The sequence below is a fragment of the Lemur catta genome, chromosome 8, assembly GCF_020740605.2.
Source record: "Lemur catta isolate mLemCat1 chromosome 8, mLemCat1.pri, whole genome shotgun sequence".
Lineage (NCBI taxonomy): Eukaryota > Metazoa > Chordata > Mammalia > Primates > Lemuridae > Lemur > Lemur catta.
In genome coordinates, this window is record NC_059135.1 from 51,559,516 (window position 1) to 51,681,411 (window position 121,896).

The 121,896-nt window shown below is 35.1% G+C and overlaps 2 protein-coding genes across 6 annotated transcripts; both read left to right on the plus strand.

Moving 5' to 3' along the window:
- Positions 1-19,713: 19,713 nt before the first annotated feature.
- Positions 19,714-23,011, plus strand: ATP5MC3 (ATP synthase membrane subunit c locus 3). Its single transcript, XM_045560122.1, has 5 exons — positions 19,714-19,809; positions 19,995-20,105; positions 21,287-21,364; positions 21,878-22,071; positions 22,753-23,011. The coding sequence occupies exons 2-5, from the start codon at positions 20,067-20,069 to the stop codon at positions 22,865-22,867; spliced, it is 426 nt and encodes a 141-aa protein (XP_045416078.1). The 5' UTR covers positions 19,714-19,809; positions 19,995-20,066; the 3' UTR covers positions 22,868-23,011.
- Positions 23,012-34,545: 11,534 nt separating this feature from the next.
- On the plus strand, positions 34,546-119,692 carry ATF2 (activating transcription factor 2). 5 transcript variants are annotated; one of them, XM_045558930.1, is made up of 15 exons: positions 34,546-34,689; positions 46,951-47,048; positions 60,618-60,692; positions 69,176-69,245; positions 77,404-77,500; positions 80,909-81,027; positions 81,166-81,294; positions 85,368-85,432; positions 86,025-86,139; positions 88,092-88,178; positions 97,486-97,635; positions 101,748-101,954; positions 112,373-112,478; positions 115,058-115,093; positions 117,141-119,692. In XM_045558930.1, the coding sequence occupies exons 3-15, from the start codon at positions 60,661-60,663 to the stop codon at positions 117,365-117,367; spliced, it is 1,440 nt and encodes a 479-aa protein (XP_045414886.1). In that variant the 5' UTR covers positions 34,546-34,689; positions 46,951-47,048; positions 60,618-60,660; the 3' UTR covers positions 117,368-119,692. The 5 variants fall into 5 exon arrangements, with proteins under 5 accessions (XP_045414886.1, XP_045414883.1, XP_045414885.1 ...); XM_045558927.1 differs by having other exon boundaries at positions 46,953-47,048; positions 85,254-85,432; XM_045558928.1 differs by lacking the exon at positions 34,546-34,689 and adding an exon at positions 35,145-35,286 and having other exon boundaries at positions 85,254-85,432.
- The last annotated feature ends 2,204 nt before the right edge of the window (positions 119,693-121,896 follow it).

Consider the following 121,896-nt stretch of genomic DNA (forward strand, 5'->3'; position numbering starts at 1 on the left):
TATTCACAGGTACAAGGTATTAAATTTCAACATATCTATTTGGGGGACATATTTCAATCTACAGCAAGTGATGGGTATCTCATTATAGTTTCAATTTTCATTTCCCTAATGGCTAAGGATGTTGAGCATCTTTTCACGTGCTTATTGGCTACTTGTATATCTTCTTTGGGAAAATGTCTATTCAAATCCTTTGTTCATTTTTTAATTGAGCTATTAGTCTTTTTATTTTGAGTTATAAGAATTCTTTATATATTCTGGGCCCTCATCAAATATATGATTTGGAAAAATGTTCTCCCATTCTGTGGGTTATCTTTTCACCTTTTGATAGTGCCTCTGAAACAAAGAAGTTTTTAATCTTAATGAAGTTCAATTACCTATTTTTTATTTTGTTACCTATACTTTTGATGTCATATCTAAGAAACTAATGACTAATCCAAGGTCATGAGATTTATGCCTCTGTTTTCTTCTAAGAATTCTATAGTTTTATCTCTCCCATTTAGGTCTTTAATCTATTTTGAATTAAATTTTGTGCATGGTAAAAGGTATGGATCCAAATTCATTCAGTTGTCCTCACACCATTTGTTGAAAATAATATCCTTCTCCATTGAATTGTCTTGACACCCTTGCAAAAAACAAATTAACCAATGGACTCTCAATTCTATTCCATTGGTCTGTATGTTTATCCTTAATGTTGGTACTACATTCTCTTGATTACTGTAGCTTTGAAATCTGAAACGTGAAACCTCCAACTTTATTCCTATTTTTTAAAATCACTTTGGCTATTCTGAGTCCCTTGCATTTCCATATGAATTTTAAGATTAGATTGTCAATTTCTGCAGAAAAGTCAGCTGAGATCTTTATATGGATTTTGTTGAATCTGGAGATCGATTTGGGGGTACTGCCATCTTAACAATATTAAGTCTTCCAATCCATGTGCATGGATGTCTTTCTATTTATTTAAAACTTCTCTAATTTCTTTCAACAATGTTTTATGGTTTTCAGTGCACAAATCTAACATTTCTTTTGCTACATTTATTTTAAGTATTTTTGATGTTATAATATTATAAATGAAATTCTTTCCTTAATTTTATTCAGACTGTTCATTGCTAGTGTGTAAAAATAAAGTGGTTTTTTGTATATTGACCTGTATCCTACAACTTTCTGAATTTATTTATTAGTTTTAATAGCTTTTTAGTGGATCTGTATACAAGATCATGTCACCTGCAAATTGAGATACATTTACTTCTTCCTTTCCAATCTGGATGCATTTTGTCTATTTGTCTTGCTTAATTGACTTGGCTAGAGCCTCCAGTACAATGTTAAATAGAAATGGTGACAGTAGACATCTTTGGCTTGTTCCTGATCATAGAAAGAAAGCTTTTAGTCTTTCATGACTACATGTGGCATGAGATGTGGGTTTTTTATAAATGCCCTTCCAGCTAGAGAAGTTTCCTTCTATGCCTAGTTTGTCAAATGTTTTTGTCATGCAAGGTTGAAGAATTTTATTGAATGTTTTTCCTGTCTGTTGAGATGATCATGTGGTTTTTGTCCTTTATTCTATTAACATGGTGTATTATATTCATTGATTTTCATATGTTCAACCTTACATTCCTGAGTTCAATCCCATTTGGTCATAAGAGATAATCCTTTATGTACATTGCGGAATTAAGTTTGCTCATTTTTTGTTGAGGATTTTTATCTCTATACCCAGAAGAATATTGGTCAATAGTTTTCTTTTCTTCTGATGTCTTTGTCTGGTTTTGGTATGTGGATAATATTGTCCTTATTCTGAGTTGGGAAGTGTTCCCTCCTCTTCTATTTTTTTGAAGAGTTTGTGAATGATTGTTGTCAATTCTTCTTTAAATGTTTGATAGGCTTTATTAGTGAAGCTGTCTGGTCCGAAGCTATACTTTGTGGGAAGTTGTTTTGATTATTTATTCAGTCTCATTATTTGTTATAAATCTATTCAGATTTTCTATTTCTTCTTGATTCCATTTTGATAGTTTGTGTCTTTCTAGGAATTTGTCCATTTCATCTATGTTATATAATTTGTTCATATATGATCCTTCATAGTTTCTTCTTATAATCCTTTTGATTTTTTTTAAATTAGTAGTGATAATCCCTCTTTTATCCCTGATTTTAATAATCTGAGTCCTCTCTCTCTCTCTCTCTCTCTTTCTGTCTCTGTTAGTTTAGCTAAAGCATTGTCAATTTGGTAAATCATTTCAACTTTTGGTTCATTGATATTTTTATATTTCATTTATTTCTACCCTGTATTATTTCTTTCCTTCTACTTGCTTTGAATTTAATCTCCTCTTTTTTTTTCTCCTGACTCCTCCCTAGTCTCCTCTTTTTGAGTGCCTTAAAGTAAAAAGGCACTATGATTTGAGATCTTTCTTCTTTTTTATTATAGGCATTTACAGCTACAAATTTCCCAATAAGCACTGCTTTAACTATGTCTCATACATTTGGGTGTTTGTGCTTTCATTTTCATTCATCTCAAAGCATTTTCTAATTTCCCTTGTAATTTCTTCACTGGTTATTTAGGAGTGCGTAATTTCATTTCAATATATTTGTGAATTTCCCAAGTTTCCTTCTGTTGCTGATTTTTTATTAAATTCCATTGAGGTCTAAGAATCTATTTTATAGGGTTTCAATCCTCTTAAATTTATTGACAGAAGAATGGCTCTCTAAATCTCAAAAGTCATGAAGAACTTTTGAAGGGTTTTAAGAAGGGGACGACATGTAAATTATAGAAAGATTGCTCTGGGAGAAGTGTTAAAAGAGGATCAGAGGGCATGGCATGGAAGAAGAAAGGACAAGTAAGAGCCATTGAAAATTATTCAGACAAGAGATGACAGGTTCCTGGACTAAGGTTATGACATGGAGAGGAATGAATAAACCAAAAATATATTCAAGAAGGAGTGTCACCAAAGATGAGAATTAATTAGATATAGTGAGGACGTCTAGAATGACTCTTGTACTTCAGACCTTAGTCATTGGATATATGCTGGGACCATTGGTTGAGACAAGGAAAAAAATGATAAGCAAAAGTTTTGTGTCTAAGGTGGGTGATGATTATGGCTCAGTTTTCTATTGAGCATATCAGTCACGAGCTCAGGAAAGAAAGTTATCTTATTAGTATACTGTCATATGAAGTGCCAGAAAGCTAGAGATATGAATGGGACTCTTCACAAAGAACAGAGTAAAAAGAAAACAGGGCCAACGAGGGAAAGTGGGAAACATGGGCATTTAAGGAGAGGGCAGAGGACAAAGAACCAGGAAAGTGCAAGTCATAACAGGAGAACCCCAAAGGCCTGATGTGCAGAAAACCTGTTTCAAGAAGGAAGGAGAGGAGACTGAGACAGGATCACTTGAGGCCAGAAGTTTGAGACAGCCTGAGCAACATAGAACGACCCTGTCTCTAAAAAATTGCAAAAATTAGTCAGGTGTGGTGGCACTCACCTGTAGTCCCAGCTACTTGGGAGGCAGGAGGATCACTTGAGCCCAGGAGTTCAAGGCTACAGTGATCTATAATCAGACTACTATACTCTAGCCTGGGTGACAGAGACAGACCCCGTCTCTAAAAAAACAAAAAATAAATAAAAATTGTTAAAAAATAAAAAGAAAGAAGGTGAGGTCAACATGTGAATGCCAAAAGGAAGTCAAATTACCTTGCTACTTGAGGATAACCCACACATGACTCTCCTCAATTGTTTTCTGATAGCTTTCTGACAAAGATTTGATTTTGATCAATAAGGTGCAGCTGAACACCTCTTTTATTTTTCTTGCCTGGATTTTGTAATTGACATCTGCTGTTCCTACCTGTCATGTATCTCATCCACCTTCTTTTGAAAACAGCAGTGCTGGTGAAACTGTCAAACAAGGTGACCCCCACCCTGACCTGCCAATGAGAGAAGGGCAGGGCCTATGACCCATATCAGGCCAATCAGCATCTTGCCTCCTGGAATTTGAATCTTGAGCAGTGAAATTCAAAGCAGTGAGAGCTGACCTGAGCTTCTTCTATATGCTGAAGAGAACGTACAGTGTTGCCTACTACTTAGAATCCAGAGTTGCCCATTTTTATCCAGCAGAACCGGGGCTGGGACTAAGGTGAGGGGTGAGGCAAGTGAGGCGTTCACCTGGGGTGCAAAATTTATAGGGCTCCAAAAAACTCAGTAGTCAAGTTAATAATATTTTAATGCAATATTTTCAAAAATCAAAATTAATGCAAAAATCTGTGATACAATACCAAAACTTTAAAAACAAACAGGATCAGCATTACTGTTTTTCCCTTTTTGCCTCGGGCTCTAACATGGCCTGAAACTGTACTATAGAGCCCTGATTGTTCATATTTTCCTTTGTTTCCGTGAGCCAGTTCCTATCCTTCCAGTAAATTCCTCCTTTCCGTGAGTTAACCAGAAAATGTTTCCTTTGTTTACTACCCAAAACCTAACTAATATGGAGTCTGACATTTTAAATAAAGCCGACTGCCTGGTAGTCCCTTGGCTGCCACAGATTCCAACTTACAATTCATTGTCCTTCTACTTGCAGAGATTCTATGTTGTCCTAATGCAAACCTAAAGCTCATCTTATCTGAAGACTATTTGGAATCAGAGGTAAAAAGCCACCAATTGGGGATAAATCTCAAAATACTTATGCAGAGTGAAAGAATTCAGACAAAAATGGGTACATGCTGTGAGGGGACTACAATAAGGAAAACTGTGGAATGTTCAAAGATTTCCTGAAATCTCGAGTTTGATTGTAAGACAAATAAAATAACATATACACTTTGATTTATAATTGATGGAATTGGAATTATATAGCAGAAATTCTTCCCTCCCAGTCTAACTTTATAATGGGACTCTTCTGTATTTTAAAAGTCAAATCAGACTTCCAGTTTTCACTTCGGCATATAAGTAGCTTGAAAGTTGCTACTCTGTCCTTAGAACAAGTAACAAGCTAAACAAACTGAAAAATCAACAATTGTTCTTAGATCTGTAAGAGAAGTGAGGTCACAGGGCAAACCACTGCCTCCAAAATTGGAGAGGACAACAGACAAATAGAATCACAACTTACCAGAGCAGAAACCCATGGAAGCAACCTCGGTAGGGACTAGTGCTGGGTTCCTTTTAGTCAGTACATCATGTCCAGCTATCAAGAAAAACTTATGACAAGGCATACTGAAAGGAAATAATCACCATTTGAAGAAACAAGGCAAGCATCAAAACCAGACTCAAACATAGAAGGAATGTTTGAATTACCAGACCTGGAATTTAAAACAACTATGATTAATATGATAAGCATTCTGATGGAAAAAATAGGCAGCATGCAAGAAGAGTTGGGCAATATAAGCAGAGAGATAGAAATTCTAAGAACCAAAAAAGAAATGCTAGAAATCAAAAATAGTGCAACAGAAATGAAGAATGCCTTTAATGTGTTTATCGGTAGACTGGACACAGCTGAGGAAAGAATCTCTGAACTTGAAGCTATCTCAACAGAGACCTTCAAAACTGAAAAGCAAAGCAAAGAAAAACTGAATTAAAAAATAGAATAGAATATCCAAAAACTGCAAGCGACTACAAAAGGCATAACACATGTATGATGGGAATGCCAGAGGAGAAAAAAGAAAGAAACAAAGGAAATATTTGAAATAATAATGACTGAGAATTTTCCTAAATTAACGTCAGACAACAAATCACAGGTCCAGGAAGCTTAGGTAACACCAAGTAGGATAAATGCTGGAAAAACTACACAGAAATCGATCACTTTCCTTCGTACCAGCAATAAAACAAGTGGAATTTGAAATTAAAAACACAATACCATTTACATTAGCACTCCAAAAATAAAATGTTTAGATATAAATCTAACAAAATATATACAAGGAAAACTACAAAACTCTGATGAAAGAAATCAAAGAACTAAATAAATGAAGAGATATTCCATGTTCATGGATGAAAGACTCAGTATTGTCAAGGTGTCAGTTCTTTCCATCTTAATCTATACATTTAATACAATCTCAACCAAAATTCCAGCAAGTTATTTTCTGGATATTGAACAAACTGATTCTGAAGTTTTTATGGAGAGACCAAAATAGCAAAAACAAAATAACCAGCACAACACTAAAGAACAAAGATGGAGGACTGACACTACCTGACTTTAAGATTTACTATAAAGCTACAGTAATCAAAACAGTGTGATATTGGCAAAAGAATAGAAAAATGGATAAATGGGACAGAATAGAAAGCCCTGGAGTAGATCCACATTAACATAATCAACTCACCTTTGACAACGGGCAAAGGTGATGTAATGGAGAAAAGATAGTTTTTTCAACAAATTGTGCTGAAACAACTGAACATCCACATACCAAAAAAATGAATCTAGACCTTACACTATTCATAAAAATTATCTCAAAGTAGATCACAGACAAACATAAAATGCGAAACTATAAAACTCCTAGAAAATAGGAGAAAATTTAGATGATATAGTGTTTAGCAATGGCTTTTAGGGCACAACACCAAAGACACTATCTATGAAGGAAAGAATTTATAAGCTGGATTCCATTATAATTAAAAATTTCTGCTCTCTGAAAGGCACTGTTCAGAGAATAAAAAGAGAATCCACAGACTGTGAGAAAATATTCTCAAAAGACATATCTGATAAAAAAACTATTTTCCAAAATAAACAAAGAACTCTTAAAACTCAATAATAATAATAATTTTTTAAAAACCAATTTAAAATAGAGTCAAAGACCTTAACAGACACTTTACCAAAGAAGATATGCATGTATCCACCAATATAGTGTCATACAGAGTAGTTTCACTGCCCTAAAAGTCTTCTGTGCTCTGCCTGTTCAGCCCTCCTTCCCCCATAATCCCTGGCCACCCCTAATCTTTTTGCTGCCTCCATGGTTTTGCCTTTTCCATAATGTCATATACCTGAAATTATACAGTATAGAGCCTTTACAAATAACTTTCACTTCATAATATGAATTTAAGTTTTCTCCCTGTCTTTTCATGACTTGATGGCTCACTTCTATTTAGTACTGAATAGTATTCCATTGTCTGGATCACACATGAAAAGATGCTCCACATCACATGTCATCAGGGAAATACAAATTACAACAACAGTGTGCCACTACACACCTCTTAGAATGGCCAAAATCCGGAACACTGAAAACATCAAATGCTGGTGAGGATGGGTAGCCACAAGAACTCTCATCCACTGCTGGTAAGAATACGAAATGGTACAGCCACTTTGAAAGACAGCTTGAGGGCTCTTACAAAACTAAACGTGCTCTTACCACGCAATCCAGCAAGTTCGCTCTTTGGCACTTTCCCAAAAGAATTGAAAACTTATGTTCACACAAAAACCTGCAGCTTATAAAAACACAAAAACCTGTTTATAGCAGCTTATTCATAATGGCCAAAACTTGGATGCAACTAAGATGTCTTTCAGCAGGTGAATGGATAATAAACTATGACACATCCAGACAATGGAATATTATTCAGCACTAAAAAGAAATGAACTATCAAGCCATGAAAAGACATAGAGGAACATAAATACCCATTACTAAATGAAATCCATCTAAAAAAAGCTACATGCTATATGATTGCAACTATATGACATTCTGGAGAAGGCAAAACTCTGGACACAGGAAAAAGATCAGTAGTTGCCAGGGGTTGGAGGGAAGGAGGGAAGAATAGGCAGAGCACAGAGGAATTTTAGGTCAATGAAATTACTTTGTATGATACTGTACTGGTGGATACATGTCATTATACATTTGTCCAAACCCATAGAATGTACCACACCAAGAGTGAATCCTAATGTAAACTATAGACTTTGGGTGATAATGATGTGTCAATGTAGGTCCATCTATTGTGAAAAACAAAACAAACAAACAAAAAAAAAACGTTCCACTTTGGTGGGGTATGTAGTGATAAAGGAGGAGGCTATACATGTGTGTGGCAAGAAAGTATATGACAAATCTCTGTACCTTCAGCTCAATTTTGCTGTGAGCCTGAAGCTGCTCTAATATTAATAAAATCTGTTTAAAACATATATAGCTATACATATGCCTATAGTCATACACCCCCATGTGGGTGTGACTGAAGTGAGAGGATTGCTTGAGCCCAAGACTTTGAGGCTGCAGAGAGCTATGATTGTGCCACTGCACCTTAGCCTGGGTGACAAGCAAGACCCCATCTCTAAAGGAAAAAATATATATGTATATAAAAAACAATTCTTTTAAAAAAGTCACATCAGAGAAGACCTCAGAATACTGACGATAAATGGAGGAAGGGGGTCTAGCTCAGAAACAGAGTAAAAGCCTGTAAATAAAAATAAAGCAAAAAAATGATGATGACATCTTCAAAGGAACAAATGCAGCTGATCCAATTCTTGCAGTTTTAAAGCATTACACTTGTACTATGTAGTCCCTTAGAATGGCTTCCAGCTCATTCCAGCTCATGCTTCTCTACATGCCAAATTACAACGCTAAGGCAGATTGAGGGAGAAATACAATCAACCATTTGTTGATTATTTATTTTCTAATCATGTCCTCAAGCTTCTACAGATGTAAGGAAGCATGTGGCCTCAGACTGGAGCTGTTTGCAAACAGCAGGATTGCCTGGCCCAAGAAATGGCGCTTGCTGTGTGATGAAAGCCACCCCTCTAAAACCGTGTTTGGTTAGAACCTATGCCCTGCTGAAGTTGGCATCGCACATTCTCCGTCGGCATGCTGCCAGCCTAACAGATGGGCCTGAATGTAACCCTGCCAGAGAATCAGTGTGTGCAATGAGTTCACAACTGTGGTTAGATTCCTTTCCAAGGATGTTGCATGTACTTAGGCTGCCCAGCAAATTTATGACTTTCATGTCTTCTAATGGGATTAATGCCTATATAAATAATTCTCTAAGTTGGTGGTTCTCAAAGTATGGTTCTCTGAACCAGCAGTACCAGCACCATCTGGGAAGTTGCTAGAAATGCAAACTTTCAGGCCCCACTTTTTACCTACTAAATCAGAAACCCTAGGGGTAGGGCCCAGCAATGTGTGGTTTAACAAGCCCACCAGGTGATTCTGATGCTGCTAAAGTTTGAGAACCACTGCACTAAACCACTGGTGCCCAAGCATTAGAATTACCTGAGAAATGTTTTAAAATGCTAATGGCTATGTCTCAACCCCAGAGATTTTGATTTAATTGGTATACGATGTAACCTGGGTTTTAGTATCTCCCCAGGTGATTCTAATGTGCAGCAAAGTTCGAGAAGCACTATTCTCACTAATCAGAACACTAGCACAAGCCTTGAGGAGAAATGCTTCAGACCTTTGTAAATGCAGGTTAGTCTTTATTGAAAAGAGCATACATATAGGCCTTTGCTTAAACAATTCTTTGATTGATTGATCACTTTATTTTAAACCCTTAGATTAGATAAAAAAAAATTATGTAATCTCTGGCTTTCAGCAAAGCCCTCTGTGCTCTGTGAGTCACTTACATTCTAGTTCACCCTTTTTCACAGCACTATATTTAAGTTTGCTTCTGATTTTAGTGTACTTTTTAAACTCACTGAACCTCCTGATGTAATATTTGAAACCCCTATTCTACTGGTATCCCACTCCTCTGTATCTCCCAAACCCTCCTTCTCCCTGGCCAGGGAGAGACTGGTATCAAAAAATTTAAACAGCATACAACTAAATTGAGATGATAGGCCAGGTGTGGTGGCTCAGGCCTGTAATCCTAGTTCTCTGGGAGGCCAAGGCAGGAGGGTCCCTTGAGATCAGGAGTACTAGACAAGCCTAAGCAAGAGCAAGACTCTGTCTCTACAAAAAATAGAAAAATTAGCCAGGCGTGGAGGCCCACCTGTAGTTCCAGCCACTCAGGAGGCTGAGGCAGGAGGATCGCTTGAGCCCAGGAGTTTGAGGTTGCAGTGAGCTAATGATGATACCACTGCACTCTAGCCAGGGTGACAGAGTCAAGACTCTGTCCCCCAAAAAATAAATAAATAAATTGAGATGATAAAAAGCAAAAAGAAGGCTATTTAAGCTACAAAGTTACCCAGCAAATTTAGTATTCATAAGTACTTGCTAAGAAGGCAAGAGCAGGAAAACTTGAAATATCAACTAATTTGCTGGGTTTTCCCAACCCATTTTACATCAAAGCACATGTAGAAATGATGATATTTGCAGATCCCAGTGGAGTTAATAGGTCAGTGAATGGCTGACCACCTGGCCATTTTGAGGGCAAGAGATCAAGAATTCACACAAGTAATTCACTGTTGGGAAGGTCTGAACTGATGAAAACACAGATATCCAGACGAACTGTTAATATAATTTTATGAAAAATGAAATTTAACAAATAAATATTTGTTTCCTTTCAGTTTTTCAGCAATAAATCTATTATAACATGGCAATGATAGCTCTATGTACTACTATCCACAGGGCTGAGGTTCAACTTAACACTGAAAAGAAACAATGTGAGGTGAGAAGTGACTGGACGTAGCCTCCTGCAGTGGAAGTCATTTAGTTATGTCACTTACCAGCTATGTGACCTTGGGCAAGTAACTTAATCCTGTTGTGCCTCAATTTCCCTACCTATAAAATGGAGAAGTTATAGCATCTATCTCATAAGATTATTATGAAAAATGTTTGCAATTCCTTTTTTATTGTTATAATTGTACATATTTATGGGGTACATGTGATATTTGATACATACATAAATGTGTAAGATCAAATCAGGGTAACTGGGATATCTATTATATCAAACATTTATCATTTCTTTGTATGGGGAACATTCCAAATATCTTCTAGCTATTCTGAAATATACAATAAATTCTTAACTATAGTTGCCCTACTGTGCTATCAAACACTGAATTTATTCCTTCCATCAAACTGTATTTTTGTACCCGTTAACCATACCCACATCAAGGAGCATGTTAAAACACTTAGTTTGATTTTATGGCATAGTTTTTACCCCTGCTGTTTAATTATTATGTTCCTAATTTTGGCATAGCATAAATCGAAAAATTCCTGTGGACAAAGGTATCATTTTTAATCAGCAAATTATGTTTAGTTCTTGGTCATTAAATCCTTACAATATATCCAGCACTTTTGGCCTATAGCAAGTGTACTAACTAGTAATGTTTCAAACAGCACTTAATAGTTCATTGCGTGGGCAAAATACTAATTAAAATATTTCCCAAGCTTGGAGATACAGTGGAGCTATTCCTTGAGACATCATATCTGGCTGTCCAAGTCCTGTGGAGCAGACTGAACTGTCAGCTGGCTCACTCCAGCTCTGCAGAACAGGCGGAAAAGCTGCATTGTGGGTGCCCCCAAGTGGGTACACTTTGATGTGCACGCTGAGTATTTTCTGGCCGGCTTCTCTAACATTAGGTTATGTCTGTGAAGTGTTTTTAAAGATGGGAAAATGATAAAAATGTGTATGTTTTTCAGCATACATTTCTCGTAATATAGTATCATCTGAAACAATATTTAATGTTTCAGGTTACCACAGATCATTTATTTTCTAGTAAATATACTATAGGAAAGTTTTCAAGTTGTCCTGCCATATAAAAGTGTGGAGTAGAAAAAGGATGGACTTTAGTATCAGACAAAACTTGACTTTGAACACTAGCTCAACCCCTCATTATTATTATTAGCCTGTACATCTAACTACTAATTTACAGGAAATATAGGGTTCAGATGAACATGTTAAGTGACACCATGAGGAGAAAATTAGCAAAATCCAGAATGTGGGAAACTACATAACAAACATCACAGTTTATTCAACTAATAAATTTGAAACAGGAGAAAGGGAGAATCTAGACATTAAAAGAAACTTACGGGGGATGGACACACTTGAAGCTCTGACCCAGGTGGGAAAAAGGCAACATATGTAACCTAAACATTTGTTCCTCTGTAATATGCTGAAATAAAAATTTTAAAAAAGAAACTTAAAAGACATATAACTAATTACAATGTATAGACTTGTTGAGATCTTTAATTTCAACAAACCAATGGTTGCAAAATACTATGAGATAATCAGGGCTATCTGAATACTAGCTGGATATTTGATAATATTAAAGCATTATTATTAACTATTTTAGATGTGATAATGGTATTGTGATTATGTTTTCCAGAAGAGAGTCCTTATGGAAATCATATGTAAATATTTATAATTTAAACATTATCACTGCTAGAATTTGTTTCAAAATAAAATGGAGTATATATCCAAATATTTATTATAGCACAACTCACAATTGCAAAGATGTGGAATCAACTGAAGTGCCTGTCAATTGATGAGTGGATAAAGAAAATGTGGTATGTGGAGTAGTACTCAGCCATAAAAACGAATGAAATAATGTCATTTGCAGCAATTTGGATGGAACTAGAGAACATTATCCTAAGTTAAATATCTTAGGAATGGAAAAGCAAATACTGCATGTTCTCACTAGTAAGTAGAAGCTAAACAATGGGTACACATGGTCATAAAGTGTTGTAGATGACATTGGAAACTAAGAAGTGGAGTTGAAGGACGTGAGAAATAAGAACTTACCAATGGGGTATAATGTACACTGTTCTAGTGACAGACACACTAAAAGCCCAGACTTCAGCATTATACAATTCATCCATGTAAGAATAACACTTGTACCCACTAATATTTTGAAATAAAAATTATAAAAATAAAAAAATAAAGGAAATGGGGTAGTGGGGACAGGAAGTGGACAAGAGAGAGAATAGAAGGCACAATACCTTGACCAAGTATTGATAACTGCTGATGTTAGTGGACAGGAGGGAATTTATTACACTAGTCCCTTTACTTTTGAATATGTTTTAAATTTATATTATAAAATTATAAACATGATTTTTATTTTTTAAATTTTTTGTAGAGAGAGGGTCTGGCTATGTTACTCAGGCTGGTTGCAAACTCCTGGCCTCAAGCAATTCTCCCACCGTGGCCTCCCAAAGTGCTAGGATTACAGGTATGAGCCACCGCACTCAGCCGTAAACAATATTTTTTCAATATTAAGGTAGCTATATATTTACGGAAATGAAAATACTACTAATATATATTTGTTGAAAAATCAAGGTATAATTTTCATTACAGTAAAATAAACAAAATTTACCATTTTAACAATTTTTAAGTGTAAATTCAGTGGCATTAAGCGCATTCACATGTTGTGTCCACTATTCATTTCCAGAACTTTTCTTCCCAAACAGAAACTCTGTACCCATTAAACAATAACTTCCCATCTCCCCCAGCCCTTAGGCCCTAGTAATCTCTATTTTACTTTCTGTTTTTATGAATTTGTCTATTCTAAGTACAACATATAAGTAGAATCATATACTATTTGTTCTTTTATGTCTGGCTTATTTCACTTAGCATGTTTTCAAAGTTCATCCATGTTATAGCATGTATCAGAATTTTGTTCCTTTTAAAGATGAATAATATTCCATTGTATGTCTATACTATATTTTGTTTATCCATTCATTTGTTAGTGAACATTTGGGTTGTTTCCACCTTTTGACTGTTGTAAATAATGCTACGTGAACATTGATGTACATGTATCTATTTGGGTTCCTGCTCTCAATTCTTTTGAATATTTACCTAGAAGTAGAATTGCTGGATCATATAATTCTATTTTTAACTTTTTGGGAAACCACTATACTGTTTTCAACAGTGACTGCACCATTTTACATTCCTACTAGCAATGAACAAATGTTCCAATTTCTCCACATCCCCACCAACACTTGTTATTTTTTTTAATAGCTACCCTAATGAGTGTGAAGTGGTATTTCGTTGTGATTTTGATTTGTATTTCCCTAATGATTAGTGATGTGCATCTTTTCATGTGCTTATTGGCCATTTGTATATCTTATTTAGAGAAGCATCTATTCAAGTCCTTTGTCTGATTTTGAACTGGGTTGTTTTGGGGTGGTTTTTTTTTTGTTGAGTTGTAAAAATTCTTTACATATTCTTGATATTAGTCCTTTATCAGAGATGTTAATATTTTCCCCATTCTGTGTTGTCTTTTCACTCTCTTGATCGTGTCTTTTGATGCATATAAGTTTTAATTTTGCTGAAGTCCAAACTATTTTTTGCTGTTTTCTGTGCTTTTAATGTCATATATAAGAAATTATCACCAAATCCAATGTCATGAAGATTTTCTCCTGTGTTTTCTTCTAAGAGTTTTATAGTTTTAGATCTTATATCTAAGTTTTTGATCCATTTTGAGTTAATTTTTGCAGATAGTATAAGGTAAGGCTCAAACTTCATAATTTTGCATATGTATATCCAGTTTTCCTAACACCATTTGTTGAAAATAAAGTATAAGTTTTTATTTAAGAAAATTAAAAACTACATTCATACATTTCCATGTAAAAACATAATGAACTGTCTGGAAAGATATACACTAAACTGCTAATAATGATTACTTCTGGGAAGGAAGACAACACTAGGGAGTAGGGTGTACAACAGCTGTGGGGTTTTTCCTACATAATTTCATATCGTTTAGATTATTTACAAGCCCATATTCATTTATTACTTATATAATTTTAAAAGGACTGTTTTGCTTTTGTTTTAAGAGAAAGTTGGTCAGATGTCAAAGCATGCGATGAGCAGGCCAAGAGTCAATATTTTGGCAGGCTAGAGATCCAAATTAAATAAAAACTCCAAGGCAGGAGAACTGTAGCGTGGGAAGGAATTAGCAGATCTCAAGGGTAATGCTGTTTGTTCAGATAATCTGGCAGCACCAGTAGCAAATAGAGACAGTAAAGAAGACTTGGTCTTATTTCTTAACCTTCCCCTGATAGCTCCCCCACACCACCAGTTTATTTTATTTTTAATCTTCAGCTATATTTAGGTAGCATATGTATTGCTAATGTATGTAAGAGGTAACTGAAGACTCAGAGGTCCCTGTGAACTTTACTAGAGTAAAGCAGTTAGAGTTACAAAAAAGTTCTTATGCAATGGGTGTTCGGAGGATGGGAAGTGGACCATTTTGGCCACATCAGAGGGTTTCAATAACAGAGTGGGGGAGGGAGGACAAAAAAGAAGGCTTGTACATTTACACTAGTTAGTATACATTTTATTCTAGGTTTTTCATCAAAGATATTTTAGGAAAGCAGTCTGGCAATTGTATATAATCAATGAATAAAATGTTTATTGAATGAACGAATGAGACACAAGAATCTGAAGGAAAAGAGATGAAGACAAGCAGATTAAATAAGAGTAGAATAAAACCAGTAAGATACTGACCTAAATAAGATGGTTTCAGTGGAGGAAGGAAAGAAAGGGATGTGTCTACACTTGTTCCCTAGTGCCACCTGACAAGACCCCTGTCTCGTCAGGAAGTGTGAATTGGAAGCCTAGGACATTTACCCTCCAGTAAGCTATTAGTGAAACTGACCCATCATTGAACTGATGCTGCCTCCCATTTCCTGGCTCTCTTTCTATTATCTTTCTGGTCAACACTCTTGTCATTGATGACTCTCCTCTAGCTGTCCTGTTCCTACACAGTTCTCTACCCTAACAGCAACTAGGAACTACTAGAGCCCAACCTGGAAATATTTATAGCTCTTCTTTTAACAGTCAGTGGTTCACAGAGTGTTCTGTTGCTTTATGCTCAAGAGCATTTCATCAGCACTGTTATATATCAACTTCCTGTATTTGCGTGTCTATAGGTAACAATCTTCACTTCCAGTATACTTCTGTCCAGTTTCTTGGGTATGTGGCTTTTTTTCCTATCCTCCAAAATTGTGGGTGTCCAGGATGAGCCTGGTCCTATGATCCAGCCAGCTGGCTAGTATACCTACTGTTGTCTTGGAGATCATGCCATCATTGGTCAGGGCATGGCCCTACTGCTCATATGGCTAGCTTTGTACTAAACTAAGGTCCATAATGAATGATCTATTCCACATAACAAGCAGCACATCAGGTGCCTGAATTCTAAAATCAAAGCCCCATCCCATCGTCTTTATTTCTACTCCCAGATTAATGATCCATGCTTGGAATTAGACAAGAGTTTCATTACTGTATTAGTTTCCTACTGTCACTGTAACAAATCACCATAAAGTTGTCAGCTTAAAACAACACAAATTTATTATCTTACAGTTCTGGAGGCCAAAATGGGTCTTAGCAGGCTAAAATCAAGGTATTGACAGCACTGTGCTCCTTCTGGAGGTTCTAGGAGAGAATCTATCACCTTGCCTTTGCAGATTCTGGAGACTGCCCACTTTCCTTGGCTGGTGGCCTCCTTCCATATCCTCAAACCCAGTAAAGGCTAGTAGAGTCCTCCTCAGGCTGCATCACTCTGACTGCTTCCATCATCACATCTCATCTGACTCTGTCTCTCCAGTCCCCGTCTTTCACTTATAAGGACCCTTGTGATTACATTGTGCTCATCTAGATAATCCAGGATAATCTCCTCATCTTAAAATCCTTAACTTAAATCACATCTGCAAAATCCTTTTGGATTGTGTGGTAACATATTAACAGGTTCTGTGGATTAGGACACGGACATCTTTGGCAGGAGTGGGGGGAAATCATTCTGCCTACCAAAAGTACCCTTCAAAGGATTTATCTGAAGAATTTGCAGCCTTTCTGTGGCGGAAGAAGCTATCACTTTGGGCCCTGAGTTCAGGCCCTGAACTCCTTATATCTGGTCCCCCGCCGTACCCCAGTTCATTCCCCAGAGCTCTTGGCATGCTTGCTGTGTGATCAAATGAGGTTAACTGATGCTGATTTAGATATAAGAATGTGATGCAAAAAAAAATTAATGGAATGTTTTGAGCCAATAGGTTGAAATACAGTGAGGAAAGAGGGTGGGGGGAAGAATTTGATTAAAGTTAACTCTTGAGAAGTGAAAATGCTAGGATCTTTAGAAAAGGATTTGTATCGAATTTGCCATTGTCTAGTAAAGTTTCCAGAAAGATGGACTATTTACCGGCTGTCTTTATTATTGTATGTTACATATCCTTTATTAGTTAAAGACTATGGGATGAGCAGACCAGAAACAGGAAGTTCTGAAAATAAATCCCTCCAGCTAAAGCTGAGTCCTTGCCCTCTTAAGGTAGGCAAAGGTGGGGTAGGATGGGAGCAAAACCATAGGAAAGCATGACCTATCTCCTGGTACATCAGTTTCACTTGAGAATAATGGGGGAGGGGGAGAATTAAGTAATTGGCAATTTAAAGCATTTTAAATTAACTCAATCAGATATACAATAGAGTCTAACGTAAATATGGTGTGATCGTTTAAAGATTTGAAGATTTTCTTTAAGATAAAATAGAACAGAAGCCTTAAAAAAGTTTCGCTGGTTTTTAAGGCTTTACTCTTAAAAAGGATCTATTTGTGCTCCTCTGCTGGTGGGAGTTCTGTGGTAGAACAAATTGAGAGGACTCCCTTAAATGGCTAAGAAAGGCAGGTGGAGTCTGACCAAAGAACAACCTGAAACCACTGATAGAGTTTGCAATTAAATAACACATAGCCACAATGAACATATAGCCTTTCTCCTGAAATGATTGACCAGCCATGTAAGATTGCACAAAACTGAGCAAAAATTGGGCCAGATAAAACAAGTGCTTTTCCAATGTGTGGCTTTGCATATTGGAATGTTCTCACCACAGTGATGGGATAGGACCCATTCAATTAAAGCCTTTAACTACTGTGCTCCTTGCTTTGCTTTCCTGTAGTTACTGATCATGGGTGTTTGTTGGACCACGTTTTCTACTTCAAGTTCAAATACAAGTTTTTACATTTTAAACTTGTATTCTTTGGTTATGCTAATCTCTAGTTCAAATCAAGGAAAGCAATTTCAGCAAGCACCCTAATTTAATCTATAAATAAATCTTTTTTTTTTTTTTTTTTTTTGAGAGAGAGTCTTGCTCTGTTGCCCGGGCTAGAGTGAGTGCCGTGGCATCAGCCTAGCTCACAGCAACCTCAAACTCCTGGGCTTAAGCGATCCTACTGCCTCAGCCTCCCAAGTAGCTGGGACTACAGGCATGCGCCACCATGCCGGGCTAATTTTTTTTTCTATATATATTTTTAGTTGGCCAGATAATTTGTTTCTACTTTTAGTAGAGACGGGGGTCTCGCTCTTGCTCAGGCTGGTCTCGAACTCCTGACCTCGAGTGATCCGCCCGCCTCGGCCTCCCAGAGTGCTAGGATTACAGGCATGAGCCACCGCACCTGGCCTATAAATAAATCTTGATGCTTCCACTTACAGATCCCATTTTGTAGAATGTGTTTTCTTGATGTTTTGCTTCTGAAAATCACCCCTCTCTTAAAATTATTACATAGCCATTCCTACTTTACGCCAAGTTCCCTGGCTTGGGGACCTGACATAGAAAAGTAACCAAATTATCAAAGCACATGGATCAAAAATTCTCAGAAAGATGAGATGGGTAAGGAAAAGTCTGACACTATTCATCTAATGGAATAATTGATTAAAATCAGTGATGGAAAAAGGTAGCCAAGGAAAGCATGATTAGTGCTATGTAACCATGTTATTCCTCCATAAGGCCATCAGTACGGTTCACTTCTACCATATGGGTACCCTAGAATTCCCTAATTGATGTAAGAGCCTCGTATATCACATAGTACTAGGACTAGGAATATGCCCCCTGAAGACCTCACTGAGACTAGAGTGGCAGAAAAATTTGATAAGCAAGAGTCTTCTCAAACATTTTGTTAATGTTGTGAAATTTCTTATCTCTTAACCATAAATTAAATATCTGGGTCCACTAAATATACATGGATTTCACTTCTTGAAGGAGAATGAGGACTTATACTTGCAATTGACTTCCTGAAAAAATAGCTAAAATTCATATAACATCTTCCTATCACATATAAGAAACTCCAGCCAATATATAGATAGGAAGATATACATACACACACACACACACACACACACACACACTCACACAATGCTTTAAAACAGGGATAGCCTAGCTGTAGATAGAATTTGAATACAATTTGAAGAGTATTGGGCTACTGCCTACAAGTATACCCAAGTCTATCACCAAGAACTGAAATTCAACATTAGTCATGCTTCCCTTTGATTTAATTAATGCAAGCACACAGAGGGGATAATACAATAAATCTTATCAATTATTGTGCATTATTAAAACATTCCTAACATATTAGTTTTTAAAATTTTAAAATAATTTATGCTTATTGTAACATATCAAATAATACAGAGATCCCTTCTTTCTCCAACCCCATTTCTCAAAAATTTATTGAGTGCTTATTAATGGGCCAAGTATGTTCTAAAGTGAGTGAATACGGGAATGAACAAAACAAAGTCCCTGTCCTAATGGACTTATAGTCTAATACAAGAGCCAAACAAACAAACAAACAAACAATAAATAATACCAGGTAGTAATAAGAACTATGAAGAAATATAAAGACAGGTAGGGGATCCAGGAAAGCCTCTCTTAAGAGGTGACATCTGAACAAAGATCTGAAAGAAAAAGGCCCACTATTCTCCAGCCAGCTCAGATCAAAAGCGAAACAACCCGTTCAGTGATCTCTGCCGGGATGCGTCTTCATTGTTTTCTGGTTGTCTCCCCGTTAGCACCCTCTGCCCGTCAGCCCGTCACCGGTGGCTGTCGTTGTCCTTCCCGGCTAGTTACCAATAAAGTTGTTACAAAGTGACCTTGAGCGACTCCCTTATCGCCCGATACCCCGCCTTCTCCATCCGGGTGCCCCGGCGCCAATAAGAGGCAGAATGCGCCTGCGCGCCCAGCCCCGCTCTTTCGACCTCTGCCGCCGCTGCTGCTGCCGCCGCCGCCGCCGCCGCCAGCCGGGAAGGTAAGTGGCGGGTGCCTGAGCGCGGCCTGACGGGCGGAGCAGCGTCCGGTAGGGACCCATTCATTCTGGTGGCGCCTCACTGGGCACGGGGCCCAAGGTGACGGTGTGCACGGGACCTGGCAGGGCCGGGTGGGAAGGACAGGCCCCTGGAGGGCGCTTGACCTTAAGCCTCTTTGCCTCCGCAGAGAGGAAGCGGGAGAGGAGCCCAAGTTGCCTGTCACCCAGGTCCTACAGCCGCGCCGTCCGAAGAGTGTAAGATGTTCGCCTGCGCCAAGCTCGCCTGCACCCCCGCTCTGGTGCGTAGCCCGGGCTGGGCCGGGGGACTGAGAGCTTGGGCCTCTTGGCCTGGAGCGTCCACGTTGTTGAATGGGGCAACCTTGGGCGGGACACTCCGCCCTTTCAGCAACAGCTTTCCCCTTACCCCCGATGCCCTTTTCCTCCTTTTCTCCTAATCCTGGAGCATCTCAGCCCCCCTCCCCTCCGCTAGGACGGTGGAGAACAGCCCAGGCCTAGCTGTCAGGCCCCTCTCGGCGTAGGTCAAACCCTCCTTGCCCCTAGTCCTGGAGCGGCCCACTCCCCCACCTTCTCGATCTCTTTGTTGGGTTGGGGTCGACGCTAAGTTAGGGGTACTGCTGAGAGTGTAGGGGGCTGCTGAGGCCTAGTTCACCGCAGCTTCTCTTCAGTGCTTCTCTGTAGGTCAAACTCGCTGCTGCAGAGGGAGGGACTTTGCCTCACCATGTGGGGGCGGAGGAAGGTGGTGAGGGAGCTCAGTCTTTCTTCCTGCCTCTGGATATTATTTCCATAACCATTTTGCAGGCTTTGAGTGAAGTCTAAATCTGGAGGACATGTTTTAGGGAATCAGGTCTTGGTTCTGAAGGGATTTTCTGTGACCTTAGTTTAGTGGACACTCAAGGGCAAAGAAGCTGGACCGGAATATGTCCTTATGGTCAGAGTATTTTACCAGTTATTCCTAAACTGATGTAGAATTGCTTCAATTCTTTTTTTTTAATTTTATGATTAATGGTCATATAGGAATGTCTTGGACATGGGGGGAGCTCATTAACTACTGGACTATTAAATGACAAATGTTTAGAGTGACACTCCTAATATCCTTATTGGTCCACTTAAACTTACCAACCAATGTGGGGTTTTTATTGCTGTTTTTCTGACTTGAATTGTGGCACTACAATAATTGAAACGTTAAAAGCAATTCTTACTCTCTTTTTAATTAATTGTTCCTAGAATTTTTATTCAGAGTATTGCAAACAGGTTATGTAAAACTTTACATTTCATCAGCATGAAACTATTAAAATTGCTTCATGTATTGAAAATGATCAAACAGCAAAGATAAGAGTCAATACAGAAAAGTCTCTGATTCATTTTTGCTGCTTGCTTTTTAGAACTGATAGTACAAGAAGGTCATTGAAGTCTCATCTGTATTTTTACTTAATATTTGGAATCTTTTTTTCATTAATAGATCCGAGCTGGATCCAGAGTTGCATACAGACCAATTTCTGCATCAGTGTTATCTCGACCAGAGGCTAGGACTGGAGAGGTAATAGTAATAATAAAACTTAGGTAACACTAGTTAGTCTTATTTATGGTTTTGATTAGAGTGAAGGAAAAAAACTCCATTAATGAATAGTTTGAGGACAATCCTTTTTTACCCTTTTATCCAAAAAATATGTAGAAGATGAGCCAATGAGAGAAACCTGTGCGTCCAAAACTTATCCACCTGAGTTGGCCAAGAAATAGTCAGTATTTATATTTAAGTCTATAATTTTGAGTTTCCTATATTTGAGATTATAATAGCTACAGTTTTTAAAAAACTTACTTTATTGTAAAGCATATTCATATAGGTTGTTTCATAATTTTCAACAACCTTATAAGGCATAGATACTGTTATCCCTATTCTACAAGATCAGAATTTTATTCTAAGCTCTTGGTTTTTCTATTGTGCCATACCACTGCCTGTTCACAAAATAGAGAAGTACTCATTTTGACAGTACAGTAATTAAAACAGCTGTGATGACTGATTTGACCTTTGTCTTTATTTCCTGTTCTCTAGGGCTCTACAGTATTTAATAGGGCTCAGAATGGTGTGTCTCAGCTAATCCAAAGGGAGTTTCAGACGAGTGCAATCAGCAGAGACATTGATACTGCTGCCAAATTTATTGGTGCAGGTGCTGCAACAGTAGGAGTGGCTGGTTCAGGTGCTGGTATTGGAACAGTCTTTGGCAGTCTTATCATTGGTTACGCCAGGTAATATTTCTATCCCTGAATAACTTTAAGAGCATGCCTGAAATAGTTGGAAACTTAGAAAACTACTGACATAATAATAGCTACTTTGTATTAAGTGCCTACTCTGTGTCTTGCATTACATTTAGAGGGCTTTGTATATATTATCTCACTTAATCCTCATAACAACCCTTGGGGTATACTGTACCTATGAAGGAACAGAGACAAACAGAAGTTATATTACTTGCCCGAGTCATAGCTAGTAAGTGTTAGAGAATGAATTTTTCAGTCTGACTTCAGAGTCTGTATTCCTAATTATTAAGCTATATTGGGAATATAATAGAGCACTTTAAGAAAAGTGTCAATTCCATTTTATTTTTTAAGACCTTATTTCTAAACTTTAAGATCTTAAAAAGTATAGAATATACTTTCAGAGGGATAAGAAGAATGTCAGAATCCCTTAAAATGGATGAAAACAAACCATTTATGTTGACATAGAGAGCTCCCTGCCTTTATGCCATATGATTATCAGAATTGGGGAGAAAGAAGTGTCAAAGGCAGAAACAAAAGAGATCTAGGCAAATACTCTTCTAATAGACTTTCTAGTTTACAAAAATCCCCATGCTAGTAATCTGATTCTTTAACATTTACCAAACATGTTGAAACTAATATTTCAAAGTAACAGTCATATGTGGTCTCTTTTAGAAACCCTTCGCTGAAGCAGCAGCTGTTCTCATATGCTATCCTGGGATTTGCCTTGTCTGAAGCTATGGGTCTCTTTTGTTTGATGGTTGCTTTCTTGATTTTGTTTGCCATGTAACAAATTACTGCTTGAAATGTTGGCATTCATATTAATTACGGATGTAATTCTGTGTATCTTACTGTGACTCCGAAAACTGTAGTGTTGGTGTCATGGAAATGTACGTTATTTCCAAAGTCATTTCATTAAAGATGAAAACTTTAATTTTTGCTGTGATTGTACTTATACTAAATTTAGGTCATCACAAAGAAGAATATGCATTCAGGCAGATGCTGTCCAATTCAGAGGAAGCTACAGCAGTTGCCTTACTGATGAAAAATGTCCTAATGTAATTTTTATGGGAATTCTTTTATATAGTGTTCTGCACATTGTAATTTATAGGGCCTTTGTTTATTCATATAAAGAAGTATTTGAGTGTTTTGAGCTTTTATGAAATATGATTAATTAAATGAAGGTAGTTAATGCTCAAGATGGTTTTGTGTTTTTAAGGTCTAACATGAATTAGAATACTTGGAAGCAAAATCACATCAAGGACTGACTTGGCTGTTCTTACACAGCTGGTTCTAAAATCATGCCAGCTTTTTAGGAATTAAAGCTTTAAACTGGGGGCTAATAGGATTTTTGTGTTTCATTAAGTCTCACATTAAGCAATTGTGTGTCTATAATGAATCTTACCTGTATTCTAAGAAGGGATTCAATCTAACTAGCAGCTAGTTTCTTACTTGGACAAGACTCTTATTAAAAACCAAATATCAAAACTGAATTGGCTACATTTTTAAAGCCAAAAGTTGCTAATGTAATGCTTATCACTGCTGCTAACATGTTTATAGTGGGAGTCTTGGGAATGATAGTTGGCTCAACAGTATCAGTTGACTTCTGATACTACATGTTGCTTCTTGGTCAAACTTTTCCTATTAAAAGGAATAAAGTGGTGCTACTGTAGAAAGACTTTGAGTCTTTCCCCTAGCAAATATATTGTACCATTATATTATTTGTCATCTAAGTTTCAGGGTTTATTTGAAGGTTAAGATGACCATTAGGAAAACTACATTTTACTTTTTAGTGGCCTCTGCCTAATTTGATTTCAAGTGAGAAAGAGTGGTCAGTTTATACTGAAGTTTTTCAAGTGGGGTGGGAAGACCACCTCCATCAGAATCACCTAGAGTGCTTATTTAAAATACAAATCCCTAGGCTTTGTACCTACTCAGTTAGATTCTTTACCCACGAGACTTAGCAGTCTGCATTTTTTTAAAAGGGTTCCCAGGTAATTTTTGTTCATACTGTTTGAGAATGACTAAGTTATACATCTCCATGAAATGAGGCCCAAAAAAGCTAAAGAGCTAGAGCCACTACCAGTTTTTAATTGATTAATCATCTAGTTTATATCAAATATGAAATTCCTAGAGCCTAAACTATTTTCTTGAATAGCACTATCCAGTATTTAAAACTCAGCAACGTAAATAAAAAGCACTATTATGTGACCTAGTGATTTCATGCCTGGATATATTCCCAAAAGAATTAAAAATAGGTATACAAACAAAAGCTTATACACAAATGTTCATAACAGCCAAAAGGTAGAAATGGCCAGGTGCAGTGGCTTGTGTCTGTAATCTCAGCACTTTGGGAGGCCAAGGCATGAGGATCATTTAAGGCCAGGAGTGATCTAGAGCAGTCTGAGCAACATAGCGAGACCCCCATATCTAAAAAGAATAATTTTTAAAAAGTTAGCCAGACATGAAGGCATGTGACTGTAGTCCTAGCTACTTGGGAGGCTGAGACAGGAGGATCACTTGAGCCCAGCAGTTCAAGGCTGCAGTGAGCTATGATAGTGCCACTGTACTCCACCCTGGGCAACAGAACTAGCTTTTTTTTTTTTTTTTTTTGAAACAGAGTCTCGCTCTGTTTCCCAGGCTAGAGTGCCGTGGCGTCAGCCTAGCTCACAGCAACCTCAAACTCCTGAGCTTAAGCAATCCTTCTGCCTCAGCCTCCCGAGCAGCTGGGACCACCGGCATGCACCACCATGTCCAGCTAATCTTTTCTATATATATTTTTAGTTGTCCAACCAATCTCTTTCTATTTTTAGTGGAGACGGGGTCTCGCTCTTGCTCAGGCTGGTCTCGAACTCCTGAGTTCAAACAATCCACCTGCCTCGGCCTCCCAGAGTGCTAGGATTACAGGCATGAGCCACCGCACCTGGCCTGTAACAAAGTTTCTGACATTGAAAGTACACTGGAGTACATCTACTCTTGTCAGCAGAAATGTTTATTGTGTACCATTTTTATAGGAAGCACCACCACCCTTAGTTTATAAGCTTTGCAAACAAATATCATTGTAAATGCTTTTTACTAACTTATTAGTTTCTGAACACAGGCTAATCAAGACGTTATTTTCACATCAAACAGGAAATGAAGAATTTTCTGTGTTGATAAGAGTTGGCCTATTTAAAAACTCCAATAGTCAAGAGCACCCTAGAGTGGTAGAGTGCCAGTTCAACTATATTCAGAATGTTGTTCCTAAAGGCATTTTAGATTTTCAGGCACACTTTTTATTTGGTAATATATTGTTTCCTTAGTGCACAAATGTAATATTTTTAATGTCTTTGGGATTAACTCAAAATATAGATTTGAGGCATGAAGTCTATCATTGAACTAACTAAAGAGAAGCTTGTCATTTGTCATCTAGCCACAAACACTAGACATATATGCAAACAAAATTCAAAGTAAAATGGTGAATTTCACCAGAGTGGCAGTAAATGCCAAGATGTTGGCAGGGAGTAGAAATAATTTTCCAATGAAGGAATCACGTGAAAAAGTGTTGTTTGTCTATAATTTAAGATAAACCTTGAAGAACTGGTGTCATGGGGACAGACCAGAAGAAGAGGATATCTTGGCTAGTGAACAGCAATGAGGGGAGGTAAATCAACAAAGCATTGGTACATGAGAAACAAATAGTTTCCTGAGTATGAGAGGCAAATAGCGTGAGATAAGCCTGCAAAGGTAGACTGGGACCACATTAATAATTGTAAATTGACAGCTCTAAGAGTGTGTATGGGCTTTATTCTTGTAACTACAGACAGCCGTTGAAAGTTTAGAGCTGTGTTTTAGAAAGGTTGACATGAGACCAGTGTGGAATGGACTGGAGCCAGCAATGAACAGCAGTTACTACAGGAGCTTTGCAGTCTTGAGGGCCTAGTCTAGGATGGTGGCAATGAGTACAGTTGACCCTTGAACAACACAGGCTTTGAACTGCATGAGTCCACTTATACGTGGATTTTTTTCAATAAATATGTTGGACAATTTTTTTGGAGATTTATGATAATTTGAAAATACTTGTAGATGAACCACATAGCCTAAAAATTTTTTTTAATTAAGAAAAAGGTATGTCATGAATGCATAAAACATAAGTAGATACTAGTTCATTCTATCATTTGCTACTGTAAAATATGCCATAAAATCTATTATAAAAAGTTAAAATTTATCAATACTTATGCACTATACATGGCAACATTCTTAGTCAAGAGAAATGTAAACAAAGATGCAATATTAAATCATAACTGTATAAAATTAACTGTACCACATACTGTACTGTAATAATTTCATACCACCTCCTGTTGCTATTGCAGTAAGCTCAGGTATTGTGCATATCCACTTAAAACGTGGTGTGATGCTAATCATTTGCGCGTGAGCAGCTCGTCTGTCCAGTAAGTTGTGTTTTGCAATAAAAAGAGATCCCTCAGTTCCTGTGTATTTTCCATCGTGTTTAGTGCAATACCCTAAACCTTGAATAACACCATGGGACCCATACAAAGTGCCACCAGTGATGCTGGAAGTGCTCCCAGAAGCAGAGAAAAGTCATGATGTTACAAGAAAAAGCTGAACTACTTCATATGTGCGGTAGTTTGAGGTCTGCAGCTGCAGTTGCCCATCATTCAGACAGATGATTGATCTTATAAACAGACAACATAAACTTATGGTATTGATAAATACAGTACAGTACTGTATTTGTCTTCCTATGATTTTCTTATATCGTTTTATTTTCTCTAATTTATTGTAAGAACACAGTATATACTATACATAACATACAAAATATGTATTAATTCATTCTGTAATCAGTAAGGCTTCTAGTCAACAGTAGGCTATTAGTAGTTAAGTTTTGGAGGTGTCAAAGTTGTATGCAAATTTTTGATTGCATGGAGGGCTAGTCCTCTTATCCCCCGAATTGTTCAAGGGTCAACTGTATTTTAAAAAGTCTGCAAAAGTAGTATCAGTAAGACTTTACACCTAGATCTCAGGAACCACGTAAGAGAGGAGAGGGTGTATGCACCTAATAAGTGTTAGTCCCTGTACTAGAGACATTATGTATACTGCCATTTAACCTTCATGACAACCCTGTTAAATTGGTATTAGTTTCCAAGATGCGAAGAAAAATAGGCTCAGAGTTGTTAAATAATTCTCCAAATCACATAGCCATTAAGTGGCAAAGTCAGGATCCAAATTAGGATCTTCCTTGATTTCAAAGCCCATACTTTGATTTTTTAGTGTGACTGTGTTAGGGATGACAAGGAAAAAAGCTGATTTGGGGAAAATGAATTCTGCTTTTTTTATATAATTTTAAGCATAAGAGGGATAATCTTATTTATAGATTTGTGGGGTTGAAAAGAGGGGAGAGGTACGATGTATAGCATGGAGTAGATGTGAAGAAAAGAAGTGCAGAGCAGCAGTAAGGACCCAACTCCAGGTAGGAGCTGAATTTGTAGTGAACATCATTAACCTAGTTGTCTGAGTCCCACAATGTTGGGAAGCTTGTTAACATGAACTGACCTAAAGAGCAGTGAGGGTTATCAGGGCTGGCCACTGGCAAGAAATGACAGAAGGTCAAGGGGGCTCTAGGCAGAAAGCAAACAAACAGATTGTTCAAGAGAATGACCTATAAACTTCAAACAGGATAAGGAACAAGTGAAAACACAATAGGGGTGAGAAATTGGAATAAGAGAGAGGGGTCAAGGGCTCAGAGGTATCAGGAAGGTTGAAGGTCCATTTTAGTAAGAGCCAAGAAATACACAAGAATTTGAGTTCAAGATCTTGGAGGGAAGGAAGGGTCAAGGAATGATCAAAATTTATGGTCAAGTCACTAAGAGACTAAAGTTGGGTAAAAATAAATGTCATTGCAGTTAGTCGTAAGGGATTGTAGACAAATGAGAAATCGCACTTTAGAACCAAATAAACTATACTCATGCTTCTGCTGTAAGTTTAAGTTCTATTAGGTAAGTTTAGCCAATATGGTTTGGTTTGGATGTTAGATATCTGGGAGAGGAAAAGTTTGTATTGTTATAGTACTATCATCCACAAAGCCTTTTAAAATATTATGTGATTTCTACACATGAAATTATAAATGAGTTGTTGAGTTCTCTACATGCTGAGTATATCAACCTGCTGATTTTGTGGTATTACTCTACTGCTAATATAATAGACTTAAGACCCAAAACACATGATCTGTCATCAGTTACTTGCTGAATTCTTTACATTATTAAGGGGAAAAATTATTCTTTTCAGATCTAATACCATCCTCCTCTGCCTCTACAAACATGGCAGTTTGATTCTGTCTCTGCCAACAGCAAAATGCCTTGGTTTGATTTGATGTAGAGATTGTTAATAAATAGTAGCTAACTAAAACTTGTCACAATATAGGATTTACCAAAAAACATTGTTTCCATAGATTTTTTTAAAAGTACATAGCATGAGTTTATTTATACTTCTCTTTCCTCCACCCATCCCTATCCCTCCTACCTTCCCACCTTCATACACACATATCCTCATTTGCACACACTCCTGTAGGCTTTCTGATGATGTGTATAACATACTAGAGAGTATACTGAAAGCAATGTTCATGGATTAGCAGCATTGGTATCACCTGGGAGCTTGTTAGAAATGCAGATTCTGGAGCCTCATCTCAAATCTACTGAATCAGAATCTGCATTTTAACAAGGATCTCAGGTGATTTGTATACAGATTAAACTTTGAGAAGCACTGTACTAGAATACTGCAATTCCCAGCATGCCATGACTTATGTTTTAAAAAGCTGTCAACTCATTCATTGGGAGAATTTTTTTTTTCCCCTGCATTGGAATGTACTGCTAACCCAGTGATTCTCAAAATGTGCTATGATAACTTCTGGGGGTGGTGGGGGGTGCTCAAGACCCTTTCAGAGGGTTCATGAGGTCCACCCTTTTCCAGTACATAGCTGTGTGAGGCTAGATTTTCATTATATACTTCAAAACATCATAACAGACAGATCAAATGCAGAAGCAGATATAAGAATACAGCTGTCTTCTATTAAGTATGACAGGCATTTACAAAAATGAAAACAATGCCATTCTATTTTTGGCATTGTTTTGGAAAATACAGGGGTATTCTGAATGTTATTTATGTTAACATGCTGTTACGGGATCCAGGGTCCCAAAACCAAAACATTTAGCAATCACAGGTCTAATCTGTCAGTGAGAAAACAGGTTCCAATATATGACATTTCATTTAAAACTCTATAGAAATGCCACTTTTGTAAACTGAGGGTACCCCTATCTCCCCCTATCTCCCTAGTGGACACATCCTGTCCACTATCAATCTGTTTATAATCTCTAAAATTGGCAAGAATTTGTACTTCTTTCTCCTGAATTGATATAAGTAATGTATCTCCTCTGACATGTTTAGTAGCTTAGATCTTCTTGCTCAAGGGAGCTTAAATATTGAAGAGAGGAATTGAAGAGAGTCCCTAAGATCAATAAGGACTCATAAATCCAAGGGTTTTGGTGGTTCCTCTTACTAGCACAAGCCAGCATCCTATAACTGATCTTGGCAGAGATTCCTAAGAGGACCCAGGTTGTTGGCAGTGGCTGCTTTTTAACAACATCTTCTAGTCAACAAGTCCCAGCCATGGAGATTCCAGGATCTTCTCTTACAGTTGAGTCCCAGGGTTTGCTTCCTCAAATAGCTATATAGGTTGGCTGAGTCTCTCAGCTGCTAGACATCTCAGGTTGTTCCCTCAAGACTTGTATCTAAAGGACAGCTCACAGAACTTTCCCACCTCTCTAGAGCTATCTATAATGTCTGTTACTCTCAAGTTCTCTAAAGTTGTGTTTAAAAAGCAAACTTATAATACTGCGTGTTATCACACCCCTGCTCTATTTTCTAATACTTACTGCTATTTAAATTATCTTGTTTATATATGTAGTGTGTCTTCCTGCCACCCCACCATGAGAGTCTCCTTTAAGGGACTCTGTCTTATTTAAAGTTGTAGCCTCAGAACCAGGAACAGTGCCTGGAATGATCATGCTCAATGAATATAGATGCTTTGTGAGTAGAGACAGCATTCAGTTGATAATTGACCTAGTTAACCACAGTTAACCTAAAAGGCTGTATCCAAGGTAAGATAGTAAGTGAAAAGAGCACGGTGTTAGTCGAAGGACCCAGAAGGGTCTCTATGACCAGAGAGACCTCTCTCAGTTTTGGGCAAAGGTTTACATGGCTTTGGTATTATGTGGGCCTCAGGTTGAAAAGTAGACTTGTTATGGGGAGCCATGAAGGGTAAACATTGGACCACCAGACAAAACTCTACACTAGGAGTGGTTCAATCTACTTTTATTGATAACAGTGTGTAAAGACAAGAATATAATGATGGCATTCTCTCTTTCTAGTGAGTCAGGTACAAGATACGATGAGGCATTGGTATCAAGGTTGAAAACAAGGCCCTTAAATTCCATTCTCTCTCTCTGGGCTGGTCTCATTGAAATTGGTATAAGCTAATTGGTATGATTTGAAAATAAACATAGCCCTCTAATTTTTCCCCAAAAAGCCACAATCCATTAATTACAAATTCTTTTAGAAAACCAAGGATTTGGGTTGGAAGGTGGACATCCTTGCACTTGAAATGTTCTGAATGGAAATTTCAATGAGGATAGGTGCTGACAGGTAACTATAACATAGGCCGTTTCAGCAATGTGCAGGAAAGGAAAACCCTGTGCTGTCAGAGGGAGAAAAGGATCTGCCATGAGACAGAAGCTACCAAAAAGTCAACTACAATGTCTAGGACCACACTATCCTCACCTCATCTCTCAGATATCAGATAGGTAATCATACCCTGCTTCCCCTATCCCTTTCACATCACACATACACCTTGATCCCACTGGTAAAATTCCAGCTAATCCACTGTACCGGGATGCATCTTAAGGCTATCATGAAAATGTGGAGAGTCTTTCCCTGAGCCCAGGACTAATTGTGCAAAGCAGACAGAAGAGGTGCCCTGGAGTATTCTATGTTTTGTTTAGCTACAAACAGAAAATATGTTTTTAAAATTAATTATTTCTCCATTGCTCCCTCTCTCACACACAGAATGTGGTTATTTCTACCTTGTTTGGAAGTATTTTATACACACACACACATCACACAAAAAAATGAGAAATATATATATAGTTAGGCAGGGTTTTAGAATTTTTGTGAGCAATAACAGATTAATGGATTAATATCCCTATACAAGATGGAAATACCACATTCTGTGGCATTTGGAAGGTTTTGAGAGCATTTAAAGGTGACCACTGATTCTTGTGGTATTTAGTAATGGGCATTTTGTAACAGAAATGAGTTTTCTTCAAATAGCCTCTTTTTGTACCTAAGGGATACTAGTTTTATTCACAAGTCATGCTGGGTTCTTAAGGCCACTAGACTCTCACTAATTCGCCTAGAAATAAATTGGGTAGAAGCATTTATGGAACAATAAGACAAGCTAAGGAGTCCAGAAGAATTTTCCTGCATTGGTAGAGAAGCCTGTAAAGAACTTTAGGACTCCTCGGGATATTGAGGAATGAGGAAGTGAGAAAGAAAATTGAAAAGCACAGCATTTTATGAGGATATGGATAAATAGACTTACCAGTTCACGGGACCAGAATTGAAAATAGTAACTACATTCATTCTGGCTATGCAGAATGTATTCCCCATTTGTAGAAAAGCTGTAATAAAGGAACTGTTGTAGAACGGTAAGTGTGTAGAGTGAGGCCCTTTGTTAACTGCCAGATTGCCAAGATACATATGTGGGAGATCTGCATAGTTTCCACCTGTTTTTTTCCCCTAATCTTAGGCTTTTTCTCACTTTAGGTATACCTTCTGTCTAGAAAATTAGCTAAAATGAATCCTCAGAACATATCAGAGTACTATCCATATTACTAAATGATTCTTCTCTTGTCTAAAAGAACTCTTGAAAGAATGTCTTTAAAATAACATGTTTCCCTAGTGCATTATGTAGATAATTAACTGCTTGACAAAAGAGTGGAGAAGCAAAAACAAGGGGGAGAAATTTAAAACCAAAGCTATTGGCATTTGAAAAGGAATCAAAATTAGAGAAAAGAATTTCATATTTTTAATGTATGTGAATGGCAAAATAATTGTTTAAAGAAATCTACTCTAATTGACCCAAGCTTCTTTTGAAATGCTATATAACATTTATAGTTTTTCTTCTCACATTAGATGTTTTGGGGAATGGAAAGAGAAGCATCATTTTTGTGAATGTTTTGTAGAGCTAACAATTGTGATCTGTCAAATTTAGTCCATCACCATTTTCATCATCAGTAATCTGAGATGTGAGGTTTTATTGTCGTAATTAGTGTTGCACTAACAATACTACAATATTATATAGGGATGGTATTTTCATTTTAATTTAAGAACTAAACAGTGTTAATAATTTGGCTACTTTCAGGTATCTTAAGTAATTAAAATTATTTTTAAAAGAGGATTGAGTTGGCTCACATACATGTATACAGGACAGAAACCTGTTAAAATGTCCAGTGCCATTACAATTTCACCTTTATGCCAGATATCATTATTGAACTGCATGCAGTTTCATTAACTCTCAAATACTATCCCCCACAACCTTCGAACAACAGAGTGTAATACAGAGTGCATTTTATGTTAATATGTAAACTAATTCACAATTTTGTAACAAACCAAAAATCAACATTTAATAAATGGAAAAACATAAGGCACTCTCTTTTTTTTTTTAATAATTAATGCAAACTTTCACAGAGGTCTCCCTGATCATACTTTTCAACTTGGGCCTGTCTACTTATTGAACAACCAGTATCTCTATAGTTAACACTGGAATGTTTAAGTTGTATAGAGAATAATAAAGCAACATTAAGATGAACTATTTTCAGCACTGTACTGTGTTTTGGATAGTGTACCTGTGTCAATAGCAGAGCTATAAAAATGGTCTCTTTTGTCGTCATTTTAAATTAACCAAACGATTTCTTCTTGTCCCCCCCTTTTTAAAAGCTACTTTCAGACTTGACAGACATTGTTTTAGCACTGCAATGATCTACTAAGCAGTAGGACAGTATTGTGTGAAGAATGCCGTTGCTATGTCATATTCTAATTTGGTGTCCTTTGTTCCTCTCTAAAATGTTAATACCAGATTGCTGAAGTTTTATACCGGCTCAGATTATCTCTATTAAAATTAATATATTTTTGTCTGGGCATGTTGGCTTATGCCTAGCACTTTGGGAGGCTAAGGAGAGAGGACTGCTTGAGGCCAGGAGCTTGAGACCAGCCTGAGCAAGAGCGAGACCTCATCTCTACAAAAAATAGAAAAATTAGCCATGCGTGGTGGCGTGAACCTGTAGTCCCAGGTACTCGGGATGCTCAGGCAGGAGGATCGCTTGAGCCTAAGAGTTTGAGGTTGCAGTGAGCTATGATGACGCCACTGCACTCTAGCCGGCGACAGAGCAAGAACCCTGTCTAAATAAATGGATGCATGAATGAATGAATGAATGATTTTTATCTATGAATAAGTAAAGGGAAATTGATAAATAGAATACACAGTAATATGGAGGATTTTCTCTTAGAAACAAGTCGTTGCACTGTTTTAAATTATGATGATATAGCAGAAGAGACTGTATTTCCTTTTGGTAAGTTTCTTCAAACACGATTATATGCTAATATCATACACTGTACTAGCCGCTGGGTAAAAGAAGCCTGAAGAATCAGTTCCAGTTATAGCTTAGTAAAATGAGAACAAAATCTATTCAGAGAATAGGCTTTTTCTTTTTTCAAAACTGACTTATCTCGCTTTCCCTCTTTAGACGTGTAGCGGTTTGGGGGGAAGAGGGGGTGGTTAATTACCAGCAAACTCCGCCTCTCCCAAACCTCGCTTTAACCCAAGCTCACCTCTCAGGCTTCCGGGTAGCCGGAGTGTGGGTAGACATCCTACACTTTACCCACCTCCCTACTCAAGGCTGAGAAGTGACGGCAACGGAGATGCCGGGCTCCTGAGGCTGGGGTCGGAGGACTCATCCTTTCCCTCCAGCCACTAGCGGCCTTTCCAGAGCTCACTTTTCCTCCCCTCACACCGCCACCTCCTCCGGCGCCCCAGCACCTACACCGTCCTCCAGCCGGCTGCCAATCACAGCCCTCTACAGCTCCCGGGTTACAGAGCCAACTCTCCTCCAGCCTTCGGGTCCCGCCCCACCCAGAACTGCTTCCCGCCCTTCGGGCTCTTTGCCCAGTCATCAGCGCCCGAGTGTTCTTGGGTTCCCGCCCCCTCTATCACCGCCTCCTTCCTTAGGCCTGACGGAATCACCTGACCCGGAGGCGCTCCCTCCGAAGGAAGGCAAGAAGGGGCGTGTGCGGGGAGGGGAGGGGCGCGAGAAGAAAGGGGGGATGCCGGGAGTGGGGCGGGGAGAAGGGTTGTCAGTCCGCTCTCGCGAGAGAGGACGGAAGCCTGTGGGAGCCCGTGGCCTTTAAAGTGCGGTTCAGCCCTTTCCTCCAGGGGTAGTTTGTAAACACGGCTGTGCTCCGGGCTCCCAGGCAACCAGAAGGATCATGAACTAGTGACCTGGAAAGGTGAGTGTAGTAGTGGGCAGAGGGCCGCAGCACTGGAGACCGTAGGGATACGGAGAAAGAAGGCGCTAACATGGCGACGTCGGTCACCATAGTCCCCACCCCCCGCTTCCCATCACCTCGGGCGATCTTGCCGCGGTCCCTAGCCCTCGGGGCGACTGTGGCTGCGCCGCCACCGCAGCAGCCCTCGGCTTCTGCAGCCTGACCGGCTGGGCCGGACCGTTAGGTAACTAGCGTTCGTTGTTCCGGCCCCTCCCTCGCGCGCGCTTTCCTAAGGAAGAGGAAAAAAGGAATAACGGCTCTTCTTAGACCCCTCCCTCCGAATTATCTTTCCCGTCTCGGGTCAGTTCAGAGGTCCCTGGGGCGCACAGCGAGTCCGCGGTGTGCGCGGGGAGACCTTCCCCCCGGCCCCGGCCCTTGGACTGGGTAGAGAGAGGGCCCACTCTGGTGTCCCCACCCAGGACTCAAGCGGTTGGGGACCATGTGTTTGTGATGGTGGCGGGGAGGAGAATCGGGAGGCGCGCCTGAAAATAGGGTCAGGGTCCCTGGCTTGTGTGGAAGGAACCTGATGGAACGAATGGTATGGAGAAGCTGGGAGCTGTAAGTCTCGGCCCATTCTGTCCTTTCTGCCACCCTCATATTCCCGCCACCCCCCACTTTTTCCTCGTGGGGCGGGGCTGAGGTGTGCGTGCACATTGATGCGGGTATTTTCCCCTATTTTTTACCTCCCTGGGAGGACAGCAGACCTGTAGGGAAATAATTTGCTTTTTATCAATGCCCTAGGGACTAGAGCCGGTATGAGCGCGGGGGTGGGGGCGGCGGGAGAGAGTGTTTGTGTGTGTGTGTATGTGTGTTTTCTACGCTCGTTCGTTGAACCGAAGATAGGGAGCGAGAGGAGGAGCTGGGGACTATTTTTATGCCCCTAGTTAGTATAAAATTGTCTTTCTTTAATGGGGAGTCTTAAAACTGGTGAAGCAAGAGCAAAACTACTGCGAATATGATGGAGTAGAAGAGCTTACTCTTGATGGACTTTAGGCCTATTGACTAATCCCTAAATTATAATGTGAAAGTTACAATTTCTTAGGGGTTTTAAATTATGAATCTGGTCACAATGCATACATTTAATGTATATATTTAAAATCAGAACAAAAACTGACTTCCTCTGAGCATACTTTTAGGCCTGTTTGAAGAAACATAATTGCCATTGTCAGTAATTGCGTTTCTAGACGTAATCTTTAAATAGTCATATAGCCTTGGTATATTGTACCAAAATTATGAAGGTATGACTTTATTTTTAAAAGCTGCTTAAAAAGTCAACCCTACAAGATTAAGTGCCTTAAAAATGCAAACACAGTAGCAATTTTATCTTGAATTTAAATTTGTTTCACTCACTTGAGGAATCCACCGTAAACACTTTTTTCAAAACTGTAGGAACATCCTTGTAAAATATACTCTTCTGCAGATCAAGAATTAAGAATCTTAAGATCTTTAAGGTCATCAATAATTGAGTAATAGTTAAGAATCGTAGTCTTTGTAAAATAATTTGAATCTTCCAAATTTGCAGTGATGTGTATACTGCCTTCCTAAAGTGTATTTAATCTTGCTTTGAGAGGATGTTATTGCCATTAAGTTTTAAAAATTTAAAATATAGTATTGTGGTAATCTATAACCTAGGTGTTTTGTATTATGATTGTCAATAAGGATGGAGCTTTTAGGGACTTTTTTGTGTGTTTTTAAGGTATATAATTTGGTGATCTGATTGCATTTCTTGGAAATTCCTTATTAGAATGTTTATTTCATATTTGGGGCACTGTATTATTATCTGTTAAATACATAATCCAGAAATTCCTGCATTTGCTTTTTTATTTGGAGTATTTGTTTCTTATTTTTAAACTACTTGTGTAAATGGTTATGTCAGCTTTTTAACAAATAAGTGGGGGGCGCTTTTGGTTCATATTCAGGATTTGGAAGCCTTGTGAATATCATTTAAAAATGATATGCTGTACATCAAACATTTACTGCCTATAGCTAGCATTAACTATTTCAAGAAATCGTATAGTTTTTTTCTATCAAAATTTTTATATTTTGGAAAACTTGGGTTTTAATGATACATATGTCCTTTGCTGATGAATTGCTTTATCAGGTAAACAGTCTCACCATGTATGTTATTTCCACTCATTTAGTCTTCAGGGTCTTCCTTCCAGTATGAAATATGTCTGTAAGCTGGCATTTCTTTCTCTTTGTTACTATTGAAATGTCATTAGAGAAGATAAAGTAGTTGAAGTCACCCTTATTTAAAACCAAATTTTCACCAGAAACTCCTTGTTTAAAACCCAGTGAATAACAATAATTGATATTCAGCTGATCCTTATAAAAACAAATACGTATATTATTTGTTATAATTAAAATTTATCCTAAAAACAACCTACTTTGTATTGTTATAGTCAGTAGTTTAATTTAGTATTTGTGTCTATCTTATATTCACACCTATTTCTTGAGGCTAAAAACTTGTCTAAAAGCTGCACGTTCTCATTATGTAATTTTTAATATTTAGGTAGTAGGATAGCAGTCATCTATTTATATCTAAGGGAAAACCCTGCAAAACATTTTATTTCCTTTGTTATGTTTCTCAAGGTCAAAAAGTTACAGTATGGTATAGTTTCATAGAAAATTGAGGAAATTTGGGCCAGGAGTGTTGGCTCACGCCAGAAATCCCAGCACCCTACGAGGCTAAGGTGGGAGGATCGCTTGAAGCCAGGAATTGGAGACCACCCTGAGCAACATAGTGAGAACCCATCTTTACAAAAAAATAGAGAAATTACTGGGCATGGTAGCACGTGCCTGTAGGCCCAGCTGCTTGAGAGGTTGAGGCAGGAGGATCACTTGAGCCCTGGGCGTTTGAGGTTGCAATGAGCTACAATCATGCCACTGCACTCTACCCCAAGCAATAGAGTGAGACCCTGTCTCAAAAAAAGAAAAAGAAAAGAAAATTGAGGAAATTTATGAATCTTTAAGACCATCAATAATTGTAATTATTTTCATGTTATTTTAGATTCTAAATATATCAACATAAATATATATTTATTATATATGTCTTCTCATTCTTGTTGACAGTCTTGAAACTTGTGTATTGATTTTCACTTTAAAGTATGTTTAATGATGCTTATTTTTCTTTCTTGGCATTTTGGCAATGGTAGTAAAGTGATTAAAAACCTTTTTCAACAAGAAGAGATGTAAATACAGTGTTTTGGGAGCTAGGCCTATTCACCCATGTCTGCTTTATCTTAACAAAGATAGTGGTTCTCAACTATTTTTTTGCCTTAATATCCAAGGAATAAGAAGATGCTTGCAATGGTAGTAGTGGCTTATTACCATAAGAGATTCTCAACAAGATTCATAGGGAAAGATGGGGTGGGAATAATTGTAATTGGCAAAATACCATATAGACTTTGGTTATTTTTGTAGTATATGGTAGCTGTGTAGCATAGGCTATAAGTTTATAAATATCTCTCCTAAATGTTCTTTGGTTTGCCTAACAGAACCTAAACGTTTGTCATTCCAATTTTATAACTTTGTTTTTCTAATTTTACTGTTTGGGCTCGAATGTTTTCTTTTACTAACAAATAGAATAGAACATTTGTTAGAATAGTAATAATTAGACATCAACTTCAGTTTTGCTGTACTAACAAAGATTTGTTCAATTATTTTTGTTCCTTCTAGTTTGTGCATATACATTATAGTTTTTATAGAATTATGAATAAGTTTTATTTATTTTACTTTTATAGCATTGTATTTTTCCATGTTATATAAGCTTTGTAATATTTGGTGGTCACCTGATGGTTTAACCAGGTAACTATTAAATTTGCTCAAATTTAAATACTCAAGAGAAAAATAATTGTTTTCTGTTTTTGCCTATTTTAACATTGAATTGAACATCTCTCTGCATGTATTGTTTTCTTCTTTTGAATTGTTTCTGTAGAATACTAATCTCAAATGTGATTACTGGTCAAAGGATACAGATGTTTCAACAGTTGCCAAATTTTTGCCTCCCCAAAGACTTGAGCAAGTTTATGCTATTATCAGAGAATGAATGCAATAGCTTTGCCATAATTTTGCCAACTTTAGAGTCGTGGTTATTAGGAAAGTATGATTACTTAATTGGGAATTATTACTAGAAATAAGTTGTATTATAATTATTTAGTTAGCCATATCATACTGTAGTTATTTATCTACAAATGATCTATGCGCTGGGGCAAATATTGTATATTTCGTATTTTCTGTCATGTCACTATTTCTCTTAAACTTTACTGAAACTTTTGACAGCCTAGTAACAATAATCCTTAAATTTTATGCACTTTTATATGGCTTGCACATTGAGTATCCTTTGCTAGTTTGTTTTAAGTCTGAACTATAGATTTCATAGGATTACTGTCTTATGAATTTGTCATTATGAGTTAAGATTTATGACAACAGATTCCTTTACATATAGGTAACCCTTCAAATAAAGAGTGTGTTAAGACCGAATTGACTGAGTTTTTGTTTTGTCAGTATCTTCTGGCACATAGTATGTAATCAGTGTTTTAGGATAGTAATGAGGAGCCAGATTGTCATGGGTCTATTGCTTATTAACTGTGTTATCTTGGGCAAATTATATAACTTCTCTGTGGCTCAGTACCTTGTCTGAAGAAGAATACTTACTTACATAGCCTTGCTGTGAGCATTAATATATATAAAATGCTTAAAACAGTGTCAAGAACTTAATGCACTCAGTATATAGTGCAGTAATTATTATTGTTAAAATTCATTCAGAAGCAATAATAATAATCTAGCATAGCCCTCCTGGCTGGAAGACAGTACGGCAACCATCTGTTTGGTATCTTTGGCAACAAAGTTGAATTTTCCCTAGGAATTTATAATTTATGGTGGAACTTACCACCTTAGAATTCTCATAAATCCATTTGAAAGAATATTTCATATTATTTGTTCCATATGTGCTCTTTCTCCCCCAGACTTTTTCTATATCAAATTCATGCAGTATAGCATATCCTTATTTTCATATGATAAAATTGTGATACTGTGATTTCCATAAACTCCAATGATCTTTTACTCCAACAGTCTCACTATAAACATTCTAGTAAAACCTTTCATTTCTCCTTGCCATTGTGGGATAGATTATGATTGAATTAAAATACCACAGTTCCAGTGTTCTTTTGAAGTCCAACTCATAACTACATTGTCAGTCTTCAACCACAATGTTGAGAGTCACTGAAGTCTTTTATTGTTTGTAAGGTAGATTTTAATGATTGTTGAAATGTGGATGTTGGGTTGAGAGTATATCACTTTCACTTACTTGAATTTTGATATACTCTGAAAAGAGAAAATGAGCTTACCTGTGTTGTAATAGGTATTGTACAGAATCAGTAGTCTATCTTATTTGTGCTCTCCTTGTAATGAGACCTTTTTTGATACAGTCTTAATAATGGTAATGACCGTGAATTATTGTAATTCTTGGTGAGCTGTGAATTTCTGTTTCTAGTATCTTTTTACTTTTACAAAAAGTAAATTTTAGTGAGGGAAAAAGCAATGATAGATAAGTATATTTTAAACACCTACCTTGGGCAAAAATGTTATGGACCTTATAATTACATAGTAGATTTTATTATCACATCTAAAGTGATTTAGTAAAACTTGCACTAGCACCGTTCATATTCATAACTGTTAATCTGCAAGTTTTTGTATTTATGTATTTTTAGTGTTATTCTTTTATAATTTTAAACTATAAAATAAGAACCTGGCCTGACGTGGTGGCTCATGCCTGTAAGCCTAGCACTTTGAGAGGCAGGAGAATTGCTTGAGACTAGTTCAAGACCAGCCTGAGCAAGAGTGAGACCCTATCTCTACCAAAAATAACAAAAGTTAGCCAGGCATAATGGCACATATGCCCACTAGAGAGGCTGAGGCAGGAGGATAGCTAATTGCTGTAGCCTAGGAGTTGGAAATTACAGTGAGCTATGATTATCCCACTGCACTGTATCCCAGACAACAGAGTGAGACTTTGTCTCAAAAAAAAACTTGTTTACCTTGGGATTAGAGGTCTGGGAATAATCAAGACTCACTTGTAAAGTGAAATTTTACTTAAGAATTGGACTACTATTTTGGGGGTTTGGGGCTGATATAACTATTCACATACTCATCTTGAGAAGTCTGTAATGCTCTTTATGTGTCCCATCAACCTTGAGAAATTTCATCAAAACTTTAGTATACTCTTGGGAATAGTGAAATGCATGAAGGACATCTGTCATGTCTGCTGTGAGGAAAAAATAAAAACTGCTGCTTTCCTCATTAAAGTTGGGCTTATATTTTACTCATTTCTAAAGAATTTGATTTCCCTACATTGGTGAATGTTATGTATCAAATGTATTTATGGATAATATCAAATCCATGGGTTAAAGATTAATGTAAAAGTCTTCTGTCTAAAAGTTTAACTTACGTAGTTCTCAGTTTCTGGCCTTAAAAATAAAGCAGATAATAAGGTTAGGTATTTATGAAGCATTAGGAAAATGTACATTTAAAGTCAAAGGAAAATGTAGTGAAATTTGTGGGCTTAATACTTGTCATGTACTGCAGTATATATTTTACATACATTATTTTCATTTATTCCTTTTGATAACTCTGAAATGTGTATTATTTTTTACTGGAGAGGATCATAGTGAAATCACAACATTTAAAATTTTCCTAATATAGGAAGTCAAAGATACTTTAACCTTGAAAGGGGAATGAAGTCCTACTGGCTTATGGCTACAGGTTTTCAAACTCCTTCTTAGATTTGTTATTATGGTCATATTGCTGTTGCCAAAGTGAGCGCAAGGATCCTTTCTTGCATTTTGTGGTGCTTGACCAAGAAAGAAGAAAGAAATTATAACACATACACACACAACCCCCCCCCCCATGTCTATAAGGTGCTACTGCTCTTAAAGTCTTGGGGCACAAGTCCATCTTTCTGGTATCTTAAAAACTTTTGCTCACTGTATTAAATTTCTGTTTCTGCCTCACACATTACCACATACTTAGCATCTTAAATTAACACAAATTTATTATCTCACAGTTTTTATAGGTCAGAAGTCCAGGTGGGCTCAGCTGGGTCACTTGTGTAGGGTCCTACAAAGTCAAAATCAATGTGTTGGCAGAGCTGTGTTCCTTTTTGGAGTCTCGGGAAGAATCCACTTCCAAGTTAATTCAGGTTGTTGGCTGAATTCATTTCCTTGCACTTGTAGGGCTGTCATCCCTCTTTCCTTACTAGCTATCAGCCAAAGTCTGGTCCTTGCTCCCAGAAGCTGAAATGCTGTTTATGTGCCCCCCCTCCAATAATGACAGGTTAAATCCCATCTTTTTTTTTTTTTCTAGCTTAATCTCTGACTCCAGATGAAGAAAGTTCTCTGCTCTTAAAGACTTATTTGATTAGATTGGGCCCACCTTGTTAACCCAGGATTCTCTCTATTTTAGGATCTGTAATCCTTTTACGTCTCCAAAGTTCCTTTGGCCATGTAATGTAACCTATTCAGAGGCTCCTTGGATTTAGGGTATGAACATCTTTGAGGGGCTGTTCTGCCTGCTTATGCTCATGTATACCCTTGAAAAGAAATTTGAGAACGTTATGTACCATTGCACATTTCTAAGTTGATTCCTAAAATTTTTCATAAGTTTAAATAGTTGAAAAAAGTACAATTTCTGGCTCTTCTAGATACTGACACCACTTTTTTTTTATTTCAGCATATTATGGGGGTACAAAAGTTTAGGTTACATATATTGCCCTTGGCCCCCCCCCCAGTGAGAGCTTCAAGCGTGTCCATCCCCCAGATGGTGACACCACTCCTTTATAAGTATCTGAATACCATAGTGATTTGATACTATCTTTGGTTTTAAAGAACAAACTTAAATTAACCCATCTTTAACAGTTGGAAATTTTCACTGTTCCTTTTTCTTATTAAACTTTTATATTATTTCCACTTCTCCAACATAATTTTATTTGAATCCAGCATATTTTAATGTTTTAAAATATTTTATTGATCTGCTCTCATACTTTGTTAACAAATATAAATTTAGCTTTTTGAAAAAAAAATTTTTTTTTGAGACACTCTCACTCTGTTGCTGGGGCTAGAGTGCCATGGCATCAGCCTAGCTCACAGCAACCTCAAACTCCTGAGTTCAAGCAGTCCTACTGCCTCAGCCTCCTGAGTAGCTGGGACTACAGGCATGCGCCACCATGCCCGGCTAATTTTTTCTACATATTTTTAGTTGTCCCGCTAATTTCTTTATATTATTTTTTAGTAGAGACGGGGTCTTGCTCTTGCTTAGGCTGGTCTTGAACTCCCTAAGCTCAAACAATCCGCCCGCCTCAGCCTCCCAGAGTGGTAGGATTACAGGCATGAGCCAGCTTTTTGAAATTTATTACTGTTTTCCTCTTTGTTCTTGTGGAACTTCTTAGGATAGTCCATTTTTGGATATTTCAAGAATGAAAGAGGCAGTCATTAAATGAAAATTGTTACTGTTTCTGCTGTCACACCATACAATGTATCTGAATTCAGAACATTCCTAAACACAAGGCAGAACACCATTCTTAAAGCCATGCTTTGCCTTTAACAGAAATATTTATAAGACAGGGAAAGACACAAGCCTGGGGGTTAATGGTGCCTTAATTAATGGAGACTTAGAGACACTCTTATTTTAAATTATCCATTTGTTTTGTTCCATGGAAGTTTTTCCATCCTGGGGCAATGCACTCTAATCAGATTTGGGGTGGATGAGAGGTATGGGTTTGTTTTGAAAAGTGAGAGAATGGGAACTCAGAGAAGGTAGGCAGATTTTTAAGGGAAGTTGAAGATACAGAAATTGATTTCTTAAAACTTGTCTTGCTCAAGTATCCCCTGGAAAGCCTTAATGTACCTTTAGTAATACATACCCCAGTTTGAACACTGCCTACTTGAGACGACTGTCTCTCTCTTCTGCTTAGCTCCTGTCCTCCCACAAGGACAGAAGCCGGCTTCTTTCTGCCACCCAGGATTGCCCTTGGGTCTGTTACACTGTTCTGAGTCCAAACCCACAAGAAGATTAATTCCTTTCTCACACTAATGCCTACCTTTTGGGCCCTGTTTCCTGGCGCATACAGTATTTGGCTTTTACTAGGATACTTGCCATTAGCAGTGTTTGTGCCTTTCAGTGGAGATCCTACCCACAGGTTAGTTATATCCAAATACAGTTGTATGTCACATAACATTTGGGGTCAACAACAAACCACATATAGGACATCATGATGTCACAGTGCAATGCATGACTCACATGTTTGCGGTGATGCTGATGTAAACCTGCTGCACTGCCAGTTGTATAAAAGTATAGCACATATAATTATGTATAGTACATAATATTTGATAATAAATGACTGTGTTACTGGTTTATGTATTTACTTTTCATCATTGTTTTGGAGTGTAGTTTACTTACTAAAAAAGCAAAGCAGCCTCCGGCAGGTCCTTCAGGAAGTATTCCTGAAGAAGGCATTGTTGTCACAGGAGACGACAGCTCCATGTGTATTATTGCCCCTGAAGACCTTCAAGTGGGACAAGATGTGGAGGTGGAACACAGTGATACTGATTATCCTGACCATGTGTGGGCCTAGGCTAATGTGCATATCTGTGTCTTAGTTACTAACAAAAGGGGTTCAAAAAGTAAAAATTTTTAAAAATGGAAGAAAGCTTATAGAATAAGGATATGAAGAAAGAAAATATTTTTGTACGTTTGTACAATGTGTTTTAACCTAAGTGTTACTACAAAAGAGTCAAAAAGTTTTTAAAAATCAAAAAGTTTATAAAGTAAAAAAGTTATAGTAAGCTAAGTTTCATTTATTATTGGAGAAAGAAAATTTTTTAAATAAATTTAGTGTAGCCTAAGCATACAGTATTAGAAGTCTACAGTGGGATACCAGTGTGTGTCCTAGGCCTTCACATTCATTCCCCGCTCACTCACAGCAACTCCCAGGCCTGCAAGCTTATTCTGTATTTTCACTGTACCTTTTTTATGTTTAGAGACTCAAATACCATGTTGTGAGGGTTGCCTACAGTATTCAGTACAGTAACATGCTGTACATGTTTGTAGCATAGGAACAATAGGCTGTCCCATGTAGGTTTGTCTAAGTACATTCTGTGATGTTCACACAATGATGAAATCACCTAATGACACATTTCTCAGAATTTATTCCTGTCGTTAAGTGATGTATGACTGTATAAGAAATGTACAATAGGTAGGGTGATAAAGGAAAAGTTTCTTTTATCTGTGCCTTTCAGATTACAAAAAAATCATTTTTAATGTTCAAAGTCTGGATGATTATGTTAACACTGCATATGTAAGATAGCTATACAGGACAGGTACAACTGGCTAGCTGAATCTTACTGACTTTTGATTGAAATGGCAATAATACTAGAAGTGTGTCTTATAATTTTTTAGGATGTTATTATTTCCAGATCTTTTGTGAGCAACTGCTGAAATAAGAACATGAAAATTTCTGTATAAATAGTAAAACCTGAAGCTATACATAAAAAATAAATATTTCTCTGAAAGAAACAATTCACAGAAATTTATTTCTACCTAGAAGGTGTGAACCTTAACTTATCCCACAGAGTCATTTGTCCTCTGAATTGCTGTTCCATTTATAGTCCCCGTTTTATATTTGTATAGCTAAATATCCTGTTTGGGTCCTTTTTTCCTTAAGAAACAGCCTGTACATAAAACAGAATTTTGTTGCCTCTTTTGGAATGAGAGTCTTTGTAGTTTGTGGTATTCACGTCAAAGTTTTAAACACACTAAGGATGTTTCAACCAATCTTATTCAAGGCAAAGTACAGCCTTTCTTTTCAACAGTCTGCACAATTGGGAAATCTCCAGGTTCACATATGTCCTGATAGTGGGAGCTCAGCCGTGAGATAATGGTAAAGGAAAGTCTACTTTCCCTTTGAACATCATGCTCCTGGGGATCACTGCCTTTTCCTGATGCATTTGGTACCTGAGCTTTCTGCCAAGTACTTACCCAGTCTCACGTTGGCCACTCTATTACTTACATAATGATTCTGCTCAGTCATTTCTGAGTTTTGTAAACTGCTTCTGTGAGTTTACCCTCCCAAACTACAATTTAGGTTGTTTCTTTGTTCTTACGTTGTCATTCTGGTCTTCAGATTTTTCCTTTCTTCCTCTCACCTGTAGATTGGCCTTGCCTATTTAGAGAAGTCCTTATGAATGTTGGTCTTGCTTCTTCGCCACTGGCAGCTTCTGCTTTTGAAAACTCCTTTCAGTAGACTGCCAAGGCATCTCTGTGAGATATCCAGCTGTTCTACATTTTAGAATGAATTGAGTATGACAGAAGCAACTAATTGTTCACCAGTATTAAATAAAGTTTCTTATGAGATTTCTGAAAAATTTCCTTAAAGGTGGGAGGTGCTATTGCTCATCTTTCTTTTCTCATTTTGCTGTCTGATCTGCAGATGTGATGGCTAGAACTTGAGCAGTAACTTTAAAACCACAAAGGGAAAGCCATATATTGAGGATGGCAGAGCAAAAACATAGGACCATGGGTACCTAGTGATCATGCTTCTGGACTGCCTATGTTTGTGTGAGAGAAATAAACTTCTGAATCATTTAAACCATTGTTAAATTTTGAATTTTCTGTCATTAACAGCTGAGCCTAATCCTAACTGATATAGATACAAAAAAACATTAAACTTTTTCCAAATAAGAAGCACATAAACTGGGTGTCATGGATTTTATGGTACAGCAATGACAGAAGAAAAACTTAATCTCGACTCTAAAAGTTTTAATGCTGAGATTCACCATTGCCATTTCATCTGTTATCTATGATTCCCCCTCTCTCCTCACCCTCCCGCCCTGGTCTATTATGGTAAAAAGGTTCATTTTTCTACTTTCACCAGGTTTCCATTGGCGTTCCTCTATCCTTGAAACTGTCATACCTCTGACAGGTGGTATTGTGCCAGGACTTACGAGAGGCTACAGGATAAGCATCTTCCTGGAGCATTGAAGATTTTAGGGGGAACCTTAATTTTTATACAAAAATATGGAATGGAAGGCAAAATTTACATGCATTTGTAAAATACAGAATAAAGGAAACCTTTTAAAATGTTTATTATGGAGTTGAACTGCATGAGGCCATTTCTTTAGATCCCAAAGGGTAATGAGTTTACTCTTTTCTACCTCTCCTTTTCCCTAGAGATACTAGATGGAAACTTGAGAAGCACAGCTCTTGGTAAGAGCTGAGGCATTCTTGGCAGCAGAGTGATTAAAGCTCATGGCCCGCCAGCTAGAAAGGTAAGAGATATTAAGCTTAACATAAAAGTATTCTTTTTATGTTATGAGAATTTATCTTATATTGTAAGATACAAGATATCTCTCAAATACTGTGATTTTGTGATTATCTCTCAAATATTACTGAATTTAGCAAATGTTTAAAGATAGTAGTCCTTAGAATACTAATGTCCTAGTAAAAAATATTAACGTTTAGTAAAAAAGAGATTCTGAGGTTCAGCAAATTTGGAAATGTCCTTGTGGAAATAGAATGCATATCAGCATATAAAAGCACACTGAAGACTTATGTTAAAGTGCTTGATTTTAACACAGAGGTTCCTAAACTTATCTGAGTAGGGACACCTCTTTAGCAAAGGGTCCCAATTTAAAGGTCCCAGTTCTCCTAGGATTTTATAAGGATGGAAATGAAAGGAGTTAATCTGTGAGGTATTTTCTACATTTCAAAAATATTTTGAACAAAAGGTTTACCCATTCTGTGGCTGTACATGCTTACTAAAATGTTAAATTTATTTGCTTTTGGATTGAATTATATGAACTAAATTTGTTACCATGATTGTCTCATGCTGATGAGAAACATTGATTGGAAGTTGTGCAGTCCCTCAAATATGACTTTATTGAACATCTACTATGTGCCAGCCACAGTATGGTGATACTACAGATACAAAGTAGAATGGTTTTTGATCTCAAGCCACTTACAGTTTGGGGATGTGGCTTCTAAATATGGAAGGAAAATACCAATTTAATAAATGTAGTCTAGCATACAAAATCTTTCAAATCATGGTGATCTAGTAAGAGACTTTGACAGATAATTATCAAGATACATAAGCAAATTGGCCTGTTCTGTTGTACCTGGGTGTGGAGGTTCAGATCAAAAGAGAAACTATGCATAAATGCACAATTTGCAAAAATTTGGAAAATAATTTAAATGTACATAATACCTATTTGAAAAGTAAAAAAAATTAAAGCAAGTATCAAAAGGAAAGGGTGGTAACATTTGGTAATTTCTTCTTACACATTGATACGTGCATTAAATAATTTTGAGCTACTTGACTAGCTTAGATGATCCAGTTTACTGTTTTGATTAGATGTATTCTCCATAAATAGAAGCCACATGAGGGCAGACACTGTGTCGTTGTACCCTGGAATCTAGCATAATTCTTACTCTATTGCATGTGCTCAATAATATTTTATTGACTGAATGCCTAAATGAGAGATCTGAATTTCAGGTTAGGGGAGTAGTGGATGGAAGGCTATCAGAAGTGAGCCGTGTTAACTAAGAAGGGGATGGATGAGTGGGAAATGGATGACATGAGGGAGGGAGCTGATTAAAAGCCTACATAACTAGATCCAGAGATTAAGGGGTAGCATAAGACTGAAGTGGGAGGCAGTGATGAGTCCATGCAGGCGTCTGGAAACAATGTTAAGGATTTGAGGTTTTATCCTAAGAACATTTTTCTTTATAACTGGGCCATTCCTCTTGTTTTGACTAGCACTGCTTGAATTTAGATCATTCTCTATCTTGAACTTAGCAGTAGCTTATGCTGGTTTAGATCATCATTCTCTATCTTGAACTTAGCAGTAGCTTATGTTGGTTTTCTTGTGCATTGCATTGCCCTCTCTTAATTTATCCTCCACACTTCTATTAGTGGTCTTGCAAAAATGCTCCTCTGATTATCTAATTCACCTGCATAAAATCTTCCAATTTCTTAGGGTAGGGTTAGGCAACCTTTTTCTTTAAAGGTGGTTTGATAGTAAATATTTTAGGCCTTGTGGGGATCATATAGAGTCTCTGTTGCATATTCTTCCTTGTATCACCCTCAAGCATTAAAAATGTGTAAAACTTACATAGCTCAACAATTTTGGCCCAGGGCCATAGTTTTGTAACCTCGGGGAGGGGAGGGGAGAAAGTGGAGGGGGGTGAGCATGGAATCCAATTCCTTACCATGGTATTAAAGGCCTTTCAAGATTTGCTTACCTCTCTGGCCTTACTGCTCTTCTCTTAACCTTATATGCTTCAACCATCAGAAGTTCTTAGAAATTCCTCATTGTTCTCTGCTTTATTGAGCCATAACATGCTGTCTCCTTTGAAATATCCCTGACTGGCTATTGCCTCTTACTTTGAGAAGACTCAGCTCAGGCATTACTTCCTTCATTCAGTAGCCTTTCCAGGCCCTCTCCAGGGTTGGCTAGGTGCTTAGGAAACAGAAATTCAATCAGATAAATTCAAGTGAAAAGGGGGCAAGGGAGCTTATATTAAGGATACTGGAGACTCTGGGGGACCCAATCAGAGGAAGCATAGTTGGTCTTCACAGAAACTAATTTTCATCCTCTTGACTGCATGGTTTCTCATCACTGTTTTTCTCTGCATTCTTGGTTCAGGCCTTCATTAATTCCTTAGCAGTATGAATGTGACAGAAAGTGTCCGCCAGTCCTAAGTATGATTTTAAATCTCTGGTACCGACCCCTGATTGACTGATTTATTTTTCTTTTTATAAATTTCCTGAAGAGGTAGTTTGATTTGGCTTAACTTGGTCAGGTGTCTCTTCTGGTTCACCTGAGGCAGGTATGTCAAGGTCATGGATATATTAGATTGCCCTTCACTGTTGGCAGGGCAGATCAGGCTCTCTAACAGGAGAATATGGGTGTTTTGGAGAGATGACCAACTCCATTATGTTCCTTATGTCCCATAATGTCTGTGTTTATCTTTATTATTGTATATATCATTGAATAATTATTATTTCCGCTTTTTTGTCATCTTTACTACTCTGATTTTAAGGGCAGGGACTATATCTCATATTCTTAACATGGTATTGGATACAAAATAGGCAGTCAGATGTTTTCCAAATCAGTTTCATAAAATAAATGATTTATATTAGAAATGTTTGGGAATGCTGTATAGTGTATGTAGTAGTATTATCCACTTTTAGAAATTTGCTTTGAAATTTGAGTACATACTTGAAAGGTATGAGATTGCAACATTATAGTTCTATAACCAACTAACTAGAAGATAAGTCAAATTCACCTCTTAGAATCTAGAGATTTCTAAAGTTAGTCACCAGAAATTGATTCATCCCTCCCATTTTTGTAGATTCATTTACCAGCACTATTTTCTTTGAAGTGGGTTGGTTTCCTTCTTTCTTGTTTTTGATAGAGATGTAGGAAAAGGAAATATTTTATCAGCTGAATCACTTGAATGATAGAATTCAAAATAGCATAGGAATGTTGATACTACAGCCTACAGACTTAACCCACATGTCATATTTAAAAAAAGGAACAAGGGAGCTGTCTAATAGGATAAAGGATTATCTAATATCAACTCTTGAGTCTTTATGCAGATTTGTAAATTGTTCTGTAGTATGATTCTCTTTGCTCTTAACATTGCAGTACAGAATGTAGCTTTTCTATTCTTTAACATATAAACATGAAAATTATAAATCAGAAACAACCATAGAATTGTTAAAGAATCAGCATATTTTGTAGCATTTTTCTCATCTTATGACTACTGCCAGAAACTACATGACGCTAATTATATAATGATTATACAGTAGTCCCCCCTTACCCAAGGGTGATACGTTCCAAGACACCCCCAGCAGATGCCTAAAACCTCAGCTATTACTGAACGCTATATATGCTATGTTTTTTCCTATATAGTAACAGGTGGGTAATGTATACAGCAGAGATTTAATATTTTTGGACTGCAGTTGACTGCAGGTAACTGAAACAGTGGAAAGTCAAGCCATGGATAAGGGGGGACTACTGTATAGTGAACTATAGTGCATATTATTTATATACAACTTAAACTCCTTCTACACATTTTTCCTTTTTTCTTTGTATTTTTTTTTTAGTTCGAAACTCTTTAATAATAAGTTGCCAATTTGATGCACCATTACTCCCCAAAACTCTATTTTCTACAAGACATTCTCCTACAAAACCACAATACAACCATGAAAGTCAGGTAGTTAACAGTGATATATTGCGACCATCTAATCTGCAGGTTACATTTTAGTTTTGCCAGTTGTTCCAGTAATGTCCTTTATAGCAAAATAATTCAGTCTAGAATCTCATGTTGCAGTTATTTGTTATATCTCATTGGTCTTTTTAAATTGGAAGCAGTTCCTTAGTCTCTCCTTGATTTTAATGACTTGGACACTTGCAGATTATAGGCCAGTTATTTCGTAGAGTTTACTTCAATTTGGGGTTGTGTAGTATTTTCTCATGATTAGATTCAGGTTCTATATCTTTGGCACAACTATCATAGAAGTGATGCTGTTGTCTTATTGTATTCTCTGAGGAGCACTTGATTTTGATTTTCCTTATTTCTGATGGGGTTAACTGGAATCACTTGAGTAAGGTGATGTTTGCCAGACTTTTGTACTGTAGATTACTCTTTTGCCCTTAATAATTAAGCTATATTTTATAGGGAGATACTTTGAGTCAATATGAATGTCCTTTTCCTTATCAAACATTCAGTTTATTCTTCTATATCAACATGGATTAATGGAACCCTATTTTATTCACAATATGATCCATTACTATCATTATTTATTTTGATGCTCAAATTGTCCCAGAAAGTGGCCAAATCTATAAGTTCTTTCTTACTTTCTGGCACAAGATATTCAAAGTCTATCCTGTACTTTCCTGCCCCAGCCCTGGAATCAGCCAGTTCTTCAAGGAGTCCAGGTCCATTTTGAGAGAGGATGGTGTGTAGACATTAAGATCTGGATGCTAAGTGTGTTTATTGTTATTAGGGTTTCAGTGTTCCCAGGCCCTCTCAGTGGACACAGATAGGGAAGTATATGAACATGTACACATATATATATATACACACACACATTAACGTCTGTATTTCTGTATCTTTATATTGAAAGCCAGAAGTTAACACCAATATCTCCAAATCTTATCTAATACCAAGGTTCATTCTATGTTTATAATTCCCTTCACTACAGTGTCAATTCACTTTCACCCAGTACATCCTTGATAAATTTACTTATTTGATCAATCCCCATGTATGTATATAATGAATCGCCTGTTGGCACAGGCCCTCTCTTCTCCATCAAGTAAATGTCCTCTTGCTTGGTTCCTGACACCCTCTCTGGACTAGTGCCACTGCTTTATCTTATGTATCCACTTTCTGAGCCCACTTGGACATTGACATCTCACATCAAGCTGTCTCCCCTTCACAAGGAAATCTTTCTTCACCCAATTCATACTCCCAACATCCCATGCAGGGCTGACCCCCCCCCCCATTCCCCTCCCCAACCCCTATTGACATCTTTCTCACCTTCCCAGGCTCAGATACTCTGCAGGGGGCTCCCTCCAGGGCCTGTCTGAGCTACCTTCTTTACAGACCACTCTTATATTTCTTGGCTTTTATATTAATTTTAAGTTATTAGAAATACTTTGCTAGTTAATTTCCCCCATTTTCTTCTATTCATCTTAAAGTGTTTTTCTTTACTATTCTCTTTTCTTATTGGCATTTCATATTATGTGTGATTCCGTTTGATAATGGGTTTGTATAATAACTCTAGAAGTTCCAAAATGGTGTTTCTGTACTATTATTTTTAAAAAGTGGTTTACATAAAATTTCTATATAGCTGTTATGCATAGAATAGCAAGACAATAACAGCTAGTAGGCACAGTATAATAGGAGAAATGTTTTTTTTTCCATTTTTTACTTTGATAAGTCATTTTATCCTTTCAGACCTCAGTCCCATTTGTAGGGTGAATGAATAGTTTAGACTAGATCAGGAACACGATGAGGTATGTGATCAAAAATCCATGTCATGATAAAGAGCCTATGATCTATATTCAAGAGAGGGAATTTTGGACTAACATTTTATTTATTGCTTTTTAATTTTTAGAGACAGGGTCTCGCAGTGTTGCCCAGACTGAACTCAAACTCCTAGGCTCAAGTGACTCTCCCACCTCCGCCTCCCACGTAGCTGAGACTATAGGCGCACACCACTGCACTCAGCTAATATTTTATTTTTTAAAAATGGGCAAAGGAGACATTTCACAGAGAACTACATATTGACTATTAATGAAAAAAATTCAACCTCATTAGTGTGTAAAGATAATGCAACTTTAAAATTAGTTTTTTTTACTAATCTGACAAAAATGTTAAAAAATAGGCCGGGCGCGGTGGCTCATGCCTGTAATCCTAGCACTCTGGGAGGCCGAGGCGGGTGGATCGCTCGAGGTCAGGAGTTCGAGACCAGCCTGAGCAAGAGTGAGACCCCCGTCTCTACTAAAAATAGAAAGAAATTATCTGGCCAACTAAAATATATATATAGAAAAAATTAGCTGGGCATGGTGGCGCATCCCTGTAGTCCCAGCTACTCGGGAGGCTGAGGCAGTAGGATCGCTTGAGCCCAGGAGTTTGAGGTTGCTGTGAGCTAGGCTGACGCCACGGCACTCACTCTAGCCTGGGCAACAAAGCGAGACTCTGTCTCAAAATAATAATAATAATAATAATAATAATAATAATAATAATATCCACTGTTGATGTATATACTGAGAAATGAAGTTTTTCTTTACTGGCAGACTAATAATCAATACTGTATATTGGAGGGCAGTTTAGCAATATAAATCAAAAGCCTTAAAAATATACCTTCACTTTGACATAGCAGTTTCACTTCTAGAAATTCATCCTGTGGAAATTACTACAGATATTGCACAAAGATATTTGTTGATGATAAAAGTCCATTAATAAAGAATTTTGTGATAGAATACTATATAACCATTAAAATGACATCTAATATTTAATGACATTACTATTTAATAATGGGGCAGAATTTAGATAATTGAATTTTAAAGAAGTTGTAATACTGTTTTTATAATTTTTAAAGTTAATGTATGTCCACACATTGACAGGACTGGAGTATGTACTCTGGAATGGTAACAGTGGTTATCTCTGAATGGTGATATTTTAGGTGGCTTTTATTTTCTTCTTTTTGCTCTTCTATATTATTCTGGGAACAAAATTAAAGTTCCTTACATTGTCTTAGTTCAGTAGGTGTAGTTTAGTTTATATTATCAGGAAATAACAATTTTCTTTTGAATTCCAATGAAAACTTCAGCTTTAAGGTTTAGAATTTAATAATTTATACAGTATAACTAATAGTAGAAATTATTCTGGTTTTCTTGTCACAAATGAAAGTCAAAGTATAAGTTTAACAAATTTGCGATTCTAAATTAAAATGCCTTATAGCAATAAAACGGAAAATATAAGGAAACTTATACGTGTTTATGTGTGTATATGTGGAATTATCTTAGAAAGCTGGAAAGAGGAAGCCTTCACTTTTTTACTGATCTATTTCTGCAAGAGCATCAAGCATATGTCCTCAATTCATAGGATGTTCTTATGCCTATATTAAAATGATTGTTATCTCATACTATGTAGATTTTTTTTTCTTTAGAATTTTCAGAGATTTCCTTACTCTTTCCCTCTCTATTTCTGTACTTACCTCTTTCTCTAATCTTAGGAGCAATTATTATTGCTTTTTATCCCAGAGCAGGTTTTGATTATATTTCTCATTCGAAGTTTGAGAAAGTAGTTCATATGGAGGAATATACATTTTTTTCAGAAATAACACATACGAGCATGCATATTAAGGTTTTTTATGGATTCCAGCAGAGCACAGTGGCTCAATCTTGTAACCCCAGCACTTTGGAAGGCTGAGGTGGGAGGATCACTTGAGCCCAGGAGTTCAAGACCAGCCTGAGCAATATAGCAAGACCCTTGTCTCTACAAAAAATTAAAAAATTTAGCTGGGCATGATGCCATGCACTTGTAGTCCTGTCTACTCAGGATACTGAGGTAGGAGGATCACTTGAGCCCAGGAGTTAAAGGCTACAGTGAGCTATGATCATAATACCACTGTACTCCAGCCTGGGAAACAGAGCAAGACCCCATCTCTTTAAAAAAAATTTTTTCATGGATTCAGGTCTGAAAAATATATTTGTATAGTACCGTATTGGTTTTACAAGAACCACATACCTAGGTGAAATTTTTAAGTGTTGAAAGTAAAGCTTCATGTTGAATTTAATTTAGAGAAAGTATCAGAGGCACTTTATTAAGCCACTGCATAAGGGGAGACAGCAAGTTGCCATTTCAAACCTGGAAGTTTCGCTGAGTTTTCATCGGATGTGAAATGAAAAATCCAGGTGATGGTGGGATACTAGGAGGAAAAAAGTAAAGTGAGCACTTAAGTAATTTACAGATAACCATTCATGAATGGTCACTAGCCATGGTCTTTGACTTTATATATCTATGACAGGTTATTTCACAAACCTTGGAGTTGACACTTTAAGGTTTTTAAATATTTTTAAAACAGCTTTTTGAGATGTAATTGCCTACAATAAATTGTACATATTTAAAGGGTACAACTTGACAAGTTTTAACTTACATGTATATACTCATGAAGCTGTCAACCACAATCAAGATGATACATTCACCCCATAAGTTCCTCATGCCCCTTTGTAGTCCTTCCCTCCCACTCCTACTTCTGTCCATAGGCAACCACTGATCTGCTTTCTGTCACTGTAAATTAGTGTGTGTTTTCTAGAATTTTGTATAAATGGAATCATACAATATGATTATTTTTCTTGGACTATCTTCTTTCACTTAGCATAATTATTTTGAGATTCTTCCATGTTGTAGTATCAGTAGTTTTCAAGACTGACTCTTTACACACTTAAGAATGGACCAGGTTCTAACTAAAATAAGAGCATAGCAAGATGCAATCTGATTTGGGACTTTTTTTTTTTTTTTTTTTTTGAGACAGGGTCTCACTTTGTTGCCCGGGCTAGACTGAGTGCTGTGGCGTCAGCCTGGCTCACAGCAATCTCCTGGGCTTAAACGATTCTACTGCCTCAGCCTCCTGAGTAGCTGGGACTACAGGCATGTGCCACCATGCCCGGCTAATTTTTTATGTATATTTTTAGTTGTCCACCTAATTTCTTTCTATTTTTTTAGTAGAGACGGGGTCTCGCTCTTGCTCAGGCTGGTCTCAAACTCCTGAGCTCAAACAATCCACCGGCCTCAGCTTCCCAGAGTGCTAGGATTACAGGCATGAGCCACCGCACCCAGCCTGATTTGGGACTTTTAATCTTCAGGATTTTAGTCTAGCTAATAAGATTATAGCCCACAAGGCATTTTAAACATTCCACGACTAAGACATTTTCTTGTGGTGTGTCTTTGCAGTGATTGCTTCATAGTTACTTTTGAAATTAAAGATCACTTCTTTCTTGAATGGATTTATTCCTGATTTTCTGTTGCACTTTGTAGTTCTTCTCAAAGGAGGGGATTATATTATTTTGTGCCAGTAAGGCACTTTACTTTTAGCTTACCTTTGTGGACATTTTGCTTTAACCTTCATTTTACTTTATGTTCATGAATAATTATATTTCAGCAATTTACTTTAATGGTAGTGTTGGTTTAAGATAGTGTACCTCTAGCTCTGGAGTAAGATTGTGAGACTTCATCTAACCTGAACCAGTTTCTACATCAGTAAAATGGGAATAATAAAGCACACCTCATGAAGTTTTTAGAGGAGCAAGTATACAGTATATATAAATCACTTACAAAAATGTTAGAGTGTTCAATATGGAATGATTATTACTCATAATAGCTATGAAATCTTTATTTGAAATTATATTACTGTATATTTTCAGTTGTCTGAAACTTTGAATAAAGTACTGTCTTGCTGAGTTATTGATAGTGTGGAGAATAAGAGTCTCTGTTAAATATTGATAATGAAGGATTAGAAGCCTATAATAATTTTACTTTTATCATCTAAGCCATCTCTAGTACAGATTATTTGTGTTTTAAAAAATAATGGCAGCTGCCATTTGAGTGCTTACTATAAGCAAGTCATTGAGCTTTTTTATACAATATTTTACTCTCAAAATAACTCTGTCGTATAGATACTGTTATCCCATTTGTCAGACTTCACAGTGGTAGAGTAAAAGCTTAGGCTTTGACCACAGTGCACCATCAGATATGAGCTATGCTTTTAAAAATATCACCATGTTTCTCCAGGTGCTGCTTCTATACAAATGGCATTTACCTCATTTTTAGTATCTATAGGACAAGTGTTCTCTTTTCCACCTCACATAACAGGGCCTCAGCACCTTGTAAACATTGAAAGAATCTTAGTGTAGTCTTAGTTCTCTGACTGATACCTGTTATAGCTAATCTCTGATGTTTTATGCCAGTACTAGGCACCTCTGTCTTTAGTAGTGAGGAATTGGAATGGAAATATTTGCAATTTGCTGATAAATGGGAAAGTCATGTTTTAGATCCTTCATAATATTTGAACCTTAAGTTACTCAAATTTAGTCGTCTGTCTCTTTAATAAAAAATCATCTGTTTGCCAGGGCATGGTAGGGCACCTGTATTTCCAGCTACTTGGTAAGCTGAGGAAGGAAGATCCCTTGAGCCCAAGAGTTTGAATCCAGCATGGGTAACATAGACTCTCAAACAAAAATTTCTTAAAAATAAAAATCACTTGTTTGTACTTTTCCTAATTAAAAAGGTAGAGGTGTTTAATATTGTTTATTTCTTTAAAAACCTTGGCATAGAAGTTGGCAGCCTTTCTGATAGGACGTAGAGTTTTTACTTCTGTAAGAAGTAAATGTGTACCTACACATTTTACAAATTATAGTTTCTTTGAGGTTAACAATTTAGCATTCACTCTGTGCTTGCTATTGGCAAGTAAGGTACTGTACAGATGTGAGGATGAATAGAACAGCCTTATAATGTTAATAACAATAGTACTAATAGAATTGCAGCTGCCATTTTATCAGGTACTGATGTGCCAAGCATTGTACTAGGCACTTTACATATACTAGTTTTTAATGCTTACAACAACTGTGAGGTACCCCTCACAGTTTACCCCTATTTTATAGTTGGGGAAACTAAAGTTCAAAATAGTTTAAAACCTTGCACAAGGTTGCTTATCTTATGAGTGGCAAAAAGCAGGATTTGAAGCCATTTCTAACTCAAAAGCTCATATTCCTTTTGCTATGTTGTGATTCTTCAAGGAGTAGTAGGCAATAGGATGGGGTGAGAGAAGCACACAGATTATATTATAGACTATATTATAGAACGTAATGTGAGTGCTACAAGCAAAGCATAAACAACACAGAAAGCCTAGTAAAAGAAATTTTCAATTTGGGTTATGAGGAAGGTATCACAAAGGAAGTGTCATTTGAACTGGGCCTTGACAATATAATATCAAAGAAGGCAAACATTCATCTGGGACGGTATATTTATGTTTTTAGAGATGAGGTTTCCTTGTCACTCAGGCTGGAAGTGCAGTGGCCTGATCATAGCTCACTGCAGCTTCATACTCCTGGACTCAAGCAATTGGGAGAGGGTGTATTTTAGATAGAGCCAAGAGAATGCAAATTGAGAGTCATTTTCATAGGATAACTGGCACTCTGATATTGTTAAATGGGCCATGGTATATTAGAAGTAGCACTTAGCAGGAGGTGAGGTTAGAAAAGAAAGGGTAGCTCTGACTGTATCTTTCAAGGTATAGATATAACCCCTAAAAGGTTGTATATATTAAGATATACCAGATGGATAATCAGATTTGTCTTTATAGTATTCAGTGATAGTTTTGAATCTTAATTTGGGGTTGCAGGGAAAAGGAGGTTTGAGTTGGATGCTTGATTAGTTAGTTTATACTCCATTATGATCTTGGAAGCTCTATGAAGGCAGGTATCTATCTTAATTCACCACTACATCCCCAGCATCTAGCAAGAAGTGCTAGTGCCAAGCACAACATAGAAACTGAAGAAAAAGGAAGATAAAGGAATATTAGAAGAGTTAAGAGAAGCCAAAGAAGCTGACTTGTAAAAAATTTTATCTAGAAGTCTCCTGGGTACTTTTCATGACAGTAATTTTTCTACTAGAGTAGGTTGTAGAGGCTTGCCAGAGAGCAGTGTGGTATGTTAGCAATTCTGAATCTGCAATCATTGATTTCGCCAACAATTTATAGTTTAACAGTGTCTCCTTTCAGGCTTCTGTTGTGAGCATATTTCCAACCTTGCTGTAAAAGGGAGATAAGCCTAGATTTAGAGGCTTGAGATTCAACTAAATTAACAAAAAGGTAGCATTTAAGCCTCCCAGAGGAATTGTTATCATTTGTGTCTCTAGGTGCTTGAACTGTTAATATTTACAGTTAATATTTACCTAAGCTAGATATTAGGAAATGGTAATAAGGGAATGGGAATTTTTACTGTTTTTTTAGTAAATAAGCGGCTGTGTAGGTTAAGGAACTTGTTTTATAGGGTACAGGGGCAGTGTAGTGATGGGAGAGAAGAGATGAGAAAGGAGGGTTTCAAGGGTTAACTCCCTCTGAAGGCTTTTCTAGAATTATCAGATTGGTCCTTGTAATCTATACTCTCGTAGTATTTTAGTTCTTATTCCTGCCAAATTAATTGAGATTCTGTATTCCTCTTTCTTCTGCTAGACTAAAAGTTGAGTCTGAAGTACAAGGATTGGTTCTTTCATCTTTGTGGCTCCATACATGTAATGGATGTTTAAACGAATTTTGTGCTAAACTGAATGAGGCACTGTTTTAGGTAGTTAACCTCTCCCATGCAGCTGACATTCTACTTGTAATGACAGAAATGTGACTATTATAGATTTACTTTGGATTGTTCTAGTGTTCTTTTCCCTGTCCCCACAGGCAGTAGGTAAAGTTGGATGTAAATGGAGAAATTGAACCCTACCAGATACAGATTTTGCCTAGGGCAAGGGAAGAAACTTTTCCTCTTTCTGTCTTCTCTACCAGATTGACCTTTACTCCAGGACTCAGAACTGTGGCTAGTTTCATGTTTCCTCACAAGAATTATCCAATTTTTCTGAGCAAGATATTCTTGAAAACACATTTATAAACAAAATTATGAAATATATAACTTTTTCTATGTACCATTGGCTTATTTGTATAAGCATATAGTTGCTCTTATTTACCACTAGACAAGGTTTCAGTGAATAGAAGGTGAAGTATTTGGCAGAGTTGAAAAACAAGCCACTGACCTGGGTAGTTTCAGTATGCGTATATGTACCTTAAGCTAATATCAAATAAGCAAATTGTAAAGTTAGGGAACATGGAGCTGCTTATATAGATCAATATATCATGGGACAAATAAGTTTTGATGAATTAGGCTGAGAAACTGATGTCTACTGAGTACATTTAAAAAATTTTTAAATTCTGAATAGAAATATTAAGTCACATTTTTCTCATCCAAGTTCAAAAGTAAGTGTTTTTACTCATTTAATGGCTGCCCTTCAGCCACAGCCCTAAGGGCTGAACTGAATGTTTCTTACTCTTTCAACCCTTTTGGTGGAATTGGATATATTAATCCTATGTTTAAGGCATTTATGTATGCATGTCCATATTTCAAAAGTAGTACTCTGTTATGAAAAGTCTTTATAGTGACTAGGTTTTTGGATGACATTAGTGCTAGAGTGTAATTTGAGCACTCTTATTTTCTACTGGTGTTTCAAGAAGTGTTTCAAAACTATTTTTAACAGTGTGAAACCACTTTGTTTTTTAGTATCCTTGCCATGAGAAAGAGGATGTGATAAGTTGTCCAACTTATGAAATTCAAGTTACATGTGAATTCTGCCAGGTATGTGTGCAATATTTGGTATTTTTAGCCATTTTTTTATATTTTAGGTTATATACATTGTCATGGGTTGTTTCTATTAATAAATATTTGGTTTTTTTCTTAAGTAAGAAATCACTTATTTGGTGTGTAGTTTAGCTGATACTCCTATTGTGTTTTTAAATTATCAAGATAAGAGCATCAAAATATACTTAACTATCACAGATGTAAACGTGTTTTAAGGTTTTGATTTTTTCTAAAATGAATTCCAAATAATACTAGTCCCCTGAGGTGGTCTGCAAAAACATATTCAAATAGCAAATATCTGTGGCAAAAATGCCATAATCTAGGTGCTACTCCAGTCACTTCACGTGAGCATATTAAAGGCCCTGAAAAGCCCTGCAAAGAAAAGTATACTTCAGGCTGGGCGCGGTGGCTCATGCCTGTAATCCTAGCACTCTGGGAGGCCGAGGCGGGTGGATCGCTCGAGGTCAGGAGTTTGAGACCAGCCTGAGCGAGACCCCGTCTCTACTAAAAAAAATAGAAATAAAAATTATCTGGACAACTAAAAATATATATAGGAAAAATTAGCCGGGCATGGTGGCACGTGCCTGTGGTCCCAGCTACTCGGGAGGCTGAGTCAGGAGGATCGCTTGAGCCCAGGAGTTTGAGGTTGCTGTGAGCTAGGCTGACGCCCCGGCACTCACTCTAGCCCGGGCAACAAAGTGAGACTCTGTCTCAAAAAAAAAAAAAAGAAAGAAAAGTATACTTCAGCATTTCCCAAATTTATTTGGCTACATATCTTTTTCCATATATTACATACTGATGTCCCTATGGAAATCTTTTGGGAAACATTGCTCTGAAGGGTTAACAAGCCGGTGTTGAAAAGGAACAATATTATAGAATTATTAGGTGAATCAAATATATTTGCTATATATAATTTCTAGAAAGAAAACAGTAACAAAACAAAAACTTACAAGTTGATGGAAGGAATAATTGGGAACTTTAAGTTGAAATTAAAAAGTAGAAAAATAATCTTTCCTCAAAAATGTCTTTTTGTAATTGTTTTATTTAGATCAGGATCCAAAAAGGTCATTACATAGAACATTTAGAAATTTTAAAAAAAGAGAATCCTTTTTTCATCTAAAACAATACCTCCTTTGTTCTTCTTTTTTCCCCCATGACATTTACTTGTTGAAGAGATCAGGTCATTTGTCCTGTAGATTTTTCTATGTATAGACAGTCTCCAGCTTCCAGTGGTTTGGTGTATGACTTTTTGACTCTATGATGGTGTGATGCCTTAAATCTCTGACTCCACCTCCACTTAGAGTCCTGTGAAGTTCAGTCATTTTTAAATATACACTTTTCCCTTGTCATCTATGGGGGATTGGTTCTAGGACCTACCACAAATACCAAAATCTGTGGATGTTCCAGTCCCTGATACAAAATAGTATAGTATTTGCATATAACCTATGCACATCCTTCCATATACTTTAAATCATCTCTGGATTACTTATAATACCTAAAATAATGTAAATGCTATGTCTAAATGGTTGTTACACTGTATTATTTAGGTCATAATGACAAGGAAATAAGTCTATATGTGTTCAGTACAGGTGCTATGGTGTTTTGTTTTGTTTTCTTTTTGAATATTTTTGATCCAAGGTTCATTGACTCCATGGATGTAGAATCCACGGATATAGAGGATGTATATATTCTTTCATTTTTTACTGTTTTCTATAGTATGTGTCCTTTTCAAATCAAAGCTTCTCTAAGTTTTCCTGAAACACACTATATCAGGGTAAAGTTGCCTATGTAATTTTTGTCTTATTTCTTAGTATTTGGTTAGATACACTATTTTGGTTTTTACTTTTTTGCTTTTTATTGAAGTATAATTTATATAGAATAAAATGGACTATGTAGAGTAAAATCTGTTTTATGAATCTTTTCTTGTGTGGACATTGCCTTTTTAAGAAATCTTTGCCTACTCCAAAATCAGGAAGATTGTTTCCTAGTTTTTCTTCTAGAAACTTTTTCTTTGCCTTTCACCTTTAGATCTATAATCTACTGTGACTTAATTTTTAGTATGTCCTGGGATAGGAGTCAAGGGTCATTTTTTTTAACTTAGTTACTTAATTGGCATAGCATTAAGGCTCTGGAAAGTCCTGCAAAAATGAAGCCCACAGTATAATATGCTTTGGGAAACATTGATCTGAAGGGTTGATAAGCTACTGTTGTGTAAAGTGAATATCACACAATTACTAGTTGAGTTGAATACTATTGCTATATAAAATTTCTAGAACCAGGGATTGAAAAGACCACCCTTTCCCCACTGAACTGCAGTTGAGCCTTTATACAAATCGGGTGACCTTATGTATGTTTCCATTTTTTACTTCATTTTGTTCCATTGCATTAAATGTTTATCATTGGACTGATACCATACTATCTTAATTATTTTAGTTTTATAATGAGTCTTGGTGTCTCATAATATAAGCCCTCGAGCTTGATTACTGTTCTTCAGAATTCCCTTACTTATCTTTTGCATTTCCTTGTAAATTTTAGAATCAGTTTCTACACATACATAAAACCTGCTAGGATTTTGGGTGGAATTCTATTTTAATAGATTGATTTGGGCAGAAATTGTCTTATTAACATCAAGTCCTCCAATCCATGAACATGTGACATCCTCCATTTATTTAGTCCTTCTTTAATTTCTTTGGGAAATGTTTTGTAGGTTGTTTTTTTTTTAATGTATGGTGTACATTTTTCATTAGATTTATTCCTAGGTATTTGTTTTTAGTGTTATAAGTAGAATTAGTGAAATAGAAAGCAAGAGTACAATTGAGTAAATGAAGCAAAAGATTTAAGATTAGCAAAAAGTGGATAAACCCTTTAGCCAGACTGATTAAAGAAAAAGAGAAAGCTAATGATACTAGGAATTTTAAAGGAGAAATCACTACAGATATAGTAGACAAGAAAAAAGTAATAGGGTGCTATGAATAACTATACCAATACATTTAAAGTATAGATGTAATGGGCAAGTTTCTGAAGGACAGAATTTCTACAAGAATTTTAGTTTATTTAAGGATACTGAATTCATGACTTAAACCTCTCCACAGAGAAAACCCCAGGCTCAGATAGCTTTATTGGTGAATTCTTCCAACATTTAAGAAAGGATTAGTATCTGTCTTACACAGATTCTTCCAGAGAATAGAAAAGAATTAACATGACCCAGTGCTCCTTATAAAGCCATCATAACCTTGATACCTGGCAAGGTTATCTCTCATGAAGATAGATGTAAAAATCTTAAAAGATTAGCAAGTAGAAATTGTTGGTTTATCAATAAAATCATTCATTGTGATTTACCATATAAAAACAATAAAAGAAGAAACAATAATTATCTCAAGAGATACAGAAAAAACATTTGATAAAGTTCAACGTCTATTTGTGATTAAAACTTTTAGGAAATTAGAAAATGGAAGATACTTTCTTAAATTGATAATGGTGTCTAAAAAATTAGGTGTATTTTTAAAAGACTATCCAGCACCTGCAAAGTACAATAAAATGAGGTATGCCTATATCAGCAATTCTCATAACAGTCGAAGGACCCTTAATGGTCCTAGAGATCTTTTAAGGAGTCTGTGAAGTCAAAAACATTTTCATAATAATACTGAGATATTATTTGCCTTTTTTACTGTCATTCTCTCACAAGCAGACATAGAGTTTTCTAGAGAAGACATGACAGTGATATTGCAACAGGTTGAATATAAGAAGCAAATATGAGAATCCAACTGTCTTATTGTGTTAAGCCAGACAATAAAAGATTTGCTTCTCTTTCTTACTAAATTTTTTGTTTTGAAAATACATTTAGTTTTCATAAAAATATGTTGTACCTATTAACATGCAATGAGTTCATTGTTACTTTTAAAGAAATTAATACACTGATATTTTTAGAATTTCTTAGTTTTAATTTCTAATGTCAGTATTGATAATAACTCACCTAAATGAAAAAGTTCTTTAGGGGTTCTAAAATTTTAAGAATGAGAACTGCTAGTCCATACTGTCCTCCTCACTCATTTTCTTTTTCTTTTTTTTTTGAGATAGAGTCTCGCTCTGTTGCCTAGGCTAGGGTTCTGTGGTGTCAGCCTAGCTCACAGCAACCTCAAACTCCTGGGCTCAAGTGATCCTCCTGTCTTAGCCTCCTGAGTAGCTGGGACTACAGGCACCAGCACTATGTGCCACCACACCAGGCTAATTTTTTCTGTTTTTAGTAGAGATGGGGTCTCACTCTTGCTCAGGCTGGTCTCCAACTCCTGAGCTCAAGCGATCCTCCCACCTTGGCCTCCCAGAGTGCTAGGATTACAGGCTTGAGCCACCGTGCCCAGCCTCCTCATTCATTTTCTATTTAAATAAATTTCATTAGTGGCCAATCACAGCCAATCTTGTAGAATACTTTTGCTTATATTTATATATTTATATATATATATGCCTTGGTTTGTAAAAATGTGAGAAGCACTGGAAGGATATTATTCAGGTAAATTGCAAAGGTCATGAGGAAATGTTCCAAACTTAGTTGTAAAACAGTTTATAGTGCTCGCAGATTCTGTAGGTCAAGAATTTGAACAGAACACAATGGGATAGCTTGTTTCTCCTTTTTGATGAATGGGTGATCAGACGGGAAAATGTGAATGAAGCTTCTCACGTTATAGTGGTTGAATTCTGGGGTAGAGTGTCCTGACCAGTAGTATATTGGGAGCAAGCAAGTTCCAGATGGCCAAGGCAGAGACTTTAAGACTTCTGACCTAGCCTTGTGTCATTTCCACAGTACTCTATTAGTTGAAGTAGTTATAAATCCACCCAGATTCAAGGGACAGGACATATCAATGGAGAGAGTTTCAAAGAATTTGCAGTCATGTTTTACAACTGTCAGACGGTAATAAATTAGATTGATACTTTAACCCAATTGAAATTATACTGTGTAATTAAGAGTTGTCATTTGAATCCATAATTATTGAACAGTACTCAGTTTGGTCTGTCAAGATTTTGTATAGCTATAACCCTATTATTACTAAAGGGAAAATCTTTCAGTACTAGGGGAAAAGAATTTAATGACAGTTACTGTACCATCTTCATTTCAAGCCACCTTTGGGGATTTAAAGATCATAAATATCAAGTTATGTGTTTTAGGGTTTGTTCTACAGAGCATAATAATGAAAACCTTAGATTTTAAAAAGCAAGTATTTTTCATTGGGACCATTTTATATAGCTAATTATAAGAAAAAGTATTTATCTTATAAATTCCTGCAGATGAATTTTTATTTGGTAAGCAAAGAAACTTATTGTAGAAATACCCCTTGGACCAGTATTTCCTCTTTTTTGTTTTTAGTCTAGCTTCAAAGATTTTTTTCTTGTCTTTGATTTTCTGTACTTTAAACATATGTCTAGGAATAGATTTTTTTATATTCTGCTTTTCTCTGAGCTTCCAGGGTCTGTGACATGGTATCTTCCATCAATTTTGAAAAATTCTCAGCCATTCTACTTAAAATGTTTCTTCAGTTTCTTTTTATTCTTCTCCTTCTGATGCACATTTTATACCTTTCATCATTGTCCCACAATTCTTGGATATTCTATTCTTTTTTCATTCTTTTTTTCTCTTTACATTTCAGTTTTGGAAGTTTGTGTTGACTTATCTTCAACCGCACTGGTTCTTTCCTCAGTCATATCTGGTTGTACGCAGAGACTATCAAAGGCATTCTTCATTTCTATTGCAGTATTTTTTATTTCTAACATTTCCTTTTGAATCTCTCTGAGAGTGTTGTCATGCAATAGGCTCACTGCCTGAGGTGCATTGAAGCCAATACTATGGCCCTGGCTTTTGAGGAAAGAATAAGCTTTATTGTGAGTCAGCTGGCAAGGAGACAAGAGGCAACACTGAAATCTGTCTCCCCAAGCTGTGGTCTGGGGCAGGTTTTATAGGCAGAGAGTAACAATGACAGAGAGAGAAATACAACAAGGGGTGATCTGATTGGGTCATGCAAAGGAGCAGTGCTGGGTCCTTGGCTCTTAAATATCTATTGCAACAAAACAGGGCACCCCTTGCTGCTTAATTGGGTCCTAGTTCCTCTATCCAAATACTTAGGTTCCACCCGTGGTTGACTTTTTTGTTCCAGTTGGCTGGTATTGAGGTTTGGTTCATCTGGGCGTGCTCAGGTTATGTGACTTACAACCTGTGGGTCCTTTGCAACTGGAAAACAACGTCATCATTTTGTTATAATCTGTTACTGACAAAGTTGAACCAGAGTGGACTGGTTCTGCAATTACAAGTTTCAGTCTCTTTATATTACCCACATGGTCTTGCATGTTGTCCACTTTTTCCATTAGAGTCCTTAGCATATTGTTTATAGTTGAAAGCTTTCAACAAAAATTAAAAGGCATGCTAAAAAGGCAAAAATAGAGTCTGAAGAGACAAAGCAAGCTATAGAACTAGACTCCAATATGGCTGAGATTTTGGAATTATTGGACTGGAAAATTAAAATAATTATAAATAATATGCTAAGAGCTCTACAAAAAAATCAACCACAGGTGGAACCTAAACTCCTGGGCTCAAGCGATCCTCCTCCCTCAGCCTCCCGAATACAGGTGTGCACCACCACACCTGCCTGATTTTTCTATTTTTGGGTAGAGACAGCGTCTTGCTCCTGCTGAGGCTGGTCTCTAACTGCTGACCTCGAGTGATCCTCCTGTCTCATCCTCCCAAAGTACTAGGATCACAGGCATGAGCCACCGTGCCTGGCCAAAAAGCAAACTCTTAAATTCCTTCTTAAAGTTACAGCTTTTCCTATGTTGGAAGCACTATGGAAAACTCAAAGGAAAATACAAAAATAAAAGAGAAATAGGTCCCAGACTAGGGAGATAATATTTACACAACAAAATCTCTATCTCTAACTCTAATCTCTTTCTAAATCCTCAATTTCCAACCCTTTGTTAGTGGTATAGTTGGAATCAGAACTTAATCTTCTGAGTCCAAGTTCAAAGCCCTTGACGATATTTTATGCTGTTTCCTTCTAATGTTATCAAAATTTTGTCAAAGGTTTCATATGCCTTATTTTTAGGAAACTCATGGTGGTTCACAGTAGTCACAGCTTTAAGTTTTAAGCATGTACACAGTGATCACTGAGAATATAAAGATTTCCAAGAAGTTATATTCAACCTTATATATAGAATTTGTGAAATGTGTGAACAAATTTTTATTGCTTTATCTGAAGTTTTTATTGCTATAATTGCCAAATAGCCTATGGACAACTTGATATTACACTGGTAGGTGTAAGAATGACACTTGAAGAAACACTTATCTAGACTTCTGGTTTCTAGTGCAACACATAAAGAGCTTTAAAGTCATCACTCCTGTCCTAACAACAAGAAAAAAGCTAAACAAACTGAAAATCATCAACTCTTCTTAGATCCATCAGAGAATTGAGGTCACACAGAAATTCATTACCCTGAAAAGTAGAGACTAAGGCAGATACCGAGAATCACTAGTTTACCAGAAGTAGAAGCCTGCTGATGGAGCCAGTAGAGTTAGGAATACTTAAACTATTATATAATTGACCAATTGCCAGAGGCTCATTGTAGACTAGCTTAAGTTAAAACTCCTGCAGCCCAGTCATAAGGGGGTGGGGGATGGACACACTTGCCTTTGTTTTAGGTACAGGGTCCCCACTAGGATGTCAGGGTGAAGACTGGAGAGAAAAAGAGAAACAAACTCCAGCTTCCAGCAGGAAAAGAAGAGAAGGGACGAGAGGAGGGTGGTGTGGGGAGTAAAGCTGAGAAGAACCCAGGGACATAGGTTCACTAAAACACTGAGACCTAACCATAGGAGCACCGAATGCTCCCCCTCTCCCCACACCTCATCACTACATCAATCAGGCTCCTGTATGATAACAGTGCAGTATAGCTGAAAGCTCAGACCTTATTTAAGAAGTCTCTAAGGAAACCCAAAGACATAGGGGTAATACAAACAAGGACACTAAAGGGTGTCTTAGCTTCAGCAAACAATAAACACAGCCTAACTCCTAGCCAGATAAACAAAAAACCTCACACAAAAGCCTATTTACTTCAGTTTCTTTTACCCTATGCATCTTATGTTTATAATTATATAGTATGCTCCTTGAAAGACTGCGTAGTGTTTGCTCATTTAATTTTTTGAATGAATAAAAATTTATTCATTTGACCGTAAATGCTTTTATACTGTTGAACACGAAAGAGTTAGCCTGACAGAGCAGTGTTCCTAACCTTTTTTCTGTAGTGCAAAATCTGCATGTTACATGTATTTGTCTATTCATAAGAAAGTGGAAGATAGGTAAAATGTTAGCAAGTGTTTTATTTCACATTCAAACAGAAAAGTTAATAAGTTTAGTGAAAATCAAATGTTGAGATTAAATTATTTCTTACTTTAAAAAAGTGTGTACTATAAAGTTTAGCCATCTCTTCTTCGTGTTTGATTATAGGCAATACAAGGACCTGTGGAATATGAGTGATGACAAACCCTTTCTGTGCACTGCGCCTGGATGTGGCCAGGTAACATATAAATTACTTTAAATCATTTTTGTATATTTCTACTTATTACAACACTGATGACTGAATATATTATCATTAAAAGGATTCTCTTATTATGTTTTGTAAAATTTTAGAATTAGGATGAAAAACCCAGAAAACTTTTGGAAAAGAAATTCTTCTTTTTCCTCAGTAGCATATCTGAGTTTTAGAAAATACAGTGTAATACGGAGGGGGGGGGGGAGTAGTTTTATCTTGTAATGGAAAGATGGAAACCCTGGACAAAAATCCAAGATTTAAAAGTGTATTAATTTGACTTTTATTGGTTGAAAATCATTGATAAACTCTCTAGTGGAAAATCAAATATGCATTGTCTTATATGAGAATTATCTTACTGAACTCTTATGAAATTAACTGATATTTACCTCTGGCAGTATCATTAATGTATTAATCTTCTTAAGCTAACATCTTTAATATGGAGCATGTATGGAAGCAATTTTAAAAATAGTTTAAGAAAATATTATTTTTTAACAGGCCATTAAATTATTAATCTATTGCTGTTATCTAATCTTAAAATACCTATAGACACTAAGGGAGAATGAAAGAATAAATGTAATGTATAGTGAAGTTACAAAGTACTTAAATACATAGACTATAAATCATAAGTAAGCATTATTGGTTTTCATTGGTTGATCATTGGTTCTCATTTATTTTCTTTGGTTGATATTCTTAAAACTGCATATACTTTGTGTACCATTTGATAAGTTTTAACGTATGTATATACTCGTAAAACCATCACAACTTTCAAATTAGTGAAGAATATCACCCCAGGTTTCTTCATGCCTATTTGTAATCCTTCTCACCCCTCTTACTCTTGTCAACTACTGATCTGCTTTCTGTCACTATAGATTTGTTTGCATTTTCCAGAATTTTACATGAATGAAATCATGTAGAATGTACATTTGTGTGGGTTTTTTTTCATTCAACATAATTTAAGATTTCTCTGTGTTATGTGACCATTAGTTAATTCTTTTTCCTTGAGAAGTAATATTTCATTATTCTACAATTTGCTTATCTGTTTACCTATCGAAGGATATTTGGCTTATTTCCAGCTTTTAGTTATTATAAATGAAGCTGGCATGAATATTCGTATACAAGTCTTTGTATGGATACATGCTTTCATTTCTCTTGGGTTAACACCTAGGAGTATAATGATGAGATTATGTGATAGATATATGTTTGACTTTTTAGGAAATTACCAAACTGCTTTCCAAAATGCATGTACCACTTTACATTCCCACCAACAATGTGTGAGAGGTCTTATTGTGCCATATCCTTGTCAACATTTGATGTTGTCAGTCTTTTAGATTTTAGCCATCCTCATTTGTGTAGACTGGTATCTCATTGTGGTTTTAATTTGCACTTCTTTGATGACTAATAAAATGATGAGCACTTTTTCATATGTTCATTGGCCATTTGTATACCTTTTGATGAAGTATCTTTTCAAAACTTTTGCTGACTTTTAAAAATTGGGTTGTCTTTTAACTATTGAGGTATAGGAATTCTTTATTTATACTGGATACCAGTCTTTTGTCAATTTTTTTTTTCAAGTCTGTGGTTTGCATCTTTATTTTCATAGCATCTTTTGATGAACAGGTCTTTCTAATTTTAATGAAGCCTAATGTATTAATTTTTGCTCTTTTATGATTGTTGCTTTCTGTGACTTATCTAAGAAACTTTTGCCTACCTTAGGTCACAAAGATATTCTCCTTTGTTTTACTCTAAAAGCTTGGCTTTTTCATTTAGGTCTCTTCCATCTTGAATTAAATTTTGTGTTATGGTGTGAAGTAGGGGTGGAGGTTAACTTTTTTTCGATGTGATTTTTCAGATATTCATCATTTGTTGAAAATATTTCTCTTTCCCCATTAAATTTCTTTGTCTCCTTTAATGAAAATCAAGTGATTGTATTAAGTGTGGATCTGTTTCTGGGCTTTGTATTCTGTTCCATTCATTGGTCTGTCAACTTTTATGCCAATACCACACTGTCTTGATTATTCTAACTTTACAGTTAGTATTCCAGTCAGTTAGGATAAGTGCTCCAGTTTATTATAGTTCTCCCTTTTCAAGTTTGTGTCTTTTCATTTTTAGTTATTCTGGTAAGGATATAGTGGTATCTCCTAATTTTAGTTTATGTGGTATCTAATGTTGAACAAGATAAGGATAGGAGTTATCAGAGTTCATGCTATTTTAGATAGGTTGGTCAGGGAATGCATCTCTGATAAGGTGACATTTGAACATGAAGAAAATATGGGAGCAAATCCAACTAAAGGTGCAGCAAATGTAAAGGCCCTGAAGAAGGTGTGTTTAAGAACAGAAAGACAACTATTGTGTGGCTGTAGCATATAATGATCAATGAGAAGACAGAAAAGAGATGAGGTCAGAGAGGTAGGAACAAAAGACATATCCTGTAGGGCCTTGTAGACTGTGATAAGGGGTTTGGGTTTCATTCACAGAGCAGTGAGAAGCTGTTGCTAAGGTAAGAGTGGAAGTAGGGAGATAAAAGAGGCTGGTAGCAGTCTAGGTGAGAGATGATGGTGGTTTGGACTAGGTGGTAACAATTGGACATACGGAGAAATAGACCGATTAGACGTATATTTTGGAGATATTTTTATATACATTTTTCTATAAAGTTAAGAGCTAAAAACTATAATTCTCAGAATCCTTTGCAATTACAATTCTGGGTATGACTTTAGGCTCCACCAACCAAATTTACTCTTCTGATAAATAGATTTACTTTAACTTTTTGGATTTGGTACTGAATTAAACAGAGAGAGAAATCATATTACTCAAATTATCCATTTCATTGGTTTGGATTGAACAGACACAACATGATTTTGTAATCCTTGGATTACAGCTAATACATTATATTCTTAGGGCCAGCCTTTAGACAATGACCAGTTTTGCCGTGTTGTTCTAGGTGTCATTCTTGGAGACTCAGTCTCAAGCCGTTACCTAATTCCTTCTCCTGATTTTCTTCTACTTAAAATAGTTAAATGATTTCTGTTATTTTTTGATTATACTAATAATACACATGCTATTGTTAATTTTAAAATCATTACATTTAAATATACGTAAATAGAAGAAAAACCAGTTGCTAAACATTAGAACATAAGTGTTTGTAGAGACTGTTTCTTAAAAGACCTCTCTAACATTAAATATATATGAAAAAACATTAAGAAGTTAGAATTATTTTTTAGACTTCTTACTATTAAAGAAAGTTAACATTTTATTCCCACATCCACTTTCCCATCTCCTGATGTCTGATAAATTCTATTATTTTTTTACATTGTCAAGATTTATAATACTTACATTTTTTCAAGATTGGGAATACTTAAATTTTGTTTTATCTATAATTCCCATACTTGCTTAGTTTTATTTCTATGTCAAAATAGTATAGATAGAGAAGAAGGGTGAGAACTAAGCTTTAGAGCACTCCATTGTTTAAAAGTCAGAAACAGGGAGAATGTAGCATGCGAGGAGGCTAAAAAGCAGTAGCCAATGAGGAAAATTAAGTCCTGGAAGTCAAGTAGAAAAAATATTTCAAAGTGGGGGGAATAATATAGGATGAAATGAGAATTCAGTATTTACTGTTGGATTTAGAGACCTTGTTAAGAGTAGCTTTCAGTGAAGCAGCAGTAATAACTGTGACTGGAGTAGGTTGAAGAGAGAAGGGGAAGCACCAGAAATGGAGACATTATAGGACAGCTCTTACTTGGAGTGTAGCTTAAAGAGAATAATGAGCTATGTAGCTTCAATGTAGGATTGAAGATGGACCTTTTTTGTTTGTTTTACATTTTAAGATGGGAATATCACAGCATATTTGGCACTGCAAAGAGAGGTACCATTGTAGGATTGCGGTCCTTAAGTAGCTAAGAGGATGGGATGGGGGAGGGTTGTTTGTTTGTTTTGAGACAGAGTCTCACTTTGTTGCCCTGGGTAGAGTGCAGTGGTGTCATCATAGCTCACTGCATTGCAGAGTCCTTGGCTCAAGCAATTCTCCTGCCTCAGCCTCCCAAGTAGCTGGGACTATAGGCACATACCACCATGCCCAGCTAAGTTTTCCTATTTTTGGTAGAAACGGGTGTTACTCTTGCAGAGGCTGGTCTCGAATTCCTGACCTCAAGCCATGCTCCCACCCCAGCCTCCCAGAATGCCAAGATTACAGGCGTGAGCCACCATGCCCAGCCCAGATTTATTTTTAAAACAAACTTAGGACCATACTCCACAGTTTTTTATTCGGATGACGTGTGTATCATGAGCATTTTCTGTGTTGAGAACATGCTTTTAAATTGCCATGTATTATTCTATTGCTAGAGCATATCCCATAATTGATTTACCTATTCTGCTATTGTGAACTTTTAAATTAATTTCAAATTCAGCAACATTGTGATTAATATCCTTCTATGTAGTCCTTTGTATGCATCTCTAATTAGTTTCTTAAAATACACTTTAGAACTTGAATTACTGGATTAAAATATATACATATTTCTAAGGTTCTTCATATGTTTTGCCATGTTGTTTTTAAAAGCTAAATCAATTTTTTCTTATTCATAGTTTAATTCCTGCTAATAGTTGCTGTTTTAAACATGAATACTTCAATTCTGAGTATTATTTTGGGGGCCTATATTTGTTCCCTAAAATACTTAAAATAATCTCTGTGTTATAATACAACCTTGTAATTGTTACTGTCCGAAATAGAACCTGTTTAATGTCAACATCATCCATTTGTTAAATCTTACTGAGAGCAGAAATGATATAGTCTTTCTGTAGATTGAAATAATATTTCCTAAGAAATTGAAGTTTCTAATTAGAATTGATTTTAGAAGCACCAATTTGGTGATGGTAGTACAAATTATTTTTTGTCAGCAGTAAACAGTGACATTATTCTGAATTTGAATTTTAGCTTTAACTCATTTAATAGAACTATTGGCATGACGACTTGAAAACTTACTTGTGCCTATTTAATATGTTAAATAGGAATAATCAGTATATCATGGATGTGAGTGTATGTATTAAATGTAGAATGACTGATTTCTTAGGAAGTGGGTTCTGTTAAGAGTGGTCAAGCCTTAGTATCACAGATTTCCCAGATACAAGAACTTAATTTATTGTAGAAACAACTGATTCACCTTCCTGCATCTCTCAGGTTACCCTTCCTTTTTAACCTTTTAAGAGAGATGGTTACCGCTGGGGACTTACACAAAAAATATTTTTTCACTGTTTTTCCCCATTGTTTATTGAGCTGTATGCTCAAGGTCTTATTCTTGTTTAATAAAAATATTTTTGGTTTTGTACACATTTTATAGCATTTGCATTGAGGTTGTGCTTTGAATTGCCTGGAAGAAAAATTTTATGAATTCAATATGTTGGCATTGCTAATAATATCATTACAATTTTTCTACAAAACTTATTTTTAGAATAAACCTTTTAATTTGGCTAGGTAAGCAATTTACACAGACTCTGCAAAAATTTTTATCTTGGTTTGTAGTAACTACGTTATAAATATTTTGTTGAGAAAAAGAATACATTTCTTTCATATACATAAGACTTTATTGGTGACTGCCTTTTTACAAGATTGCCTTTTCACACCGTCTTTTTAAGTTTCTGGTTAAAGGTAAATAAATTTTCTTAGATTGTAGCCAAGATCAAATTTGCCTGTATCAAGTGTGCCAATTTGAGTATATTTTGTCCTTTGCGTTGGAAAGTATTGCTATCTATGTATATAGATAATACCATTGTACAATCAGTAATCCCTTTATAAATAGCATCTAGGTAAATTTGATCTGTGCATCCTGTGTGAGTTTATGAATGCATAGTCCTTGCATTCCCCCTTTTAATATTTATATGATCATAAATACTTGTTAGGTTCCTTCTAGCCACTCCTTTTCACTTTAGAATGGAGCTTGGTGCCATTTTCATACATTTTGTATATAACACAATGTTATTTATTCTATAGTTAGTTGTTCTTTGATAGGAATATTTCTGGTCAAACTAAGCAGAGGATACTGGTGGAATAAAATTCCTAGGAGAAAACTTTCCAAGTTCTTATCTATTATTAGTTTTGCTGACTTTTCAGTTTTAAAATCTGGGACCTATGCCAAAATGCATTCATTCACAAATGCTTAATGACTGCCTTCAGTGGAAAAGCCACATTGTAAGTTTCTTTGGAACTTAAAATGAATCTTGCTTTATTTAAAAAAAAAAATTTTTTTTTGCAGCTCACTTACCAAGTGAAAATGAAATCCTACTTTAAGTTGTTTTTAGTGTGAACTGTAAGACATACATACATTTAAAACCAATACAAAGTATAAAAAACAATAAAATAATATTAGTGTACTACATAAATGTGCTTATTCTCCAAGAGCTTTGTTATTCAGCAGTCTGTCAAAAGTACCACTACTTCCTATTCCTCCAAATTTGGGAGGGATTCTTACAATGATAAAGTAATAGGAAGATAGTCCCTGGGTGGGTAAGAGCTAGATTGTGGTCCCAGTGCCTGTAATTGGTGCTCAGTAAATGTCTGAAGAGTGAATGAATGAAAAAGGCAAGTGATGGAAGTGCTGGTGCATCTGAACACTATTTCCATGGAAATACTGGCAGGTTGTGAAGAGAGGTCCCAAAACAATGGTTAATTTTCTGTTGGTGTGTGAAGTAATATAAACACTGAGTGATAAAATATAGCCAAATTAAATGAAAGCTTAATTCACCTTAATCAACAGTTTGTGGTTCGAGGTGGGGTTTTTTCCCCCCTCAGAGAGATCTTTAAGATTCAGCTCTTTTATTATAAGGTGCTTATTCTTTCAGTTAGCATTTATTAAGTACATACTACATATTAAATTTGGGGGACAACAGTAGGAGGTCTGCCTGCTCTGATAATACCAGTATAATATTGTGCTATAACAAAGGCATTGTGCAGAGCATACTGGGGCACAAATGAGAGGGTTTTAGTTTCTACGGGCAGGAAGCTAGTGGTCTGGGCTAAGGATGATATAGGTACTCAGTGTTATACTTTAAAAAAAAATTTAGAATAAAAAGTATAATAGAAAAAAGTTTCTTTATTTTACAGTGTTTTGCCATCACCCTAAAGCTACTATTATATATTAGTTGCATGGAAGGATGTAATGAATTGGGTGGGGGGAGGAGACTACAAGAGAAGGAATCCATTTTGATGGTTTGGGGCAACCAAGATCAAGTATATGTATTTGAACATACCCATTTGTGAGGTTGTAGACTAAAGAGTGAATTGAGATCTATTAATTTGGCATTTTAAAATTATTGCTCTGAAATAACAAAAAATAAATGCTCCCTCTTTTCAGTTATAAATGTTGCTTGATGAGCATCTTCATAAAGGTAGATGTTCAGACACAGGAGATACAATACGTTTATTATATTGCAATCATAAATGTCACCTTTGGCATGCAGGACTTACCCAGATTACATGTAGAAAAATATGGATAGCTTTAAAAATAAAATTATCTGAAAAATAGTTTTGCTTCATTTTTTTCTGTAAAAACACTGATAAAATCATTTTGGCTACTTTGTTAAAATTTTTATTTAAAAATGAGCTGTTTTATTATTGTATTGGTTGCTATTTCTTCATTGGATTAAAACAACGGCATTCTTTTTTATGTGGTAACATAAAGAATCTTATTTATTTCTTAATTTGTCCAGGAATAATATTTACATAAGAAAAGTCTCATTTAAAAAGTGGTAAGTAACCTCAAGTCTAGGTAAATACAGTACTTTCTTCAAAAGTAATTGTATCATGGAGTAAACATAGAATTTCTAGTATCATGTGACAAAAAATAGTGGTCTATTTTTAGTATCCAAATGAAATTTATATAAAGTTTTTTTGCCTCGTGTTTTATTTTTAAATGCTCTCAAATGAGTTATGTGACCTAGTAATATATCAGTATTGCTTATTCTTGGGTAATAGATTTCTCAATGATTGTTTGAAATCTAGTATGCTTATCTATACTAACAATAATAGATTCTTTTATAGTTTACAAACTATTTCACTGTTATTGGAGGTTTTACATGTTGTGGAAATGAATTTCCTTATCATTTTACTTATTTGATCAAATTGAAAATCTTAACTATATTTTAAAACTTTTTGCCACAGCGTTTTACCAACGAGGATCATTTGGCTGTCCATAAACATAAACATGAGATGACACTGAAATTTGGTCCAGCACGTAATGACAGTGTCATTGTGGCTGGTTAGTATATGCTTTTATTAATAGCTTATATACATATTTCACCTGGAATGTGCACAACTTTTGTGTATTCTCTGTAAATAATATAGTCTGGTGATATTCCAATGACTTCATTTACAGTAAATGTTGGCAACATGTATTTTACCCATTACATTTCCATGTTTCCTTCTGGCCATTCATTTCACTTTTTGTGTGGTTTTCAAACACAGATTTCAATGTCAATTTTGTGGAAGTTAATTGGAATTCTGGGAACATTCATACCATCTACAAAGTTTACATTTAACTGATAATTGAACTAATGTGATATTTAGTCAGTGTTTCTTTTAGCTGTCTTGCACACCTGGTCTACAAGGCTGTGTGAAGATAGAAAATGATCAAGCTCCTCCTGTTGGAGAAAGAGCAATTAGCAGACTTGTTCATTAGAATTTTGTTTATATTTCTTTTCAGACTAAACATTTGTATTACTAAAATACTTACAATAAAGTGGGCCTAAATTCAGTCAATGCTTTTTTTGTGTATTGACCCTATGAACTGTTGATCTTACCTATGAACAACAGTATCACCTAATGGGTCAAATTAAGCAGATGATGACTTTTCACGATATGTGAAAGGAGGATCCCAGTTCATGCATTGGTTTATTGTCATTCCATGCTGTATTAGCTGCCCTTTTTTGGTATGTAAATATATATACACACATCTATGTATATATACACACACACATACTATGTGTAATTTCACTACATTTGTATATTTTATGAATAAGTATTGTGATAAGAAAACAGTCGTATATAAAATTTTATATAAATTTCAGACCTTTTGTGTTATATGTATGCATTTGCATATCATAAATATTCAAATTAACTCTAGATTTTTCGTTTCTCTTATAAAGCTTAGGTTATTTGTAAGTCTGTAATTATAGCTGAATACTGTTAATACTTTTAAATTATTATTAAGTATAGCAATGCCTTAGATAGAAAATAAGGCAAATATTAGATGGTTTTTCCCGTATTTTCAGTATCAAAATTTTTGTAATGAAGAAACTGGAGGAAACAAAAAGTTGATAATTTATTCAAAAACAATTTATGTAAGAAAAAGGTACAGGAACTTTCAGTATATCTTCAGTTCTATAAGTAAAAAGAGGCAGAAAAGAGTGAAGTATGCTTTTCTTTAGAATATTGTACATTAGATGTTAAGAGCTAGAACCAAAAAAAGCAAACAAGCAATATAGCAACAATAACCTGGAAAGTTCACTCTCCTAGGCACGAAGGTCTTCGTTTCTCTGAAACTTACTGCCTTAGCCAATCTCTCTCTCTCTTTTCTTAACTCAAAAATGTTTTGAAGTTGGTTTCTAGAAATTACTTTCCTATCTGATTACATTTAATACAGTAGAAAAACAGAATACAATCAAAGACAGTGCTCATCTTTTTTTTCTTTTTTTTTTTTTTTTTTAAAAAAGAGACAGTCTTGCTCTCTGTCACCTAGGCTGGAGTGCCTGTGGCCCAATCATAGCTTACTGCAGCCTCAAACTCCTGGGCTCAAGCAATCCTTCTCCCTCAGCCTCCAAAGTAGCTGGGACAACGGGCACATACTACTACGCCCAGCTAATTTTTTCATTTTTTTGTAGAGAGGGAGTCTCACTTTGTTGCCCAGGCTGGTCTTAGACTCCTGGGCTCAAGCCATCCTCCTGCCTCAGCCTCCCAAAGTGCTGAGATTACAGGTGTGAGCCACCACTCCCAGCCCCATTTTTGAACTAATGTATTTTGAGATAAAAAATACAGCATTACAGTATAAATATAATGCATGATATGTGTGGTATATATTTGATAATCTGTATGCAGTCTGCATGTTAAATGATTATGCCTGTGTTGACTTTTCTCAAGTCCAATAGTTCCAGTAATCATTGATAAAAGTGATTTATGCTTTTATGCATTTTATTTTTTAAAGACATTTCCCTCCCTTTAACATAAGAGCCTTCTAATGAGCTTAGATAGACAAACCCTTTGGGTGTGAACAGAAGAGTCAAATTTGTGTTCAACTTATTAATTCAGTCATCATGGACTTAAGCTGATACATGTACACTAGGCCTTTATCATAATATGATTTTGGAGGTCTTTTGTGGGGTAGGAGTAGAAGGTAGGTTAAACACTAACTAATAGATGAAATTATGACACAATAGAGTCCCTTCAGTAATTCTAATATTACTAATAGTGCCTTAGACAGGCCTGTATTTTGTATAGTGTGTATGACATTGGGTTATTTTAGTGTTAAATATATTTATATATAGTAAAAATATTATTACTCTGGATTTGCATGGGGGGGCAAAGATAAAATAATGAGTAATGCCCATTGTAGGAACACAGTAATTAACAAATTTGTGAATTTTAATTTCATAAAAGATTTTACGAGTATGTAATCTTAAACCAGGAGTCATCCTTAATACTTTTAATTTAATTTAGGCTAGATCTCTCATGTAACCTGTAAGATTGGTGCTCTCCAGTATATAAAGTGTGAATAGAGTTTGAATGTGCTACCACCTCTAATAAATATAAATAAGTAGCCTTGAAATTAATAAGACTAAATGGGCAAAATTTATAAATTTGCTGTTTTTCATTCAGCCTGGGCCTTACCTGGCATTTGTTGTAGCCAGAACATGTACTCTCAGTACATATTTTAATGTACATAGCATGAGTACATAGTATTTCATGTTGTAAGAAAATAGACTTGACTGTTTCTCCACTGCCTAGAAATTGAGCTAGAACATTCTGTAGACATGTGACTCATACCCCTTGTACCAAGCTTGCAAAATACATTAAAATAGAAAATTAGTTTTAGTAGCTAGTACTAAAGAGGGTTTTATTTTGTTATGGTTTGTTTTTTAGGGCTCTTATTTTAACTTTTTCTTCCTTATAGTATTTTGATCTACCTGCTAAAGATTCTGTTTTGTCTTAAGCTTACTTTCATAATAGATTATGAACAACTAATGGAAGGACCAAGTTAAAGCAAATATACATGCTCTTATTCTAGTTTTTTTCCCAAATTGCATATATTTAAACAATTGTAGTTTTTATTATAATATAAATTTTAAAACATTCTTAATACTATGTTAAATAATGGTAATAGGTTATCTCTTGAGTAGATGATGTTTATGCCATTCTACTCAGAGAGAAGGAGTGGACTAAGGAGCAAAAAGGACTTCTTTCATATTTTTATGGTTCATAAAGTTGCAGGAGATAATCTTGAAGTGCAACAAAAACTTAACCAAATTTTGTTTGCTTTAAAGGAAGAGGTCTTTCCAAAGAGAGAATTAACAACTGATTGAACCAGTCCTGCTAATTTGTTAACTTAGTAGCTGTATTTTACAGTCTTAATATCATATTTAAAATCTATGTGATTACTTGATATTTATTTCAGATCAGACCCCAACACCAACAAGATTCTTGAAAAACTGTGAAGAAGTGGGTTTGTTTAATGAGTTGGCAAGTCCATTTGAGAATGAATTCAAGAAAGCTTCAGAAGATGACATTAAAAAAGTATGTTGTTAACCATCAAATTCAAAGAGTACTTCTGACAGAAAAGTAATAATAGTTCATGCTTCCTGCTTTCTTAATTTAGACATGCTGAGTGACTATTTTGAGCTTGTAACTTTTTCTTTATTGTTTGCATTTTAGATGCCTCTAGATTTATCCCCTCTTGCAACACCCATCATAAGAAGCAAAATTGAGGAGCCTTCTGTTGTTGAAACAACTCACCAGGATAGTCCTTTACCTCACCCAGAGTCTACTACCAGTGATGAAAAGGTTAGAAATTTGTATTCATGGTAGAAATATAAACTGAAGAGAAAATGTAGTACCCAAATAAAGTTTAATATTTAATCTCCATAAAATGTTAATGTATTAAATTTTACATAATTCAGTGTCAGCTTACAATAGTTTCTCTAGTTTTGCTATTATAAGTTTTTCTATTGCACAGATATTTCAGGTACAGAAGACTGTACCTTTATAGATAATTATCTTTTCACTATACACAGAAAAATACATAGGAGAGAATAGCAGTCATTTTAGATAAAACTGTTATTTAAAAAAGGATATGTAAACTTATAAATTTAACTTAATTTTTCTAGGTTTTGCCATTTTATATTTAACTACTTTTATACAGTGAAGGCATAAGAATCTATACTATAAATTGTTTGAACAATGATTGTTTAGATTTTTAAAGGGTTACGGGACTAGTTAGTCATTCTTAGCAATAGATATTTGGTAGCAGCAATTAAGATGATGACACTACCAGGCAGTGGTGCGTACCTATATTCCCAGCTACTCAGGAAGCTGAAGTAGGAGGTTCACCTTGAGCCCAGTAGTTTGAGTGCAGCCTGGGCAACGTAGCGAGACCCTGTCTCTTAAAAAAGAAAAAAGATGATGATTCTGTCTTGAATACCATGGTAATCTGAGACCACCTGGGCTATAGTTGTGTGTTGAGTAACATTTTTGTTTATAAGCACATAAAGTGAACACATTTATTTGAGAGCACCATGTGAGACACAATGAAGAGGCAGTGGGACATACAAAGAGGCAATGGCAATATTCTCTTTTAGATTAGGTTATTCTAAAACCATAATAACTTATTAATGGACACCTGCCGTGGCAGAGAAGCTAGAAATAAGGAAATACAGAAAAAGTAACTTTTTACCTAGTAATACGTTTTGATCTTAGGTTCATTTTTTGTTTTTTTCATTTTCTTTTCCAGATTTTAAAAGTATATTCTCATTATTCTTCTGTAAGAATACAGAAATATGCAAAGAAGAAAATCAAAATCACCTATTAGCTTGTATTGAGTTCTAAGAATTACTAGTATTTTGAAACTTTTTTCTAGAGATCTACATTTCTACATACAAATATGTGTGAATAGTTACATAGAAGGATAGATGGATGCAAAGAAAGATGCTAGCTTACTTTTACATTGTGCTTTAGATAGCAGTAATTAACATTTTCCCATGTCATCAGAGATTTTGCCAAATCATAATTTTTAATGGTTGTAATTATTTAATCATTATCTTAATGTATTTAATTATCCTGCTCTTTTTGGACATAAAGGTTGTTTCCACATTATCACAGTTATTAGAAATGTTGTTAAATCTTTAATATAAACCTTTCTCCTAAAGAACATTCTAGTCCTTTCTTACTTATAAGTTTCTCACTGTTCATGGCTGCTTTAGCATCTTTTAGGAATATTCCTTCTTTCTGCATGCCTCAATTATTACCTTCTCTTGGGCAGGGCATAGCCATGCCAAGTTGTAAAAAAAAAAAAAAAATCATTTCTAGGCCTCCTTTTCTTTCTTGATTTTCTTCCTAGGTGATCTCATCCAGACTCATAACTTTAAAAACCATCTACATACTGATGACTCTCAAATTTATATTGACACAGGTATCTCTCCAGAGTGCCATATTCATGTCCAATTCCATCTTGGTATTTCCTTTTCTATGTCTAATAGACAATTTTTTTTTTTTTTTTTTGAGTCAGGGTTTCACTCTGTCATCCAGGCTGGAGTGCAGTGGTACAATCATAGGTCACTGTAACCTTGAACTCCTGGGCTCAAGCAAAGTGATCCTCCTACATCAGCCTCCTGAGTAGCTAGGAGTATAGGCATGTGCCACCATGTCTGGCTTTGTTTGTTTGTTTGTAGAGATGGGGTCTTTCTGTATTGTCCAGGCTGGTCTTGCATTCCTGGGCTCAAGTGATCCTCCCACCTCAACCTCCCAAAGGGCTGGGATTACAGGCATGAACCACCATGCCCAACCTAATATACTTCTTAAATTCAGTATATCTAAATCAGAACCCTTGATTCTTTCCCCAGTTTTTCCCATCTCAGTAAATTTTCTCCATCTCATTGCTCAAGCCAAGAATTTAGGGAACATCCTTAATTCCTTCTTTCCTTCACACTGAAACCAACACCAAATCTTATCAGATCTACTTCCACAATATATCCTGAATCTTACCCTCTTCTGTGTTCAATATTACCAATTTAGGCCAAAGCATTATTATACTTTACTTGGGTTATTAACAATTACATTCTAACTAAACTTACTGCTTTCATCTCCATTCTATTTTTTATAAGTTTTTTATAATAGGTTAAGTTATATCATTTCCCTGCTTAAAATCCTTCAGTGGTTTGCCATTGTATTTAAGATAATTCACACTCCTTACCATAAACCCTCTTTGATCTGGACTTGTCTATCCATTCATCCTCACCTCATGACACTGCATTGTGTTCATCAAATAGGCCAAGCTTTTTCCTGCCTCAAGACATTATATGTGGTATTGATTGCTTCCTAGAAGGAAATGCTCCTTCCTTATCCTTTTAGTATCAGTTCAAATGCTGTCTTTGCAAAGAAGCTCACCTTCCCTCACTATCTAAAGTAGTCAACTCTGCCTTACCCTCAGTTAATGTTCCACTCTTTATTACATTGCACTTTTCTTTTTTTTTTTTTTTTTTTTTTTCTTTTTTTTGGTTAAAGAAACAAGGTTTCACTCTGTCACCCAGGCTGGAATACAGTGGCACAGTCATAGCCTCCAACTCCTGGCTTACATGATCCTCCTGCCTCAGCCTCCCAAGTAGGTAGGGCTACAGGTGCATGCCACCATGCCCAGCTAAGTTTTTGTAGCGACGGGGTCTCCCTGTGTTGCCCAGGCTGCTCTGAAAACTCCTGGGCTAAAGCAGTTCTCCCTCCTTAGCCTCCTTAAAGTGTTGGGATTACAGCCAGGAGCTACCACGCCCAGCCTTGCACTTGTTATTCCATAACACGTCACGCTTACTATATTCTGAAATGTTCTTGTTTGTTTTACTTGTTTATTGTCTCTCTCTTCCTACTAGTATTTGAGGGCATGTTATAAATTCTCAACTTGTTGAATAAATGAAGTACAATAGTAGTACTAGTTTATCCTTCCTTTGTAGCTTAAAAAGATTTTGACAATAAGTGGTAGCATACAGGCCAACTTAAAGAACACAGTAGACCCCAATTTTATGCCAACTAGTTAAGGAGTTCTGGGTAAGACCCTTTAATCTCTTTGTTTACTAATCTGTAAAACTGGAGGAATACTATCTTTAAGGTCCTGGCTGACTCACAAATTCTGTTTTCCTTTTGGAAAGCTCTCACTGCAGCAGTTATTTATTTTACATTCAAGATACCAATATTATTTGGCCTTCTGATATTGAGGAATTACTGATATAGAAGGGGTAGCTACCTGAGATTAGCAAATATTTGTATTGCTTTAAACTATTTTTAAGCATTTCTGTTATTGAATTTGTGTTAACCATAACATAGTCTCCCTGGACCTGTTTCTTCTCTGTATAGTATAATGAGAGAGCAAAACTAGGCAGATTTTAAATTTTAAATTCTATGGATTTTAAATTCTATGATTCCATGAGAATGGATTGTATTTTTATATTTTATTAAAATTCTCACAGAATCATAGCCAAGTTGCCCAGCCTAACTTATTTCTGGATTGATAGGGAAAAAAGCTGTACTAAAAAAAAGCACTCACATTTTTAAAAATTAAAATATTAATTGAACATTACATTTGGAACTTTACTGCTCTTTCTAAAATTTTCTTTTAGTTAATTTTAGATATTAATTTACTTTTGGGATTAAGTATTATCCTGTAGATGCTTTCAGAAGTTCCGTTACATTCTGTTCATAAAGGTACATGAATTCATTGGCATTTTTAAATGCTACCCTTTCTTTATTTCATTGTTTAATAGGAAGTACCGTTGGCACAAACTGCACAGCCCACATCAGCTATCGTTCGTCCAGCATCATTACAGGTTCCTAATGTGCTGCTTACAAGTTCTGACTCAAGTGTAATTATTCAACAGGCAGTACCTTCACCAACCTCAAGTACTGTGATCACCCAGGCACCATCCTCCAACAGGCCAATTGTGTAAGTTATTCAGGCCAATCATTGAAATATAGATAGATGCATTATTAAGTTTTTCTTGTTATGATATTTCCTAAGACATTTATTCAAATTATAACCTGGGGGGTATTGTTTGTGAGATCTGCATGCCTTGACTTTTGGAAAAATTACTTGGGTAGTCTTTCTTTAATATAAATATTATCTAATACATGGGAAAATAAATATCTACAACTTAGTTAAAAATAAATCAAAATAGAATGTAAATTTAAGGTAATTTCTTATTTTCATATTTCACATAAAACATACAAAACTACTCCATCACCAGATGATGTTTCTTTCATTTCTTACAAGTAACTCCCAAGAGCTTTCAGATGAGAATTTTTCCCATTTTATGAATTGGAGATTGTCCTAAGTAAATCACTAATTTTTCCCCCTTTTTTTAATACTGCTACATTTAAGATGCAATTTAAAATAATTAAATTTTATAGTTTGCTTTGCAGTGGTTAGAAAATTTATTTTTAAATGATACGATAGGAGTAAAAAATACTGCTGTATTTTGAAGAGATGATTGGTATGGATCTCTTTTCTTTAATTTCCCTTCTTTTGTTTTTATTAGCCCTGTACCAGGCCCATTTCCTCTTCTGTTACATCTTCCTAATGGACAAACCATGCCTGTTGCTATTCCTGCATCAATTACAAGTTCTAATGTGCATGTTCCAGCTGCAGTCCCAGTAAGTTAGAAATGTAGACTATTTAAATCTTTATAGCAAAATGGGTCTTTGTAATCAGGAAATACAGTTGGGGCTGCTTGACTGGCTAATGAAACTGAATTTAACAGAGTGCTTATTAGTAGTGGGTAGTGTTTATTCACTGATATTTATGGTAATAGCATATACTATTCAAGGCAAGCATAATTGGATAGAAAACATGTTTTCTTCCTCCCAAAAATTTTTGTTTTCCATATTTTTTTAGTATTAAGAACTATATTCCTTATTCAACCCATTTCAATTTGGCTGAATTTGTAGGATTCAAATAATAACAGAGTTCTAATTTTAAAAGGATATTTATGCTATAGAATACTTATCAGGTAATTCCATGGTATTTCAGTTAGTATAGAAATTATTTATAAAAACACACTCTAAATTTTTATGGTCAAGTTGAGTTTATAGAATTGCTTTGGTGGCCCAAGAATGTTAAAATCTAAATGTTCTAAAACAATAGTCTTCTACTTTTCTAATGAGAAGATCCAAAGGAAAAGTTTGAGAAACATGTTAAGTATATAAATATTGAAAGACATAGACAAAATAGTTAAATACCTACTTATGAAACACTATTTTTATATTTCATAAAACAGTTTTGTTCAGACTCTTCAAATGTGTTTTCAATGTTCAAGTTTTCATCCTGAGAACCACTTTTTGAGACGTAGCACAATTTTCCAGAACACATTTTCATTTTCATCTAAATTATTTACAGTATATCACTTTTTGAATCTCTCTAGTATTCTCTTCCTGGAAATCTTACCCTTAGCATTAAATACTCATTTATATCATAAAAAGATAGGATTTTTTTAAAACCTTATAGAAACATGTTACTGATCAAGTACAATGTAATTATTTACTGTATAGCTTTTAACAATTATTTTTAAAAACCTACTTACAGTAACATTCCAACACTTTTGGTAGGATTATACACCTAGGAATATTACAAAGATTAATGTTAAGTATTCTTTTTTATTAACTAATTCCTCCAAGTGATCTTTCTAAGTATCTAAAAGTAGCATTGAGGTAATTTCAAGATAATATGTCATCTTTAAACAGAACTCTGTTCAAAGTCATTGAGAGATTTTGTAAGGACTCAAATATAAGGAGTCTGCTTCCTCTTTTCTGAGGATATTTTTGAGGAGGGAAACATTCTTGCCTTGTATTTGAGATTATATAGTTATCCTGTTAAATGTACCTGTCATGACAGCAACTTGAAATGAAAGAAGAGATATGCTTTGTTTATATACTTACTGTGTACTCAGTGTTAGGTTTAAAAAAACAAAGGCACAAACCCAAGTGGTAAAGTCTGTTTTAGATTATTATTACTTAAGAAATTCCTGGGTGTGGTGGCGTGCAGCTGTAGCCCCAGTTACTTGGGAGGCTAAGGCAGAGGATCACTTGAGTCCAGGAGTTCCAGGTTGTAGTGCACTGTACTGATTAGCTGTCCGCACTAATTTTGTCATTAATATGGTGACCTCCTGGGAGCAGGGGACCACCAGGTTGTCTAAGGAGGAGTTTACTAGCCCAGATCAGAAACAGAGCAGGTCAAAATTCTTGTGTTGATCACTACTAGGAGCACGTTTGTGAATAGCCACTGCATTCTATCCTGGGCAACACTGAGAGACCCTGTCTCTTTTTTAAAAAAAAAGAGAAATTATTAGTGGTTATCAGCTTCTTTGTTATTATGTAGTATATTAACATATCAGAGAACTTACATATTTTATAAAATCTATATGTACATTTTAGAAAAGTAAAAATTCATTGTTAAAATTATTTTTTATGCCTAGTAAGTTTTGACATTTTTTCCTTTCAGATTCAAAATGGAAGTGTGATAAATCTTATAACAGCTACAGTGCAAATAAAGTACAAATCGCATTTTGAGCATATTCTCTAGTAATTATTTTTTAATATCTTTTGCATAGCTTGTTCGACCAGTCACCATGGTGCCTAGTGTTCCAGGAATCCCAGGTCCTTCCTCCCCTCAGCCAGTACAGTCAGAAGCAAAAATGGTAAGCAAGATTTTAATCTGTACATTTCTTGACCCTGTTTTGAATTAGTTTTTCCATTAAAGCTTGCTTCGCATGCACAATTCAGATCACATTTTACACAGTTGTGGACTGTATTACACTATAGATGAACTAGAAAATTTGGGAAAGGAAAGCTTCCATTCATTAGTGTAGTGACTAGTTAGTGATACTTTAAAATAAATGAGTGGATTGAGAGTAAAATTCTTAGTTCTTGTCACATGTAGTTTGTCAGGTTGTTACCTGTGGCTTTTTAAACAAACTGTTTCTCCTCCTAGTGGAGGATAGGAGTATTACATCTGAAACTAGATGGAATCATAGGAAGGCAAAGCTGATATGAGTGGTTTTAAAAGAATTTTGAAAGTTAGCAAACATTGCACATGATACATAAAAGGGAAACCATTTCTTCATTGTGCTTCAGATGCTAAGAAATTACTGTTGTTTAAAGGGATGAGCTATATCTTAGGAATCAGGAGACATATATTTTAATTTTAACTTTAATCCTAACACTATTGTTTGCTACATTTAGTCAAACCACATTAATTTTCCTGAGTTTCTGTTCCCTCATCTGTAAAATAAAAGAATTAAGCTTTGATTCGTGGGGCCTCTCTTAGCCCTAAATCCTATAAACTTTCTGATTGACCTCAAGCTTCTCTTTTATTTTTTAAAATCAGCGTAAATCTTTCTTTTACAGGCTAAAACAATAGCATCAGTTAGTAGATGTTAATGTTCTATATCATAATATAGCTAATAACATTAATTAATTAATGTATCCTTAGGAAATCAATAGACAAGTAGTTATTAGACACCTTTTATTGGCTTCAGTTCTTTGCTAGGCACTATGCTAACAATATAAATTTTACACGTAAAAAACGTGTATTACAAGGCTTAAAAATTTTTTACTGCTCTTCTCTATTAGTGTAAATAATCAATCTGAAATTTGCACGTATCTTTTTTTAACAATAAAACTTATACACCGTCTGAATGAACAATTGATTGAGGAATATAAAAACTAGTTCGTTATTGGTAGTGGTGAAAGAAGAACCTAAAAACCTGAGTGAGTAATTTTTCACATCATAGCATGTCCAGGTCAGAGTTTTGGAAATGCTAAGATGAATCTTCTTCATTTGATAGTAGAAGAGCTTCACCGGAGATGTTTTTTGCACTTCTATTTACTGTAATAATGAAAAAAAAATCAGTTTAATTTTCCATACAGTGAAAACTAAATAGACATAGGAGTTAAAAAGATCCTGTTGCTACACACTGCATCTAAAAATATTTTTACATATTCACTGGACTTTTTGCTACAAATTAATTCAAAAGGAACAAATTCAATTTGAAGAAATATTTTTATCTGCAAGAAAGAGTAAGCCATATTTCTAGAAGCTATTAAACTTAACACTAACCTAAATAACTTTCTTTTAGGTCACCAGGAAATTAAATTAAAAAGAATAAAAATGTTTTGTATGCTTATATATTAACAAAATACCAAAACTATAACTTTTACAAATTTATATATGAAAAACAGTCATTGGTTGAAGACCCAAAAATAGCATGGGAAGTCACAGATTGCTCCACTTAAATTCAATAATCCAATTAAAGTTCTTATAAGAATTTTCCTAATATAAAGTAGTCATATTTAGGTGATTTCCTATTTTAATTGGGATAATAAATAAGGTTGTCCTATTTTTGATACGACATTAGAAATTAAAATAATTTCAATTCTACTTTTTGTCTTTTTAGCTTTTCATTATGAAAAATTTCAGACATACACAAAGTAAACAGGATAGTATAATGAATATCCATGTACTCATCACCCAACTTCATTTATTAGCAGTATACTACCATTCTTGTTTATCTATACCTCAGTCTTCTCTCTGTCCCTATTCAGTTATATTTTATAAGTCTTTCTTAATGTGAAATTTACATGCCTTGAAATGAACCAATTTTAACTATACAGCTTTGATAAAACATTTGTGTAACCCATACGACTGTCATGATATAGAACATTAACATCTACCCGGAAAGTTCCTCTGTTTCCCTTCGCAATCAGTCCTCTCCTCCATGTGTTCTGATATTTGTCACCATAGATTAATTCTAGAGTTTCATATAAATGGAATCACTATATATTCTTGTGTTTAGCTCAACATATGTCTCTGAGATTCATACATGTTATTAAATGTATCATAGTTTGCTTCTTTTTTTATTGCTCTGTGGTATGCCATTGTGTGAACATACCACAATCTTCATCCATTCTCCTGTTGATAAACACTTGAATGGTTTCCTGTGCATGGCTATTATGAATAAAGCTACTGTGCACATTCTTATGTAACTCTTTCATGGACATATATTTTCATTTTCTTAAATAAATACCTAAGAGTACAATTGCTGAGTCAGAGGACGAGTATACATTTAACTTTATATAAGAAATTGTGCAACTTTTTCAAGAGTTTACATTTCTGCCAGTAGTGTTTGGGAATTCCAGTTGTTCCCACATTCTTCCCAACATTTGGTTTTCACTATCCTTATAATTGTAGACATTCTGGGGTTGTAGAGCAGTGTCTCATGGTTTTAATTTGCATTTCCTTTTTGTCCAGACTTTCTTTATGAAGTCTTTTGCCCATTTTAAAAATTGCATTGTGTTCCTTTCATTATTACATTATAGGGATTCTTTATATATACTGGATACAAGTTTTTTGTTAGAGATATATATGTCTTTTGAATATTTTCTCTTAGTCTGTAGCTTGCCTTTATTTTTCTTAACAGTATGTTTGTACTATCATTGGTTATTACTTTTGTCTTTAATATTTCTTTTCTCCTATGTAAGTTTAGTTTGCATATCTTTTTTAGCTTCTTAAGGTGGAGGCTTTTACTGATTTACATCTTTTTTTCTTTTCTAATGTAGGCATTTAAAGCTATAAATTTCCCTCTATGTACAAATTTTGATATGTTATATTTTCATTATCATTAATTTTCTAATTTCCCTTGTGTTTTCTTCTTTGACCTGTAGATTATTTAGAAGTGCATTGTATGGTTTCCAGATATTTGGGGGTTTTCTATTTATCTTTTGCTAACTGACTTCTATTTTAATTATATTGTGGTTTGGGAACATACCATCTTTGGTATATTTGATTGTCCTGTATTTCCATTTCCTAATAACAGCTATTCATTTTGGCTAGTTTGTGAAAACAATAGATATTGCTATACTAGTCAAGTAACATGAACTGGTAACTGAAAATATCAATTGTCTGGAGTACTAAGGGAATTGTGATTAGTCGAATTTTTTTGTTGTGTAGAAATTATTTTATTTCATACTTCAATATTGTTTTTATGTTTTTATCAAATATTCTTTGTTTATTTTTCCTGTTTTAGTAAGTAACGTAGAGTGAACATTATTAGTATCTGTTTGATTTAGGAATTTTGAGTACTTTGTGTGTCATTATCATCATCAGCCATAATTATTATATGTACGAAATGAACCCACCAGCCTTAGAGAATATCGTGGAAATAGTTTGATTTTTATAGTTTAATTCATGTTCATATATTTAACAGCTATTTCTGTTGATTATTATCTGGCAGACATTTCATGGGTACTAAGAACTCCAACAGGCATGATCTTAAATTTTGAGGTATTTCTTCCAAATCTTTTCAGTGACCATCAGGAGAATCAAAAAAGAGTCTTCTTCTTCTAAGAAGGCCATTATTGATTTTTGTCAACATGTACAGCGGTGAGGATTATATATCAATGAGATGTTTGGTTTGGGGTGTTTTTTTGTTTGTTTTTGATGCCTTCTATGGTGACTTTTGTGCACAAAACGATTATTCGGGGAATACTTTTTGAAAATAATACTAGTTCTTCCCTAAGTTCTCAAGGCAGTTTACAAATACAATTATGTCATGATTGCTTTTAAAGGGCTTAAAATATAATTAATCTTAAACATGCTGAGTTGCATTTATGCACTTAATATATCTTGATTTCTCTATAATTACCTCAATCATTTAACAGACTTCCACACATATTTTAGTAACTCTTAAATTTAATTAAACTTAAAGATACAGTGAGACTTGGTTTTCTTAAATATTCCTGTATTATTTAGAAGCTTACTTAAGATTATCTTAGCACTTACAACTAAAATAATCAGCCTAAATCAATCTCTTAATTAAACATTTTAAATTGAAGTCCAAGGGTAATCTGTTACTCAGTGTGGCAAATTATTTTAGACTATACCAAATAGGTACAGTTTATTTCTCAGTTTGAAATTAAAATGTCAGTGTCATTGATTTACTTTATTAAGCTTCAGGGGACTGAAAAGACTTAAAAATAAACAATTCTAAAAATAAATAAATAAATAAACAATTCTGTCATCCTAAGTGAGGAAAGGTGAAGATGAGTTTATATCCCAGTGCACAGAGGTTTCTTGATGACCAAATAAATGATCACAGAACTTGATTTTTTCCTATGTTATAGATAGATCTCCAAATGGGTGGCTCCCAGCTCACATCCCCTAGATTCCCATTACATGTTAAATAAATCTTTTGCCTGTTTATCTGTCTGCAGTCCCTCACTAAAACTTGTAATTTCTTCTTTCACTACTTTAGTTGGATCTTACTCTGTTGTTTTCAGCTCATCCTTTTTGGGTTCTGCATCTCTCTCAAGGACTTATTTGACCTTTGTGGTCACAGTCTGTTAATGACATGCTGTATAGTGTAGCAGCAGAGAAGTGGTGATTCTGTTAAAAGGACCGCTGGTTAAAAAATAATGTAAGAGCCTCGTCACTTAAAAATTTTTTTTAAAAATTAGCCAGGTGTGGTGGTGCCCACCTGTAATCCTAGCACTTTGGGAGTCCAAGGTGGGAGGATCACTTGAGGCTAGGAATTTGAGATCAGCCTGAGCAAGAACAAGACCTCATCTCTACAGAATATAGAAAAATTAGCCAGACGTGGTTTCATGTGCCTGTAATCCCAGCTATTTGGGAGGCTGAGGCAGGAGGATCCCTTGAGCCCAAGAGTTCATGGTTACAGTGAGCTATGATGACACCACTGCACTCTAGCCTGGGCAATAGAGCAAGACCCTGTCTCATAAATAAATAGAAAAAGATAAAAAGAATAAAAGTAAGTAAGTGAAATGGTGGGACTGGAACCCATAAGAGTGAGTAACACGCTACAACTAAAGAGAAACTTACTCTGTGTCCTAAGATAGACAGGGATACTTTTGTAATTCTCTGATTTTCAGATGCCCAGTGCTTACAGGAAATTATTATGTATGCATTGTTTGTGTCTACTGTAAATCTGAAATAAGATCTTTCTTTTCTGCTAAAAAAAAAAAAATTCTTCAGAGTAAGCATTTTTTAAAAGAGGATGTTTTTAAGAACTTTAAGTCTTTGGAAAAGTAAGAACGTGGTAAAGAAATGGGGATGGGAACCCACAAATACACGATTATCTAGTACTTTTTAATACTACTGAAAAATCCCAGGATCTTTTTTTTTTAAAGAATTACACTAAATCTCACCAAAGTCAAGTTTTGGGGTTTTGTTTGTCATTAAGCAGATAAACCATAGATATCTGTTTTCTGTATTATTCTTATAAGAAAACGATTTTATGTATAATATTTGTAATCAAAAAGTAACTCTTCTGAATAAGAAAATGTTAATCATCTAGGAATTTTGTTTAAGATTTAGTAAAATATTTGAGTAGTATCTCCAGAATCACTCCTTTAAGACTTGTGTGACAAACTGAGAAATATCTTCTGTACACAGTGGGTAGCCGGTAGGTTTTCTGCAGGGGGTTTCTACTGAGAGCTGACAGAGGGCATCTTGGCAAATGTTCAGAAACCTACATTAACTTGGTTGGGCCCTGCATGGAACCTCATGTTCAGCAGAATTCTTCTGACCTGCCTCTGCATGCCAAGCTAATCAGCAAATACCTAATGAGCCCACTCCGAAGAAATAGACCCTCTCCCAACCTACTTCATTTTCATATGTTCTCTGGGGTGGGGAGACAAGACTTCATGAGGACTGATGATGCTGCAAAGACCACAATAATGATAATTAACTTGCTGAATTTAGAAGATTATGCTGTTAATTAGTTGCAAAATAAAGATAAGTAATAGAGCAGCAGATGGTAGGATAACACCCAGGAGAAGGAGGGTTATTACTCTGATGAGCTTTTGTGGCACATATGAAATATGGATCTGACTTTTTCATAAATTGTTTCTAGAGAACATTATCTTTTTTCTTTAAACTATGATGGAGTAGTTTGTTCCTACCAAGTTCTGACAGATGTGATAAAATTTATTTTCAAGGGTGCAACATAGAACCTGAATAACAAATTATTTTTAGCAGAACACCTCTTAAAGTGAATGTGCCATATTGGTCAGCACAACAAAACTCTTCACCCTTTAATTAATTGACACAATCCATATATCTCTCTCCAGGAAAAAAAAGTTTTCAATATAGTAGTGAACTAAAATTGCTAAAATTTAAACATTAAGATACTAGTCTGCTTCTCAGAAATATAAGGTATTTTTGTTTTGTAAACAATGTATATACCTTTATGTTAAATTACAATTATGCCTATGTTTTATTGTACATGTTGAATATAGACTTTTTAAATCTTATTTAATTTCTGAGTGCTTCATCTTTATTTCTCAGAGTACCCAATCTTTATTTATGTATATTAAATTTCCTTACTAGGAGAAATTTTGATCTTAGTAATGGACTGACCAATGTCTGATGTTCAACTTGATTACTTAGAATATTTAATATTAGACCAGAGCTCTAGTTTGGCACAACTTTTGTTTAAAATATGTTCAGTGAACTGGGAGTCAACAGACAGAAATTCTGGTTTTATCTCAGCTATGATTTTGGGAAGTAACTTCACTCTTTGGGAGTTTATCTGTAAAATGACAATCACGCTAATGGACTTCCCTAATCTCTGCTAGCTCCAAAATTCTACTGTAAAATAAATGTCCCTTATATTTATATGTGTTTTCATTAATTTTTTTAAACTAAAATTTTTGGCCTTTTTACAATGCTTCTAACAAATACATGAGTGGATTGTAGGCATCCTTATATTAGTTGTAAAATGTATGTGAATGATGTGTAATAACTGCTTTTTTCACCTAATTCATTCTAATTTTTTTAAGCATACATGCATTTTTGTTGTAGTTTTAAAAAAATTAATGGGCAGTTCAGAACAGTGTTAATTAACCCTTAAAACCTTTTTCTTGCATTTTATACCCAGTGGCACACTTTCCAAGTCAGACCCATTGTAATCAATGTAACAGCATGAAGCAAACATTAGAGCTTCTTCACTGGATGAGTACTGTATACCCTAGGGCAGTCAAGGGAGGGTAATGAATGAATACTGATGCTGCTTTTAAGTGCTCTATAAGGTAGTAACTTGCCCTACTAAAGATTATTCAAGAGAGTGATGTTTATGTACTTCAGACTCCCCTATGTGCAGTTACTGTATTTCATTAATTCTAAGAGTTAAGCTCTTCACTATAAAACTTTAAATGCTCTTCAGTTCTATGATGTTTTCTACCTAAGGACTTAAAAGTGTTTTACCAACACATAATTTACTAAGCCTCACATTGCAACCTCTAGTTACATTTATATTCATTTTATATCCAAAAATGAAAGCCTCAACATAGTGCTATAGACTGGGTACTATTCATTGTATTTTGATATCTAATATTCTGTTTATAAAAGATAGAAATATGCAGACTGACCGCCTCCTCAGATTCTCTTCCTTTGTTCTGTTTATATATATGACTCACACTTTTCAACTCTTGTCTTTGTACTCTCAATTTTTATTGATCATTTTCTTAAAATGTTCCTATCCAATTCCAGTGAGCTACTGCTTTGGTGACTCATCTAATTTCGGTTTTAATCCATCCACTTCCATATTGTCCCATCAGTTATTAATGTCCTAATTTCCTGTGTCTTAGCTACGAATATAGTAGTTTCTGATTGTTAAAAAAGGAAGGAACTAGGAATCTTATGTGGATTCTGAAGGACTTGGTGTATAATGTAATCTGGAACATATTTTACATATAAAATGTGTCTAGGGCCAAACCAATGCTTAAGATGACCCCTAAGTACATTTTGAAAGTTCAAAAATGTAGGAACTCTCCTGATTGTTTGATGTTCCCCCACCCACATGCTAAGAAAATAGAGGCCTTAATAGCTATTCTTGAAGAAATAAAGAAGCTGACGTGAGAAACTTTTATGAGTCAGATAGATTTTTGCATGTTATATTTAATTTTTAACTCAACCCTGCAAGGAATTTACCATTATTCCCAGTTTAGTTTTCATTATTCCAAGTTTTACAGATAAGGAAACTGAGACTCTCAAAGATTAATGATTTGTTCAGAGTCTAACCCTAAAATGTCTTTTCAGCTGTATAAGACTTTATAATACATCACATGAACTAGTCAGTGAAGACACTAGGACTTTACATATGTGGTGCTTTTTATAAATTCACAGAGAGGTAGTCTGTCAGAAAAGAGGGAGAAAACATGCCAGATCCTGGGTGATATGATTGCCAGTTACAGTGTCAGGCCTGGTGTTCTCAATCTTTAGTGATTGGTTATGAATCATTAAGCCATATAGTCTCTGATTATCTTTCTTGATCTTTCCTAGTGTTTTCTGGTAGCATCAAGTATAATGTATGCAGCATGGTGCCAGGGAAAAATTGTGCACTTTGAAATTAATGAGATCTGTGTTCAAATACAGGATTTGAACTAGCTTAATGGCTGTGTGGCCTCGAGCAAATGATCTCTGGTTTCTTAATCTGTAAAGTGGGGATATTATCTAATTAAAACGCATTGAAAAACTACTGATATCAAAACAACATGGATGACTCTCAAGTGCATTATGCTAAGGAGAAGCCAGGTTCAAAAGGCTGTGTTTTCATTTATACGATACTCTGGAAAAGACAACACTCTTGAGATCAGAAAACAGATCAATGGTTTTCAATTAAAAGTATTTATTTTTTACTCTTTTCTTAAAATTGATTAGGAACAGCGAAGTATAGAATCTTCTAGTAGTACTGTACTAGGCAAAAAGATTCAGAGATGTTTTCCAAAGGTCAAATTGTTTGTCTTATTTATATTTATTTATAATGATCTTAGGAATACGATGAAATATAATAAATGAAAACTAGTTTTAAAGCCAAATGTGTTTGTATTTTTTAGCAAATATCTTTTTTGCTTAACTGAAGAGTATATTGAGAGTTGAATTCGGATGTAAAGCAGGTGATTTTTTTTTTAATGGTGTTTGCATTTCAGAGATTAAAAGCTGCTTTGACCCAGCAACATCCTCCAGTTACCAATGGTGATAGTGTCAAAGGTCATGGTAGTGGATTGGTTAGGACTCAGTCAGAGGAATCTCGACCACAGTCATCTCAACAGCCAGCCACATCTACTACAGAAACTCCGGTATGTGTGTTTTCATCATTCGGCACTCTGTCATTTTTATAAAGATAGTACAGATAGTCATGGTGGCACACACCTGTAGTCCCAGCTACTTGGGAGGCTGAGGCGGAAGGATCCCTTGAGCCCAGAAGTTCAAGTACAGTCTGGGCAACATAGTGAGACTTCATCTCTTAAAAAAAGACAAATACAGTGTAATTTGTGTGACTTCTTTATGTACTTTGAAAAAATTATGGTGGTCATATTATTCTAAAAGTGTATAAAAAGTCTTAGGAAAAGATATTTCAGTATACAAATATTGGTACAAAAATACTCAGGTTGCCTGTATAACCTGAGTGTTTATGTTGTAGAAAATTTTAACAGGTAAAGTTCTATAAATTTTATAAACAATAACAACTTTTTTGATATTGTTGAGAAATGCAGTATTCTTCAGAAATGTACATAAACCTTATGTTCTTTTTCAAGTAGCAAAACTGAGAGTTCTAAAGAGTCTTTTGAGATCTTTTTTTAAAAATTACCATTGATATTCCTGTTTCCTAAAATGCTGTATGTTCGGCCAGGCGAGGTGGCTCATGCCTGTAATCCTAGCACTCTGGGAGGCCGAGGCGGGTGGATCGCTCGAGGTCAGGAGTTCGAGACCAGCCTGAGCAAGAGTGAGACCTCGTCTCTACTAAAAATAGAAAGAAATGATTTGGACAGCTAAAAATATGTATAGAAAAAATCAGCCGGGCATGGTGGCTCATGCCTGTAGTCCCATCTACTCGGGAGGCTGAGGCAGAAGGATTGCTTAAACCCAGGAGTTTGATGTTGCTGTGAGCTAGGCTGACACCACGGCACTCTAGTCCGGGCAACAGAGTGAGACTCTGTCTCAAACAAACGAAAAAAAATGCTATATGTTCATGATTACAATACATATTATATTCTAGTATTATGGTGGCCTCTCTAGCCCAGTGTATAGGGCTGTTAATTACTGTTCCAAATGTCCCAAAGAGGAGCCATTTTTTCCTTTAATAATTCTTATTTCTGATTTTTATATTTGCTCACTCATTATAAAACATTACTGCTTTTATTAATTTATATAAGTAACCCTACCTGACTTTTAGGTAATCACGAGTCTTTTAGAGAAATGCATAGATATAGATTTACATATACAAATGTATGTATGTATTACATTACCAACATAACTCAAATGGCTTTTGAATTAAAACGTGTGAAACATCACCAAAGGAGTAGATACGCTTTATGGCAGCTATTTATACTAGAGGCCCTTTTCACGTATGTCTAGTCTGTGAGTGCTTATCAGATGATTGATATTTCTATGTCTACAGTGTATTTCTATAGTAAAGGATTATTATATTTCTGTTAAATGTTTCAGAACTCTATTTAGACCTTTTCTCTACTTGGAGAATATTAGCATTGGCATTAAAAAGCAAAAGTTTTCAGTCAAAGAAACACAGGTAAACAGCAAGTTTTAGATAGCCACCTAAGCATAGATATTTATATAAGTGTGTTCTGTCTTTATAAAACTTAAGATGAACTGGAATGTAGTTGTAGTTGTCATCCACTGAACAACTTAGAGGCCAAGAGAGAATGAGAGAGAGTATGTGTTTGTGTGTGTCTGTGTGTCTGTGTGTGTTTGTTATAATTCAGGGGTTAAAAAGCTGTGATTTACAAGCCAAATGTAGCACTTGGCTTTTTATGTGGGATGTGTAAGCCAAGTATGGTTTTTACATTTTTAAAGTTATTTTTTTTAAAGAAATGGATATAATTTATTTTCATTAAGCGTTTATTTTCTTAACACTAAGTATAGTTTACCTACATCTAATTTTTATTTACGTTATATTTTATTGTATTAGATGGAACCCTACATAAAGGCAGAACTTTATCTGTTTGTTCACTGCTATATCTCTAGTTTCTAGAATAGTTCCTATAAATATTTTCTGAATGAAATGGAATGAATGAATCAATGGAAAAGGGGAGAGAAGGAGCAGTATAGGAGTCTAAGCAGCCGCAAATCCTTGTTAGGCATAAAAATATACAAATATAACTCTGTAATAGTTTCTGCTATTCTACTAGTATTTGAGATTAATCTTTGCTATAATGAGTTAAATAAATTAAAAACAAAAAACAAAAACTGTTCTCTTTTATTTAGCCAAATGAGTAAAAGAAAAAACCTGCTGTTCTCAATAAGAAAGATAAGAGGATGAAGAAAAAATATTTCAAGATTGCAATTCTTGAAGCCAGCCATAGAAATATTTTTCTAAAAGATTAAGTTGCAATGATGTAGGTAAAAAAAAAATTCAGTTTAATGCTTGATCTTTACTACAATTAAAGTACTTTATAAATGAAATAACTTAATTTTTAATGCTAGTTATTTGGACCAAGGAATTAAATGATAGCTTTGTATTTGTTTGTAGAGTGAGAAATTTTGTTGGTTTACCTGCAGAACTTACCTTGAGCCTTGTATGTAAGATTTTTGCTTATTACATAGATTAGACAAAAACAAATTTTATTTGTTCACACCATTTCAAAATATAATCAATTACAGGCAAAGATTGTTTTCAGACTTCTTTGGATCATGTGCCTATAGCCACAAAGTGTTCTTGCCTCCATACCATTTCCAAGAATTCATTTTCTGTCTCGCATATTCAAGTGTTCTGTGGCACAGTTTGGGGGTATGTAGAAGTTGGAGGTACCTATTGTTGTATAGTCCTAGACACTAGACAATATGACTAATGACTGCAGATTTCTGTCTCTGGCTGTTCTGAGATAACCAAGCTGATCCACTGGGGGACAGGAGGACCAATTAAAATGAAAATCAAGGCTTCTGTGATATTTTACCTACGAGGAAAATGAGCATTAATAATTATGAAAACCTGACCCTTAGAAAAATACTGACCCTAAATTTCAAAAACTGAAGAAAAACTGCGTACACCAAAGTATATACATACTTTCACTCTTTAATTTTAGAGAAACCAATTTTTAAAGAAAATTGATAAAACGGAGTGAAATAATGTCTTTGCAGCAACTTGGACGGAACTAGAGATCATTATCCTAAGTGAAATATCTTAGGAATGAAAAAACAAATGCCACATGTTCTCGCTGTAAGTGGGAGCTAAACAAGTGGTCATAAAGTGGTGTGATGGACATTGAAAACTAAGGAGGGGGGAAGATACGAGGGGATTGAGGGATAAAAATATACCTATTGGATATAATGTACACTATTCTGGTGACTTTTAGGTACTCTAAAAGTCCTGACTTCTGCATTGTACAGTTATACAATTAACAAAAAACACTTGTACCCCCTAAATCTATTGAAATTAAAAAAAAAAAGAAAATTGACAGATTTAATGTAAGATATATTTAACTTTAAAATAGCATAGAAAACATGGTTTCCTATCATGAATTTCAGTAGGAAGCTATTAAACTTTTTAATTTAGTAACTTATAATCAGTAGTTTTCAAAGGATTGAATAATTGAGTAAAGTCTTTTTTAAAAGTACACTTGTACTTTGGGAGATTGAGGCAGGAGGATTGCTTGAGGCCAGGAGTTCGAGACCAGCCTGGCTAGACAGCAAAACCCCATCTCTACAAAAACTTTTAAAAATATCCAGGTGTGTGGTAGCATGCATCTGTAGTCCTAGCTTCTTGAGAGGCTGAGGCAGGAGGATCACTTGAGCCCAGGAGTTGGAGGCTGCAGTGAGCTATGATCATGCCACTGTACTCCAGCCTGGGTGACAGAGTGAGTCCCTGTCTCTTTTTAAAAAAAAAAAAAAGAGTGCCCTTGGAAAAATAATAGATCTATGCATGATTATTTGTATTGTACTTTTAGTTTTTTCATGTTATTTCTACATAAATGAAAATACTATACATGCTTTATAAAGAATACCATTTACTATAACATTGCATTAGTGAGAATTTTGTTATAGCATAGCTCGTTTATTTCAAGGAAGAAGTTAAACCACAGAATGATTTTCATGTTCCCTCAAAATACTGATATATTCAACAAGACTTAGAAAATAAAGTTAATAGCTTTCCTCCTTTGACATTCTTAACTGCCTTATGTTAATTCACTCACTAGAAACAAATATAACAAGCTTCCACCTGTGTTTATTATAGGCTTCTCCAGCTCACACAACTCCCCAGACCCAAAATACAAGTGGTCGTCGAAGAAGAGCAGCTAATGAAGATCCTGATGAAAAAAGGAGAAAGTTTTTAGAGCGAAATAGAGCAGCAGCTTCAAGATGCCGACAAAAAAGGAAAGTGTGGGTTCAGTCTTTAGAGAAAAAAGCAGAAGACTTGAGTTCATTAAATGGTCAACTGCAGGTATGGTGCATATATGTGAATTTTGTTTTATTTCTTTTTAATAATTGTGAACATAGCTTTTTCCTATTTTCCTAGTTGGCCATCCAGACATTTTAGGACATAATATTGGGTGTGTATAGAATCATAGTTTTGTAAATCTGTTTGAATGCTAAGATGAAGTAATATAAAACCTTTCAACACTGAATCAGTGAAGAATTTTAAAGTATAAATGTTTACTTGTGTAGTCCAAAGTGCCTAAACTATCTGGCTTGAACTTTATAAAGTTATGATATAAAGTCCAAACAAGGAATTTGAAAATTTAAAAATATCACATGGTATTTCACTCTTATTGTCTATTTTTTGGTTTATATCACAACTATAAAGTTGCTTCAGTAGCAGTTTTTATTTTTAAATTCTTTCATTTGAATTATAAATTTTATTTTGTTTTATTTAATGTGAATATAGTGCTTGTGAAAGGTGCCAGATTGACAGCTTTGGAAACTAAAAGACACTAATTGTCCACAGAACAGGTACAGTGTGGCCAGTGGCAGTACAAATCATTTCATGTTGTCCTGCCAATGTGCCTCACATACATTTCTTAGAACTTTATGGAGTATAAAGGTTCTAAGGCCCCTTCCCAGTTCAGTCTTTGTAAGATTTCCAATGACAGTATCAGGAAGCACTAAACCCATTTCCTTTCTGTTTTTTTCTTCCTTCCTTTTGTTTTTGTTATTTTTGTTTTTTAACATTGTAAATATTCTCCAGTAAAATCTTTTAAATGCAAATTAATGAACATCAACAAGAAAATTTATGTTAACAAATTGCAGTTGTTACTAGCCTAGCTCAATCTTCTGAATTACCCTTTTCAAGTTAAAAATGAATCTTTCTGTATAATCATAATTGATGGTAAGAGACCTGTTCTCTCCTTAAAGCTACCAGTAAAAATGTGACCAGTATAATTGTTTAAATGCTTAAGAGAAAGTTTTTAGCATTAGGCAAGGCATTCAACCAAATGTAAATTTTATAACTTAAAATTTTTCATATGCAAGGCAGACATTTTTTAAAAGTCTTCATTGCGCTTTGAATATTGACATAGTAGAACAAATGGATTGCCTTGCAAAACTTATTTTTAACCATTTTACTTTAATAATTTAGAAAAAACTTAAGCATGGCTTACCATATCACATAGACTTCAAATATGTACTTATATACTAGGTTTATCAAGAAACTATATTATCGTTATCATCTGATGAATAAATGCTTATTGAAGACCTAGTTTCACAAGTTTTTAGAAAAAAAATTTAAATGAAATGAAATAGATTTATGTATATACTATAAAAACAGCTATTCTTTCCTAAATCTGTTAGAATATTAACTATTATTTAAATTTTCAAATTGTATTAATGAAGTGATTTAGATACATCTATTTTTTTCTTTTCTATTCTTAACTAACAAAATCTTCAGAATGATTTGACTATTTTATGCTTATAGGACATAAAATATAATCTCTATTAGCTTCAGTTATCTGTAGAATAAATATAATATCTGCTGGTCCTACTTCTCGGGGTTGTGTAAATCAGTCAAATTAAAGTGAATGCAGGTGTTTCTTCGTACAGAAAATTTTATTAGGAAGACAAATTTATCAATATTTTCCTTTGTAATTTGGCTTTATTGTATCTTGTTTAAGAAATAAAAATGTTTGAAAACTATAGTGTTATATAAATAGGTGGCATTATATATAGGGATCTTAGGTTGGGCCAGTTTTCTGCTTTGACCCAAGTTATAGCACTGTTAACAGCTTTTATTGAGATATTGCTGTGTCATCAATTATACTGCAACACTCGTCACCACTATTAGTAGCACCACCTTATTATTTCAGAAAACCTTGGAAAATCCAGTATTCAAAATAAATATAATCTTCATTTATCTCATTTTTTTTAACCCCACAAACTATGACAAAAATATCATTATTATAATGATATGCTATAGCATACTGAAATTAAAACAAGATTTATTATCTAGGTAGAAGTTAGCTGGCACATTTTTTGAAGCATGAGACTTTTAAATGGAAGTCAAATTCAGGAAATCACTAATTAAGCACTACAATTGATCAGGAATTTCATTATTACTTCAAATTACAAACATAACAAGTAAGATCACTATTTTTAATCATTAAAAACTGAGTGATTATTGATGGTGAACATTTTTTCATGTGTCTTGGCCATTTGTATCTCTTCTTTTGAAAAATGTTCATGTCTTTTGCCTACTTTTTAATAGGGTTATTTGGGTTTTTTCTTGCTGATTTGAGTCCCTTGTAGATTGTGGATATTACTCCTTTGAGGGATGAAAAATTACCTATTGAGTACAATGTACACTATTTGGGTGACAAATACACTAAAAGCCCAGATTTTACCACTATACAATTCATCCACGTAACAAAAAAAAGCACTATGCCACCTAAATCTTTTGAAATTTTCTTAAAAACCAAGTGATCATCTTAGTTTTAGAAATGCATTCCAAAATACGAGGGGGTGAAATGATGTATTATCAGGGATTTGATTTAAAATGCTTCTCCAGAAAAGAAAAGCAATTAGGTCCATCTGTATATATTAACCTAAGGAAATACCCATAATATATTTTAATGGGCAAAATGAAAGTTGCTGGAAACAAACAGCTCAAATGTCCATCAAGGATGAATGGATAAACACATTGTGGTATATACATACAATGTGTTATTATTCAGACATAAAAAGAATGAAGTATATGCTACAATGTGGATGAAGCTTGAAACATGCTAAGTGAAAGAAACCAGAACAAAGCATAGGATATTTATTACATGATTCCATTTATGCAAAATATCTAGACTAGATAAATCCATAGAGACAGAATGCATATTGGTGGGGAGAAGGAGAGAGTAGGAAAAAAACTACTTAATGGGTAAGGGAGTTTACTTTGGAGTGATAGAAATGTTTTGTAACTAGAAACAGGGTGGGAGGTGCACAGTATTGTAAAATGTACTAAATGCTACTTTAAAATGGTTACCTTTATGTTATGTGAATTTTGCCTCAGTAAATTACTCAAAATCAGTTACACAGTAAAAGGTATAACAATCGTTTTTTATTAATAAAAGGTTTACACTTAGATGAATAAATGTGTAAGTATGGGAATTGGTATAAAAATGACTCCCTCGGTATAGGTAAAATTTTAGGAATGACATATTACCAAGATGTAAACAACAGTGAGGAGAAGATAGAGAAGCGTGGATGGTTTGGGTAGAAAGGGTACTTCCGTTATGACTTTCTGTTATTGTTTCAAGTCAATACATGATTTTTACTCTTTGTTGTTCCCTACTTACTTGTCAAATAAAATAAGAACAGTTTTTATAAAGTGACAGATTTCAGTTTTCAGAGTATAAATAGTTAACATGCTTATAGTAGATTCAGGGAGAAAAAATTTCTTTCAGTCTGCCAACAGCAAAACCGTTAACTGTGAAGAACAGAATGACTTGTAAAGAAAATTGAACGTCAAAGAAATAATTAAACTCTACTTTATGTGAAAACATTCATCAATTCTTACATTTCCTTAATAATCCTTCCTGTGACGTATATACAGGCTTCGTTGATCAATGTAGTGGGCAGTAATGACCCATAGTTACTTACGTATTATGTTAATATATAATAAAAAGGTTTAACAAGTATTGAAGTATGATTGTTCATATTTTTACTGAATACGTATTAGGCTTTAAAGAAAACATTATTCAACCTTTTTGCCCCATTTACTGAATTTACTCATGTTTTAGCTTTCCAAAATCATTACTAAAAGAACAATTTCATCAAATTATATTAGAGACATTTGACATAATCTAGACCAAGAGTTGAATGCCGTTGGTTATAAATTGCAGTTTTTAAAGTAATACATGTTTTGTTAATTTTGTTATCTTTAACTTGAAATGGTTTTAATCTGTTTATGGCTTTGTCTTTCTGTTATACTCATTATGGAAGTTTTCAGTTTAGAATTTTAGCGTGTTTTCTTTATGAACAAAAAGGCAGACTCTTCTCTTTACTAACAGTAGTAGCTCCTTAACAATTACTCTGTGGGTAAAACTTCAAAATTGTTTTGTTGTGAATTTTGCTTTTATAACTTAGATATTACAAAATATGTGTGAGTAAAAGCTCCATAAATTCATAAAGCATATTTTTATAGTTAGGATATGTGAAGATTTTTCACTCATAAGTTAATGATGTGGAAAAGGTTTTGTTTATTGGTCCTTTGACTTTTGGGAGTGGGATTAAATCTTTTATTACCGTACTTAAACAATATGCTATTTCAGTATTTATCACTTGAAATCGGAAAGAATAGCAACAATTGGAAGATGCCATACAATAATACCTGTTTGTTTTAATTCCTGAAAAAGATACTATTCTGTGATCTGTCCTCCCTTTTTTCCCCTGAGTTTTTAACTATAGATCTAGTATCTATTTTTACTAGCCTTTTCTGAAGTTCTTTTTGAGCCTTCTCCATCGGTCAAACTGATAGAATAAGAGATATTAAGAAGATCAAATGAGACAGGATATAGAAAAGTATGTTGTTACCATACGGTGCAAATGCTAGTTATTTATCATTCATTCTGTCATTATGTATCTATTGTGTGCAAGGCAGGTTATTAGACACAGGGGTAACAGTGAAAAAAGCCATTGTCTTTGCACTTATAGTATCTGTGTGTATAGCAGAGGAGACAGATATGTAACAAGTAATTAACGTGTGAGAGAAGGGTAAGAATCATTCCCATGTATTTTGCAATGTGTTTCTGAAATATTTTATAGTTCTAGGGAGAATGCTGTCATCTTTTTTTATATTGTTATAGATATAAATTAAATAACTAATTTGTTCTTAAGTAAGAAGGTTTTGTATATGCAATAACCCTTGGAACTGTGTGCTGGGAATCTTGATACTTAATCATTGACTTGTGTGAAAACCAAACAAAAAAAAAATATATATATATATATATATATATCTATAGTAATGAGAAATTCCCCAAAAGAAGAAACTGTCAAATATTCTTTAATGTGGGGGGTAATGACTGAACTAGAAAGTCAAAGATCATAAATTTATGTAATACCTAGTCATCAATTCATGGCCAGATACCAATAAAAAGTTTTGATTGATTAATCAATTGGCTATCCTGTCATAATTTCATAAGGCTAATGATGAGTAGCCACATTTATTAGAGTGGAGCAGTGATACAAATAATGCCAAAATAATTTACATTGGATTTCAGGCCAGAATAATAATTTGTTTTAGCATTTATTCCATCTTCCCAAATATGTTTTACTTTGACAGAATAATAATTGCTCACATTTGAATGGGACTTTTATATTTTCAAAATGCTTCAACATTCCTTATTTCATTTCATCTTCAAAATGATCCAGGAAGATAATTAACATATCCTACAAGTATACTAACAGATAAGGACTTTGAAAGTTAAATCCAATTAAAATCTAGTCTAAAATAATCCACAGGGTAGATAGTAGAGGTGTACATTTTTTTTTCATTTAATGTTAAATCTGTTTATGGCTTAACATCCCCCTCAGATTTACTTTGGCTTAAGCAAACCAGTGGTGGGGGGAGGGGAGTGCGGGTAAATTATCCTGGTTTTTTGTTTTACATTTTTTTAATTTTTTATTTTTTTAATTTTTTATTATTTTTTTAAGAAACAGGGTCTCGCTGTGTACCCCAGGCTGGAGTGCAGTAGCTATTCACAGGCATGGTCACAGCACATTGCAGCCTTGAACTCCTGGGCTCAAGGCATACTCCTGCTTCAGTCTACCAAGTAACTGGAATTACAGGTGTGCATGTGCCATTGCACCTGGCTCACTTATTTTTTTACATTTTTTACAGTCTCTGTGTAGAATCCTTACGAGTCTTCACGTTATATTTATGTAGCAGCCCTTTACCTATCTATCTATTTTCAGATCTTTCTTCATAGAAAAATTTCAGAATTAAAATCATGATTTATGCAACCATTTTATCTAAATGTTATAGTTGTGCCTGTATTTTTAAGAATAAAATATTTATACATATATGTATAAAAATAAAATTCTTGAATGCTTGGATTAATTTGTTGAATTTTACTGTTTATCATAAACGATTTAGAAACCACCCAGCTTCAGCCTCTTCTGCCTAATTTAGTTATATGATCTTTTCTTGCATGAGCCTCCTATTTTCAGCCTCTGTTTGACTTGGTCTTGACCACTAGCATATGCTTACACTTAGGGCTGTACAGCTCAACTACTACATTCACTTCCTTCAAGGCTTGGCCCACTGTCATGCCTAACCTCTACTCCAGCTGTGTTTGCTTTACAGTATTTCTCTCAGTCCCAATTCCTTGCCCAGCACTATGTCTCATTTGCTGCTTTCAGTCTAGTGCTGATACCAGCTTTTAAAGAAATCAAATATTAGGATGAAATAATAATACAAACTGTATCTAATTGTAACCTCTTGTCTAAAGTCACTTTTGAGCTTCAGGGTCATTATTAGGACATCTGTTATCATTGTAAAACATTTTAGATCAGGAAGATGTAAAAGATTGGACTGAATTTGTATTCAGCATGCTTTGAAATTATTGTTTTGTTTTTCTTATTTCTGTCATTTAAAAGGTGCAGGGGGAGAATGGTTATTTGAATTTTAGCTAAATATAATTTACAGTGTGCTCATCTGTTGTATCTGTTAGGTATATGAAAATTTATGTATAAAAATATACAAGTTTTATTTTTAATTTCCTCTTCTCTTTTTGGTCTTTTCCATTGTTTGCTCCAAGCATAACTCCAATTAAAATTCAGTTAGCACAAGTGTAAGTTGTAATAAGAATCAAGTGCCTTACCTCTTGAGTCCTTAATGTTCATTACCCATTGTTAGCTAGTGGCATCTTCACATTTGTTTATTTGTTAATGGACCAGGTAGTCTAATTAGATCAACAGCCATACTACCACCAACTGTTAAGTTTGAAATATAGAAATTGATGTCCCATTCATCACTTTCAAACCTGTCTATTTAAAGAAAGAATGTATATGTATATATTTAATTTTATTTGAGTGCATGGGAATATTATTTTAATTTTTAATTCTCAAGTATTTAAACCGACTGTTTTATATTGGTTAGATAACTCAAAACTGCTTTCAGTAATTTTATCACATACAGCATTTTGTTTCATAACATGGTTTATGATGAATGCATAGAGTATTTAAGGGTATTTGTAAATTTTTTAAATTGTGTAATTTGGGTGATGCTGTAAAATATGCCAATTTTCTTTTCAGAACTGAGAAAATTAACAATGTAGCTACGTTGGTTAGGTGGTTGTTATAAATAGTGAAGTTAGGACCTCTGACCTGTTTTATATTATTTAAGCCAGCAGTCCCCAACTTTTTTGGCACCAGGGACCTGTTTCATGGAAGACAATTTTTCCACCAATGGGCTTGGCTGGTGAGGGGGAGTGCGGCGGAGTCTGGCCATGATGCAAGGGACACGAGAAGGGAATGGTTGTAAATAAATACACCACACCACATGCTCACCTCCTGCCCCCAGGGTTCCTGAGTTTCATGGAAGACAAGTTTTCTTGGGGGGTGGGCCGGATGGCGGTGCTCAGATGGTGACGTGAGGCCCAGTTCCTAGTAACCTATGGACCGGAGGTTGGGGGCTGCAGATTTAAGCTATTTCTTTTCACCTTCTTTGGTTTTTTTACTGCCTAGACATAGAATTACATGGTCTTCTCTAAAATATAACTATCTACTCAGTCCATGCCAGGCAATGTGCTATGTATGCTCTGGGGGTACAAAGAAAAAGATAGTATCTGACCTCAAGAAATTCCCAGTCTGATAGAGGTAGCAAGCAAGTACACCAAAAGTTACGATCCAGTGTGATAAGTACTATGGAAAATATCTATATCTAATACACACAAAAGTATATGGCTCTACGAGCATACAAATGGACTCCTGACTTCTTTTCCTGTGCAGTTTATACTGTACTGAGTTGACTCTTAAAGATGAGTGAAATAATTAGCAAGGCAAAGAAGAGAGGAAATGTGCTCTAGATAGAGACAACAGTATACATTGAGCCACTTAAAATTGCTATTTTTGTAGGTTAAGACAATTAAATATTGGCTGTTTTATATGGTTCAAACTAATGTGAAGGCAGCAAAGGTGTGCCAGGCTTAGGGCAGTACTACTGTTTTGGTATGGTTAAAGGATAGAGTATATTGGAAGAGCAGTCAGAGTTTGAATGTCAGTATGGTCATGACTGCCAGATTATAAAAGATTCTAAATTCTTGGCTAAAAATAAATACCCAGCCCCATTTCATATTACAGAAATTAGTGAGAGAAACTTGCAGATATCAGTCTCAAAGTCAAACTGACAAGGTGGAGGGAGAGGACTTGGATAATATATATTAGATTATTCATAACATGGTTTCTCATCAATAGTGTCATTAATAATGAGCTGTAATTAGTGGTATTGACACTAGCGGTTGCTGTATTCTCTAGAAACAAGTTTTCTAAATAACAGCTTATTTAAAGCAAACTTTAAATAACTTTTAAAGCAAACTTTGTATTTTATCTTTTGTACTTTGCAGCCAGTCTTATCTGAAATACACTATTCTTTTTGGTTTTTTTGTTTTGTTTTTGTTTTGGGTTTTGAGACAAGGTCTTGCTCTGTCACCCCAGCTAGACTGCAGTGGCGTGATCAAAGCTCACTGTAACCTTAAACTCCTGGGCTCAAGCAATCCTCCTGCCTCAGCCTGTAGTATTTTTTGTGGCGATGAGGTCTCGCTCTTGCTCAGGTTGGTCTCGAACTCCTGACATCAAATGATCCTCCCACCTCAGCCTCCCAGAGCGCTAGGATTACAGGCGTGAGCCACCACTCAAATACAATATTCTAACAATAATTTAAGCCTTTTTTATTAAGCGTTTATTATGAGCATCAATTTTTGTTCTGTACTTAAATACAAAATGTTGTGATTCATTGTTATTGGGATGTGAGGAATTATTTGACCCAATAGACATGCCCTTAGATTACTTAATTTTTATGTTTCTGTCATTTATTGCTTAAAGAGGCCTAATGAGCCTAATCTGCAAAATTATTTTGTGTTCAGTTTTCTGGTTAAGAGATGGAGTGGAAAATGGCATGACTGAGCTTTTACCTACACCTGTTTGCTATATTTTCGCATTTACTTTTGGGTTCATGAATGGAATCTGAATGGTTAAAGTTGTTAATGTAGGTTCAAGTAAGTAGACGTGTTTATAAGTTAAGAATTTTTTTATGTTACCAATGTATTAAATTCATATTATTTCTAATTCTTAAGTATTGGTAACGATCTCTAATATATATGTTTTTAATATTTGAGGGTAACACAAAGAAATTAATTGGACTCCTTCAATTTGGAATTTTTACATAGAATTTACCAGATTAATGTATCCCAAACAAAAGCTGAAGCATGTGTTCTGCTATAAGCAGTAGGACAAATCACCATTGACTTACCAGATTTAAATTTAGATGTGTACAAATTGCCTGGGTCAAAGGCAACAAAGCCATTTAAATATTACATCTAGTTTCATTGGTTTCAGTGTCCAACATAGTGCCTTGCAATTAATTTTAGGTATCCATGATTCCTTGGTTGTGGTTTCCCCTGTGGAGCTTTTTCTAGTTTCTAGGAAACTAAAAACATGCTTAATTGAATTCCCAGAATGGATTTTTCATTTTCAAGAGCATGGAGTCAGTGAAAATTCATCCTGACTCCCTTGATGTTTCTAGTTTTTCAAATAATCAAAAGAGCATGTAGGCCAGGTGCAGTGGATCACTCCTGTAATCCTAGCACTTTGGGAGGCCAAAGCCAGGAATTTGAGACCAGCCTGAGCAAGAGTAAAACCCCATCTCTACAAAAGACTAGAAAATTAGCCAGGTATGGTGGCACTCGCCTGTAGTCCCAGCTACTCGGGAGGCTGAGGCAGAAGGATCCCAGGAGATCAAAGTTACAGTGAGCTGTGATGAGGCCACTGCACTCCAGCTTGGGTGACAGAGCAAGACCCTGTCTCAAAAAAAGAAAAAAAAAGAAAGCATAGAACATATAAAATAAAAATGCTTTCAACAGGTAACCTATAATGCATAAAGAGTCTCAGGGCAAATGGTAATATAAAAACTTTAAAATATGCTGTCCAGTTGTGCTGTTATCTTATTTAAATTTTTAAACAAGTTGCAATTTTTATATAAACGCTAAAATATAAAACTGATGTGTACTGATTAGACATATTTGAGCAGCATATTTTCTTTATTCCTTAATTTTCTTCCAGTGATGTCCAGGTTTCATATTTTAATCCTCACTTGTTTTTTAAACAGTAAAAAAATACATTTAGTCTGAAATTGGTAAGGTACATAAGTTGTTTCTTCTCCAGAGTGAAGTCACCCTGCTGAGAAATGAAGTGGCACAGCTGAAACAGCTTCTTCTGGCTCATAAAGATTGCCCTGTAACCGCCATGCAGAAGAAATCTGGCTATCATGGTGAGTAATGTTCCATTACCTATAGCCTTAGGCTACATCAGTGAAATACTGCCAGAGTGAATTGAGCTATCATGAAAAAAATGAAGACTGCAGTTCTAATATTTAAGATTAAATATCAGAATTTCTGTAAGGTTATTATGGAGTGGGATGGAAGGGTTTACTTTTTTATAATCTAGAGAGTTTGTTTTCCTATTTCTAGCTTTTTTCTAGGTATTACTATAGACCAACAAAATGGGTTGGCTGATAATTTAAAATATAATGTAAGTATTAATGGTATTTTGTTTGTCTTCTGAGGCTAACGCTTTGTCTTAGATTGACAGAGTGAAATACTTCCTTCCCAGCCTTCATTCAGTAATGATGAGATTTTGTTTTTAATCAGCCATCTTCATTTAACAATATATAGTATCCATTTACACCATTAGATCCTGTTCTTTCTTAAATAATGTCAGCATTGTGCAGTGTTTTTATTGTTGTGAACCTAATATTAAGCTTTCTAGTTAGTCATAAAAATATTAAAACAGAATCTGCTTGCAAGTTTCCACCCAAAATGGTTTCCCCCAAAATCAGAATCTTCTGTTTTCAGTATTTTAGAGGTTAACGGTGCTTTTTCCTTTTTGTAAAGTCCTTTTTTGATAAGATGCACAATGTTAGAACCAGCTGTTACTCTTGAATAAATGGCCAATTTTGTCCATCGTACACAAATTTGTAACAAATAATAGAGTTGGAAATGCATTAGGCAACATTCATAATAGATAACCCACAGCTTTCATTTTTATGATTTAGTGATATTTCAGGATATTTGTAAATGTGAAGATTGTTTCAACCATATGTATCCACTTCATTTTAATTTGCCAGTGTCAGTAATGCAAAAGAAAGAAACGTTTTGTATTGGATGCAAACAGTTCCTCAGGTGCTCACGATAAAACTTAATGGCCACCATCTTTACCTGTAGTCATTGTAAGCAGTTTCATCAGAATGGGCAATATTTTTTAATTTAAAAGATTCAGTAGATTTAGCAACTCTCAATTGCCATATATATTTAGAACACTGATTTTTTTCAGTTTTGAGCATATAAATCTCAGTTATTTGATATCTAGTCATTTTGACAGGATGGTGAAACACATTGTGGAGTAAATTGGAACCATATAGAAATATGTTTGGGATTTATATTAACAATGATTGCTGCAGGGATGAGGCCATTATGGTTCCCATCTGACTTAACAACATAATTTCCTGTAGAAGCTACTGAGTTCAGCATTATGCATATATGATTTTCTTAAGAAAGCTATTTTGAATTTTGATAATTTAAAAGGACATATACAAGTGATTCTATAAAATTAGAAAGAAATTAACCTCTTAAATTGTATTCAATTCAAAATTATCTATAATTTTTAATCTTTGATAATTTACTGAGTAATCTCAATTTGAACTGTTATCCAAGCAATAGGTCCTCAGCAGATGCAAGCCAATTATTCATTTTAATTGATTTGCAAAGATATATTTTTAAGTGTATAGATGTGTAGATTTATGTATTATATACTTAAATAAAACAAAAATCTAGATTCATAAATTTTTTGTCTATTTTGAGCATATAAATCTCAATAATCTGAATATATATTGTGCTAGTTTGTGAGATACAAGAAATGAATAAAGATGTTTTTGTTGTTTAGAACTATTCCTACCTTTGTTCTTGTCTGATCATTTAGATAATCAAACTAAAGTATAGCTCTACCATAAAATTAATTCTCAGCTCTCAGGAGATAATTGGATTTTGTAGGCATTTTCAAGTAATTTCTATTTTAAAATTTAAAAATTTTGAAATAAATCTGACTTCTCTTTTAATAGCCAAGGTAGATAGATTGGCTAAGTGAATATTTATATGTTAGAGAAATTCACAAATTCACATTCTTCAGTCATGTTGTAGCACACAGCAGTTGTTAATGGTGGTAAACTGTAATACTAGCTAAATCTTTCAAAACATTTGTGGGGAAAAAAACTAAGATTTAGTAGAAATTAAGGAATATTACAAAATCTTTCAGGCAAAGGTGACAAGTCAACAGTCCAACAGTCATAGTGTCTGTCCCACCCAGTTTTAAAACTGAAAAAGTCCCACATCCTAGGAAACCACTGAGTGATGGGAAAACTATGACAGTTGGTCACCCTAACAGTTAAATAATATAAAACCTGAATGAAAATAAGAGTACATCTTAATATTTGAGTTCCATTTTTAATATTTGAGTTTAATATTTGAAGAATAAAGCGCAAAAGTGATCCTATCACCATGAATTCATATTCTCTAGATCTGGGCATAATTAATTTTGTATTATAATTGTCTCTGTAACCATAAATGGAAAGGAAAGCTTTTTGGGTCCTAAATGAGGACTAATAATTTAATAATTTTTATTATTAAAAATATATGTGAACATAGGTAGAGAGCTTTTTAGACAATTGAATAGTCAAAACAGCTGGTTTCTTTTAGCTTAAGCAGAACTAAAAGTGGCTCTTTGAGTGCAACATGATTTCCTGTATCTTTCTAGTACTTTTGATTATACCAGTAATTTTCTCCCCTCACCTTCTAGAACTGGACATGGGTGCAGATATATCACATTATAAAGGTATTTTATACATATATAAAATTTATAATTACATAATTATGAGTACCTGATTCTTTGTGCTACCTAAAGATTTGCTTTACCTAATTCTGAAAGTCTGTAGATAAGCACTAGTCCATCATAATTTACTGTTTTGAGTCATTGCTTCCAGTATATATTTATATTTCCTTATACTATTCATCATAAATCACTTCTTTATTTTTGAGAGATAGTATATCTCTAGAACTTAACATTCAGGGAAGAGTCAGCATGTTCTGTTGAAGAGTAGTGGTGAACTAAACAAACAGGGCTTTTTAGTATTCTTTTCATTTAAACTGTCATTGCCAATGTTTTCTTTTCTTTGAACATGTAACTATTGTATTGGCTATTTAACTGAATTACAGATATTTTATAACTTCATTATTGCTTGATCAGAAAGTTATTCTTTCTGTTTTATATAATTTTTAAAGGATTACTAATTTTGATTTTTTTTATTGTATCTTGACGTCAAGTTTTTATCCAGGGATATGGGTTTACATTTATAGCACATTATAAAGAAGATGGGATTCCATCTCATTAATGTATCTTAAAACCTGCTTTTCAAAAGTGCATGGATTTGAGGCAGATGTTTCAAAATTCCATAAGAATTACTGTATTTCAGAAAACCCTCAAAATGGGGAGTTTTTTTGAACTAAAGTTGTTCTTGCTAAGTATCCTCCCCCTCCATCATCTACATGACAAATCGTGGTGGGGGGTGGGAGGTAAGTCCCGCTTCATAAGGTCTGTAGTCTTTTACTAATTGACTTTCAGTATGGGCATCTGGCCATGAGTCAAGCAGGCCAATATCCATTCTCAGATTTGATAGTAAGCCTGCATATTGTCACTTCTGAACACTGAATGAAAATTATTTTTAATGCCAAGTGGAAAAAGCAAAGTATAAAAGAATGCATCCAACATGATACTATTTTTAGAATGTTTAAAAATAAACAAAGCTAAACTGTGTTTAGGGATGCATACCTATATGGTAAAACTACAAAAAATAAAAACAATGGGAATGGTTAAAGAAATATCAGAGTAGTGATTACCTGTGGCGGAGGAGAGGCGCCTCCAGGAAACAGCAGTATTATTGGTAGTGTTCTCTCAAGTTGGGGGCTGGGTTCACAGGTACTCATGTTACTATTGTGCCTCGTAACTTACATATACTGTAAATAATTGCATGTGTTGTCTATATCAAATTTTTCACTAAATGAAATTACTGGATTCTATTCTATTACAATAAAAAAGATATAAGATTTGTTCAGGCCTAAATAGTGCTGGATTTATTTTCATAAATATTTAGAATCCCCCTTCCTGAATATCTTTTCAGTTGCAGTAGTTAGAGTTTTATATGTGTTTTTATTTGGATCCCAATTAATTCATGCAACTATAACAGGTGGTGGCATTTAGATTGTAAATAGCGCTTACTCTCATATGTAAGCATCATTAGAATCAGGTATCGTAATCATCCATGGCTGCAGTAGATGGATAGCCAGAATAAATACAGTTCTGGAGAATGCAGAGGGAATCATTTGAAAATATAATTTGTACGTAAGAATTCATTTTGTTTATGCATGTGGTAATAAATGCTTTTTTATCTTTTAATAAGAATGACATGTAGGCAAACCAGACTGGTTTTGTTAAATGTGTTGCTTGGTAAGTGTTTGATTATATCTGTAAAAGCCTATCTCCCAAACTCTTACCATATTTTCTTTCTTAACACTATTTAGCAAATAGTGAAATAGTGTTAAACAAAAATTTCTTCAGCTCTGTTCTGTGAAGCACTGTGCACCCACATATTTCCATATGTATGGTTGTGTGTGCCTTGCTTTGACCTGTTACAGGTAAAATTGCCTACTTCATGACTTATATTAATATTAATAGCTCCTCAATTCCAGTCTCACTGACTTGTCTACATAATCAGTTTTGTAAAATACCTTTTAACTTTTTACTCTGTATATTGACTGAACCTAATGAGACATTCTTACAGATATTTTATTTAAGAAAATGAATAATTTTTCTTTTTTCCACTCAGCTGCTGATAAAGATGATAGTTCAGAAGATATTTCAGTGCCGAGTAGTCCACATACAGAAGCTATACAGCATAGTTCTGTCAGCACATCCAATGGAGTCAGTTCAACCACCAAGGCAGAAGCCGTAGCCACTTCAGTCCTCACGCAGATGGCGGACCAGAGTACAGAGCCTGCGCTTTCACAGATTGTCATGGCTCCTTCCTCCCAGGCGCAGCCCTCAGGAAGTTGATTAAAAACCTGCAGTACAACAGTTTTAGATACTCATTAGTGACTTCAAAGGGAAATCAAGGAAAGACCAGTTTCCATTTATGAGAAATCTGTGGTTGTAAATTTTTTTTTTACTTGAAATTAAATTTGGCTCTAAAGTTGGTGTAGCAGCAGTTGATGATCAGACTGAACAACAGTTTTTAGTCTCTGGAAAAAGACTGATTTTTCTTTTTTTATAAATATTGTTAGATTTATTAATTTTTCTGTGCTCAATGTGTAAATTGTATTATAATTCATTGTGATTTATTTCATTTCTAATTTGGTGGTGTTTTAATAAATGGGGGTGATACTGAATCTCTCTTCCCACTTCCATTTCTTTTGACCACCCCTTAACCCTCAACTGTGATGGTAATATTATTATCATTTATACCAAAGTTCTGCATAGTCTCTATTGACTTTGTAATGTTAACAAAGTCATAAAGCACTAGGCAAGAGACACAGAAATTTGCTTTTAATCTTTTTGCCTTTTATTTTGCACATTATGCAAAAGGAAGAACGTTAGAGAACACTTTTTTTTAAGTGAGTGAAAATATGGTAAAAGACATACAGTGCTTTTATGCACATTCTTAAACTAAATCAAAGTCATTAATAATAGTCCATTTTCCTTTTTTTTTAAGATTTTAAGTAACATAAATTTTAGAATTTTCAGCATTTCAAAAATGACTTTATTTTCCAAATCTTAAATTCAGTATTTTAAACCTATGTTTTGAGGCTAAAAAAATATGAAATATGATACACAATACAGGGTTATCAGATATCTAATAATTTTTGAAATTAGCTCTTGTTGGTTTGGGGGTTTTTGTTTCTTTTTTTGCAGATTTCAGGTTACAAACTGAGAAGTTTATGCATAATCAAGTACGGTATGGTTGCCAGAAAAGCCTAAAATTACTTAGAAAATTTAAGACTGTTTACCCCCATTGTGTTGTACTTGCGAGCTAACTTGTACTTACTCTTGTGAAAGCACTGTCATCTTTTAGTAGCAAATTTTGATAACGTTTCTCGTGGAAAAAAAATCAGTATCTATCTTTAGAACAATGTAATTATAATGTGGGAAGTGTGTGTGAGAATGAGAGAGAGAGAGAGTATATGTGTGTATGTGTGTATGTCTTCAAATAGTTTATGCCAGCAATCTTTGCTTGAATGTTTAACGATGCCTTCAGTGTGATGCTGGCCAATAGATGATTGCAGTTTAAAATGTCATTACTGTGCAGGCTTGGATAACTAACATTCCATGATGTAGCTTGTTTCTGATGAGATGATTGTAGGTACACTTTTCTCATTATCCAATCATCTGTGGGATACTGAGTTTTCTAATGTGCCATTATCTATTTTTATTCTGCAGTTATGTTCAAAATACAGTACAATATTTTAAAATAGACTAAATTGTTAAAGTAGTAGATGTGCGTAAGAAAACTTTGTAAAATAGTTATGAGTCCTACCCAGTAGCAACTTCTGGCATTCAAGCAGGATTCCATTATGTAAATATCTGTAATGCATTTATAATAAGTTATGTAGTTTGTTCTGCATCCATACTGCACTATTTGCTAAAGTCTCAGTGCCATCTCCTAATGAGACTGACATTTTAAAAGTCTATATGGAATATCCTTGATAATTCAAGGAAATATCCCACCTGCCTAAGTTCCAAACTGGGAAACATTCAAATTATACAAATGACATTTCAGGACTTTTAAGTATGAAGATAATAGGAATTTTATTGTTTGGCTTATTAAAAATGAGAGCAATTTTAGTTGATAATTCTAAAATTGTCTATTTTTAACTGATTTCATAATTTTAAAGTAATCAATTTCTAATCATGATTTTACCATAGTTATGCTAAGGAGTTATCTCAAAGGCACAAAATACGAATTCTGCAAGAAGGCTCTTTTTATTGTTGTTTGGATGGGTTAGGAAAAGCCTCAATTTTTCACTCTTAAGTCCTTCAGTGCATTTTTCTTTCATCTTATTATTTATGCAAGTTAAAGTTCTTTGGTAACAGAATTCTTGCAACTGTAAAATAAACTACATAGATGTAAGAAGTCATGTAAACAGTTAATGAGCTTACCAAGGTTAGCAAAACTTTCATTGTAAATCAATCTGTACTCGGCAAATAAAAATCATTATTAGTTGTATAAACACAAATTCCATTTTGACTTTCAGGATGTCACACTACTTCTGTACCTAGCATTTTCAGTCCTTATATTTGCGATGTTACACAAACTGTACTATTTTCTTTTATGTGCAGTTTGCATGAGTAAACCATCAGAGAATAAATTCTATCTTTAAATTATGTTCATAATTTGCTTGTTCTTACCTGTCTTTCATAAAGTAACATCACCTGATAATTTTTTTTCCTTTAGGGCATTTATTACCCTAAGAAGAAACTGAGATTCTTTCTATTTCTGTGATAAAATTCATTCCTTCTTGAAGACCTTTTAACTGCAGAGTGCTCAGGCTTTGTTCCTCTTCTCTGCATTCACTTTTATGTCCCTGAAATTCATATACAATGAACCTTTAATCAATGTCCTCATCCTAGGACACTTCCTGAATTTTAGCCTTTGGCATATCTCTGTGATCGAGTAATAAAACATCTTAAATATAACATGTCTGACACTGAACTGCTAATCTTCCCTTGCCCTACCCTCAAACATACTCCTCCCACAAACTTTCACAAGTCAATTGATGACAACACAGTTGCATAAGCTAGAACCACCTCACAGCCCACATCTAACCCATCAGGAAATGCTGTTTGCTTTACCTTCAAAATAATCCAGAATGCAACGACATCTCACCATTTACACTGCCTTTACCCTGATTTGTGTCCTCATCATTCTTCACCCAATTAGTAATTGACTTATAATTGTCTCTGCTTTCACCCCTCCCCACCACAGCTCATCCTCAGTAGAGCAGCCTGAGTGATACTTTTAAACATAATTCAGGTGATAGCACTCCTCTGCTCAGAATCCTGCAGTGGCTCCCCCATTTCACTCAGTAAGAGCTCAAGTCCCTAGAACAGCCCACAAAGCCCTAAAGAGTCTGTTTCTCCATCCCATTCTCTCTCTGACCTCATCTACCACGTTTTACCAGTGAATGTTTTGAGTGGTACCAGGTGCCATACATGCTCTAGACACTTGAAATGCCCCAATGGCCCAAACCAAAACTCTTGGCCTTCCTGGAGCTTATATTCTAAAGAGGGTGGAGGGAGGCGTTGGGAAACACAATCAATAAATAAGTAAATTGTATGTTAGGAGTGCTAAGTGAAGAAATAGACTTATACCAGTTTTGCTGCAGAACATGTGGAGTGACATTTTAGTCATACCTGTCAGATTGAACCAATCTGAGAAGATGAAAAGAATTGCATAGCTAGTGTTCATGAACACATTCTGCCAATGTGCCTAAGGTAGATCATGTGATGTTTAATAAAAGGTTTCATGAAGACAAGCTGATGTATTTCTGTAACAAATAAGTTTTGACATGAGTGATGTATTAAAAGATCAAACGCATGTTTGCTTTGTCTTATTTCACAGGACAGGAAAGATAATATCTTGTCTGGTGTGTACTTACTGTTTTATGTAGTTTTGCTAATTCAACATCTGAAACTGTAGGATTTGATGCCTGACAATTTTTTTGTGAGGATGTAGTTATGGGCGAATCCTATTTACTCCCTAGACTTCATCTTGATTGAAGACACATGCACAAACACAAAATATCTACAGAACACAGAGTTATCAAAGCAATTAGTTCTACAATAATGACACTTAGAAGGATTAGTTTTCAAATCTGACATTTCTAGATTATCTTGACCGCAGAAGAGTTACTTTTGCAGCAATTAAAGTTATACCATTTTGTGTCCGTTGTAAGGAAAAAATTATTTTTTAAAACTTCTAATAAATACAAATAAGCTTTTTCTGTAATTCTCCCATATGATTTTTTTTTAAGTGTAGTTCTTTCCAGATTATTAGTTACTACATACGGAGACTTAGGTGTTCATAGAGTTAACAATCTGGCGTTAAGATCCTAGAGAGCTAGCATCCTTCTGTGTGAATAAAAAACTCATGAAATGTACAATAAAGGCCTATCTGAAGGAATAAATAGTCCTGCAATTTAAATAAATGGTGAGTTGCAAATTACATATATTGCCATAAAAAAAAGGGCAGTGAAAATATTTCCAAAATTAAAGGACTTACTCTGAAATACTAATGGCCATGTGACATTGCAATCTACAATGAAAGAAAAAACATGCATAGTTTTATTGTAGTAGTCCCAATGCACTAAATCAAGGGTTAACTGTAAAATAAATTATCAAATATGGCACAGCAATCAAGCTAGAAGGGTTCTGTTACTCATTGATGGGCCATGGCTTGTGTCTTTTTTCCTCAAATGTACATAGAAGTTCTTACAGTGACTCCAAGAAGAGAAGTTGTTGACCTCATTTCCATCAGCGTCATTAGTACACTCTTGTCATGGTCATGATACCTTCCCGTGCCTCTTTAT

Coding starts and splice junctions, on each gene's coding strand:
- ATP5MC3 (XM_045560122.1), top strand. CDS start 20,067: ATGTTCGCCTGCGCCAAGCTCGCCTGCACCCCCGCTCTG. Junction 20,106..21,286: donor TCGCCTGCACCCCCGCTCTG/GTGCGTAGCCCG, acceptor TTTCATTAATAG/ATCCGAGCTGGATCCAGAGT. Junction 21,365..21,877: donor CAGAGGCTAGGACTGGAGAG/GTAATAGTAATA, acceptor CCTGTTCTCTAG/GGCTCTACAGTATTTAATAG.
- ATF2 (XM_045558927.1), top strand. CDS start 60,661: ATGAAATTCAAGTTACATGTGAATTCTGCCAG. Junction 60,693..69,175: donor TTACATGTGAATTCTGCCAG/GTATGTGTGCAA, acceptor GTTTGATTATAG/GCAATACAAGGACCTGTGGA. Junction 97,636..101,747: donor CATCTACTACAGAAACTCCG/GTATGTGTGTTT, acceptor TGTTTATTATAG/GCTTCTCCAGCTCACACAAC.